Source organism: Crinia signifera, chromosome 5 (assembly GCF_055691185.1).
Source record: "Crinia signifera chromosome 5, ASM5569118v1, whole genome shotgun sequence".
In the NCBI taxonomy this organism is placed as follows: domain Eukaryota; kingdom Metazoa; phylum Chordata; class Amphibia; order Anura; family Myobatrachidae; genus Crinia; species Crinia signifera.
In genome coordinates, this window is record NC_139221.1 from 234,510,235 (window position 1) to 234,654,413 (window position 144,179).

Genomic DNA, 144,179 nt, shown 5'->3' on the forward strand with positions numbered 1-144,179 from the left:
TTAATTCGGGTGCCGTTTTCATTGTTTAAATGGCACCAGAGCAGCAACTGGCACTAATAGGATCAACCCCAAATAATTTTTTCCATCTGTAAAAATGTATTAAGCTTCAAAAAGTGATAAACAACCAGCTCCTAACTGTCATGTTACTGGCTGGGTTTGAAAAATAATACATCTGGGTCTAGGGCTTCTACTTCTCTGCGAAAGAAGCAAGCTGGAGGTGGTCATCATTGATATTAGAGAAGCACCCAAAAACCGCATGGTCACACCTGTGTTTTCCCAAACAAACCCAGAAAACGCCATGTTTTAGCCCCTAAAGGCCGGTTTCCTTTCAAACTGCGAATGCCATGTACAGATAACTATTCGCTAATTACGGCGGTGTAGTTTTTAGATAATCAAGTGCATTGCAAATTCTCTAATCAGTGATCCAAGATGAATTAGGATCATTGTACGGTACTATTCAGCCTAAATTAAAATAATAGAAGTGCATTAGAACTATACATTTTAGAAGCTTGTGTAAACAATATATTATTTTCCACTAGAGGTCACTATACTAAAGTACTTGGTCATAAAAAGTTTTTAACTTTAAACTGAAAAATTCTTGTAAGTTATTATTAATTTTGTATATATATATAGGAACAGTAGAAATACTATTATTTATTGTAAGCAGACATTTTGGGAAAACATTAAACTTTTTATATTTAAATAATAACAAAACACATGAAAAAGATAGAAACAGAGAGAAATGCATAAATAATACTCCTTTCACACTGCACTTTTAAAACGGTATATTGCTGTTTTTTTTTCCATTTTAAAATGTTTAAGGCTGCAGTGTGAAAGTGCCAGAGTTGATTTACCGGTTAAAGTTAACTGGTATTTCAAAACGTTTAAAAAGCAGAGTCCTTCACGTTTCAAAGCCGTTTTTTAGGCAGTGTGAATGGCTATTTCTATGGCTTGAAACGTTTCCCTTGGGGGTTAAACGGGTTGAATGTGTGAATGGTATTAAATGTTTTTTTAAATGGTTTTCACCTGCAATGTGAAAGGTCTTAAGGTTCAGACATGTTTTAAAGTCCCATTTAAGAATACAGGGTCAATACCCGTTTCTGCAATGTGAAAGCAGTATAAAGGGTACATGTCATAATCTCCTTGGCACACAGACATGTATAAGAGAGGCACGTGTTTGTTCAGTTTGTGGGCACAGTGCCATCTAAGAAAAACTATAGAGTAGTGGGTTGAGCACAATGCAGTATTCAATTGCGGTCATTTTCGGATAGTATTTAGTCATGTTTTGACCATGCAGGGTTTTTTCCCTTTTTTTCTAAAGTCGAAATTGCATTGGTAAGACATGAACCGGCTGCAATTTTGACAATAACGTGGATCAGCAAGTAATTTACCGATCCACACGTTTTTGGATCGTGATGGATTTTTCAAGCATTAACCTTTATTTACAAGTGGACAATTAACAAATTAACCTTTTTGTTCATCAAGCATAATAATCTAAGGGGATATGAAGTCATTATTTTAATCACATTTGTGGATAACAAGTATTATGCCCCGTACACACGGGCCAATGGGAACTTTGTTTTGAGCAATCTAGCATTGCTCAGATCACTCAGCACAGCACTGTGTACTGAGCAATCTGTCACTGGCTGTGTTTTCAATAGAGAGAACACGGGTGACGAATAGATTTATACGGCAGGCAGTATAAGTCTAGTCAGGCAAAAGCGACGCGTGAGTCCATGCGTCAGTATCACTGGGGGCCATACAAAGGTGCGATCATGCTTCATTTCTAAGCAATCTACTCTACTTGCTCTGGAATCGGGCTGCAATCGCCCTGAGTGTATGGCCCTTTAGACATTGGTTGATAATTCATAGTTATTTATTTATTGATAATGCAATCTATTTATCTACATCAAATTAGATTTTAGAAACGTATGTAGAAACAGAAATAAAACAACCTTACAGTACAAATAGACTCTGCATTATTGCACCACCTGCATATGACAAAACAGTTTATTATCACAAGGTGTCTGGTGCGTTCAAGATATACTGTATGATGTAATGAGGAAACTGTCACCACAGAACCGCTGAATAACACACAGGGGTAGTTATTTAGGTTAATACTGAGCATTTCTGGGACACTATAACAAGTAGCCTAATGGCATAATAACCTAACTATCATCCATTAACTCCATTTGCTAAGTAATTTTAAAAATACAATAGGCCCTGGTATATTACATTATACCAGGCTCATCTGGTTGTTAGGAAAATTACCAGTGGGGCAACATACGTATCCAATACCAGTTTTGTTTTCTACCTCCCACAGACAGCCCCCACACTTATTGCAATGCAATGGCCCCATTCACACACACGGTAAGTAATTAGTCTTGGCCTGACTATTATTGTAAATTCAAAGTATAAATTCAAATTATAAACATCCTAAATCAGAAATTGTGTGTTTAGTCTTTATTTTTCTAAATTCTAACAATTTATTGTTTTTGGTATTATTTTGGTATTATTTCAATCTTTTTTTTTTTTTTTTTAACCCTAGTAGCAGTCTTTACAGTCAGACAGTTCCTGAGTGTCTGACCCCTGTACCACACCCATTTATAATGCAGAGTAAAAAAGTGTTATTTTACTTAAAAACTCATTAAAGCTATTTGAAGATAGATTTAGCATGAGTTTGTCTTTGTTTTTATGAACATATACTCTCAGAAGGTAAAGAGGCTGTCAGGTCGAGCCAGGCCAATTAAACCAGAATGAGTAATAGAAAATAATACAGCAGAGGCGTAGCGAGGGCGGAGCCAGTGGAGCACTTGCTCCAGGCGCCGGTAGATAGCATGGCGCCGGAGCTGTGCTGGCACCAGCACCACCAGCTCGTTCGTCCTCTCCCCCGCTCACCCATTCCCCCGCTCCCGTGCCCGCTGTGTCCGGGAGAGACTAGAGATGCGCTGCTATGTAAATTTCACGTCTCATGCTGGACCGCTAGCCAGTGGGCGCTTGCGGTCCAGCAGCCAATCAACTGGTTGCTGCTGGACCGCGAGCGCCTATTAGCTAACGGTCCAGCCAGCGGGAGATATGAATTTTACATAGCAGCCAGCACGGCTCTCTCCCGGATACAGCGGGGAGCGGGGGGATGAGTGCACAGGACAGGACGGATGGCCTTTTTTGTGCACCTGAGCCCGCTGCCTCCCTGTCAATCACTGTGCGCCTCCCCGCCGCGTCATTTTCATATTGCAGGTCATCACGCCGCAGCAGCGGCCGCTCCCCAGCGACTCCACAGCCCCCAGCCCTGGCCGCCCCACCGTCACTGTGAGTTTTCCCACCATAATTAAAAACTTTATATGGAGTCCGTATTCATAAATGAAAATAGGTGGCTATGGTTATAAACAGACTGCCGCAGAGTGTGAGCAGCCGTTATCGCTGACAGCGGATACTGCGGCAGTCTGTTTAAAACCATAGCCGCCTATTTTAATTTATGAATGCGAACTCCATATAAGTTATAAGCCGCTCACCCCCCACCAATGCGAATACTTTGTATGTGGAGGGCAGCAGCGCATCCATGTGGGATTAGTGACTGTATGAAGCGCCTTGGCATTGAGCATGAAGCCCCTTGCATTGAGCATGTAGGTAAGTGGCACTTTTGTGTCAAATAGTATGTAATGGGCATTACGGTGTTATATAGTATGTCATGGGCATTGCGGAGTGTTCTATAGTATGTCATGGGCATTGCCGAATGTTATATAGTATATCACGGGCATTGCGGAGTGCTACATAGTATGTAATGGCCATTACAGTGTGTTATATAGTATGTAATGGACATTACAGTGTGTAATAGGCATTACGGTGTGTTATATAGTATGTCATGGGCATTGCGGAGTGTTATATAGTATGTCATGGGCATTGCAGAGTGTTATATAGTATGTCATGGGCATCATGTGTGGGCTTATGTGTAATTGGAATTACAAAGTTCACTAAAATGTGCAATGGGCATTACGGTGTGTGGTATAACGTTGGTCCGTGCCCACTTTTCACTGCGCAGGAGCCTCACCTACTACATATTGGGGGGGTGAAACATGCCCTTGCTCCGGGCACCGTGGCACCTAGCTACACACAGAAGTTGGGGAGCTGAGAAAGCTACACTATATACACTATAGAGCATGGGGAAAGGTGTACAGTTTGAGGATAATAAATGAGGATGTTAATATAAAAATATTGACAATGGAAGGATGCTTCTGATAGATGGTCAAGAATTAGGTAGAGAAACATTTTATTTGTATGTAAGAGAAGCATGAAAGTCTTTAATAATGATATCATAACTGGGGGATAAATGCTTAAGTTTATCTGCTTCTATCATCATGAAGAGGATCTAGTGACATTTTGAAAATTAAGAAAAAAAACCTGAAAAAAAGAAGAAAAAAAAAAGAAATAAACAAAAAATAGGAACAAAATTGTGTAAAACCAAAAATATGACATAAATCTTGTAATACCTGTATAATTGTTTATCTTGGTTGCACTTGTGAATTTAATTATCTACCTATTAGTGTCCCTTTTTTTTGCATGTATGCATGTTAAACTTGGAAACAATTTAATGAAATATGAGAACCACTTGATCCATCTATTCCGCACTAAACACATTTACGCTTACACACTTGAGGCCCCCATACACTGGTCCGAATTGGGACAAATTGGTCGAAAGCGGCTGTATGTAATATGCCGCCGGGTCCGATGCGATTGTGATTACCTGATTTTTTTTTCCCCCCACATTCTGTCTCTCAAAGTTGAAGTGTACCTATGATGGAAATTACAGACCTCTCTCATCTTTTTAATTGGGTCAACTTGCACAATCATTGGCTGTCCAAATACTATTTTACCCCACTATATGTCGCACTCCCGGATTTGTAGCGAAACAAGTGCAAACTTTTATTGCATATTCAGAGATCCGACATGTTTCAAGCCTACTGGCCCGTCCTCAGGGATCAATAACATTGTGCATCAATCATGTTAAATACTCTTCAAGAAAATCCCGCCCCACAATCAAAGTAAATACACACTCTCACCTGCGGGAAAGCCGACGCCTCCCGTCTCTCCTATCCCACCACTACGGGCCGCCATGACCATGACATCATCTCAGGGCACCTCCCGGATCTCTCCGTCTGGCTATTCCCCTGTTGTCATCGCGCACATCCCCGCTGTGTGTTCTGGAGGCTGGGCTGTGTCTCCTTCCCTGCTGCAAGGTGTTGCTATGGCAACATAAGAAACTATAAAGAAAGTGAAAAAAAAGCATTAAGAGGCTAAATATTAACCATATTAAGAGGCCCTAAACCAGACCATTCGTGCACACATCTAAAATATTAAAAAGTTACATGTTACAGATGTTAATAAACATAAGGTCATACATAGCATTGTGCATGGCTGTCAGTCACTTACTACAATTATGACAGGCATGCACTAATAACGGGGCAATGGCTCATAGTACCTAATGATAAAACTTCTGTATATATAAGACAATGATAATTATAACCATATTTTTCATAAATATAAATCCTAGACAAAGAAAATTCTTTATAGAAAAATCTTATACAAAGTGATACAGGCTATGCTGTTCATTTAAGACCGTTGGTGATAGAGTATCCAGTAGAAAGATCCATTTTGATTGTGCCTGCAGAAGCATTTTACTTCTATTGCCTCCTCTCACTGGCATAGGAAAGTGATCTATAATTTTCATTCTGATGCTCACTACATTGTGGTTCTTTAACAGGCAATGCCAAACCACTGGCTGGTCACTACTGCCAGTGTTGGCTGCCTGTCTGATGGCCATACGATGGTTCGCCATGCGTTCTTTAAATTGACATTCTGTCTTTCCCTTGTAGTATAAGCCACATGGACAAGACAGAACGTATACCGCAAACCGTGACATACAGGTTACTGGGTACTTGTCTGTAGGCCAATTCGTCCCTGTCCTTGATGAAGCCAATGATGGTATAAAATATATATATAGATATATTTATATAGATATATATAGATATATATATATAGATGTGTGTGTGTGTGTGTACGTATATATATATATATATATATATATGTGTGTATGTATGTATATATCTATATAGAGAGAGAGAACTGGGTACTCAAATTCAACGTACTCACACATCTTCATCAGGAGAAAGTCTTGACTTGACTTGCTCCTGCTGAAGACGTGTGAGCACCTTGAAACGCGTTGAGCCTCCACCCTGCCTGCTCCAGTTCTACACCATATTATACCAGACCTCTATACTATATTTTCTGGACTAGCTTCTCCAACCTTAAGGATTCCACAACCTCAGCTTTACACACAGTGCCTTATTCTAGTTTACTCTTTCTGACAAAATCCTTCTTAGATGGACAAAACCATGTGCACTGCAGGTGGGGTAGATGTTGCTTGTGCAGAGAGAATTAGATTTGGGTGGGGTTTTACTTCAAAGTGAGATCTATATTGCAGTGTAAAAATAAAGCAGCCAGTATTTACCCTGCACAGAAACAAAATAACTCACCCAAATCTAATTCTCTGCACATTTTACATCTGCCCCCCTGCAGTGCACATGGTTTTGTCCATCTAAAGCCCCCCATACACGGTCCGTTCATCGGATCTGTTCTGTGCTTAAACAGCACACATCGTATTAGATCGCATCCCTTGTGCATGCATTGTGCATGCACTGCGATCTGATACTTTTTGTACTAGGTAAACATCGTATGTGCAGCACATACTTTTTGTACCGTACTATGTGATGCGCGGGAGCGTGCATCGCATAGTACAGAACGGAGCCGGTCCACAACGGACCGTGTATGGGCTCCTTAAGAAGGATTTTGTCAGAAAGAGTGAACTAGAATAAGGCCCACAGTAACAAGCCAGGTATTCATATACCATCAATTCTGCCATTGCCATCTTCTTGTGAATCTGGATCCTCCTGCTGGGTAATTCTCCAGGACTATTCTACAATATTCCTCAAACACAGGAGACACCAATACCTTATCTAGTCTGGTAACTATATATTTGCCTTGGTGCCTATGAACTGCTGCTACAATCTAATGGAGCTATGATGCTAGCAAAAACTTTTTAAACACTTTTATTTTCTATTTTCTTTTAGAGAATTGTCTAACTTGTTCATTGTCTTGTTTGTTATATTGTATTATGCAATAAATATTTTTGAGTAATTAATTGTCTAGTGATTTTTCAGTCAAACCCTAGCGCTGTATATCTTTAATTGTACTTGTGGTTCTCTGTTTTTACTATTCCACTTATCTACTACTCTTTCTTTGAAGTAATTCTTCCTCAAATTTCCCCTGAATCTTCCTCCCTCTAGTTACAGTGCATGTCCTCGTGTTCTGCTGCTCCTCTTCCTGTGAAGAATGTCTCCCACCTGTACCTAGTTAAAGCCCTTGATATATTTGAAAGTTTCTATCCTGTCCCCCCTTTCCCTTCTCTGCTCTAAAGCATACATATTAATATCTTTTAGTCTTTCCTGGTACATTTTGTGATGTAGGCCATGCACCATTTTAGTTGCCCTTCTTTGTACAGTCTTTAATGTATTTATATCCTTCTGGAGATATTGCCTCCAGAACTGAACACAGTACTCTAGTACTACTTTCAGACCGCAAACCCGTGTCCAACCCTGCATTTTGAACATGGGTTTGTCCTTGCGGAGAGCCGTGTCAGACTCTTAAATTACCCTTTTCACACTGCACTTCAACCTGGGTTTTCCTAGGATTGGTGCTTACACACTGAACCCGTGTCCGGGCTGGAAAACCTATGTGTGTCATTAAAAATTGACTTTTTTTATGGCTCACAATAATGATGTCACAAAGGAAATAAAAGTAAGGGGTGGAGATTGTTCACAGCATTGCAGCAGCAGCAGCAGCACCCCTAATGTTGAGCAATTCCCTCACCACCTCATCTGTCCAGAGAGAGGACATATTGCTGGAAAGCAGGCTGTAGAAGTGTGGAATACACACTGGACAAGTGTGGATTGCAGGCTGTAGAAGTGTGGAATCCACACTAGACAAGTGTGGATTGCAGGCTGTAGAAGTGTGGAGCGCAGGCTGGGATGGTGCCTGTGTCCCGTGGTTGTTGTTTTCTGGGGTCAGACTGCTGACCTCACAGGAATCCACTAATAGCGGCATTTCATAAACAGCAGTGTTGGATGATATGGGTCGGGGCCTTTCTGACCGCACAGAAACACGTGTTAGAGCCGTGTTCAACCGTGATAAAGACCAGGGTTGAAAAGCCGTGTTGCTCAACACGGGTTTTCTGAGTGTGGCGCTTTCATACCGCACCTTCACCCGTGTTTAAGCCCCGCGAACACTGCAATAACCCATGTTCACAGTGCGGTCTGAAAGCGGTATAGATGAGGTCGTACCAATGACCTATACAGTGGCATTATTACTTCTTTCTTTCTACTGCTGATACCTCTCCCTATGCAACCAAGCATCTGACTTGCCTTCTTCATTGCTTTGTTACATTGCCTACCTGCCTTTGGGCGGGATGTTGTAACATCCGCGGCCCCCTTCGCCGGCTACCGCATTATTAATAACGGCATATGCTATAACATATGCCGTTATTCATGCAAGGGACAGCTCTTGCGATAAGCGCTGTCCCTTGCGATGCGGTGCCGGCGCTGGACTTCCGGGTCTGTGACCCGGGAGTCCATCTGCGCATGCGCAGACCCCGGCGCCGGCCGCAGGGCACGCTGGGAGGGATCCGTGACGGATCCCTCAAACAGCGCTGCGGTAAGAAGCCCATAGGCTTCTGCAGGGATTCGCCAGCTTTAGCTGGCGATTCCCTCCGCAGCGCTGACACTGCGGAGGCGCCATATAGCATATAGAAATGCGGTAGAAACCCCGAAAACGGGGTTTTTACCGCATTTCTGCTATATAGCATCCCGCCCTTTATGTCCCCTGAAATAGTGACACCTAGATCCCTCTCTTCCTCAGTAGTTTCCATTATAGTGCCATTTATACTATATTTAGTCCAAGTGCATGATTTTGCATTGTTTTGGCATTAAACTGTAGTTGCCATGCTCTTGACCATTCCTCTAATCTACCTAGATCATCAATCATTTGTTTTACTACTCCTGGTGTGTCTACCCTGTTGCATAGCTTTGTGTCATCTGCAAAAAGGCACATTTTACCCTCAATTCCATTTGCAATATCACCAATAAAGATATTAAAAAGCACTGGTCCAAGTACAGATCCCTGGGGTACTCCACTTGTAACCTTTCCCTCCTTTGACTGTACTCCATTTACTAAAACTCTCTGTTTTCTATCCTGCAACCAAGATCTTATCCATTCAACTATCTTAAGGCCCCCATACACTAGCCGATTTCGGCCAGATCAGTCGGATCTGGCCGAAATCGGACCAAAATCGGCTAGTTTTGATGTCCCCTCAGATCCGATGCGCGGTCCCGTGCGCATCGGATCTGCGTCGGGTGGTTGGACCTGCTGCACGTCCGACCACCCGACTTGGGACCTAGTGGGGCGGCGTGGCGGTGGAGGGAGCAGGGGGGGCTGGGGACGCTGCGGGGGACACAGGCGGCATAGAGCCGGGCAGGGGGAGCCGGGAGCTGTCAGTACTGAATAAAAAAAAAAGCCCATACAATGAATGGGCGGCCTGTGATTGGCTGAGCGCTCTCTCAGCCAGTCAGCAATTGGCTGAGAGAGCGCTCAGCCAATCACAGGCTGCCCATTCATTGTATAGGCTTTTTTTTCTAGCACTGACAGCTCCCGGCTCCCTCTGCCCGGCTCTATGCCGCCTGTGTCCCCCGCAGCGTCCCCAGCCCCCCCTGCTCCCACCAGCAGCCCTGCTCTGTAGCCCCCCCCCCCCCGCTCCCCGGGTTTTTTACATGTGATAAATCGAGACGATTTATCACATGTAAAAAATGGCACATCAAGCCGGGGAAGCTCAGGGGGAAGTCGGGGGCGATTTGTCCTAAGGACAAGTCGCCCTAGTGTATGGGGGCCTTTAGAATCCAATCCCAAGCTTTCAAGTTTATTTAACAGTCTGCGATGTGGGACAGTGTCAAAAGCTTTAGATAAGCTACATCTACAGCCCCACCTTGATGTATTACTTTAGTCACCGAGTCAAAAAAGTCAATAAGATTTGTTTGACATGATCTTCCCCCAATAAACCCATGCTGTTTCGGATCCTGTAAATTGCTGGTTTTTACATATTCTACAACTCTTTGATTTAAGAATGTTTCCATCAATTTTCCTTCTACTGATGTAAGGCTCACTGGTCAATAGTTGCTTACCTCTTCCTTGCTTCCAATTTTGTGCAGTGGGGCTACAATCGCTGTTTTCCAGCGCTCGCCATGCATCGGGCACACTATTTTTTCCTCCCACCACGCTCTAGTGGATGGTAGGGCATGAAATACCACCTGTCGGCACATGTGTCGACATGGACACCAAGACATACCACCGCGTCCCCTCGCATGGCTCGCCATGCTTCGTCACGGTGCCTCGCTATGCTTGGCACACTATTTTATTCTCCCTCCCCATCCTAGTGGATGGTAGGGCATGAAATACCGACTTTCGGCACATGTTGGCTCAAAAAAAGAGTCAACCTAATGACCCATATTGACTTAATGACCCTGTCGACCTAACCCATGTCGACCTAATGACCCTTTCGACCTAACCCATGTTGATCTAAAGTCTTGTTGACCTTACTGCATGTCACCTTAGTGGTGTCTACCTAATGCTTGTCTACCTACTTGGTGGTGACCCAATGGCCGTATCCCCCTGCGAAAAGGTACCAGCCGCCACTGCATATGATATATTGCATGCAAAAGGACCGCATGCGATATATCCTGGGAAGTTCAGGATCGGCTGCCACGTCTCCCCTCGAGAGAAGTCGCAGTAATGTATGGGGGCCTTTAAGCTGTAGCATCAGTAGCATTCAACATTTGGAAGAAAAACACTAGTTTTATAGTAGTCACAGCATAAGTAAAAAATATTTATTTTTTTAACAGTTGGCTTAAACCATGGTTTACGTTTTAAACCACAGTGGTTTAAACCAGCCAGCCCTGACAGGGAAGTCATCAAGAACAAATGCTTTATAGCATTTATAGGAGATTAATCAATCAATGAATCATTCATTCCTTTTTACAGTTTCTCAGAACATTTTTTTTGTAGGAATATTTTATTTAAAGAAGATCATTTCTTAATAATTTATAATGATTGTGTAAATTAGAGAGAGAGAGAGAGAATAATAATTATCAGAAGCTGATGTGGGAGGATTTGTTGCAGCACTCCTGTATGAAAGTACATTAGACAATGACGTGATATTGTCATGTGGATTCACATTTATTCTACTGTGCAATGTTCTTAACAACTGCCTATTGTTGAATAGTATCATGTTTTGTCAACAAATAAACTTATCAATGGACAATGAAGACCCAGGCTTTCACATTTCCTCTATGGGAGAGTATTTGTATACTCTTGTACTTAGGTTACCTTATTGTTGTACTTAATTAGTGCTCTACTTCACCTACATTTTTATGGCATAAGTTCATCAAGTTAGTATTCAGGTAAAATGTTGGTTGCTATGGGAAACAACGCTTTTTTCATTTGAGGGACAAGTTGGACCTGATTGACTCGAGATTTAGCCTATGTGCAGGGGGATCAAGCTCTTGGTTAGACCCAATGCGCATTGGGTCCTACAGCATCAGGCACATCAGATTTTGTCAGATAAATTGGCCCAATCCATCTGAATTGGGTCAAATTTTACAGAATCTCACAAGTGTAAGGGGCCCTTTAGGGGGTTTTCAATCCTGATTCCAACTGTTGGAACATTTCCGACAATCAGAATATCAACCTTTTCTGATGTAAATTTGACAGGAATTCAACCTTCTGACAGTCGGAATGGCCATGGATTGTCAAACAACATCCCCAGATGGTTGAAAATGGCCACGGATCTGTCAATACAGTGCCCATTTTTTTGACAATGCAGATTCGACTTGTATATGCTATTATAAAGAATGCGGTATCTGGTGATGTGTGGCAGGGTACACTGCCCATAATGTGAAAGGGGGTCTTAAACAAAAACCCGGGATTCCTCAGATGTGAAAAACTCATATTTAAGCACGTAAAATACATGGTCCTATGATTATTGAACAACTACACAGGCGTATGGATTGTAGTGTGATTGCACGAGGCCAAGCAGTGCCAAAAAGCAGCGATTACTTTTTCTTAATACCCTGGCAATTTGACAGACGGGAAGGGCAGGGGCGTAACTAGATATCTGGGGAAGGGTGATATGATATCTGGCTGTTTTCTATGAAGTCAGCGCCAGCCTTGATAAGCCTGTCTCTGTCGCAGATGACCGGTAGAGTGAAACTTACTCACATTTACACAGACAGGGAAAATAATTTGATGGTGAGTGAGTTGCTGCTGTTAATATTTTCATTAGCAGACTTGCACAAGGTGGGTTTTCACTGTCTGGATGGGGATAATCTGATAGCGATCAGGTCTGAATCAGGCCCTATGTCCGAAAGTGGTATAATTTAATACAGCAATTGTTCCATCCCTTTCTGGCATGCTGGGATTACTTTACATCACTACATACAGGGTTGGTCTGGAGTAGTGTGTATTATTAGATACAACAAATATATAGAAATGTCAACCTCTAAATAACCTTGTTTGTGGACACAACAAACAGTCCATGTGGGTCCCTCCCTCTCTCAACAATGCCGTAGACTCCGACAGCAGGCTTTGTGCCTGAGTGTATTGCGCATGCTGAGAGCTCTGAGAACTTGGGGCCTTATTCTAGTTCACTCTTTCTGACAAAATCCTTCTTAGATGGACAAAACCATGTGCACTGCAGGGGGGCAGATGTAAAATGTGCAGAGAAGATTAGATTTGGGTGAGTTATTCTGTTTCTGTGGAGGGAAAATACTGACTGCTTTAATTTTTCACTGCAATATAGATCTCACTTTGAAGTAAAACCCAACCCAAATGCAATTCTCTCTGCACAAGTAACATCTGCCCCACCTGCAGTGCACATGGTTTTGTCCATCTAAGAAGGATTTTGTCAGAAAGAGTGAACTAGAATAAGGCCCATGGTGCCTGGACCCTGTTCCCAGGGATATCAGTACTGTGCATGCACAAATCACCAGGAGAATGTCTGGCAAACCAGTTTCCCAATGATTTCTGTCTGTAGCACAGATGGCTGCTGTGGGACTATAGAGAGGTAAGTCTAATTATATCTGTGCAGGCTGTATGGCTGGGCCACACTGGGCATAGGGGCACCTATTATAAATATACCAATGCTACAGAACCAAATCATAACAGTATTATCCATACTCTAATACCGTACACAACCTCTGTTGTATTATATGCAAGTGGAATAATTTTATGTACAGCTGCTATCAGGATTTTACAGGGATGTTCAGTCATGGAATTCTATGGTTTGATTTGGTAAACAGGACTCATTTCCGAAGTGTAATGTGGTACAGGAATTCACCAAGGACATCCAGAAGCTTTGCTGCTGACACCACGTAGGTTATAGCTCCCTGACTGTGTACTGGAGGGGACACAGTAGCAGGGCCGGCTCTACCATTAGGCAGCTGCCTAGGGCGCCAGGATCTGGAGGGGGGGGGGCCTCATTGAGTTTGCCTATCAAAAAATCAAGAATGTCTATTGGGATCCATGTTGTACTTAATGCAGATGGCTGCTGCGGAACTTTCTAAAGGTGCCCACACACTAGAAAGATCTGCGATCATACGATGTGCGCATAAATTAGCCTTCAAATCTTTTGTCCGATCTGGACAAAAGATTTCAGGCAAGTGCACATCTTTACCAAAGATTTTTCTTAAGATCCCGTGTGCGTTCCTATGGATCTTTTGTTAAATCTTCTGATCTTTTGTGCAGCACGTAAGATCAGAAGATTTAGCAAAAGATCCACGGGAGCGAGCATCGGCCGATTTTCGACCGATTTTCGACCGATTATCTGTAAAAATCGGCCCAAAAATCGTTCTAGTGTGTGGGCACCTTAATGTAGGGTACACACCAGGACGACCACCGTCGTCCACGACCGATAGACGACCATGGAACGATTTCCCTTGGACTTCCCGGGAGCTCCCAGGCAGTCCCCAGCAAACGATTAGCAAAAATTGTGTTTTTTTTGCGGAACGATCTAGATCCGATCCCGATGCGCCTGTGATGGTCGTTAAGACGGTCGGATCGCTGGTTTTTGTTTTTTTGCAAGAACACATGCGACCGTCGTCAGATTGGCCTTTGAAATTTGAATGAAGGGGCTGGACTAGCAGAGGGGGATAGGAATAGCAGCAGCCATTTTAAACCAGTGTATTTCTGCTTTGTTACTAGTGAGGCTTGGTTTATACCTGCTGAACGCTGGACATAGCTATTTACACATTACTTTGTTTTGCCTGCCATTACAAAGTGTCTTTTAACCCTGCACTATGGAGAATGCAGTGATGGGTAGTCACCAGCAACATTACCTGCTCTATTATGCAGTGCTGAAGCTCAGGCGTCAGAGGGCCCAGTGCAGGAGAGCAAGATCATGCTGGACAAAGCAGTGGCTACTGCAGCGTCAGACTCGTTCGCACATGCCCCTGCTCAGGGACATCAGGGAAAATAACCCAGACGATTTCTGGAACTTTTTGAGGATGGATGATGCCACATTCCAGGAATTGCTGCGTCTGGTGACTCCCCACATCGAGAAGCAGGATACCAAGTATCGCGTGTCTATCCCTGCTGAGGAACGGCTGGTGGTGACCCTGAGGTTTCTGGCGACAGGACGGTCTCTTGCTGACCTGAAGTTTGGATCCCTCATCTCCCCGCAAGCTTTGGGCCTCATCATCCCGGAGACCTGCAAAGCCATTGTGAAGGTACTGCAGTACCAGTATTGCAAGGTAAGGATGAAAAATACACCGTACACTTTATTGTGCAAACAGAATTTGGTACTTGTTTCCTAGCACGGCCACCACGATTTTTATCGTGGTGGTCGTGTCGGAAAAAATTGTGTCGGTCGCGTCGGGTGCATACCAAAACGCACACGACGCGACCGACGCGATGTACCCGATTTCTCCATAGGCTTCAATGTTAAAATAATTTAACATTGAAGCCTATGGAGAAATCGGGTACATCGTGTCCATAGGCTTCAATGTTAAATTATTTTAACATTGAAGCCTATGGAGAAATCGGGTCCATCGTGTCCATAGGCTTCAATATTAAATTTTTTTAACATTGAAACTGAGTCCATTTAACATAGTAAAAAATGGTAAAAGGGGCAATATGGGCCATTTCTCATTGGGTATGGCCCCGTCATGCGTGTAAAAAATAATGGCCCCCCATTGTGGCCGCCACCCCCACGATTGACGCGAACCCGAAGCGTGGCGAGCGCAGCGAGCCTGTGAGGGGCGGCGGTGCGCGTCCTCCGACCTTTTCATTCCCCTACTATCCACGTCGGCGTGGAGTTAAGAATAGATTAGTGTGGCGAGCGCAGCGAGCCACTGAGCCCGAAGCATGGCGAGCGCAGCGAGCCCCGCGAGGGGACGCTGATACCTTCACAGATCCCTGCGTCCCCTCGCGGGGCTCGCCACGCTTCGGGCTCGGTGGCTTGCTGCGCTCGCCACACTAATCTATTTTCAACTCCACGCCGACGTGGATAGTAGGGGAATGAAAAGGTTGGAGGACGCGCACCGCCGCCCCTCGCGGGCTCGCTGCGCTCGCCACGCTTCGGGTTCGCGTTAATCGTGGGGGTGGCGGCCACAATGGGGGGCCATTATTTTTTACACACATGACGGGGCCATAGCCAATGAGAAATGGCCCTTATTCAGCCTTTTCCCATTTTTTACTATGTTAAATGGACTCAGTTTCAATGTTAAAATAATTTAACATTGAAGCCTATGGACAATTCGGGTCCATCGCATAGGCTTCAATGTTAAATATTTTAACATTGAAGCCTATGGAGAAATCGGGGGCATCGCGTCGGGCGCGCATAGGCTTCAATGTTAAAATATTTTAACATTGAAGCCTATGGGGAAATCGTGGGCATCGCGTCGGTCGCGTCGTGTGCCTTCTTCAGGCACACGACCGACGCGATGTACCCGAGTACTGTTTTTTCAAAGGAAATCGCGGGCATCGTGTGCCTTAAAGTTAAGGCACACGATGCCCGCGATTGTGGCCGTGATAAGAAACAAGTACCCAAAATTTTTTTATTTATAATTTAGGCCTAGGACAGAAACAGGTTTTTTAGGCCTTTCATATGTAAAACATGTAAAATAGTAAATAGATTTATTGTGTCAACACAAATATATTATAATACCATATAAAAGATATTGTACAAAAAAACACACTATATATAAACATTTAAGTATGTATGACCCAGTTTAAACTTTCCCAATAAGTACGGGCTACTGTGTGGCAGAGGATGTCTGCTGCAGATATGTAAAGGCTGCGGCCCACATGGCGCATGGCGCAGATGCAATGGTCCCGGCCCCATTGATGTGCGCCATACGCCATGTGAGCAGTGGCCATCACATACCTGCAGCTGAGACCATGTCTGTCGCACAGTACCCCATACTATTGGCAAAGACAAAAGGGCAATAAATGGAGTTTGCTCTCCAGATTGAGGAGAATCCTGTTCTCCCTCTGGTAATGCAGGTACAGGTAGCAGCATATACGTAGAGAAAAAAAAAAAAAGACACTCTGGTAACTTATGAAACAGGCCCTTGTGTGGCAGAGGATGTCTGCTGCAGATATGTAAAGGCTGCGGCCCACATGGCGCAGATGCAATGGTCCCGGCCCCATTGATGTGCACCATAAGCCATGTTAGCAGTGGCCATCACATACCTGCAGCTGAGACCATGTCTGCCGCACAGTACCCCATACTATTGGCAAAGAAAAAAGGGCAATAAATGGAGTTTGCTCTCCAGATTGAGGAGAATCCTGTTCTCCCTCTGGTAATGCAGGTACAGGTAGCAGCATATATGTAGAAAACCAAGACAAAAGACACTCTGGTAACTTATGAAACAGGCCCTTACAACAGTAGGGATAAGGTACTGTGTGGCAGAGGATGTCTGCTGCAGATATGTAAAGGCTGCGGCCCACATGGCGCATGGCGCAGATGCAATGGTCCCGGCCCCATTGATGTGCGCCATAAGCCATGTGAGCAGTGGCCATCACATACCTGCAGCTGAGACCATGTCTGCCGCACAGTACCCCATACTATTGGCAAAGAAAAAAGGGCAATAAATGGAGTTTGCTCTCTAGATTGAGGAGAATCCTGTTCTCCCTCTGGTAATGCAGGTACAGGTAGCAGCATATATGTAGAAAACCAAGACAAAAGACACTCTGGTAACTTATGAAACAGGCCCTTACAACAGTAGGGATAAGGTACTGTGTGGCAGAGGATGTCTGCTGCAGATATGTAAAGGCTGCGGCCCACATGGCGCATGGCGCAGATGCAATGGTCCTGGCCCCATTGAGGTGCGCCATACGCCATGTGAGCAGTGGCCATCACATACCTGCAGCTGAGACCATGTCGATGTCTTTTTTAAGACAGATCCTCAAAAACAGGAGACTCCGGATCTTCTATCAGTAAAGAACTGTAGAATTGACGGTACTGGGAGGGTTGAGAAGGCTGTGTAGGTGTTGACTGGGTATGTATTGGAAGTGTGCTCGACTGGCCTGTACCAGTCAGGCAGGTGGCAGGCGGAGTAGGTGGCAGGCGGAGTAGGTGGTACGGTGGCAGGCGGAGTAGGCACTGGTGATTCTAATGACAGTGGTGTGTCTGGTGCACTACCCATGCCAACTATTTTAGTGCCACTGTTGAGATACCCTAAACTGCCATTATACACCAACTCCATGCATAACTTTTCAAAAGTAAGTTGCTGGTCCGGAGCCATGTTGCGAACACACTCTGCCACATAAGTGAAGTAGTAGTTATGTTTGTCCGGGTTTCTTTGCAGGACTCGCTGTGCCCGCATCATAAATTCTTCATGTGCTGCTGCTTCTCCTTTTTTTCCTTTGCCACGCATTTTTTTTGCACGGGGGAGTGGGGGAGTGGGTTCCAGGGTGGGTGGCGGAGTGCGTGCCGGAGTAGGAGCTTCACTCGATGTACATGCATTATCTGATAGGACAGACAGGTCTGGGGTTGGAGGTGGGTAGTCAGCAAGCTGTAAAAAAATTGAACATGTTTACTAATCAATTCTATTTACTTCTAATTTCAGTTCCCTACCAGCGTGAATGAATGGAAAGTCATCGCAGAGGAGTTTGAACAGCGATGGAACTTTCCAAATTGCGGTGGAGCCATTGATGGCAAACATGTCCGCATAGCCCAGCCTATCAATAGTGGTTCTTACTACTTTAATTACAAGGGCTATTTTAGCATTGTACTGCATGTGGTGAATGCAAACTATGAGTTTATCTTCCTGGATGTAGGAAGGAATGGCCGTGCATCGGATGGTGGCACTTTCAAGGACACAAAGTTCTACGAAAGGCTCATAGCGAACACCCTTCACTTGCCGTCTGTCCAGGAAACTAAACAGGGGCTTAACTTTGTGTTTGTGGCAGACGAGGCTTTTGGCCTGCACGAGCATGTCATGAAGCCATATGCGCAAAGGGGCCTGAACCATGACAAAAGGATCTTCAACTACAGGCTATCCAGGGCACGGCGTGTTGTGGAAAATGCTTTTGGCATCCTGGCTAGCCGGTTTCGCATTTTCCACACTGCCATTAACCTGAGGGTGGACAAAATTGACTGGGTTGTCACGGCGTGCTGTGTCCTGCAGAATTTGCTCCGCAGAAAAGCCACACAGCAAAGGGCTACAGGCACAGCACTCCAAGAAGACCAAGATCTGCCAGAGGAGGTAGTGCAGATATCCTCCTTGCAAACCCCAACACAACACTTCACAGGGAGTGCACGAGCCAAACAGGTGAGGGAAGAGTATATGGCCTACTTTAATGGGGAGAGGGCTGTGGATTGGCAGGAGGAATCAATTAGATAGCCAAAAAAAATAGACTCACCAATGCAGACTGCGAATTATCCTCCTCCTGCGCCGTGACTTCTTGGTTTTCGTGTTCGACCATCAGGACTACTCCTGTCCTCAACGACTCCTGGCTGAGGGTGAACGTCAACCTGTCGTAGTACCAGAGCGATGTTTGATACATCTCGTCGACTCCAGCACCAGACTTCTTTGCAGCCTCCACCTTCTTGTGTTCCTTTAAGAAAACCGTGCGCAGATTCTGGATGCGTTTCCGCACCCATTCTACATTGGTCTCTGGATGAAATGGGAGACTGTAGCGAGACAAGTCCTCCAAGGCTTGGTTTCTTTTCATTTTATTTGAATACTCCTTGGACTTGGTTTGCCACAGGCATTCATGGGAACGATACTTCTCGATAAACCCTTCTAAAAATTCTTGTTCTTTTGCGTTGGACATTGGGACTGTAAAAAGATAAAACCATTTTAGTTGTTATAGTTATAGCCATGTTTTGTTTCATATTTACATTTTTATAGTTATAGTTACCAGTTTACCTAGTTCTTATGTTTTAAGTATTTAAAATGTTAATAAACTTTTATGAAAACCACTATACATTTTATTGTGCAGATTGCTATTCACACACACAGGTGAATGGGGCCTAGCAGAGAGGAGTGCAAGGAATACTGCAATGGTGGACAATGGTTATATCTATATGTATATATCTATATATATACACAAACACATACACAGGTGAATGGGGCTTAGCAGAGAGGAGTGCATGGAATACTGCAATGGTGGACAAGGGTTATATCTATATGTATATATCTATATATACACAAACACACACACAGGTGAATGGGGCCTAGCAGAGAGGAGTGCATGGAATATTGCAATGGTGGACAATGGTTATATCTACACACACATGGGGCCCACCCGAGCAAACAGTGACATGGTCGGGTGCACGGTTGCCAAACCAGTGCTCTATACACACTATATACAGTGGTGGCAACAGTGGGCATGCATAGGAGAGCATTGGGAGTGCAAACATACCAGGTTGTTGTTCTGGGAGATGAGACAAGAAGGAGAGTCCAACTGCTGCGCCAGCACTGTTTTCTATGTGGAAAAACATGGCGCCGAGGGGAGTGGTTAGGAAATGCCACTCAAATAGGCTGGATCAAACGACGGACGCACCGACGGACGGCCGACGGAGGCGGCAAAAAACACTCACGATCTGCATGCGATTGACGGTCGGTCGGCCTGGGATTGACGGATCCTACCTGCAGCACGTAGGACCAAAGATGCGACCAAACGAGTGGCGTGTACGCGCATCGGATCGGAATCGGATCAAATAAATGAAAAAATGCACAAAAGTACATACAATCTGCATACAACCGGTCGGAATTGGATCTAAATTTTCAGAATCGGGCCCTAGTCGTTCTGGTGTGTACCCAGCATAAGACCTCACCTCCATACTTTCCCTCGAGGCATACTTTACTCCTTGTACTCCGTGTTGTGGGTGGCAAAAGGAGGCCTCCAGGGAAAGTAAGGGACTTGCCCCCCTTCCTAGGGGGCTTGGAGGACCACCAGAGTTTTGGAAGTTTCCCTGTCATTCTGGAATGTTGGGTAAGTATGCCTTAAGGGGTTAAAAAGTGGGTATTGGTGGCAGTATATGGGGGGGGGGGGGGGGGCAGTAGGTTGAAGTTTTGCCTAGGGTGCTGAGAAGCCTTACACCGGCCTGCACAGTAGCTTTCTACTGTTAGGGGGGAAATTAATAAAATTGAATAGGCACGATTGGTTGTATTCTTACCCATTCGTTGTGAAATATGTAAGTTTTTCACACATTGACAATGCGTATGATTTCTGCAATGAAAGGATTACCCCCTCCAGTATACTCCCTGTCCGGGTTGAAGCCGGGGGCTCTTCCCGGTGCCCCAGGATGGTGGGCACCAGGCTGATGAATGAAGTGTTAAAATATAGAATTAACTATTGTGTAATGTTGTGGAAATACAAGTCCCAGCAAGCCTGCACCTCATGCAGGGAGAACCACAAGTCCCAGCATGTGGGGCAATAACGGGCCTGCCGGTACTTGTAGTTCTACAACATTACAAATAGTGAAATAATACACAGAAGAACAGTACAAGTTTATTACATACTACAATGACACAAACTATACATTCCTATAGGGTCCACCATAGTCCAGTCCCCTTTTCCAGTAGTATCCGTTTGGGTACCTGTGGAAGGAAATTATACTCACACAATAGTTATTTCTATTTTTTAACACTTCATTCATCAGCCTAGTGCCCATCACACTGGGACACCGGGGACAGCCCCGGGCTTCAGCCTGGCAGAGGGTATCCTGGTGGGAGGGACACCTACCTTCGGTGGTCCCAACTCTCCAAGGGTCCCTGCCTGGGCTGACTATTCAGGGTTTAATGCTTTTGGCTGGGGGGAACTTACAATAAAAGTGTTTAAAAATACGGGGGGACCCCCTACTCATTTTGTCCCCGGTATTTTGGGAAACCAGACCGGCCCTTGAGCCTGGTGATGGTTTTAGAAATTGCAGGGATCCCCCAACTTTTTTGGGACCCTGAATTTCTAAAACCAGCACCGGTTCTTCGAGCGCGGGGCTTGCTCTAGCCATGGGGGGCAGAGACCCCACACCCGTTTTTTGTATTATTATAAAAAAAATTAGATTTTTACACTGGACAACATTGCATGAATCACACTGATCCGTGCAATGCTACCATTCCATATGTATTTGGCAGCCGTATATACGGCCGCCAAATACGTATCCGACCTGGTATGTATATGAATGGGTACGAGAGCATACGACATCTGAAAATACGAATGAGAAGAATATGAAAGCTTTGTAAATTTGTTGTATTTCTCATTCGGATTTTCAGGTCGTATACGGCTGATCCTGTTCGTACCCGTTCGTATGGGGATCAGCAATATACGGCTGACCATAGTACATTTCCCCCTTATATTCTATCCTTCAGTTTTCTTTATCAATTACAGATACTTCTGGATGCAAGAAAGAAATATAAATGAAAGAAATGCAACTTATGAATCTATAAGCCTTTTGTGTGTCAAACTACATATATGTAGGAACTACAAAATCCTTTTTATGTGATCTCTGCATAAGGATTAAATAAAGCCACAAGGTTATAATATTAAAATACTGGAATTCGCATAAGATCCTCTTGCTCAGTGTGACTGGCAGGTGACGGGACCGATGGTCAGAAAGTAAAAAGCCTCTATGTGTTTCTCTGCACACCCCTTCTATAAAAAGTCACTAATGTATGAAGAAATGTGTTGCAAATAAGGAGCTTTTCTGGCAAGCGTTATTACATCTCATAGTGACGTCGGTGACCCGCCTGCAACATTAGGAACAAAGGGTCTAATTCAGACCTGATCGCAGGACAATTTTTTTTCTCCAAATAGGCAAAACCATATGCACTGCAGGTGGGACAGATGTAACAAACTGGTACTTGTGACTTATCTGGGCGCCCGATTTTCTTCATCGCACCTAAAAATCGCGTCAAATCGCATCGCATACAATCAGATTGCATGAGATGCGATTTGCCACGATTTGCCGCGATTTTAATATGTGAAGGCACCCAGATGCCTGTTTCATATGTGAAAAGGCCCCCCAGACCCCATTTTTAATTGTATACCCACCCTGATGGCTAAATGCCCCCCATTGTTAACGCCACCCCACTATCAACGCCAACCCGAAGCATGGCGAGCGCAGCGAGCCACCGAGCCCGAAGCGTGGCGAGCGCAGAAAACCCAGTGAGGGGATGCGGATACCTGTGAAGCCTGCGAGGGGACGCGTATAGCTGTGAAGGTATCCACGTCCCCTCGCGGGGCACGCTGCGCTCGCCACGCTTCGGGCTCGGTGGCTCGCTGCGCTCGCCACACTATATAAAATCAACTCCACACCGACGTGGATAGTGGGGGTATGAAAAGGTCGGAGGACGCGTACCGCTCGCCTCGCTTCGGGTTGGCGTTGATAGTGGGGTGGCTTTAACAATGGGGGTCATTTAGCCATCAGGGTGGGTATACAATTAAAAATGGGGTCTGGGGGGCCATTTCACATATGAAACAGGCATCTGGGTGCCTGTACATATTAAAATCGCATCAAATCGCATCGCATGCAATACAATAGTATACAATGCAACGCGATTTTCTCTTCAAGGGAATTTCAAGGGAAATCGCGTCAAATCGCATGCTTAGGGTACTGGCATACAATTTCAACATCGGGCGCCGAGGTAAGTCACAAGTACCAACAAACTCTCTATGCACATGTTACATTTACCCTACATGCAGTGCACATGGTTTTGCCCATTTTGAGAACAAATTTGCCCTGTGATCAAGTCTCAATTAGGCCCATTGTTCATTTGTCTGTCCCCTTCCTCTTCCACCTGTGAGTCGATACTACAAAAGTAGATGCTATAGATGTTGTTAGGTCCTATCTTATATCAAAGGCTATACTATACATTCCATTTTCTAGCCCAGGGCAACTACTGACCCATATCTCCCTTTTACCTCCAAATGCCTTGAGCATATAGTCTTTATCTGCCATAAGGTGCCCATACACATTACAATTATTATATACAATATCGCATCTCATCGCAACTAGGTTTTGCGATGAGATGAGATCTAGTACAAAAAGTATGTGCTGCACATACTTTTTGTACTAGATCTCATCTCATCGCAAAACTGAGATGCGATATTGTATACAATAATGTATACCAAAATTGTAAGGTATATGGGCACACTTAGGACCAGAAGTATCAATCTTCAAATAGTGATAAATTGAGAGTGTTAAACAGCCAGCCAATGAGCTCCTACCTCTCATTTTACAGGCTGGGTTTAAGAAATGACAGGTAAAAGCTGATTGGATGGCGGTTTATCACTCTGCACTTTATCACTTTTTGAAGTTCTGGCCCTATATGCATTTTTTCCCCCTACTCCCTGCTTGGCCTATTTCAGTCTGACTTTCATTCTCTCTACTCTACTGCAACTGCCTAAAGTCAATTACTGCACGGGTATGGATAGCGCACTCAGGGTGGGTGTGGTGTGAGGTGCAGAAGAAAATAGAAGTGGATGGAAAAATTGGAGGGGGGAAGAGGGGGGGGGGGGGGTGGAGGGATCAGGGATAAGAAAGAAAGTCAACAATTACCTCCTTGCTGCTAAATCTAAGGACCACTACTCTTTGTTGTTTGTCCTTGTGATAATTCTTCCCTTTTCCAAATAGTTGATGAAGATTATGCCTTTCGAATCCCAGAAAATGGTGGGCATTACCTTTCCGGGCAATAAACCGTCTTCGCCTTCTTTGGTGCATGTTCGCCCAGTGAAGTTCACTGTTTTGAATGTTCCTTAATTTCTGATTTTTACTCCCCAGCCTGCCAAAACAATTTCATGGATTTTGTTGACCCTTTCATCCATAGTCACCTCAGTTGCGTGATGTACGACCACCCTTGAATTCACTGAACACCTGATGGTTGTCATCAAAGGTCAAAGGTCCCCATAAACGACTTCCAACTTTTCTTTGATTTCTACACACATCTTTCTAAACAAAAACAAGAATCTAATCACAGATCTGTGCTGCACTTTCTACATAGTTAAAAAAAGCTCAAACTTACTTACAACAGCTACCAAAACAAATGTACACAATGAATTCATCTGAAATTCTGACAGTCATTGTTTGACAGATGACACGGTACTTGTGAGTTATCCGGGCGCCCGATTTTTTGATTGTATGCCTTAAGTTAAGGCATACAATCAGATGCGATGCGATGCGATATCGCATCGCATCGCATCGCATGCGACCATCGGATGCGATGACCCGATTTTTCCATAGGAATCAATGTTAAATTGATTCCTATGGAAAAAGGGGTCCTTTTCATACCCCTACTATCCAAGTGGGCATGGAGTTGGATATAAACCTGTGGCGAGCGTAGCGAGCCACCGAGCCCGAAGCGTGGCGAGCGAAGCGAGCCCCGCGAGGGGACGGTATTCCGTGTCCCCTCGCGGGGCTCGCTACGCTCGCCACGCTTCGGGCTCGGTGGCTCGCTACGCTCGCCACAGGTTTATATCCAACTCCATGCCCACTTGGATAGTAGGGGTATGAAAAGGACCCCTTTTTCCCACTGAATTCCATATTAAAATGGACTCAGTCCATTTTAACATTGATTCCTATGGAAAAATCGGGTCATCGCATCGCATCCGATGGTCGCATGCGATGCGATGCGATGTCCCGATCCGACCCGATTTTGAAATCGGGCGCCCGGATAACTCACAAGTGCCGATGACACTAACAAGTTTGATGCCAGTGGTGCCATCTATCTTCAAACACGGGTACTTATCAGACACCCCTCGTATTTGGCCACCCTGACTTACACCTCTCTCCACTCCATTATATACTTAATGCTGCTACTCGGCTAAACTTCCTCTCCAAACATAGGGGGTTATTCTGATTCACTCGGAAAGGAACAATCACTCTCTAATGGACAAAACCATATGCACTGCAGGTGGCGCTGATGTAACATGTGCAGAGAGAGTTAGATTTGGGTGTTTTATTGTTTCTGTGCATGGTAAATACTGGCTGCTTTATTTTTACACTGCAATATAGATATCAGTTTGAAGTACACCCCCAACCCAAATCTAACTCTCTCTGCACATGTTACATAGTACATTTTCTTCCCATCTAAAAGCCCTACTCTGGCTTTCATTCTCCTTCATACTTCTCACCTTTACTTATAAAGCCCTAATTTTCCCCAATTTAAATATATGACATTATCTCTTCTTAAACACCTGCTCACTCTATTTGCTCCACAAATTAATGATAACTTCCTTCCATATACTGTATCCAAGATTTTGCCTGTGCTGCTCCTTACCTCTGAAATTCTCTCCCTTTCCCTATAAGACTCTCTATCTCTCTACAACACTTCAAACAGGCTTTCAAAACCCACTCATTCATCAAATCCAGCCATCTCTTATCTTAGCTCTCTGTTTCACACTCACTGACTACCGCATCTGTCTGTCATCCCCTTTAGAATATAAACTCTCATGTGCTTTTCCTTCCCTTACTTACTTCAATTTACTCCGTACTACATACTGGGAAAAAAACAAGAGCACCCCATACTCCAGACGGCAAAAACCAAGGGCATGTAGCCCTTGGTTTTTGCCACCCTGATGCTTATTTAAGTGTTATGACCACTGATGCAGCAATGTTTTTTATTGTATACTTGCCCAGCATTGTCTTGTTTTGTATGTTAGTCTCTTTTTTTTTTTATTGTTCTGTTCTTTTGTTAATGTACTTTGTTAAGGTGCTTCATAACCCTTGTGGTGCCATTTAAATAAAGGTTCATAATAAAAAAAAAAAATTTTATTTCCACAAGCAATGTAAAATTGGTCTGTTTATCTGATTTTGGCCACAATTCTGCAACATGTATAAGTGATGCTACTGATAATGGTAAGGTCTACTGCTGAGACAGTGTCCAGTGCTGATTACCTGCGCTGAGTCCTTCACCATTGTAGCATGACATTTTTGAATGTGAAGTGTATCACAGTGGAAACAACTGTACCATAATTACACTAGTCACAGGTGTCTATGCATGATGTACTCCGTATAAGCAACTTCTAACAAAGCACCTTTTTCCGTTTTAACCCTTTACAGCCTTATTTGGGCACTTCTACAATGAATCTACATCATGCATGTTCATATTACATTCTTAATCACTGAGCACATCACAACATCATGCACCACTTACTTATTACAATTGTGTTTGCTAACTAGCGATGTCAAAGCCAAACATTACATTCTTTCTATTGTGAGAAAGAAAAGGAAAAAAACAATTAATTCTTGAAGGACCAATTGCCTGGATGAAAGACCTAAGTTATTGCAGCTGTAGTGTCAGTTACCAGCTGAAAATGTACCACTGAATGAGGTACAAGATGTGTCTGCCTAATTTCTTGGAAGCAATGTAAGGATGACATCTATAGTATAAAGTAGGAAACAAAACCACGTAGTGGAAAGCTCTGTTTAGGGCTCTGTATTTCCATTTCACTATACGCAGCGAAGCCTGGGACATATACAAGCCTAGGCTGGCTCCTTTTATCAATAGCCCAACATATCAGTGACAAAACATTGGAGCTGATTCAAACCTGTTTGTTGGGGTCCCAATTTGGCCCATTTCCCAATGTTCGGGGTCTGTGATGCGAGAATATGTGATTGTCAAACCTCGGGGGCAAACTGCATCGGTGAGTTTCATGCTCGCCGAGCCGTTGGCTCAAGCAAGGGAGGGAAGAGGGCGGACAGGGGAATGCACAGCGTTTTATGGGTGATCAAGGCCGGCTGCTGATGTCACATGATGGCATACTGCGGGCATAATAAAAGTCAGTTTTTAAACTGTGTTTAAAAAGCAAAAAAAATTATTCGATGGTCGGCAACAATCAAAATCATTTTTGGGCTGGACGGCCGCACGTAACACATCTGTTCACGTACACATCTCCTCGCATGCTAGCAAGGGGATTGTGGCAGCGAGGGGGCGGGAGTTCGGCGCTTTCCTCTCCCGGGCCCTTATTCTGATCGGTGCGGATATATCCGCGTGCGTTCGGCCCGCCGATGTTTTGTGTCTGCGCATGTGCAGAGGCGTCTCTGCGCATGTGCGAGCGGGGCGTACGGCCAAATCCCGCATGATATGTGAACACTCCGAACAGGGGGTGGGGAGGGGCGTGAAGGGCTATTTGGGCTCATTACCATATGCATACGCCCCGCGTTTCATGGGAGTTCCCATGAAAACGCTGGGCGTACGTATGGTAATGCGGCCGTGACGCACGTGTAGGGGGCGGACATATGACATCGCCGGATGTCAGCTGCTCACCCAGATCCCGGCTTTTGCACGGAAAAATGTCCGTGTGGTCTGAGGTTGCGGGAGCTGGTGGAGCACTCGGTCCTGCATTCGATGGTCTGCGACCATCGAATGATGGGGGAGGTTCCCTTAGATGGAGGAGGCGTATTCCGTGAAAAATACACGTGCGGTCCGTTCGGCCAGCTTCTTACCGTATACGGACGGAGTTGGCGATCCGTATGGAAGGCGGGGTTTCGCACGCACGGTCCTGGCCGCATAATCGGCTCCGGCCGCACCGATCAGAATAAGGGCCCCGGAGAGGTGAAACTAAAAGTAGGCAAGTATGCCTAGCGAGCATGTCTGAATCAGGCCCATTGTGTCTCTCAACTACCCTGTCTCAGTCAGTAATATCCTGCTGTATTATAATGTGTACCATCAATTATTTACCTTGTAAACACGTCCGCTGATACTGTAGCACAGACCTTTTGTAGTTGTGTAAACACATTAGAATGCTATGGCAGAGAGAAACAAAGGCAGCTATTATTCATGCTCACCTGCCCGATCAGGCAAACACAGCCTTCATCTAGTTGCACTTCAACTCTGGATAGACATTTCTTTTTTAAACGTGTCACACTAAATGTACAGTATCTTGTACCTTACCTGTATCATGTGCAACTGTTATAACTAGTTCTAGAAACAAGAATAAAACAGCATTTTTTGTCAGAAATCAAGAACTATCTGAACACTTATCCAGAACGTGGAAGTGACTGTAAAATTTTTATTAACTTATAAATGTATTTGTGATGGAGCTGCCATGGCTCTTATAAGGTGAGCTGCTGTTGGAAGAGATGAACCATTACCAGTGAGATGAGATTTGGGTATAGATGGTCACTGAGTAGGAGAGAGCTGTAAATGAAGTGCAAGAGAAGAGGCAGACAGATGACATGAGGTGCAGGCAAGGAGGCCTGAAGGCAGGAAGTGAGCATGTCAGGGATAGCCTAAACATGAGGCGGAGGGTAGGGAGAGCAGCCGGTATCCAGACGCCAGGGTTTAGATCGACCATGGTATGGTCCGCACCCAGAGGTCAATCTGGCTTAGTTAGACATATAAAGATAGTCGGTGGCCGCTAGAGCAGTAGTAACGTTAGACATCAGCAGCTGGTTGGCAGGACCAGGATCGCCGAACACATGGTCGATGGAACTTTTTCAGGATTTTTTGGTGCCAGTCCACTTAGATCATTCTTTACTATCCAAGTGGGCATAGAGTTAGAACAGAATAGTGTCTGAAGCATGGCGAGCATAGTGATCCATGCGGGGGACATTGTGCACATATACAGTGTCCCTGGTGACCCCTGTGACATTCTGCACCAAACAATTCTGAAAAAGTTCACTCGGCAATGTGTCCGGCGACCATGGTCCAACCGATCAGCCACTGGGGTCTAACTTGCACATATATTTACGCATCTAACTAAGCCAGGTCGACTAAGGGTGGTTTACCATACCATGGCCAATCTAAACCCTGTCTACCCACTATTCCATAACCTTCTCGGTACTAGGTTTTGCGGAAGGGTCTGCTTTCCTGCAACAGATGGGTTATCAGTGCCATTTGGAGCTTTGCAAGGTCAGGTTTAGTCATTCCAGTGAAGGGGGAAGCATGGGCAAAATTTGGGATATGCCTACCAGGGTAGAGGAGAGGCAACGATCATTGGCTGACCGGTGCTTAGGGTAATGAGGTTGGCAATGTAGGGAGCAGTGGCCTTAGAGAGGGCTTTGTATGTGAGGGTGGGGAGTTTGAAGAGGATTCTGTAGAGGAATGGGAGCCAGTGCAGATTTTCCTGAAGGGGCATGGCAGAAGTGGAGTGGCGGAAGATGAAGATAAGTCTAGTTGCTGAGCTGAGAACAGACTGGTGGGGAGAGAGATGGGAGGCCAGTGAGGAGAATGTTGCAATAGTCCAGCCATGAGATGACCAGTGAGTGGATAAGTTTAGTCACACTCAGGGAGATGACCTGATGTGACTGATGTTCCATAGCTGACAGGATTGAGCCGTGGGGAGCAAAGGAGAGGTAGGATTCAAGAGTGACACCCAAGCAGTAGAGAGTGCGCAACTAGGGGGGAGATGATGTTGTTGTCAATAGTGATGGTGATATTTTTTCGGGGGGGGGGGGGGAGGGGGGGGGGGGAGTTGAGTTTCAGAGAGACATCAGACAACCAGGAGGAGATGGCAAAAGAGGCAGCTGGATACCCGAGAGAGGACAAAGTGGGAGAGGTCAGTAGAGAAAAGGTATATTTGTGGGCATAGAAGTGGTATTGTAGGCCAATGGAGCTTATGAGCATACCCAGGGAAGAGGCATACAGGGAGAAGAGATGAGGTCTAGGACAGAACCTTGGGGTACACCAACAGCGAGGATGAAAGAGGGTGAGGTAGATCTACACGTAGCAGGAGGGGCTAGCGAAGTTAGAGGAAACAGTGCTACTTAGACCAATGCTTTAAAGGGTGTGGAGAAGGAGAAAATTATCTACAATATCAAAGTACAGTGTGATAAGCAGAGAGAAGTGACCCCTGGACTTGGCTGAAAGCAGGTAATTGGTGACTTTGATTAAGGCAGTTTCAGTGGGGTTGAGTGGGCTAATGCCAAATTGAAGAGGATCAAGACTGGAGTTGTCAGAGAGGAATCTGGTGCGGTGGCTGTATATCTGCCACTCAAGTAGTTTAGCGGCAAATAAGAGAAGAGAGAATGGGCAGTAGCTAGTGAGTGAGAGAGGGTCAAATATGTTTGATACAAGAGCATGTTTGAATGGTGAGGAAAAAATTCTAGTAGAGAGTCATAGGTTAAAGAGTTGAGCAGAGCACAAAGTGGGAGAGGGGGAACAAAGGATGGGAGGGGATAGGATAAGATAATTGAGAGGACTTTGTTTTCTGTGGTGAGGTGGAAGGAGCTCAAGATGGGAAGGCTGGAGGGAGAGGATGATGGGGGAGGCATATCCAATGAGGGGAGACAGTAGGATATTTTGTGTCCGATGGCCTCACTTTTGGAGAGGAAAGAGGCAAAGCCAAAAGTAGTGAGGGAAGATGGAAGGAGATAGGTAGGTGAAGGAGAGTGTTGAAAGTATCAAAGAGGCAGTGTGGACTGAAGACTCAGATATGATTGATTGGAAAAAGGGTTGCTTAATTAGTCAAGACTGGGGGGTGATGTGTTCAGCAGATGTAACTGAACAACACTCAAGTAGACACTTGTTCAAGGTGCTGACTACTGGTGAGCTCACACCTTATATACCCCACAGTGTGCACTGATTGGCTAGAAGAGCACATGACCACAGCAAAGATCAGAATGGGAGCATTAGGTACAGAGGAACTGATTCATGTTCACTTGGAATGGGGCGAATATGGCCCCATTCTAATGTTTGGGGGAGGGAGGGCGGGGGCTGACAGGGGCGGTGATGGCGCTGGTCCATGGGACCGGCCAGTGTTTTATGGGTGTCCCCATGAAAATGCTGGGCTGATGACTGCCGGTGGTGGGTGGCTGACATCACAAGATGTCAGCTGGCCGCCCCATCTTCATCGTAGCGCTCATAAATGTCAATTTTTACCATCAAATTATTTCTCCTGTCTTCTCAAACAAAAGTCTCAACTGACTTTACGAGTGCTAGGACAAAGGCAGGGCAGGCGGCTGACGTCCTGTGATGTCAGCCACCCGTCCCAGGTAGGCATCGGCCCTGCACCCCCCCTGTCCCTCACCCCCCACAGTGAACGGCCCAGCGCTTGTGTAACTTGCCGAAGCCGTTCGCTGTCGACCATCGGGGCAGGGGCTGAATTTGGATCTCTACGAGCAATCTTGAATTGGCCCCTATGTTGCACTACACTACAAATACATTGTTTTCTAATGCCCCTTTTACACTGCACCTATAACCCTTGTTATTGCCGGGTCTACCTGGGTCGAGGTGAGGTGTAAATGCACCAAAGTGAATAACCTGGTTTGACCACACCAGCAATTCAACCTTGGTTAAAAGAAGGGACAAACCCAGGCTGCCCTGTGTATAATGGGTTTAGTTTAGGTTAAGTGTTAAGCCTAGAACGCTACAGGAATGATAAGTACCTGCATCAATACACTGTGTACCCTGTCTGTTATTATATGTTATATACTGCTACACCTGTACTTGAAAGTTAACCCTTTACTACACTGTTAACTTTGTGCCCACTACAAATAAACCCACATTCTGGTTAAGCCTCCAAAAATTTGTCGCCTGCCAACACCACAAGCCCCGCTGCCAACACCAGCCACCCTAGGCTAATAAAGAAGTGGTCCCATATTCTCTCATATTCAGCTAAACATAGTTACCAGGCTCAGATCTCAGCTCCATTCATATTGCCTTTTACCGCTATAGCAGTGCTGGCAACAGTGGCATCAATTACAGCCTCGGTGGCAGAGCCATCCTCGGCTCTCACAGTGCGCGGGATTCTCATCGCCGGAGCTTGCAGTGTTAATAATCGCATATGCAGTAACATATGCGATTATTAATGCAAAAGCGATGGCCGGCCATGTGCAGCGGGTCCCCCCTCCATCCAGGAACCCTCACCTGGCTGTGAGGGCTCAGTTTCCTCCTCGCTGCACAAGGAAGCTGTGCAAGGAGGAGGAAGTCACTGGTCCGGGCAGCACAGCAGGAGGCTGCCCGGACACAGGTGAGGGGGGTGCACTGCAGATCAGCAGGGGGGGGGGGATGCAAAGGTAAGCCCATAGGCTTCCATGGGGTTACGCCATCTAGAACTGACGTAACCCCCCCGCAGCAAAGCCCTGGCGGTGGGGCTTTGCTGCATATGAAAATGCGGTTTAAACCCCGAAAACAGGGTTTTTTACGGCATTTTTAGTTTGGTGAATCTCGCCCAGGATCTCCTCTTCCCAGCATCCCTGCTTCAGAAATGCCAGCAATCCCAGCTGCCACCACATCTTTCACAGTTCCCGTGGGAGATCTCGCAAGGCCATGCTTGGCCCCAACTCCAGCGGTACCAGGAAACACTCCCTTCTTAAGCCCCGTACACACGGGGGAGATATATTGCTGAGCAATATATTGCTAGCAATATATTGCTCAGCAATATATTGCCCTGTGTCTCCTGTTCATCAGCGACCAGAGATGGTCACTGATGAAAAGGAAACTGCCGGGGGGAGCCCGGCAGTGGAAATCAGCTGGTCGCAGGAGCATGTTCCTGCGACCAGCGATCACTACAGGGGTAAAAACGAGAGCGCGCACCTGGCAATATAGCGACCATATTTCCAGCGATATTACACAAAATCGCCCCCGTGTGTACGTACCTTTAGCCTAATCTATTGTGCCCCTATGGACGATGTGCAAATGAGCATGTCATCCATCACAGCTGCTTTCTGAGGGAGTGATGTGACAATAGCAGAGCAGCTCTGCATTTTGGTGTCCTGCTTAGATGGCATCATCCAATAGAGCTGGCCCCACCATAGTGATGCCACAAACAAGGTGTATTCTACAACATGAGGGAAATGTATCAAAGATTGGAGATATCTAGTACCAATAAGTTAGCACCAGTGCTTTTTGTTGCAAAATGACGAATGGGAGCTATTAGATAATACTTTATCTCTCTCCAAGGTCTGATAAGTCTCCCCCTCATTCACCATAACTGCGTGGTGATTCCCTGCATCAGCCGACCCATAAATGTGTCTATAAATCTTAATACGATGTATGAAACTATTGCACATCATTACTATAAATTGCATGTAACTACATTGCATTATGAATTATCATACTATGCTTCCCCGTGTGCTCCCAGTGATTAGGAGCTGGACATAAGCGGTAACCCGAACACTAGGAGTGACACCCGGGCCGGGCTCACGTCTATTGTAGCAGCCGGACCAGAGTCCGGCCAGTTCCATCAGTCAGGAGCAGGCAGTCCCGGTTTTCCACCTCACCCGGACGTACAAATTGCAGCTCAGGCTGCCAGCGGCGAACGCAGGAACGCCCGAGTTATCATGGAGGGAGGCGGACCCCAGCGGTATCTCTGGGATGGCCGGTGCCCGGTACCAGTGCTGCGCGATAAGTGGCATCACCAGCCTCCGTCAGCCTGCCGGGACACGCAGCTCTCTATCGCCCGCTCCCCCTTCATTGCCCCAGCAGCAGTCACCTTCTCATATGAGCATGAGGGAGTTTATGAAAAGAAGGAAAGAGGTATAATTGCGTTATTATATATGACACGGCCACAGCACGGGGTGCGCCCAGGCAGCAGCAGCAGCACTCCTACCACCTGAGCACCGCCCTGTCCCTGCCCGGAGGAGGAGGGGGGGGACAGCTCTCTAACTACCCTAGTGTGTGTGCCAGCGGGACGGGGCACACTAGCACCAGCTCTGGGTTCAGGGTCGCGGAGGAGGAGGAGGGGGTATGTGCGACGTCTAACTGCCTGGCATTCCTACAGGGGAGATGGCGGAGGAACGCCCCAGGTCACACACGGTCACCACCACCAGCTCCTACCACAGTGACACGTTTTCCAGCAGTCCCAGCCTGTCCTATGACCGGAGCTTCCTCCTTACTGCCCCGGGGTTCCTGCTGCTGGCAGAGATAGTGAGTATGGCAGTTACTTATAGACATGTATGATGCCCCATTTCCATACGGGATGGGGGGGGGGATCTGCTGGTGTACAGTGGATGAATTATGGTGATGTCTGTAATACTCTCTATCAATAGAGTGATGTATTTGGTTGAAGGGTCAGTGCTGCCAGGTAGGTGACTGACTGACCCTGGCGTTACCTGGTTTGGCGAGAAACCCATGGGTCAATGCAGAGTGGAACGTGTTGGTTGAGATTAGGTGAAAATTGGATTGGTGCATACCCTGGAACGCTGTACCAGACCGGCTTCCTACGGCAAGCTCTTTCATTCTGGTGCTACAAGCTCCAGAATGGCACTACAAGCTCCAGAACAGGCATTATCTGCAGGGCACTGGTCTGGTCCAGTATTTAGATTTTTATCCAATCGTCAGTTTTGCTGTGAAGCTGGGTGCATGCATTTACAATATGGGAAATTCAGAGTTGTACGCAAATCTGTCGCATCTCCTATTCCTAGTATCTGGTAAGAAGCCTCCTAAAACCAGTTTCTGTACAATAACGCATTGGTCTGGGAACTTATCCAAAATGGGTCATTTACCACACAAAAAAAAGAGGGACCTCCGCAGCAATCCCTCCTGTCCTGCCCATAGCTGCATCCCCCAAGTGATTGGCTTTATAACCATATCATGACAGGCTTTGCACTTACTGCAGGCTACAATGTGGTCAAGACCAGTGGTTCCCAACCTGGGGTACATGCAGACCAGTTGGGGGTACTTGAGCGTAATATTGGTAATGGCGGAAGAAGTCTCCCATTTCCGTGGAGATGAACTAAGTTGTGTCAATTCCGGATTATGTCTGCATCATCTGCGTCTCCTTGTGCTATTGCCGACCAGCAATCCACTGGGAGCTACCCCTGCTGCCCTTAGACATCAGCATTCATCTGTCCCACACTGACAAGGGTGGAGGAAGCAGCAGCATTAATCCCATAGGCCTTAGTGGGAACCCCTGAGACAGTACAGTCAGTGGCCAGAACAAAGGGACCCAATTCCTGTCTGCACACTACTACTACTTAATGGTGCATACCGCTCACTTCCACTCCACTCATAAGTACTGTGGATATTTCAAATTAAGAGGAGGGGGTACTCTTAAATGAAAAGCCTAATCAAGGGGTACTGGAGAGATAAAAGGATGGAAACCGCTGGTCTAGATCAGTGGTTGTCAACCTCGCTCCCAAGTACCCCCAACTGTTCACGTTTTTCAGGTCTCCACAAAGAATTACAGGTGAAATAATTAGCTCCAGCTGTGATCTTTTAAAATGTGTCAGTGAAAAATGAGTGCACCTGTGAACCTGCTTAGTGACCTGGAAAACGTGACCTTTGGGGGTACTTGAGGACTGAGGTTGAAAACCACTGCTCTATTTTAAATAGAGCCAACATCATGGGAAAACTTTATCACCCTATTCTAGAATGTAATAATCATTGTTGGATGAATGAACATAGTATAAGACTTATACGAGTAAACTGTATTTTTGTAGCATATTATGTTTTATATTTGCCCTATTATTTTTTATACATACTAGCTTCCCCATTCTTTACCTTCTTCTGAGAAATGTAGCCTATATCAGGTCAGTGTCCAATTTCTAGACATTTATTTTAATAAATAATGAGCACATAACACTGCTCATTTGTATAATTACATGAATTATGTACAACATATTTTTTTAACTCTGTAACACTGCAGTTTGATTGCCCCACTGTTTTCGCATTAATGCATAGTGTTGTACACCTTGTCTCGTCATCCATATGTACATTGTTTTAGTCAGGTGTGCTTCACTGCCAGTGCTGTCAGAACTTTTATTGTGGCAGTTGTTTGTTTCACCGGGAATCTGACTGAAAATCTCGCTACGTGATTAATGGGGTGTAGTATAGGGTACTGACAGTTGGGATCCCGACAGTCATTAGCCCGACTGCCCGGACTCAGACAGCAACAAAGCCCTTTGCGGGCATGGTGGCTCTCTACGCTCGACACCTATTCTACGAGGGAGAATAGCGGTTGGCCGTCGGGCACCCATCTGTCAGAGTTTTGACAGTCGGGATCCTGAGGTCGGGTAAATGACTGTCGGGACCACGCCCGGCACCCGATTCATGTACAGACTTTGGCGTACAGTAACTTAACATCGAAGCCGGCATTTAGCATTGGTTAAAGATAATCCTGCTATACGAGTGACAAGAAAACTATCTCCGATCTAATCCATTAGCAGTTAGAAATCCAATTTAAAGCCTAGATACACTAATTCGATAAGGCCCTTTTCCACATGATTTCGACCCATCGGCCCAATAAATTGGGGGAAAAGTGCCGTATTGTATGACCTTTACATCCAATGTGCGTTCCCGTGCACATCGGATTGGATCCGGAAATAGTCATCGATGCCACAAGGATACATTGTACCCTGCGAAAGTCTGCCCTGGTTAAAGAAATTGGGTACTTGTGTACTAGCACGGCGCCCCGATAATTAGTCACCCGGTTTCTTTAATCGCATCGCATCGCATGCCATACACCCGATGGCATGCGATGCAACGCGATTTTAACTCATATTCGATATTAAATTGTATAAGCACCCTAATGGGTGCTTACAATGCTTAAATGCACCCCCACGCCACCCCCCAAGTATAAACGTGAACCCGAAGCGTGGCGAGAGCAGCGAGCCCGCGAGGGGCGGTGGTACGCGTCCTACGACCTTTTCATACCCTCACTATCCACGTCGGCATGGAGTTGAGAATAGAAAGTGTGGCGAGCCACGGAGCCCGAAGCGTGGCGAGCGCACGCGGATACCTGTGAAGCCCGTGAGGGGACACGAATACCTGTGAAGGTATCCGGGGGGCTCGCCACGCTTCGGGCTCGCTGCGCTCGACACACTTTCTATTCTCAACTCCACGCCGATGTGGATAGTGGGGGTATAGTGTTCACTCTAGAAATTGCGCCGGGCGGTCTGGGGCCGCCGAAGACACACTTGTGGGCGGTCCGGGACCGCCGGCTTCACAAAAGTGGGCGGGCCGGGCCACCAGCATCACAAAAGTGGGCGGGCCGGGCCACCAGCGTCACAAAAGTGGGCGGGACGGGCCGCCGGCGTCACTAAAGGGGGGGGGGGCCCGGCCGCGCCGAAGATGCTGTCACCACAGGGGGAAGGTGCCTTGATGCAGGGGAAGCTCCGGGCATCGCCGTCTAAGGCGGCGCTGGGTTCCCCGTGCAAGGAGTCGGGCAGGCACCAGGCTGTTTTAGCGGGGCGCTGCTAGAGGGGCAGGGCGCATTTTGCCCTTTAAAAAACGGGCTAAAACAGCCTGGCGGGAACACTAGGGTATGAAAAGGTCGTAGGACGCGTACCGCCGCCCCTCGCGGGCTCACTGCTCTCGCCACGCTTCGGGTTCACGTTTATACTTGGCGGTGGCATGGGGGTGCATTTAACCATTGTAACCACCCATTAGGGTGCTTATACAATTTATAATCGCATCGCATTGTATGCCATTGTACAACATCGGCCGATATGGCGTCTCATCGCATACCATCGCATGCGATATGGTCTGCGATGCGATGGGCGCCGTGCTAGTACACAAGTACCAGAAATTGCATATAAAGGTTGGAGGGCAAACTAATATTGGTTCACAATATTTTAACCTTAATTTGTTCAAATAAATGGTAAAAGCTAACTTTCATTACATAATGTACTTAATATTTATATTATTGCAATAGGCTACCAAAATAAATTTGCCAATGTTACCTGTAAAAATATATATTGTTTATCCATCTTTCCCAACAAGTGACCAGAGGTTAATTGCACCTCTGGTGGCCTGCTAAGTCATGTCCCTTCAGTGATTGGCACACTGATTAGCCTTGCTCTGTTCAGTTTAACCCCTTCCTGCATTGGTCGCCCACATGCAGTAGGATTGCCCATCAGTGGGTGATACCAGCAAGGGTTCCCTCACAATGGGGGGTAAAGACCCCTTACTCTCTAAATCAATCTAAACAGGGTGGGTAAACAGGCCCCAGTCCTTACCTTTTACCTAGACAACATGCTAATCAACACCGCTAAATCCTTTTGGCTCACCAAATGTATTAACTAACTCTGGCCAGAAAACTCTCTAGGCTAGCCAAATTACAATACGATACCTTTTGGGGTTTTATTCAGGAATGTGCAGTTTTCTGTCTTTAAAGCCAGGACTTTGCCCTGCAGAATGAAGGGATGTCATGTAACTCTTCTTTAAGCTGTAGTGTTGAATGTATACACTGGTTGGACTACTGGCAACTTCTATCAGCTGAAGAGCCACCATTTGATTTGCCCCCTTTAACTCAAACAAACCAATATTTCCTTGTTTTTTTTATTAAAAGTGCTCAGGTACTTCGTTCTGAAACCAATTCTCTTTGCATTCAAGATAACAGGCAATCAGCGGGCACTCATCACCTCACTGAAAGCATTCTTGTTCGCCTGCCCAGTGATAATATTGCAGCTTTTCTCAATGTGTCTGTATGTAGCTACAGTAACCGTCATGGAACTGCTCTTGTCATCACTATAGCAATGCCAGCCACCTCTGTAACCTGAGGCGTGTGTCGATACCCAGGTGGAGGTACAAACTAGAAAATGGGAAGAATGCTGTTGCATATACCATTTCTTTATTTTCTTTCCTCAGTTCTATAGTTCCTTCCCTTGATTATAAATCTTAGAATACACTAACAACTGGTGCCTCATGATCGCTATATGGTCATACATTTAGGGGGGAATTTACTAAGATGGGAGTTCTATTTCAGATAGGATGTTGCTATGGGCAACCAATCAAATTCTATTATCTTCTCGAAGGTGCTAAAGAAAAAAGATTCACACGGGATGTTGCTATAGGCAACCAATCAGAAATAGAACTTCCATCTTTGTAAATTTCCCCCTAAATGTTGCAGTGCATAAAAAAGATAAAAAATAATTTTGTTTGTTCAGTTTAATATATAAGATGCTTTATTTGGTGGAAAACAAAGGTCACTCTGACTCCCTGTCCTACAGAATATGATGGAATCATGTACATTCTTGTTTGACTCACACAATGTATTATGGCCAGTTTCAAAGAATTTTGCACTTCAGTTTACACCCAATTCAATTGTTTTAAAATAATTGAAGTGTACATTTCTCCACTGAATTTATGCACATATCTCCCACCCCCTAAAAAAGACGGACTTTATGGAAAGGTAATGTTGACACAGGAGAAGTCAACATAAATAGTCGATAAAAGCAAAATGTTGACATGAAATAGGTAGACACATGACAAGGTAGACAGGTTTTTTTTTTTGTGTCCGTGTCAATATTTGTTGACATGGACTGCCCAGTGCGCTAAGTATATTTTAACATCCACGTGATTGGGAATGGAAATGGTAAAGTATGTAAAAGAAAAAAAAAAATAGAAAAATTTATGTCAACCTTTTGTCGTTGACCTATTGACTGACAAACTAGACTTATCAACCATATACCCTGCAATTATATAGGGAATGCTGCATATATAATCTGCACTATCCATGTTGATAGTTTGCTGTGTGAATTGCTTGCATGATGTAATGTACCTAAATTTAACACCCTCTGCCCCCCCCCCCCCAGTTCTAACCCAGTCCCTTTTTATGTGGACTTGGTTTTCCCCATTGTTTTGGTGCTCCAGTATCCTCCCATAATATAAAACAATACAATTTTATGTTAAATTGCTTACTAACAAATATCGATCTGTGTGTGTGCTAATGAATTTACACGGTAAGCTGCAATTGGGCAGGGACTGATGAGAATGATTACGTAGTACAGCAACTGAGTGCCCAAAATGGTTGTCTCACTCTAAAGCAGTGGTTCCCAACCTGGGGTACTAGTACCCCTGGGGGTACTCTGCAGACCAGTTGGGGGTACATGAAAATAACATTGGTAATGGCGGAAGATGGAAAAGTCTTTTGATGGTGGCAGAAGACTCCCATTGTCATGGAGATGAACCAAGTTGTGTCACTTTTGGTTCTGTCTGCAGCATCATTAGTGTCTCCTTGTGCTTTTGCCTGACCAGCAATGCACTAGGAGCTACCTACACTGCCCTCAAACATCAGCAATCATCTGCCCTGTGTCAGCTGCCGAGAAATCATTGGCATTAAACCGACAGGCATTAGTGGGAACCCTGATGACAGTACACAGCCAGCGGCCAGACAGAGGATTCCTGACTGCATACTACTCCTCCACTACTCCTTAATATAAGGACAGGCATTAGTACACGCATACTGCTCACTTCCACTACACTCGTAAGTACTGTGGATATTTCAAATTGAGATGAGGGGGTACTCATAAATTAAAAGTCTAATCAAGGGGTACGGGAGATAAAAAAGGTTGGGAACCACTGCTCTAAAGTAAGGAGATTTGAGCCAATGTGAGAAATGCACTATACTGTATAAAAGAAATGTATGGATTATGTTGTCTTGTACTGCAGAAGGGTATATTTTGAAACCTGCAAAATCTGACTGTAGCATGTGCCATTATTTTTTTTACATTCAATAATTTTTATTCAATTTTTTTGAATAACAACCCCCCCCCCCCCCCCCCCATATACATATATAACATAGGTGGTAAATATCAGACAATATCGCATAGCTAGGCATATACATCATGGTGGTGATTAAAGAGGAGGTTTTAAGCAGAGTGTCCCATTCAGTCGCGCTCCTTTAAAAACAGTACAGGATGTGGAGATACCCGAGGGCGCCACTCGGGTAAGCTTTGTAAGGGCATCACAGGGAAAATAGGGAAAATGTTTGCGCTTAAAATGTACACATATAAATAACAGTCAGTAATATCTATAGTAGCTAAATAAGTCCGCCCAATATTTGTATATTAAGCCAAAACAAACCCTCCCTCCCCAAACGACCAAAATAATCCACCCCTATAACCCCCCCACCCTGTACTACCCAGCCCCAACTGAGGTGTACCTGGTTGCCTCAACTGTGCCTCCCCCCCCCCAGTTAACTATGCTAACTTTATTCCCCCCCCCCCCCCCAAGAAGAGTGAAGAGACATCTCGAATCAAAATGTGGTGTATGTTATCAGTCTGGCCATTTTTCTAAACCAGGAAAGTATAAGGCCATAGAGTCAGAGTCAATGCCAGCAGCTAGAGGAGAAGCTGGATAGGTTCCATCATAGGAGTGTGAGCAATTCCAAATTGATGTTGAATATATTGTAGGAAGGTGGGACAGTCCTGGGTAAGCATCCACGAATATAGAACAGAATTGTAGGTAAGTTTTCAATTATTGAAACAGGATCTTGTGGGTGTTTATCCCGGGTGGTAGAAGCCATGCATGTTGTGGTGTCATCTCTCAAAGGTGTAATGACTTCTGGCACCATAGTAAAAGTGGCATTAATGTAGGGAGTAGAAACTGCACATTGCTGCAGATTATTAAGCTTGGTGATGAGCCTGTCTGTAGAGGAAGCAATAGCCTGCAGGATCTGGCACAGTGCCCCCTCCATCCTGCTCATTCGGGATATATCAGAGGATGTAGGATTTAAGAGTCAAAGTCAGGAGTACTTCCCAGATATGTGGTCGGAGGAGATGTATAAATATATAGAGAGAGTCCTTTGTAGATTCTTGTCGGTATAAGGCAGAAGTACCTGCCGGGCCCAGCAGAGAAGAAGGACTATATAAGCTTCGCAGCTCTGGAGACAGGCAAGCAGTAGGACTCCAGCCCCTCCGTGCGGCCAAGCGGCGTGTCCAAAGGGAGACAGCTCCCACTCTCTCCCGCTAAACTCCGGAGAGTCACGGGCGTCCCCTACCAATCCAGTCGACCAGGCAGCGACAGTAGCACAGTCGGGCACCTGGACCTCAAACCGCTGGAGGATTCAAGATGGCGCCCGCGCTCGAAGCAGATGCATGGGGCACAGCAGTCTTCACCAATCCAGGACTCCTCAAGCCGTCCAGTAGAGCTGTGGGCAGCACAGGAGATACAGGAGCGTCTCCAGAGGCAACAGGGGTATGTAGATTTCGTTTGCGGGGCCGGGGCAGGATGTAAGTACAGGATTTAGACGGAGCTCATACTCCCCACGCCCGCTTCCAGTGACGGCCAAGCCACGCCCTAGCATGTGCCATTATTAACCACCTTTTAATTGTATGCTATTTTAAATTTAAGGTAACTTACTTGTTTGTCTCTGCAGTTTCAATGACACAATATAGAAACTCTTACCGTTTGTTTGTTTGTTCTTTTGTGATCTGATTACAAGTTAAATACAGTAATGGAGATCAAGGGACTGGGAATGTAAGCATTGTTCATTTATCACAAGCACTAAATTGTTTGTTTACTAGTAAAGTGTTGTGTGTATTTACAAGGCTGGATATAGCTGGACCCAGTAATGATCTTTTTCTTGAAACTGAAACTTAAGACCTAGATGCGAGAGGATCTAAGGGGCGATTCAAATGCAGGGCTTCTATCAGTGCTATTTAATTGTTGCTCCTGTTAGTAGTTAATGCACCTGACAGCTCAGGGTTTAGCCCTAGAAAGTGGTTAAACCCATCTAAAAAATGTATTTTGGGTGTCTAAAGTTCTGATTTGCACTCCCAATTTTTCCTCCTCCAGATGCTGCAAGAAAATTTGACTGCTGCTGCTAATGGGTATCTGATGGGAGCAACAATTGAATAGCTCCAATAGATGCCCATTCATATAGACAGCCAGCAAGTGGCATAATTGAATCGCCCCCTAAGAGGGCATATACAGGGGATGATTTTAGCCCATTTTCTTAGGGATCTGTATAGATCACTCAGAAATTAACACAGATCGCTCTGTGTGTATGCCCCATGGCGATGCGCTGTCACGCGCGTCTCCATTGCCGGCTCAGATCTTGATGTGTAGTTAAAATATAATCAAATCGCCTTTCTGTGCGAACCAGTGTTCGCTACGTGTTTATGGGTCCTTTCACATGGTGTTGACCGGGTGTAAAATGTAGTAAATACTGCAGTTTATGGAGTATATTCAATTGATGCCGGATCCATTCTGACATTCTTTTGCCGAAATTTATCCGGCATCCATCATTCAATTCAGCTGCCAAATCCGGATGTCGGATTTGGCCGATGATTGACACTCACCCAACCGGCGGGTGAGCGCGGCAGTGCAAGGCAGCGGGAGATGGCGCGAGGTAGCGGGGACCCGAGACGGAGCCTGGATGGAGCCGGGTGAGCTGCTCTCACCCGGCTCGGCGGCGGTTATGTGTTGGAGGGTTCGGGCAGTGGCGTGAGGGTGCGGGCTGCAGCGAACAGGAGGACAGCGCTGTGCAAGCTGCTGCTGCTCACACGGCGCCGTCCTGCCTCAATCCGGCATCTTGTTATGCTGGATTGAGAATGATGGAAACACAGCCAAAACCTTTCAGTTTTGGCTGTGTTTCCGTCAACAGCGGCTCTTCCATCAATCAAACTGCTTTTTGGCATGTCGAAACATGCCGGGGAAAAAATCAACAACCTATGATTGAATAGATCGGAACAGTGTGTATTGGTTAAAAAATGTAGACTCTTGCATTCAAGAAAATGGTTAATATACAGTTTACTAATGACAGTGGTTTCAAATACATATTAATATTTAGTTTAAAGTGTAATAAATACAGCTCTAAAGTGCGTTCGAGACCCAGACAAATTTGAAATACAAAGTAAAGAAATACATTAAATTACATGAGGTACAAAAAGTCTGCAAAATACATGGTCTACAAGGAGACATTCTAAACTGTAATAAAGTGTAAACATGTAATTATATGCCAAATGTATGCAGGGCTGGCCATCCTAGCCTTCAGATAGAGGGACTTCCAGTTGGGATTCCAGCATCAGTATGTATGTATGTATCTATTTATTTACAGTTTCTTATATAGCGCATATATATTCTGCAGCGCTTTACAGAGACTATTTTAAAATCAGTCCCTGAGTACTATTCTACAGCAGGACAAAAAAATGCAGGTTGCATTTACCGCAAGTAGAAAAAAAGGAACTTGTTTAGTTTCACGGCGGTAGCTCTACGCTACGTTTTCAACGTAGCCTAAGCTACATTGTCAGCGTAGCCGCCGCCGTGAAGCTACACAGGGAGAAGAGTGGTGGGTGCTTTGTTTCATACTTGCCGTCCTCCGGTTGGCGATCCCAGTGGGCGACACTCACTCTGGCAGCTCTCATTCCCCGGCACCAGCAATGTATGTAATTCAGAGTATTGCCGCTGGGGAGCATCACATGGTTTCCCTGCTCCCCCCCAGCAGCACTACGCTAATTGCGTACATTGTTTGCTGCCAGTGCCGGAGGAGGGGGCTGAAGGCTGCCCATCGGTGGACTTGATAGACGCGGTGGCCGGAGGAGGGTAAGTATAAAGCACAACACACACACATTTCCCCCACTATCCACGTCATACCCCCAGTATCCACGTCAGCGTGGAGTTGTTTTTATAAAGTGTGGCGAGCGCATGTGTATCTGCGGTCCCTCGTGGGGATCTCTGCGCTCGCCGCACTTTATAAAATCAACTCCAAGCCGGGGGTATGACGTGGATAGTGGGGATATCAACCATTGTGTAGTTTCAGGGCTCCAGAAGCACTTACGTAGTTTACGTAGGCAGCATAGTGCTGTATTGGTATTCTCAATACAGCACTACGTAACTGCCACCGTGAAACTAAACAAGTACCGAAAAACCCTACAAAGTAATAATAATGATGATGCAGTGTTGGTGCAGTCAGATTCCATGGGTTATATATTCTACCCATGAAAGATACCAGGGAAGGCAGCCAACTTGGGTGCACTACATAGGTGGAATAGGTTGCACCTAAAGTAGGTGACCTAAAATTATGATTGTAATGTCCCAACTCTTGTAGTAGGTTCCGAACAGTCATACCCATGTATTTCTTATCAAATCCACGAGTGTACCAGGGTTGTAGCTATAAATGATTTTGATTTAGCAATATGTGCTGAAGCTTGGATATTGCGACAGAAGTATTTGACTAACAGGTGCGCAAATAAACCAAAGTGCAGCTATACCCAAATTCACAGTAGTAGAAACACCAGAAACTACTAAGAGATACAGACAATTCAAAAGGTTTGTGACTATGATAGCGCTCAAAGGTAGCTATATTAGAGATCAATCAAAATCTCATACCATAATAACAAACCACAAACAGCTTGGATGTCATGTAACTGGCACAAAAAGGTCCCTTTTTTCCTCCCCTATTGAATAAGCAGGGGAGACACAATAGAACAGGACATAGTGCAGATCAATAAAGTTAAAATAATTTTAATACATAAGATGCACTTACAATGAAGTCTCATATAAAAGCATGAGACCAGTATTCCACAAGGCAAAGCAGCATGCAGGTGATGTAATAGTAGTCCTCGTCTGGGTTCGCCGATCCGGAACGGAGAGCCACAGTCCAGGGTCCAACTTCTCCACAATGCGCCTCTTTAGGATATGTTGGTCCAGAAGTAAAAGGTAGCATGCATAACGCATTTCGGAATAGTATTCCTTAGTCAGAAGCGTGCTGAATAGTCCAGACTCGGGTATATATACCCACAAACAAACAAAAAGTACAGATTATTAGCAGTGCCGTAAATCGGCGTACAGCTTCCGGATTCCCATTGAAAACATGGTGGTGCGTTCCAACTCCCGGAAGTACGTTACCGCGAGATCAACCACTAGCCGGAATTCACTGTTATAATGGCATACACCGCAGTTATGCGTTCCACCATGTTTCCAAGGTGCATGCTTGCGTTCCATAGGTTCCCCGCTTCCATACCAACTTATACAGATAATATGATGGTATACTTTTATAACTTTGCTTGGATATCACAAAAACCTGCACTAAGGGCCTAATTCATTACCGATTGGAAGGGGGCATTCCGATGTTGTAGGGCCTCTGCATGCACGTATTTGCTGATGTGCAAAACCCAGGAGCGACCGCCTTTGGCGAGTTTCACCAAGCCATTCACTCTAGATGGAGCGGGCAGGGTAACGCCCAGAGTTTTATGGGTGCTCCCATGAAAACACTGGGATTTCCATGGGTACGCAGGCAGCCCGATGCAGCCGTCTGACATCACAAGACCTCAGTGCCCACCCCCTTTTCCGTGGACACCAAAGGAAGTAATAATCAGTTCACACTGACTTTATCTTTGGCGACCATCAAATGATTCATCTTCCCTTCAGCCACATTCGAGGGGATGTGTCTGCGTATATCCTGTCGCATGTTACCAAGGGGATTCTGGTGGGGGGGCAGGCGTTAAGCCACATACTAAGCAGCAAACGCCTGCTGCTTACCTCCCGTTACAGAATCGGGCCCTAACAGTGCACCCCGAGGAACAAGGCCGTGAATGCCTGCTACATGCGAATAGATCAACATGTAGTGCAGCCTGTCCATGGAGGAACCATCCAATGGCAGCCATCTGAGGTGCACTGCATAGGTTGCTACTGGCAGGTGGTACACATAGTAGAGGTGTAGCATACAGTGGGGGGTTTACAGGAAGAAAATGTAAGAGGCAAAGCACTGGCAGTATTAAGAGTGGATAGTTCAATATAAAGTTAATGGTGTTGGCGTTCACATGTTTCAGGGAGCAGCAGATGAAATTTGCTAGGCTAATCTTCCTAGCAAACATTCATCGTCTGCTGATCCGCTCTGCCAGTCCCTCCATTGGTTGCCCATAGTCTACCGTCTTTCAATATAAAATATTTCTACTTGCTTAAAGTGATTATTCATACTAATAAATTTTTACTTATCTCAAAATATCTCCCAACTCGACCACTCCGCCCTGCAAAAGGTCTGTGTCTTTCTTCTACACGGATCACTAGCTCCCATTCACTATTACAGGGCTTTCATCAGGCTGCCCCCACCCTATGGAATGCCCTTCCACTAGCCTCCAAACTTTCAAACTTTTTTTTTTTTTTTTTTTTGAAAACTCACCTCTTCAGGCAAGCCTAAGAGGCTCTTATGTAGTATACTGTATATCTTCACTTCTGGACTTGGTGGGACTGATATGCTGTTACTGCTGCCTGTCCTTTTGTGTTTTCTATTTCTCTATAGATTGTAAGCTTACAGCAGGGCCTACCTCCATGCATGTCTGTTGTTACCCAGTTTGTTCTTTCACTGTCTACAATTTTCTGCTTTATAGAAGAAACTGTAAATTAATTATTTGTACTCTGTTCTAGTTGTAACAAAAATGTGAACCAGCATATATGTACAGTATTGTGCTCCCGAACATCACAGAGCACAAAAAGTATGTGCTGCGCATACTTCTTGTACTAGATTGCATTTCATCTTATTGCAACACGTTCAAAACGCTTGCAATGCGATCCTTTTTAGTTGTAGTAGGTCAGGGTCATATCAATATTAAGGACATTATTTGCTATCTGGGAAACATTCCCAAGTCTGAGTGAAGGGAGTGGGCCCTGTTCATGATAGCTTACAAACTGGGTTGGCACAGATTGGGTAGAAATGAGCACAGAACAAAGGGCTACATTAAAGTGTTGTATAGAGTTAGATTCAGTGCAGTCTGTAGAGCCCCATAGTGAATTGGGGCGGGGAACTCCTTTTTAGCTATGTTTTCCCGTGTGTTTTTTTTATTTTTTTATTAATGACTTCATGGTCTATACAGTAGGTGCCTGTATAGTAACATTGTGTGGTCATTCTGAAATTATGTGCTCTAGAATAGAAATTTGAAACTACTTAATATGGCCACATGGATGTGGTGCTGTCAATCATGTCATTGAAGTAATGACACTTCTCTGGGGAACTTAGTGGAATCAGGATGCTGCTATCACTAAGGAGAATAATTTATTTATTTATTAACAGTTTCTTATATAGCACAGCATATTCCCTTGCGCTTTACAAATGAGACAGTGATCCAACAAACTGGGTATTTGCAGACAGTCAAAAGGTAGGAGGGCCCTGCGCTCAAGCTTACAATCTATAGCATCAGGAGAACTCAACGAAATTCACGAATCTCCCAGACATTATTATGTTATTAATGTTATCAATATGTGTCCATAGCTCTGTACAGAGAAAAACTACATAGTAATAGTAACTTAAGGTTGAAAAAAGACATTCGTCCATCGAGTTCAACCTATTTGACTACAATGGCCCATAAACAGTTCAGAGTAGAAGGCAGCTCCAGTTTAAGCGATGAGGGGGACGATGTGCAGTTTCCCTTGCAAATTAGTCTGGCAGTGTACCAGAATTTATAGCAAAGCGCAAATCTACATTAAAATGGCAGCTGCCCCATTTTAACCAGTGATTTCTCCAGCTCAAGAGTCCGTAGCAGTAACTGCATTGTATGGACCCAAGAGCCAGTGTCCATGTATATGAATTACTATGCAGCATGATAAACCAGGCGCACTAAACATTTCGGGGTGAATGGAAAGGTCGACATTGAGAATATGTTGTCATGCAAAAGGTCAACACAAAGTTGACATGAGTTTAAGATTTTTTTTCTTGTGTGTGGACCATGTCAGCATGGACCCCTAATTAGTGTAGCGCATGACTCCCTTCACGTGCCATGGTACGCTCTACTACCGTGACGCTTGGCCCATTTTTTCGGATGACATACGGAGTCCATGGGAAGTCCAAAAAATGACGAAGAAACATATGAAAAATGCATGATGACGGACCTTTTGTCAAGGTCTACCTTTTTCGTGTCAACCCAGACAATGTAGATCTATCAACCAGATACCAAACATTTCCTTGTTGCGATCACTTGCTGATCTACAGTACTTATCCTGACTAGCATTATATTATTTTGCAGTTTTACCTTTTAACTGCTAATAATTACATAGCTGGGAAGAATGATCACATAAACTGTAAATAATTGTATGTAGTATAAGCAGAATAGTTTGACTAAACTGATGTACCACACCCGACTAGGGTAATGATAAAACACCATGGCTTTTAAGATGTCTCTCTTTGCATAAACATCTAAAGGATCTGTTGTATATACAATAAAATGATTGTCTGTCAATACAAACTAGAAAAAGTCTGCACCGATTTAAGTTTAAAAATAAAGGTGTGTGTGGTGACATATACAACGTCATCCTCGTTTTGAAGGCATATTATGTTTGTGCCTTAATTTATTTTATTGTGACATGAGGGAATTTATTTGCCCTAGCGGGCAGTATTCAAAGAGCCTCTGACGGCGAGCAGTACTGATAGCTTGCCATCAGAGTAGTCAAGCCCCCCCCCCCCCCCCCCTCTCACAGTTTCCACTTCATCTGCTCCCTGAGGCAAGGTGGAAATGGCGAGCGTGGCCGTCAAAACGTTGAGGCTTACCGTTATATGCAGCAGGCTTCCTGCCTTTGCTGTAGCAGGGAGACGGCAAGGATTTCCCTGGAACGTAGAATAAGAGGAGGGGGCTGGATGACTAGGATGGCCTTTCCTCCCTAAAAAAAGTAATCCTCGCCGAATAAACCCCCCCCCCCAGGATTGTCAAAAAAATGTAAAGCTATTGGGTAAAAATGGGTAGTGGGTACTGCCTTCTGAGTAGCTAAAATGAGAGCAAGGTGTACAGGTACTAACTTATCTGATGTTTTGACAAGTGAAGAAATTATGACAATACTTGGGCAGCTATCTAGGCAAATTCCTGTGTGTGTGTGTGTGTGTGTGGTGTGTTGTGTATTCTTTTTTTTTTTAACCAATACCTGGATCAGGCAAATGCAACATTTTGAAAATGCTCATTTTGCCAATTCTAGCCAAAAAATTATTCCTATTATAGTCCACATCGATGGTAACGTTTTTAAAAATGAAAAAAAAAAAATAGTCAACCTATTGTCCATAATAGTAGTTGGCTTATTGACTTTTGACCTAATACACGTGGAACCATTGTCATTCTTTATTTTGTGGATTTCCTGAATAATCCGTCTAATCTGTGTTTTTGATCGGCATCTTCAGAACAGGGAATTATTGTTTGCAAAAGTCTATTCAGTCTTCTTCTACTAAGATATGCTATCTGTGCTGGGAAAGGAGGGGCAATTGTACCTAACTTTTAAGCTAAAGCTTGTTTTACAGATGAAAAAATAAAACTTCTTTGATATTAAACTCTGCTTCGTGATATTTTCCAGTTGGCACATTTTTCATGGCAGAAGCTAGTGATAACAAATACAATAACCATTTAATATAAAGTGACAAATAACAAACTTGAAAACGTGTAAAGAGCCGTTCCAAAGCTCTCTCTGATACATCTGCCCCATGGTAAGGTTTATAGTGAAAATTGTGCATTCATTGATTGCCACAATCTGTTTCATGAAAAGCATCCAAATCGCATTGTGATTGCCAACAGGTGTGATGCGATGAGTGGTCCTGTGGGCATCGCACCCGAGCCTACGAGTCACGCCGGCTGCAGAAACCATGTGACTTGCATCGCATCCGAGACGGGCCAGCTTGGCTGGGATTGCATGAGCTAGATCATATGCAAAAGACCACATACGGTAATTGCATGTGATCCTGCTGCAAGGGGGGGAGTGGAGAAATCGCCCTAGTACAGTGGTGTCAAACTGCCCTCCTTATATAATGGATTGCTAAAACTGTGGCAGGGCATGCTGGGACATGTAGTTCCACAACAGCTGGAGAGCCATGAGTTTGACACCACTGTCTAGTGTATTGGGGCCTTAAGATCTGCCCAGGTCAGATGTGATTTAAAAACCTCTCCTAAAATGTTGTTGCAATGGAAAAAACAACAGAAATTTATGTAATCTATTATTTTCTCCAACTTGTAATGAAGCTGCTTGTGTTGTGCAGCACGCTTAAAACGGTACTTGTGTATTTGCAGGGCGCCCACTAAGCTATTTGGCTAGTGGGCTATTCTGCGTAGTGAAATCGCATGGCATGGCACGTTTTCGTGCCGTGCGATGTAAGGTGATGCGGTCCCACTAGTTAATTTATTCACTGCACCCTGACCGCATTCGGTTTTGCGTGCAATGCAATTTAGCACAACACCCCCAATGTACATGTCTATGTGATGCAATGGGATTTAGACACCCCACTATTTACGTCACCCTGAAGCATGGTGAGCGGACGCGTAACGCATCCTCCCGGCCTTTTCATACCCCCCGCTATCCACGTCGGCGTGGATTTGATATATATATTTTTTTTTTAAAGCGTGGCAAGCACAGCGAGCCACCGAGTCTGAAGCGTGACGAGTGGACACGGAATACATGTAAAGTAATCCTCGTCCCCTCGCTGCGCTCGCCACACTTTATAAAATCAACTACACTCCGACGTGGATAGTGGGGGTATGAAAAGGTGGGAAGGACGCGTAACGTGACCCCTCACGAGGCTTGCTGTGCACGCCACATTCACAACTGTCATATCATACATCTGACACGGTAATGACGACGTTTTACCTGTTAACTTGATTACTTAATAATTAAGAAGAAATTTTCAAATGAACATCTGTGGATCGACGAAATTAAACCTGTGGTTCACCCGAGCATGGTGGTACCCTGCCTGCTCGAGCTGCTCGGTATTATAGGCACACCAGCAATCGGAGAAAATAGTTGTCCCCGGGTTCAATGAATTGATTGATGGCAGCCATCAGGGTACTGGTGTCACGTCTTTGCACAGGTGTAACAAAGCACTCACCAGTGTCTCATGAAATGCCTCTGAATAACCACTGTTGAGGCAGCATCTGTCCCATGTGACTTCCTCTGTACAAAGAGGCTCTCATAGACTTCCATGATTTTCCCAGGACCGCCAATACGGCGTTGGGGCTGTGCCATTAGGTCCACGGTGCAGGCCTCCCGCATCAGGTTGTTGTATAGCACCGTTGTTTTATTTGACAACTTCAGTCGTCGCTCACAGAAACTGATATTTGTGAGCTCCTCCGCCCATGAATAAATGAACCATATCAGCGTCAGGAAAGGTAAACGGCAACCCGGGATCCAATGTGCCGCAAGGAGCATCACCTTCTTCTGACACATTTTGATATGGCAGCGCCACTTGCACTCATTAATACTTAAGCGCATTGGGTGGCCATTAACACAAGAGTGTGTCACTGACAGCAAATGGTGCTGTTAGAAGAACACCACTGCCGCCGCCTCTGTCTGTGGCAAGGTGAACATTGTGACAGGTTCTGCAGCCATTATGCAGTCACTTCTCCTTCACCTCTGACTGAATCTGACAGGGAGCGGGAACACTACGCTACTTCTGATTGACTACGCTATCTACACAGCACTACGCTGATTCTGACAGCGCCGCTACGCTAACTGTGTAACGGGCGCCGTGCTAAACGTACAAGTACCATATTAACTAGTGAGATCGCATCGCACTGCAAGAAAATGTGCCATGCGATTTCACTATGCCTGCGTACGTATGTTAATTGGGCGCCCTGCAAATACAATTGAAAAAATGGAAATAGGACTGTCCCCTAGGGGTCAGAACTTGGGGGCGCTAAGTCACGAGTGGCTTAACCAGCAGCTGTTCAGTAACCGGGGTAGCTAGTCCCGTATAGAGAAACAAAAGGAAAAAAAACAATGTGAACAGCGCACTAGTGATGAGAATCGATGAATAAACAATTTATTTCACAATACACAATTGAATATAAAAATGGATTCCATATAAACCCGATTTCTCTGCCCGATCCATTAGAATCGGGTGAAGTGGCAAAATCGGACTAGTGTATGGGCACCTCTTTTATGTAGCATTTTTATGCAACTCCTTATGTCAGGTACTAACCAGAGAATTGCAGAAAATGCTCAGACTTTGTCAATTTAGCTGCAAGATATAATGCAACAATTTAAAAAGTGGCATTTCAAAACTGGCTATTTTGACCCAGATTTTATTTACCGACCCCGCGGTGGCTTGGAGGTGCTGAGCAAGATTGGATGCCACGGGGAATTGGACATTCTATCAGGATGAGCACCGGGCGATGGCCGAATAGTAAGCGGGGGGGGGGGGGGGGGCACTCAAATTGTAGTGGCGGGGAGCTCAGAAATTGATGTTACGCTACTGCTTGGAATTATCTCCCACACCCTTTAAACCACCCCCCCCCCCCCTTTTTTTTTTTTTTGTAAGTGCCTAAACCTCACCACCCCCTCCCGGCAGCCCATCTCTGACCTTACCCTCCCTTCAGCCTAACCTTGAGTCTCCCCACTAGTTTCTAAATCGAAAGTATTGGGATAGTTTACTAAAAAAAAAATTTTTTTAAATCTTATAAAGCTTTCTATTTTGATTCACCCCAATAGCTACTGCCATCTTATGATCTCAGCCGCTATAGCCTATAACCGTGCCAACCATGGTCCTCAAGTACCCCCAACAGTACACGTTTTCCAGGTCACTCAGCAGGTGCACTCATTATTCAGACACATTTTAAGATACACAGGTGGAGCTAATTATGTCACTTGTGATTCTGTGTGGAGACCTGGAAAACGTGCACTGTTGGGGGTACTTGAGGACCAGGGTTGAGAACCACTGGCCTATAATGTCACAGATTCACCACGACAATTGACTGCATTTGTGGCCTGATGACATAGAAGTAAAGACATAAGGTTAGAAGCCAGAAGTCCATTATTTTGTCTTGGCAATAATGGGACGTGGTAGTCACCAAATTGGCCGGTGTGCTGTCCTGGCATGCCTTTAGGTGTGAGGAGCAGCATTATTTCAAGTGTTAGTGCCAATAATGGTACTTGTGTATTATCACGGCGCCCGTCGCATCGCATACCACTAATTAAGGTATGCGATGGGACAGATTTGAGGCTTTCCCGGGATGAGTGTACAATTTTAATATCGTGTCGCATCGCATGCCCCCCCCATTGTTAACGCCACCCCACTATCAACTCCAACCCGAAGCGTGGCGAGTGCAGCGGTACGCATCCTACGACCTTTTCATACCCCCACTATCCACGTCGGCGTGGAGTTGATTTTATATAGTGTGACGAGCGGACGCGCATTACTTCACAAGTATTACGCGGGGCTCGCCACACTATAGAAAATTGACTCCACACCGATGTGGATGATGGGGGTATGAAAAGGTCGAAGGACGTGTACTGCCACCCCTCGCGGGCCAGCTTGCGCTCGACACGCTTCGGGTTGGCGTTGATAGTGGGGTGGTGTTAACAAAGGGGGGGGGGGATTTAACATTGTACACCCACCCTGATGGGTAATGACTATGTAAAATTTGGGTCTGGGGGGCATTTAACATAGGAATCAGGCATCTGGGTGCCTGTACAATAAAAAATCGGGTAATATCGCATGCGATGCGATATGATTTTGTGGATGATAAATATTGCAACTGATAAAGGGTCATATTTATGAATGAGTATTTTGTCCTGCTAATTATTGGGGTACTTGTGTATTATCATGGCGCCCCCGATTTCCATCGCAGGGCGCGATGGAAATCGGGGGCGCCGTGATAATACACAAGTACCCCAATAATTAGCAGGACAAAATACTCATTCATAAATATGACCCTTTATCAGTTGCAATATTTCTGAAATAATGCCGACTTCCAGTATAGCATATGTTATGGCACATGTTATACCAACATGGCTGTCTGACTACATGAAGCACAACACCCAAATTATACCCCTTTCAGACATACTAGTTCAAACCCGGGTTTTTAAAAATCCTGGGTCCATTGCAGGTGCGCAGGACCCGGGATTTAAGAGGACTAAAATCCCTGGTAGAGCCTTTCAGACATACACTAGTCCCAGGATTGTGCGCGTGCACGCAAAAAATCCTGGGATTTTGCTGTATGTCTGAAAGGGGTATAACAAATGTCTATTGAGCATTCAGCATCTGAAATCTCTCACTGATCAGTCTGCCTGCTTTTTTAAGAGACAATCCTTACTGAGTCAGTACACAAGAGCCATCTAGTGGCTCTAAACATACTGCAACTTCAAACAAAGTGGGAGAATTTGGCTTAAACGTACATTTAAAATATATTGAGTTCCTTAAGTAGGTGTTGATTAGAGTAGTGGTTCTAAATTCCAATCCCCAAGTACCACCAGCAGCTCCGGTTTTGTGGACGTTGTTGTCATGCACAGGGTAATCTATTCAGATGTGTCAGTAACTTATCTCACCTGTTTCTCTAGACAGAAATCCTGGTATACGTCATTAGGTCAACACACCTAAGGTCGACATGGCTTAGGTCCACACCTGAAATAGGTCGACATGGGTTTTTCAATTTGTTTGTTTTTTGCCGACGTTGTACATATTTGGCCGATATATCGGATGAAAATTGTACAAATTGGACCTGTTTGAAATCTGACATGATGCTCGTTCTCATGTGCATCAATTCCTGTAGTTCATACGTACAGAGCGTATTATGTATCAGAATTTGATGCATCCGTATAAATCGCAGGTGCTTTTTTAGCACCCATGATGTATCGCTGTATGTATGGATCAGGGCTGTAGGTGTGGCACCGCTGACACAAACCTACAGTCTGCAGAACATAAAAGCTCTGGGCAGGAGAGGTGCTCTGCATCCTTCCTCCCGCTGTTTGCAGCCGGAGAGAGAGTGGCTGTGGTAGCAGCGCGCAGACAGATTTCAAAACTTTTGGTAATCCACTTTAGTCTCGTATTCATTAGGTGATTTTGAGCACAAAGTAGCTCACTTCTTGTTTTGAACTCAAAATCTTCTAGTGTATGGGTGTACGATTAGTAGTGTAGCACGCTTCCACCTCATCACCAGCTCCGCTGTGAATCTCCCTGTTTCATAGGATGAGTGAACCACTCCTATTGTGGAAAGTGGTTCATCCCCTGTGAAAATCGCTCATTGGGCCCTATTCAGATCTGAGCTCAGTACAAATGTGTTCGGAAAGTGGGCAAAACCATGTGCACTGCAGGTGGGGCAGATGTAACATGTGCAGAGAGAGTTAAATTTGGGTGTGCTGAAACTAAAATCTAAACTGCAGTGTAAAAATAACACAGCCAGTATTTACCCTGCACAGAAACAAAATAACTCACACAAATCTAACTCTCTCTATACATGTTAGATTTGCCCCACCTGCAGTGCACATGGTTTTGTCCATTTTCCGAACACATTTGTACTGAGCTCAGATCTGAATAAGGCCCTTTGTGAATGCACTGAGCAATTTATTGGCCAGCAATTTTCACATCATCGTACACAGGCAAAAACGCCCAGTGTGTACGCACCTTTTCTCCACAGTCCAAAACTCTTGTTGGTAAGTTATTTGGTTTGACTTCCTCCAAAAGTGGATGAATGCAGGTGATACCACAGATTAAACTATCATGTTCCCCCTTTCCCTGTTCTGCTCTAAACTATACATATTAAGATCTTTTTTTAGTGTTTCCGTGTAAGTTTGGTGGTGTGTTTTTTTTTTTTTTTTTTTTGTCATGTAGGCCATTCACCATTTTAGTTGCCCTTCTTTGTTCAGTCTCTAATGTATTTACAGTCATTTTCATAAATATTGGGACAGCAACATAATCATATTTTGGGGTCTATACACCACCACAATGAATTTGAAATTTACCAAACAAGATGTGCTTTAACTTCAGACTTCCAGCTTTAATTTGAGGGTATTTACATCCAAATCAGTTGAATTACAACAGTTTCTAAATGTGCATCCCACTTTTTAGAGACCAAAACTATAATGCCACTTATAATATTTTTATTCTTTGTATTTTTGAGACCCATGTGAATGATTTAGCATTTTTGGCATTAAACTGTAGTTGCAATGCTCTTGACCATTTATCTAATCTACCTAGATAATCATTAATTTGTTTTACCCCTCCTGGTGTGTCTACCCGGTTGCATAACTTTATTTGTGTCATCCGCAAAAAGGCATATTTTTTTTTTTTACCCTCAGTGCCATTTGCAATGTCACCAATAAAGATATTTAAAAAGCACTGGTCCAAGTAAAGATCCCTGGGGTACTCCACTTGTAAAATTTCCCTCCTGTGACTGCACTCCATTTACTACAACTGTTTTGTGTCCTGCAACCAATATCCATTTAACCATCTAAGAATCCAATCCCGAGCTTTCAAGCTTATTTAACAGAGGATGCAGTTTAAATCCCGGCGGTCGGGATCCCGGCGTTCAAAATCCCGACCACCGAAATCCTGACAGTTTCTCCCTCCGTGGGTGTCCACGACACCCCTGGAGGGAGAATAAATGAATGTGCCGAGCGTAGCGAGGCACCGGGCCCGCTGCGTGGCGAGCGCAGCGAGCCCGCAAGGGGGGGGCGATCCCCCTTGTCGGGATTTCGGCGGTCGGGATTCCAGCGTCGGGATTTTGAACGCCGGGATCCCGACCGCCGGGATTTCATACTGAATCCTTTACCAGTCTGCGATGTGGGACAGTATCAAAAGCCTTACTAATGTCTAGATAAGCTACATCTACAGCCCCCTCTTGATCTATTACTTTAGTCACCCAGTCAAAAAAGGTCAATAAGATTTGTTTGACATGATCTCCTCCCAGTAAACCCATGCTGTTTAGGATCCTGTAAGTTGCTGGTTTTGAGATATTCTACAACTCTTTGTATGAAGAGTGCTTCCATCTACTACTGATGTAAGGCTCACTGGTCAGTTGTTGCTTACCTCTTCTTTGCTTCCACTTTTGTTCAGTGGTTATATTTCCTAAAGACCAACTTTAATGCTTTCACAATACTTGCTACTTTCACAAACCACACTGGCTTCCTTTTCCTTGTGCTTTTCCTAACTATTTTGACACCGAGTTCTGATGCTTTTTCATTTTTCCCACTTCTCCTGCACTCCTAGAGCGTCAGCTCAAGGATAGGAGTTGCTACCAAAAGCTGACCTTTAACCCCCTGGAGAAATATCTGACAGAATACAAGAGATTAATAAAAGGAGCACTTAATGAGGGTGTCATAACCAAGTCAGATTTTCTGGACATTGACCATCCACGGGTAGCAACACTATATTTGCTACCCAAGGTCCATAAAGACGATAAGAACCCGCCTGGGAGACCAATTGTCTCAGGTATGGGAGGACTCACGGAAAACGCAAGCAAATTTGTTGATCACTGGTTAAGGAGATATGTTATGACACTGCCATCATATACTCGTGACACCATGGATGTCCTTAACAAAATCCAGGACGTGATATTGAATAAGAACTGCTGGCTCATCACTATGGACGTTGAAAGCCTATACACGAGCATAATACACGAATATGGCATCAGTGCTATCAGATATTTCACCAGTATGGAACGTGAGAGTGCTTTCAATGACCTACTGATCGAACTACTGGAATTTGTCTTAAAGCGGAATTTTTTCACATGCAATGACAGCTTCTACCTCCAGGTACAGGGGACTGCAATGGGTAGTGCTTGCGCTCCAACCTATGCAAACCTGTACCTGGGGTGGTGGGAGAGGGGAGGTGGTCTTCTGTGAAAGTAATGAACCATATACCCAGCATGTCCAGATATGGTTGAGGTACATAGATGATCTCCTGATCATCTGGGAGGGAGACAAGGAGTTATTTATTGAATTCATCGGTATCCTCAACCACAACAATTACAACCTCAGGCTGACATATGACATCAGTAAGGAATCTGTGACGTTCCTTGACCTCAAACTTACCATCGAAAGCAATGGTCATATCTCTACTGACCTGTATAGAAAACAAACTGCCACCAACTCCCTACTGCACCATACTAGCTCCCACTTCCCACCGGTCCTCAAAGGTCTCCCTAAGGGAGAATTTATAAGGACGAGGAGAAACTGCTCTAATGAAGAGACCTACATGGCAAGAGCTATGGAGGTGGGTCAGCGCTTGGAGAACAGGGGTTACAGTAAAAGAGCAGTAAGAAAAGCAGCTAGAGAAGTCAGCCACTACAACAGAGACCAACTTCTGATTCCAAAAAGCAGAGACCCCCAAGGACCAAACAATGAGGTACGATTCATAGGCACCTACTGCCAGGAATGGAAAACTATCCAAGGAATCTTAAACAAACATGTGGGTGTCTTGAGAACAGACAAAGTGTCATGAACCCCGGTTCTCGCACTGCTCGCATGCGCCCCTTACCGGCACGCTGGGGTAGTGTCCTCCGTAGGTCGGCTGCCGGCACAGTCGGCAATCCCTGGCGTGATGTCTTTTGCTTCCAAGTCACCCCTGCGTCACTGTAAGCTCCAGGTGTATTCCCTGATCAAGTTGCGGGTCACATGATCCAGGTAAACTCCATCTTACTTCCTGGTCTGTGTGCTGCTGCTGCGGCTAATTCCATCACCTGCGTCTGATTCTCTAATCACCTGGAGGGATAAATACCCAGCTCACAGTCTCCTCCTTGTCTTGAACAACTCGTCAGTTTACCTGTGAGTTCTCCAGCGTTAAGCTCCTGTCAAGACTCCCCACGTGCTCCAGAGGTCCGGTTTCCTGAGTCCGCTGTCACCTGTGTTACTCTCAGCGTCCTGGTCATTCCACTCCTGCCAGAAGTCTCCACGTGTTTCCATCTTCCGTGTGATCCTGTCTTCTCGTGCAGTCCAGGTTACTTGCTCAGTGTCCGGTTATCCGTGGGTTCCGTGCCCGTCTCCTCTCGGCTCTCAGGCCGCTCCAGTGATCCCCAGTATCGGCTCCCTAGCCGCCCCAGTGATTCCAGCGATCCCCAGTGATCTCAAGTACCGGCTCCTTAGCCGCTCCAGCGATCCCCAGTGATCTCAAGTACCGGCTCCCTAGCCGCTTCAGTGATCCCCAGTGATCTCAAGTACCGGCTCCCTAGCCGCTCCAGCGATCCCCAGTGATCTCAAGTATCGGCTCCCTAGCCGCTCCGGTAATTCTCATTGTCTCCAGTGTCCCCCTGTGTTACCTTCACGTCATCCCCGGCTTCCAGGCCGCATCCCACTACTCTCAAGTACCCTCCGTATTGCTGTATAGCATTCAGTGCCATCGATCACCATCGATGGTTTTCGTACCCCATTAAAGACTCTTGTTATCCAAACTCTGCCAAAGTCACAGGGGAACCTGGGCAGAGGGCCGCGACCTGGTCGGCAGTTGCAGCTAAGTCCATATCCCCTTGCGGGGGTCCCTGGTGAATACCACTGTCGGCTTAGACCCCGCGCCTCTACCTTAGGTCTCAGCCAATCCTCTGTGTCCCCGGCAGTTCAGTCCTCTCCTGTCTCTGTGCATGAGCTCCAGCTATCTCAAGCCTCCTCGCTTCCAGTTCCCTGCGCCCTCCACTGGCGCACCCAGGTCAGTGCCGGGAACACAGACAGTCCAGGCCGTGACACAAAGACCTTAATGGTATCTTGGGTGACCGAATCCAAATGTGCTGGAGAAGGAGCAAAAACCTCAAGGATCTCTTAGTGCATAGTCATCTGGAAAGCGATGCACCAATTACGAGAAGCAGGCAAAGAGAGGGATCCCATAAATGTGGCAATTGCAAGGCTTGCCCAATAATGATTGCCACCACATCCTATACGGATAAGTTTAATAAAAAGCGATCAATAAAAGACCACATCACCTGTACCACCCCGGGAGTGGTCTACAACCTCGAAATGCCCCTGCGACCGCATGTATATTGGGAAGACGATTAGACCACTAAAACAAAGACTACTTGAACATATATCAAGTATACGCAACGCAAGCAGAGACCGAATGCACATGAAAAATCTGACCCCAGTAGCCAGACATTTCTACAAATGCCACCAAAGCAACCCTGCTGGCCTAACAGCATTTGGAATGCTTCAAGTTAACCTGGGCATCAGGAAAGGGGATACAGATAGGGAATTGCTCAAACAAGAAACATCTTCCTCATGGACACCATGACCCCGAGGGGCCTCAATGAGGAGAACAGTTATGCAGCATTCCTAGGACCATAACTGGTGCTCCTAGGACCCAAATAGCAGCTCATACCCACATTAAACCTCTTTACCTACCATGTAGGAACATCAGGCTACATTCGTGCACTATGTATCCAAGACACTATTACCACAATCATAATGACTCATATGAAGTCAGACACATGTACACCACACATGAGTAACATTTCGATCTCACCACCACTGGAACTATATGCCAGTTATCACCCAATAATGAACTGTACACACTTCTACACGTATATGCACATTAATACCCCCTGTAGAGTATCACAGTTTGGTTTGTTTTTCCTTCCACTCACATATCACGCATGGTTTAGTTATTGAATTGTCACCTCCCCCCTCTTTGTCCTTCACGATACCCTGCTATCGTTTAATCCACATTATCATAATTCCACAACCATTTACAACAATTGATACCACTGTCACTCACTGGTGCACGTTTACTAATATTAGCACCATAACCCTAATTCAGCCATCACTCCACTTATCTATAGACACGCAACGATCCAGGGCACGCACTATTTCACCTGGATCACCACCGATATCGGTAATCCCCGCGGCACTAATAAATCGGAAAACCTAAGAACTCTTTAGATGAGACCAATATGAGGATGACGACTTACCTTCAAATCCGAACATGGGACCCCCTCGCTTGATACAACATATTATGAACGGACTAACCTTAGACCGGCAATGGGGAGATGATATCCCCCTACTACAAAATACTGTCCCAAACTGTGTAACTAACAACCAATGAGACAATATTATATTTAATAAAAATGTTGCAAAATCAGAATAAAAGATTATTACTTACCCAGTGTCCTGTTGAACAAATGAATCAAACAGTGTCCTGTTGAACGGAAATCTACAACAAAATACATAGATACAAGAAAATCAAGCACATTAGAACCAAGTAACAAAAAGCATAATAAAAAGTAACATAATCTATCCAGCATGTATTCTGAAGAGTACCCAATAGGCCAGGTACAAGCACTAATACATACCAAAATCAATATCTATCACAATCAACCCGTCCGATAAGCTGTAATTGACGTATTACAACAGGGACTTTCACCCAACGGAACACGATACATGAGATAAGACAATACCCAGTGATCACCTAATCTAATACCAAGTATACAGATTCTAAAAGATAACCAAATAATACGATACCTGACTAAGAAATACAAAACACAGGACTTTGACACGTAACCAATCGGAGATGCGTCATACAGGCTCACGTCCTATCAAAGACGAGATGAACGTGACACGGCAAGAGGAAACTTCTGACTGGTTAATCCAAATATTGCGCTGCCTACATAAACCCACTCAGGACAACAGCGCCGGTTGCCCTGAGGAAGATCTGCGAAGCGTACGCCGGCCAACACAGCCGTGCGGTCGCCTTGCATGCTCACTCCCTGTGTGTTCTGATATAGTCCTTTTTAGGACTCGTACTACCACCATTTTATGTTGTGTCTGTCTGAATACTAGTCCTTATCAGGACTCTAATGTACCTAATGAATTGATGTTTTAGCGATACCTGCTGTATATGTATTAATAGCCTGACCCATTTAGGGACTCCTGAGGTGACTAGGACCCGATCCCTAACCTCCACTCAGGAAGCATACAACTGTTACATAACATAACTGCCGATATCAAGCGGCTCATTTTCCGTGTTTGAATTATACAGTTGACTAACAACCTTAGCGGATTTAGGGGTACACACTACCGCACAGGGGGCTGATTCTGGCAGTAGAACAGGGGAATATATATACCTGTTCCCTAATACCGCCGCAGAACCCCGCTTGTGTACGAATAAAAACACCCCAACAGCGGAATACTATACCCTTTGTGGAAGGTGCAATAGGTCAGGCTATTTGCCGAAAAATAAACATATGTTAGACCACATAATACCTGCATTAAATATTAAACAATGCATAAATGAGGTAATGTTGTAGCGACACTTATTGTATATACATCAAATAAACCTGATCAACTTAGGGATTCTATTGAGGTATATAGGACCTGGTCCCCAAACCCCCACCCAGGGAATACCCAATTGTTATACCAACATAACTGCTGACACTGAGCAGTTCATAATCCCTGCCTAAATTATTTATAGTCAAATACTAACCAAAGCTGACTAAGGGAGACATACTGCCGCACTAGGGACTGATTCTGGCAGCAGAACAGGTTAATACATACACCTGTTCCCCAATACTGCCGCAGAACCCCGGTGCAAGCAAGTGCAAACACTCCATCAGCAGACTAATTAATGAGGAGGCAAATCAGATCAGGCTACCGGCTAAAATATTCAAAAACACGCTATACAACACAAAATACCTAAGATTGACACCGTCCATATAACGGCTAATTAACAAGCAATCAATCAATCTACATTATAGTGTGTGTTGAGAGTGCAAAAAACATCTCTGTGACCGAGTGTGAGAGGGGACCCAATTGGGACATTATCCCCCATATTGAAACTCTAGATCACATCCACGAGATAACCATCAATGGCTTATAAGTAAATATACGTAGGAGAACCCAAAATTGGTGAAATAAATCCAATCTGGCCCCAACACGTACAACTAGCCATACACATCATGAGATTTGGATATTGGTCCAATCTCTATCCACTACTCGCCACACCTAGAAAAATATTTTGATTGCTGCCACCTTTGGCATGTACATAGAGATACTATCATATCCAGATAATAACAAAGAAGAATAACAAATAATCAGACACTTAGAGACACCAACTAATATCACCCAATTTATTTACCTGAACACTTCAACCCGCTGATATCTGCTATAAAGGCTACATCAAGCCATCAGATACATACAGGGCAGTACTAGTAAGTGATAAAAGGAGAGGTGATCCACACACAGGGAGGTATTGCATGTCAATACCGCACGTGCAGTTTTTAACTATCACTGTAATTCACTGTTTCATGTTATATGTTAGTTTGTATATTTTGCAGTTTTAAATAAACCCAATAAAAGGTATATTTTAAAGTCTAATAGTTATTTCTCTATGGTGCACCACAATCGTGACCATCCCTACTCTGTCTCCTAATATATCCTGCACTCCTTCCAAGTTCCTCCACTCTGCCAAAGAATCTTACAGAGTTTCTTTTTGTTATATCAGATGTGTGGTGTAATGCTGCAATTCACAGACCTCTGTGTGATTCCCATAGATTGCAGCTACAGGCTGCAAAAATTTGGGCACACACAAAGTGTGCCACTGCTTGCTTTGTGACATTTTGGGCTATGGAGTTATGTTTCTTTCTTTTGTTCTCTCCCTCAGGTGTTCGGATTGTTGGTGTGGGCACTCATCGCAGGCTCTGAATATTTCCGGTTTCCTGCTTTTGGCTGGGTGATGTTTGTAGCAGTATTTTATTGGGTCCTGACTGTGTTCCTTTTCATTATTTACATTACAAGGACATACACCAGAATATCTAAGGTGCCATGGACATTAGTAGTAAGTACATGTTTGTTTTTGGGGTTTTCTTTGGTCCTAAAAAAATAATAATAATCTATCTACCTATAATGTAAAAGATGAGTACTTGAGTAAAAAGACAGGCCAATTACTGAATATATTGCAAATGTATTCAGTAATGAATTGGGGGTTGGGTTTGAAAAGTCAATATTTAGCCATGATGTCATCATTTAGAAAGTGATTAACTGATGACCTTGTTCTGGTGGTTATTCAAGGTCTGATGGGCACATGACTGTCACCTCAAGGTCAGACCTTATTTATTTTTGTGCTATCTGTATCCCTCTCACAAGCAGCCTAACCCTAATGTTGGCATTCTGTTTATCTACATTCAAAGAATGTTGGCATGTTGCCTGTGTCCTCTCAACATTGGGGTGCTGATAGTTTTTGACTTACATTCCATGTATATCTGAAATATTCGCTCTTCAATAATATAGGGGCCCATTTACTATGGATCAGATATGCAATGCGAATCTGGGCGAGATCTCCCCACCCAGGATTGCATTGCAATATGCGATTCCATCGGCAGCATGTAATATAGGGACAAACGCTCTGAAATAAGGCCATTCCTCAGTTTACTCAGCCGTGTGCCAGGGGGTTTGTGCATGTGGGGCCAATTCTGACCCCTGGCTAACTAATCACCACACAGCGGCCATTCTAGCCCATAGGCTACAAAGGGCTACTGCCATTCTGATGTGGCGGTAGCTGTCGGACCCGATATCTGCTGCGTTCCCACTGTGATACATGCCGGAGGTACTTAATATTATCTGGAAATATTAGATGATAAATGGTCCCTATATATTGCTGGCTGTTCCTCCTTTTGATTAGAGCTGTTTCACCCTGGGGAGCCTCCGGACACTGTCAGAGGTGCCATAGTCTGGTGATCCAGGAAAATTTCAGATTATTTGTGGCAAATGGAATGGATGAAACTAGTTCTCGTGGCCTCCCATCATAAAATATTTAGACAAACCGTAGCGAATCCTGTCCCTCACCACATAGCTGACCATAAGGATTCTGTATAAACACACTTTACTTCATTTTATTTAAAAAAAAATTCCCATTAAGACTTTTGTCTTTCGGGTGCTGTGGAGATTATGATACCATAGGGCAGGGGTGGCCAAACCGGTCCTCGAGATCTACCAACGGTCCACATTTTCCAGGTTACCTAGCTGGTGCACAGCTGCAGTCAATACTAACTGTCACATTTTCAAACATGCTGCATTCATTCCTACTATAGATCCACAGGTTGCCTGGAAAACATGCACCGTTGGTAGATCTTGAGGACAGGTTTGGCCACCCCTGCCATAGGGTAAAGTAATTCAGAAAAAGCGGAACGCCTAGAGTGAGGTGGTTTTCATAACCCTGAAATTAAAAGGTTAGTTTGTCCGATTTAATTGGCTCTATTAACCATTTACATCAATTTCTGTCCCAATGGAAGACGATTCCTAGCCTCTTCCCTTCACCTAAATGGCATCAACATGCCACAGCTTTCACAAACTGAGCTGTCGCCGCCCCATCCCACCCTCTAAATGGTAGCAGACGTCAATTAAAGACAGAGAAAAGGGGAGACACGCACTAGGCGAGTCGAGCAGCGCTTAACACAATGAATGATACCAATTGGTAAAAAATGTAACAATTTTACTGTTAAAAGTACATACAAATAATACAAATAAATAAAAGGAATGAGGTGGGGAAATAAACGTAAATTGGAATTAATGTAACCAATTATTAAGGGATAAAATTGCAAAGTATAAATGAGTCCTGGCCTCAATGGACACAACTGTGAAATATATGGCTCACTTTTTGAGGATCAGTAAGTGCACATTACCAGATTGAGCAATGATGTCCCACAAAATTGTAGCGAAACTGGGAGTCCTCACGATGTTGGTGGCCAGGTGGAGTGGCCACTGGAGGAAACAGATGAATTCGGATGGAATCAGTCCTCTAACTAAACAGCGAGAGAAGGTGTTTTTCTTGGTCTCAATCGCCGGAGGATCCAAAACGAAATGCCCAGTTGGTATTGCTGAAGTGGGTTATGGCTTCCGTGTCTGTAGTAACTCACACTGGTGTGGATGTTATAACCAGGAGTTGCTAACCACGATGTCCGCCGTTTGAAAAAACCACAGTGGGGATTAAAGATGGTAGTGTTCACATGAAGTGAAATGTCCACAGTGAAGTCCAGAGGCTGAGGAAGGTCACCTAACGCGTTTCACTGCGTCCTGCAGCTTTATCAAAGGGGACATCATTGCTCAATCTGGTAATGTGCACTTACCTGATCCTCAAAAAGTGAGCCATATATTTCACAGTTGTGTCCATTGAGGCCAGGACTCATTTATACTTTTCAATTTTATCCCTTAATAATTGGTTACATTAATTCCAATTTACGTTTATTTCCCCTCCTCATTCCTTTTATTTATTTGTATTATTGTATTATTTGTATGTACTTTTAACAGTAAAATTGTTACATTTTTTACCAATTGGTATCATTCATTGTGTTAAGCGCTGCTCGACTCGCCTAGTGCGTGTCTCCCCTTTTCTCTTTCAAAAAAGTGGGGAGTGACTACCCCCACACCTGAGCAGCTGCTTTAATTGAAGGATCAGCTCTATACCAGGCGCCTGATTATTCCTTGTGAATAAACTTTTTTCGTCAATTAAAGACAGTCTGCTGCTGTCCTGTGTCGCAAGACCCTTTTGCGCATGAGCAGGACCCATTCTGCACATGTGCAAAGTACCGATAATTGGTATTGTGTGTATCGGGAAGCAACGCCAAGCACAGAGTAATCCATTGTTTTGTTTTGTAAAAGAGCTAACAACAATCCATGTAGTGTTTGTATAATTGGTTATATTGCATTGTTTGTGTTTTATGCTTTGTACTCCTGTGATTCCCTATATAGTGGTGCCCAACAAAATGTAAGAACTGTTACATGGGCCACACCTCTACAGCCCATTTTCCCATTATGTCCATCCAATCAGCCTATCATTGGACAGCGATAATTAGCTTTCCCCTTTTGTAGTGTTTCTGTGAGAATGTGCGTCTGAGGTCAAGCACTGATGTTGAATGAGAGCCTGGCTTGCAAACTCTGTTCCAGTTTATCCCAAAGGTGCTCGATAGTGTTGAGGCCAAGGCTTTGTGTGGGTCAGCAAAGTTCTTCGACACCAAATTGAAACCATGTTTTTATAGTCTCCATATTTCTAGTGATGGGAAATCTTAATAATTCAGCATACCAAGACATTTTGAGCACATGTGCACTAGGGCACCAAGACATTTGCACTAGGGCATAGTCATGTTGGTAAAGAAAATGGTCTTACCCTGTTGCCATAAAGTTGGAAGCCTAGCGTTGCTCAAAATGTCTTGGTATGCTGAATTAAGATTTCCCTTCACTAGAAATATGGAGACTAACCCAACCCTAAAAAACAGCCCCATACCATTAATCCTCCTCCACCAAACTTCATAGTTGGCATAATGCAGTGGGGCAGATAACATTCTCCCAGCAGCTGCCAAACCCAGACTCTCCCATCTGTCTGCCAAACAGAAGAGTGATACATTGCTCCACATAACACATTTCCACTGCTGCACAGTCCAGTATCTGTGCATTACACCACTCCAGCCGACCTTTGGCATTGAAATTGGTGATGCGAGGCTTGCATGCAGCTGTTTTTGATAGGAGTTTAATGGAATAGATTTGCATTGCCAAAGAGTGTTTGTGCTAACATTCATGCCAGTGGAATTTTGGAACTAATCTATTATGGAGTCAGCAGACCGTTGGAAACTTTTACACGCCATGCACCTTAGGAGTTGCTGACCTCGCTATATGATTACATGGTCTTCCGCTTTGTCCTTCCATTTTCTAATAATTTCACTAACAGTTGACTGAAATATCCAGCAGGGATGAAATTTCACAAACTGTTTTAATTACAAAGGTGGCATCCTATCACCGTACCACACTTTAAGTCACTGACCTCTTCAGAACGACCCATTTTGTACCACAAATAATTTGAAATGGTTACTGCATGGCTAGGTGCTTCAGTTTATACACCTGTGGCAATGGGTCTGACTGAAACACCTGAATTTAATAAATCTATATTTATAGTAAGTGAAGTATAAAGGCAGTAATGTATACTAAGACAATGAAATTAAGTGTGCACAAGGCATTAGGAGGCAACAGAGTACAAAAAATGCTATATTAGTACAAAATATCAGGTACTAATGCCCCAAGAGTACACACCACTAGGGTAAATATAGGAGGGGGGACTTTTTTTTTTTTTAAGAAAAAAATGTTAAATAATAGGTCATGGGTTCCTTTCCGAAAAATGTGATGCATAATACATTTTGCACCCAGTAAAATAGGTAGCAAATGGTTCTATGCTTACTCAGTCTTGACAGTATATAATGAGCTATTTATTACTTTTATTTGACTTGTATTCATTATATGTTTTAAATTCAAAGGGTTTCTGTTTTAATGGAAGTGCCACCATGTTATACCTCACTGCTGCTATAGTGGATGCAACCTCAATTAACAAAGAAATTCACCATCATCACAACTACAACAGCTGGACTGCATCTGCAGTGAGTATTGTCACAAAGATTCTGTAAATCTAAGGAAATTTTAAATGATGGGCTTTACAAGCACTGTGCTCAATTTCTGCAAAAGCGGCACAAGTTTGGATCAAAGACGGAACCTAAATATAAAAGAAGATTTGTAAAAAAAAAATTATCAGCAAATATTGGGCTGTATTAATGAGTTGTTCTACTTGATAAGCAAACAAAAGGGAGTTTGTCAGATATGAGACATACAGTAGGGGGATATCCTATTTGCTGCGGTAATTCACTGCGGGCTATTCTATTAGCCCTGGTGCCGGTGTCCCTTAGCCTTGATACCTGATCCCTTAGCCTTGATATGCCTGAAGAACACAGAGCATAAACCCCAATAAGCTGCCGCTGGAGCCTGCGATAACGTCTAGGATCATGGTTTTTTTCCCTGATCCCGTGTGTTTTCACCCAATCACGTGTCCATTTTCAGCCTAATTGTATACTGCGATAATGATAATCTGTTCTTAATTGCAATATGCAGACACTCATAGAAACTTTCTGCCCAGCTTTAGATGTCTCTTTTCAGGTGCATACAAGAACTGGTTGCAAGGGTTTACAGAGCATTTTATTTGCTTTCCAATGGAGTGCAATGAGATGAGACACCATAAAGTAGCTTTGGCTATGTTGTACAAGCAGCCGCATAAAATATTTGTGCTGAGTACTCCGTGGGCAGCATATACAGCACTACATAGAGATCAGTATGTCCATAGTTGTGAGAAAATGTATTTTCTTTGTGCTTCAAGTAATATATAGTTGTATGACCAGCCTAGGTCAAAGCAAAGAAGAAGAAAAACCCTGTGTAAACATTTTAAAGAACTTTGGGCCTTATTCTGATCGTAGCGGCCAAACGTGCGTACGTTCGCTATTAACGTACGCTAGCCGCACGCGGCCGTTGGGGTTAAGTCCACCCACAACTCAGCCGCATATGTACGGGCAGAAACAACGTAGAAGGGGAGTGGCGTACAAATGAGCGTACGGCAACGTACGCGGACGGACCAGCCCTTACACTCCGACAACTGGCGTACAATTGAGCGTACACCACCGTTTACGGACGTCTCTCGGCCGTCTTCCCACCGACTTCTTGCGGCTATCTGAGCGTACGCCAGCTTGCACGGACGGGTCCCTATTGTTTTCAATAGAAAAGTCCGCTTATGTCACCGCTCGTGAGAGTGAGCGTACGTTCGTGTACGCTGACATACCCTTCATATATATGGACCTGCAAATGTTGCCTTTCAACTATAATTATGAAAATTAATTAATTGATTGAATTAATTAATGTGCAAAATAGTGGCCATGGGCTTAAAACATTGCTGAAACATCCTTTGTAGGTGTTAGATGTGGTTTATGTTATTGTATCATAAATACAAAACCTATGTTTGTATTAGAGTGAACACGTTGACACATGTCGACTTGTGTAGATTGAGTGTGCTACTGTGTAAAGTCTATGAAAGCACGTAGTGAATGTGTCGACCTGTTTAACAAATACCTACCTTAGCATATATAAGCAGGTCTTACAAAGATTCTTACCTTAAATTAAACAAACCTTTAAATGTAGAGAAGTATAGAAAGATAAACTTCCAATGTGTTAGAGTGCTGTGTGTGGCTTGCAGGTAGTGAATTCATGGTTTTGACTTAATAGACTGCAGCATTGCTTATTACATTCAGGTGTATGTGTTTGAGTAGTAATCCGCGTAAATTAGCTAACCCAGGCGCACGCTGGCATGCGGTATCTGTAGGGGTGGTTTGAGATGGCGGTTGGCGGCCGCCTGTTTTGTGTCCGAAATGAACGGTGCTTTAGTCGATCGTGCGGTAGTAGCACCGCTCATTTTTGGTGCACACCCCCGTGTACGCCCATATTTACGCCCATTTTCCCTCATTATTTCGGCCGCACCCCTCTTCACGCCCCTATGCCGCCCCCACTACCCGTACACTCGCGTACAGGTTTTTTCGCACGTAGAGACCCGTCCGTAAGCGTTGGTGAGTGGTCGCGCCTGCGCATTAGCGAATGTACGCATGCGCAGATCATAAAAAATCCCGGGACGTCCGCGTACGGCCCGGCCGCTCCAACCAGAATAAGGCCCTTAATCCCTAATTATATTCTAGAAAAATATTGTTTAATGCACAAAACAGATTGTGGTTAAACTACAAATATCTAAAGGTGCGTACACACTGGGCGATATTGTTTAAAATAATGCCCAGTGGTTACACTACAAAAAACAAACTATGCACACTCCCGTGGGTCGCTAATGACCAAACATCCCTCCCCATGCCCTCTTCTGTAAATGCAGCTCAGCTTGACATATCCCAATGACTGCATGTATGGAGTTGGGGACCAGATGACATCATGGAACAATATTGTTCAGTGTGTATGTGCTATATTGTCCACCCGCGAGTTCAATGGTATATTTCTCATGGAGTATGCACCTGTGTATACCAGTGATCGTGAACTAGGATGGGGCAGTTGCAGTGTGTCATGGCTTGGTGGTCCAGAACCAAATCAATTTACTTATTATCAATATGAGAGGCTAAAATAGTGCTGTTTTCTGCCAATGATAAAATCTGTGGTTAAGCAGAAGCACCATATAACTTTCCCTTCAGCTGGCGATACATCAGCACGACCTGCTCACAATCAACATTGTGTCCAGATTTCCCTTCCGCTCCACAGGAGTCGCAGACACATGGATTGGTGGTTTTTGAACTCACGATGTGCACACAATCATCGTACAATCCAGCTGCTGCATGCGACCGGTCGCCACTGAAATGACACCAGTCGGATGAGCCGTCGAGTGACCAATTGCATGTGCTTAAAAGCACATGCAATCTTCTCCCAATCACGATTGATCAGACGTGCAGCTCGTCTGATTAGAGGACCAACAATTCGACCCACGGCACCGTGCATTACACGATTGTGTGCATACAATCCATCGTACATCCCCCTCTAGATTGTACGCTTGGGTACAATATCTCATTCTGGTGTATGGGGGCCTTAAGGATGACTAGTAAGTACAACTCTACTTACATTTTTTCTTTTGACACAGGGGGTACCATGATTCAAGAAATTTGGGGAACCGGTGATATATGTAGTTTAATGGCACTGAAGTTACTTGGTGTTTTGATCAAAGTATGGATATGTATATACATTGTAAGTTAATGAAATATCCAACTTGGAATGTTGTTTTTTTTCTTCTGTCATTGCAGTTCTTTGCATTCCTGGTGACGTTATCTTATGCTGCAAGCACCTATTTCAGTTTTCAGTCCTGGAGGACAAGAAGTTAACACAAAGCCAAACTTTAAATCCTGTATTAAGCTGGAGTTTGTGCAAGCGACACTTTAACATCATTTCATCTTCATAATTAGTATTTTAGATTTACAGTGTAGTCATTGCTCTATAGATGAAGGAATATGAGTATATAAATATTTGCAAATACATTTCCGTAATCCCAGTGAGTGTGTGGGATGGATGTCTATTTTTAAGTTTTTTACTTTATCACCCAATGTAAAAAAATGACTTTGCTCATTTTGTGCCACAAAATGCTGTAATAAAAGAACTGGGAATGTTATATGCTGGCACTTGTTTTTCTGACAGGAATGTGCTGATTGCTTATTCTGCATTTCACATGTGTTACTCTAATGACAGACGAAGGTCTGGGAAACAAGAACTTTAAAAATATTTTTATACAAAGAAATAAAGATATAAATATTGTGCTTCTATCATCTTTGTTCATTTATGGCTTATACCTTTTACAACTGATAGAAATATATAGAACAGTGCATGTACCACAATGGTTTTGGGATGTAACCATGGGATGATTTGGGATGATTTATCTGCAACAAAAGTAGTGACAAAAATGTGGCCATGGTAACTCCTGTTTCTCTGTACACAGTAACCGTGGCTTCGGTGTCTCACGTCATGCACGACCAAAGGGTTACTCAGAAGTTTGATTTACTAATTGGCGCTAGTTCTTTCAGTGCAGTCACTAGGACTGGTTCCAGATTAAAAGGTCAACCGTGTCTAGAAACACAGTCACTAGGTCGATGGCGACAAGGTTAACAGTGAGCTAAAAGGTCGACATGAAACAACGGCACATAAAAAGGTCAAAATGAGTTTTATTCTGTCGACGTCAACACATGAGCACGTGGACCCCCATTAAAAGTAGGTCTTGACTCCTCCATGCTTCAGGCCAGGTTTACTGATCACAAACTGAGTCAAGTATGAAAAGTACAAAAATGTTAAAAGTCAATAGACCATAGACTTCCCGATAACAAAATTCCTATGTTTACACACATTTACTTACATATTCACAGCTGTGGCAGCAATTAGCATCCCGGTCTGAATTCTTCCTTCCATCATATTTTGTCCAAGGATAACAGCACATAAAGCCTGATATTCCGAAGGGATCAGTTTATGTAGCAAATGTGATGGAGCTATAGTGGACCAAAAGTTAAATGTGTGTGTGCTGCCAACAGTTTTGTCTTGGCTACTACAGTCTTCGTGTCTTTTCATCTGATACATTTGTCAGATGGGAGTCAAATCTCACAGGTGGTATAGTAAAGGTGTGTGTGTGTGTGTGTGTGTGTGTGTGTGATAACATTCTACTCATGAACTTAAGTGATCTCAAAAGGAAATGTTCATCTGAATTTTTAGACCCAGCTTAAGCCAACCTAATGCTGGCTTTGTAGGAAGGCAAATGGATAAGGCCATATGTCCTGTATTTTCTCAGAGGCCTCTAATCAAGCAAGCAGCCTACAAACCTATTTGTGAATACAATTGTATCCGTTTGTGTACAATAGAGCTAGGCCAGCCTGTCCAGAAACTCTAAATTTTGTATCCATTAACAAGGAAGAGATTTGTGGGTGTTAAGGACAGTGTGGATCATGGCATGTAGATGCTCCCCTGCCAAAATTAGAGCAGTGCTGCACAATTTTCTACCGATCTCCAGCTGCCAGTCAGGATTAGACTCCAGACACTCAGTTGTGCAACCTGCGTGGACCCACTACACTTCTTGGACATTTGCACAATCTTGGGAGTATGAGCACGTTGATTGGTAGATGGCTGGAGCTATGTACCAGTCAGTGGAAAGATGAGTGTAAATAGCCATGTAGACTTTGAGAGAGAAGAAAGAGCAGCATAAGGAGGATGAGAAGATTTGTTGGGTGGCTAACCTAGATCTGAGGTGATATTTGAAATGGATTTTATATTGCGTGGAGGGCAGTTCTGAAACTTGATATTGATTAAGGTTTGAGGGGGGGGGACGGACATATTTTGTTAACTGGGAGAGGGGTTTGTCAGGTTTTGTTGGGGTAGTTTTGGGATATTTTAATTCAGGTTGTTGTCAAGCTTGACTATAATTGAGGAAGGAGGGGGAAATTGCCAGGTTTGGAGTATGTTGGTAATTGTGTGTAGGGGGTGTTAATATTTTTTGACGGAGATTGTCCAATCCAGGAACTAATTTAAAATTTAGGTTATGGGGTGTACGTGTTAATGTAATTAAAAATTAAGACTTCTTTCTTTTACCAATATAAAGTAGTCCCTCCTTTTACTGAGGTTTGTTGGTTTTTATGTAGTTTTGTTGTACGCATTAAACAAATGAATGTTTTAATGCCAAATCAGCAGTAGATTTACTGTACCTGTAGGCGGTCATCTCAATTAGCCACCCACCATGATTTGATTTGGTTTGTGACCAGTGCCAGCGCTAACATTTGCATGTAGACTTAATTTAGACTGGATGCAAAGCAAATTTTCTTTGTCTAATGAGCAAAACCATGTCTACTGCAAGTGGAGCAAATGTAACATGTGAGTTAGATTTGTTTCTGTGCAGGGTAAATACCGGCTGCTGTATTTTTACACTGCAATTTTTAGTGTTTAGATTTTACTTTAAATACTTCCCGCCCAAATCGAAATCTCTATGCACATTACATATGCCCCACCTGTAGTGCACAAGTTTTTACCCATTAGAGGAAAAAATGTATTTGCGATCCAGTCTGAATATTTCCCATTACAGCCCAGTTATGCTGCTTAAGCTAGAAGTACAGTAATAATAATTATATAGCCGTGCTTTAAATTAACCACAATTTACAGCACACAAACAAGCTTAACAGTGGATATTAGTGAAATCCTTGAGAGAATAGGAAAGTCTTGAGTCTGTTCTTGAAGGATTCTACAGTGGGGGCCTCGTGTGTGTGAAAGAATTTCATAGTCAGAACCGCAAAGCTGAAAGCTATACACCAAAATTCAGGCCGATTCTAGATATTGTTAATAGTCCTTCATCTGCAGATCGCAGTAATCGAGAGGGGCAGTAAGGAATCAGAAGCTACTTTAAGTATTTTGAGCTCTGGGTATGAAGGGCTTTGAAAGTCATTAAGCCAATCTTAAAAGCAATTCACCATTTTACAGGTAACCAGTGAAGGGTGTACAGAAAGAGTGTAATCTTGCTGGAGCCTGACGTTTTGTACCATCTGCAAGCGTTGCAACTCTCTTTTTTACTGGGAGCCAAAGGTAGAGGGCATTGCAGTAGTCTAGGAGTGATGATATAAATGCATGTATGACTGTAGGCAGGTATTCTGGGGGAATTAAATGCTTGATTCTGGCCCTTAGATAAAATAAGGAGGATTTGATTGTGGCTGATCCCTGATGATTAATTGTCAAGCCACTGTCCAGAACAATGCCAAGATTCCATAAAGTGTATTTTTTTTTGTCTTGAACCTCCAATTTTTAGTCTTGAACCTGTTGGTAGGCTATACTGCAGTCTTGTCCTGGGATTTATTATAAGGACCTCTTTTTATCAGGGTTCAGCCACAGCCAACTGGCACTAATCCCCTTCTGGAGCTCAGCTAGACATCCATTTAGGGTTGTTATTGGTTTCTCAATACCTGGAGCAAAGGAAAGGTATAGTTTGTGTGTCATCTGTATAGCAGTGGTAAACTAGGCCGTGGCGTCTGATTATGTCACCAAGTGGTAGCATGTATACTGCAAAAAACATGGGAGATAGTATAGAACCCTGTGGTGAAGAGTATATTCCAGAAGAAACTGTGACCTGCCAGTGAGAAATGATTTGAACCAGCTAAGGACTGTCCCATCCAGTCCACAGGAATTCTTCAGGCGCTCAGTTAGAATCCCATGGTCCATTGCTTCAAAAGCTGCTAAGCGGTCCAGAAGGATTAAGATTGAACAGTCCCCTCTGTATCTTGCTATTAGAAGATCATTCAGCACACATACCAGGGCTGTTTTGTTCAATGATATCTCCTGAATCATGACTGGAATGGATCATTAATCTCATGGGTTGACAAGCGGGTTTCTAGTTGAGTTTCAACCACTTTATCAATAACCTTCCCTAGAAAAGGAAGGTTTGAAACTGGTCTGTAGTTGTTCATGCAGCCGGGGTTTAAATTTTACTTTTCGGGAAGTGGTCTGACAATTGCTTCAGTTGTTCAGGAAACATACCTGTCTGCAAAGAGCAATGAACTATCTTTGCAAATACAGGTCAAATAATGTCCATACACCCTGTTAGAAGCTTGCTTTTAATGCAGGGTCCAGATCACAGGTAGTGGGATGCAACTTTTGGGTAATTTCAGCTGTGTTTTCCATCCATTTGGTCAAAGCTGTTCCATGAAGACAGGTGATCTTCACAGGTCCCCAATTACTGCAGGGAGGTCCAGGTTTGTTTCAAGTGCCTGTCATACCCATCCTTGGGCAATACCTAGTCAATTGAGGTTCTATTTTGTGAGGTTGCAACTGGAAATTGAATTGAGTGGTGCTCTGACCATGTGATTGGATTAGAAGTCTCTGACCTAAAAATAAACCCAACCTGGAAGACAAGATTAGTGACCACTTTTTGTGTGTAGCAGAGGGAATGACTTGTATGAGGCCCAGAGCATTCATTGTTCACATGAGGTCTTGGCCAAGGCAGGAGAGCTCATTCTTGACCCATGCATTGAAATCCCCCAAGGATCAGCCATCTTTGGTGATCCAGAACTAGTCCAGCAACAATATCTGTAAATTATTGCAGAAATATCTTTCCATCTCCAGGGGAAGGGGTGGTAAATGAGAAGTACTCTGCAACCTAGTTCTGTAGAACTCCATGCTGCAATGCACTCAAATGAGTGTGTAATTTCCATTGTGTAGACCCTAAGCTTAATTGCTTTTTTTTTTTTTAAAGAAGATAGCACGGTACTTATGTATTATCTGGGCTCCCATGTTAAATGCACCCCATTTTTTCATACCCCTACTATCCAACTACGCATGGAGTTGATTTTATATAGTGTGGCGAGCGCAGCGAGCCACCGTGCCCGAAGCGTGGCGAGCGCAGCGAGCCCTGCGAGGGGACGCGGTCTCATAAGAAAAACGGGAGCCCAGATATTACATAAGTACCGATAGCACTCCACCTCCTCTGCGATTCTGTCTTTGGTTCGCCCATTCAAGGACATGCACCTAAGCAGCTACGTTCTATTATTCGTTCTGGGGGGCCTGGCTGTCTCTCTTTTCTGATTGAATACATTACCCTTAATTGCTCTCTCAGCCCCAGCATGCCTTGCAGTTATAGCTTATGCTTGCTGTGTTAGCTGCTAGTTGCCTAACCTGTGGATATCCTGTCTGTTTACTTTCACACCAGAAAATGCAGGGACATTCCCGGGAATAATGTCACTGGATGATGCAGGGACATTCCCAAGTTGGCCCCTTTCACAACGGGCTAGTCCTTGCATTTTCTGGTGTGTGGGGGCAGCGGGTGGTGGGGTCCGGGGTCCAGACTGTGGGGATCCGGCAGCTGAGTACTTATAGCGCTATTTGCCGGGCAGCGGGGCAGGAGAATTTGAAAGCATTTTGAAAAGACTGGCCGGACGCTGATTGGCTGAGAGCGTCCGGCCATTCCTTTCAAATCCAGCAGCGGTTCCTGCCCTGCTGCCCAGGAAATAGCGCGACAAGTGCAGAGCTGCCTCTGCCAGATCCCCGCAGTCGGAACCCCGCCGCCTGGACCCCTGGACAAGGCTGCCTGGATCCCTGGACCCCGGAACATACTGTCCAGATGGAAGCAACCCGGGATGCTGGGTAAGTACCTTTCACACCGGCCTGTTTCCTGGGCTGGTCCTGGAAGCAACCCTGCTATCTAGCAGGTTTGAGTTCCCAGGAAATTTTCCTGGGAATTTGGCCCGGGAACCTTACACACCAGCGCTAGTCGCAGGCTGTTCCCTGGGCCAACCCTGGGAATTCAGGCTGGTGTGAAAGGGGTAGGATTTCCTACTGTGCCTCTCATGCCTTGCTTCACCCTATTCCTGTCTGTCCATGTGTACGCAGTGTTCTGAAATATCTATTCTGTATGACCTGAGTAATTCCAGAACCCTACACCAGCTCAGTCCAGTTATCGGGTGGCAAAGTCTAAATCCCTTTGCAGGGTTCCCTGGTGAAAACCTCCCGTAGTGTTAGACTCCTCGCCCCTCTACTGGGTCCCGACAACTGCCTGGTATCCTACCCCGCAGAACAATTACCTTAGCAAATACATTAGCAAAGCAGATTTTTTAAAGAGATGTGCAGTTGACACTTGTCGTGTTTTGAATCTGGATTGGTTTTGACAAAACCACCCTTTTTTGAGTTTTGGTTTTTAAAAAAGCCCTAGTAAGTGCAAAATGCACTAGGGACCTTTTCTTGAACCGCATTACCTTACTACGCCTTGTGTTGAATATCGTTTAGCCTTTTGAACCCCCTGGTGAGCAGCCTAAGCAATACCCTGGTCCTGCCACGCTAATTGCCTGTTGTCCGAAGTGCTGACTATATATTAAGGAGCTACAACACTCCGCTGCTTACTTTGCGGTGGGCGGCACAGTGTTACGGACCAGTGACAATTTTCCCACCTCTCTGCACCTATTACCTCCTCCCACATCTCGCATTTCTCTGCCTCTATTTATGGACCTCCCCCCTCTGGTATAAATCCCTGCTACACCTCTTCCTGGTTGTCTTTTGAGTGTCTCCTTAAAAAGGTCCCTGGGAAACTGAGGTTTAGACACATTTAACACATAATGGGGCAGATGTATGAAGGGTCGTTATGGGGGAGAAGGGGTATCAGCGCACGTTATGTGCACTGATACCGCTTCTCCCCCATGTATGAAGGAGGTGAGATGCGGTAAAGGACAGGGGCGCTATGCGCCCCTGTCCATATCGGCGCTGCTATCAAAATGATAGCAGGCCGAATGTATGAACGGTCAGCATCGCTGACCGTTCCGCACGAAGCATCAGGCTGGCGAAGCCCTATCTAAACATCACGGACAGCGCTGTCCCTGCTGTAAGTCTGGGCTGCGCTGGGGATCTCGCGTGAACAGCCAGTGCGGCCGGCCGGGGGACAGGAGATAGCTCATCAGTATTAACTGATGTGCTATCTCCAGAAAGGGACATCGCCGGAGGGGGGAGTTAACGCCAAGATGTATTAACATCTTGTCGATGTCCCTTCCTGCTTCGCCTCGCTATTGAGGCGAAGCAGGAAGTATCATAGCGGCGCGATAAGCGCTGCTATGATACATCTGCCCCAAAGTCTTGAAACTTTGTGAACAGAAGACCATGTGGCAATGTCTCAAATGTCCTTTATGGAAGCTTTTGCCTTCCTAGCTCAGGAAGTCACCAACACCCTAGTAGAATTTGCCTTAATGATACAAAGAATCTCTTTACCTTCCATCTTGTAGACAAATGTAATCAGTTCTCTGATTCCATCTTGATATTGTCTGTATAGTAGGGACTAGCCCCTTCCTTAATCCTACTGGCACAACAAACAGGTTTTTGGATCTCCTGATTTCCTTTAATCTCTCCAAGTAAATAGTAATTCCTCTTACTACATCCAACTTGTGCCATAACTCCTCTCTCTCTCAGGATTAGGATAGAAGGCAGGCAGTGAAATCTCTTGGTTGAAATGAAATGAAGAAACAACTTTAGGTAAGAAATGAGGATTGGTCATCAAAATTATTTTTCACCTTCATTTATTATGGGGTACTGAGGTCTTATAACCTTGGGGAATAGAGGGTATCCGACAGGAGACAGGCACATAACATTTTCTTCAACCAGGGTGTGCTGGCTCCTCCCCTCTACTTCCCCCTACCAGCCAGTTTTAGAAAATGTGCCCTCAGGAGAGGATGCACACTCCTGGAGATCCAGAGAGTTTTTCTTCAATTTATTTTAGTTTGTTATTTTCGGGTTGCTGTTTGGGCTTAACAGCTTCCCTGCGACGAGGGAAGCCGGGGGAAGGGACTGCTGCGGGCCTCTCAAGGAACCGAGCTGATCCTTGCTGCAGGTCCACCGACCTGAGAGGGTGCTGTTACCGCGGGCATTGCGCTGCAGCGAGCACACCCCCAGCTGCCGCACACCCCTGGCTCAGCCTGAAACCGGTGGTGAGTAATAACCGGGTCCCCTCAGTGGGGACGTTGGTTTTATGTGCGGCATAATGGCGATGGCAGCACGATGGCCCTGCACAGGGTTCGCGCGCAGCTGTTTTAACACTGCAGCCACGCCGACAGACTGGATGCCAGGCATTGCCACTGGACCACCTGGGCATATATTCACTATGTGGGTCAATCTTGGGACCTCCCCAAGGTTATAAGACCTCAGTACCCCATAATGAATGAAAGTGAAAATAGGATTTTAATACCTACCGGTAAATCCTTTTCACTGAATTCATATGGGGTACTGAGCGACCCGCCTCAGTGCGGTGCTCTGTTTGCACAGGTTGTGATCCTGTTATTGCCTTCTTGCTAATTGCAACTTCTGGCATTCTATAAAGTTATTGACCTGTTTAGGAGCAGCTGAGTTTTGGTGACTAATTGCTCCACAAAAATCTTATACAATTTATGTTTCTAATAACACAATGACAGGGTTAACTACGTTTAGTTGAGAGAGTTGTTGTGTTTGTTGTGGTGTGCTGGTGCAAATCTCACCACGTTATCATAATGCTAATTCCTACCTCACATACGTTATCCTTCCTTTGGGCACAGTTTTCTTAACTGGCTGGTAGGGGGAAGTAGAGGGGAGGAGCCAGCACACCCTGGTTGAAGAAAATGTTATGTGCCTGTCTCCTGTCGGATACCCTCTATTCCCCAAGGTTATAAAACTTCAGTACCCCATATGAATTCAGTGAAAAGGATTTACCGGTAGGTATTAAAATCCTATTTTATCAGACAGTATCCCTAGGTATGGTTCTTCCATTCAAAGGGTCTGTATTTCGCTTACCCTCCTATCAGAGGTTATAACCACTAGAAAAAAAAATCCGGGTTAAATACTTCAGGGAAACGTCTGCTAATCGCTCAAGCAGGTCCCTCATCAAGGCATTTAATACTAAATTCAAGTCCCAGGTAGCGACTATAGACTTCACAGAAGGTCTCAACCTTCTAATTGCATTACATAACCTTTTGACCAGATCTGCCAATCTTCCGCCCAGAAGGACGCTTAGTCCGTCAAAGAAACACTTACATAGAAACTGCAAAACTGCAGCCGTAGTGACTTTGCCAATCATGTCATTCGAGCCTCTTCACTTGTGAAATGCTTCCCAAACTCATGGCATGAGTTCAGTAATGTCATTCCTCCAGTCACATGGCTGGTTGATAAATCTTCAAAAACAGTCAGTTAATACTGATCCAGAAGATTAAGTTTCTGTGGGTGATAATAGATTCTGTAAACAGAGTTTGCAAGAGATGAGTCCTTACATGCTTGAAGTAGTACCAAAATGACTTGGTCTGGCAGATCCTTCCATTTCAAAGACCTTCTCTCAACTTCCTTGCCATCAGCGATAATGCTGCTGGATTTGCATGCACCGCAGGCCCTTGAAACAGTAGATCTGGTTATAGAGGGAGAGTAAAGGGTTCTTGGACCACCAACTTCAGTACTGCTGCAAACCATGATCTTCTCTGCCAAAACGGACTATGAACACATTCATCCGATCTTCTGTCACAAGAACTTGGTAGATTAGTGGGAAGGGTGGAAACACATAACCTAGCTGACAGAAGAAGAATTTCTTTATCAGTCTACCTCTGGTTCTCCGAACCGTCATACTACCTCTTTGAATATTTTGTCATTTAGCTCCTATTCCCCAGGGAGAATCTTGTTTCTGCTCAGAAAATCGGCCAACATTTTCTTTCCCTGGAACCTACACCGCAGTTAATGAGATAAAAAAAATTCTACCAGATAAGAATCTTCAAGGTTATCAGCATTAGAAACTCACTTTTGGTACCTCCCTGGTGGTTTAGATGAGCTACCACTGATGTGTAAGAATATCCTCAAAGGAACATTCTGGATTCATCTCTTTGATGGCCCTCCATACCGCCTCTGCTTCTCTTCAATTTGAGGATCTCAGACTCTCTCTCCTTGTCCAGTAACCTTGAATTGTGTGGCCATCAAAGTGAGCTTCCAACCTAATTGATTTGTGTCGGTGGTAATGACGAGAAAGTGAGATAGATGAAGAGATGTTGCTCTTTCCTCTAGCCCAGCCTCTGTCCACCAAATCAGATTTCTTCACTCTGGCACTGAGTTTGATCATTTAGTCTCTTGTCACAACCTCTTTTTATGTAAGGCAGAATGGCCCATTAAAAAGTTCTCATTCTCCATTGGGACCATGGTATAACACCTATGGTCGAGGTCATCATACCAAGAAGCTGAAGGCATTGCTTCATTTATTTAAAGTTTTCGAGAGTGTTTAGATTTTCACACATCCCTCTCTTGACAGAAGACCTCTGTTTAAATAATATATTATCACCCCCAGAAACTTGATCTTCTTGGTCGGTATTAACTGACTTTTTTGAAGATTTATCAACACGCCATATGACTGGAGGAATGACATTAGTGAACTCTGATCTCTCATGACTTCCTCTTTGGAGGCTGCCACGATGAGAATATCATCCAGATAGGGCAATAATTGAATGCTTATTTTCCTCAGGATTGCCATCAGGGTAATCCAAACCTTTTAAAAAAAAAAAACCTTGGAGACTTAGCTAGGCTGATGCATGCTCGTGATGAAAAATCTGAGAAATATTCAATTTTGACCACTGATAAGAATGTAATAATACGCATCTTTCAGGTTTTAAGAGACCATGAAGACTCCTTTCCTGATGCCAGCTGTAATAGTTTTTAATGTCTCCATGCAAAATTTCCTCACTTTGAGGAATCGGTTCAATTGCCTCAGATCTATAATGGTCCTGAAGCTCCTCGGTTCAATTGCCTCAGATCTATAATGGTCCAAGGAAGAGACTGAAATAAAAGCCCTTTTTTTCTTGAGAGACTGGCACTGCCTCGATCGCTCTGATAACCGATAATTGATTCACAATTCACAAAGTTCTTTCCTATCTTAGGATGTCCTTGGCATTCTTGACTTTACAAAGAACTTTGTTTGCTGAACTTTAGTAAACTCTATTCTGTAACCCTTGCGTATAATAATCTGCACCCATCCCTCTTGAATTGAATATTCCCACTCTGTTGAACTGTAGAAGATGGGCACCCATGCAAGGGGAACAGTGGTCATCATTGTCTAGAGCCCCTTCTAAAGTTTTGATGAAAGAACTGTCTGGAAGTGGCGAAGGATCCTCTCTGGCTATAAGGTCTCCTAGGCCTGTAACTATGCAGTTGTCTTCATGACAAAGGCAAAGGAAATCTACTTCTCTTATCTTGAGGCAGCCTGAGAGATTGTCCTCCTGTGAGCCTATGTACAGTATTAATGCATCCAACTTATATTCAAAAAGACATGACCCCTCGAAGGGTAAGGGGTAATTGTTTCCTAGCATGGCGCCAGCGATAAAAATTGTATCCATCGGGACCACAAAAATCGCGTTGATCACATCGCATACAACCAAATCGCATGTGATGTGATCAACGCGATTTTTACATTGGAATCAATGTAAAATGGTCCCTGAGACCCGATTTTACATTGGTCCCAATGTTAAATGCCCCCCAGACCCCAATTTTTATTGTTTCCCAACCCTGATGGGTCAAATGCCCCCGCATTGTTAATGCCACCCCACTATGAACGCCAACCCAAAGCGTGGCAAGCGGCGGCGGTACGCATCCTCCAACCTTTTCATACCCCCACTATACACGTCGGTGTGGAGTTGATTTTATATAGTGTGGCGAGCCACCGAGCCCGAAGCGTGGCGAGCGGACGCGCATTACTTCACAGATATTACGCGTCCCCTCGGGGGGCTCGCGCTCGACGCGCTCGCCACACTATATAAAATCAACTCCACGCTGACGTGGATAGTGGGGGTATGAAAAGGTCGGAGGACGCGTACCGCTGCCCCTCGCGGGCTTGCTGCACTCGCCACACTTCCGGTTGGCGTTCATCGTGGGGTGGCGTTAACAATGGGGGGGGGGCATTTGTCATGTAAAATACCCATAAGGGTGGGTATACAATGAAAAATCGGGTCCATTGGCCCATTTAACATTGTTCCCTATGTAAAATCGCATCTATCGCATCGGTCGCATCGCATGCCTTAACTTAAGGCATGCGATGGACGCAATTTTTTCATTGTCGGGGGAAAAGGCTAAGACTAGCCCTAAAATCGCGTCGGTCGCATCCATCGCATACCTTAGTTAAGGTATGCGATCACCTACGACAGGCGCCATGCTAGGAAACAAGTACCGGGTAAGGATATCAAACTATTTTTGGAATGAGCATTCGCTGACCAGGAGCTCTCCTAGCCGTAATAGCAAGGGTGTGCTATAAAGATATCAAAAGGGGTGCTAGTCTAGAATAGAGCTGATTTACACAATAGCTGCAGCAATAAAATAATGGGAGTCATTCCCTTAAACAATATGGAATACAAAGAAAGATAGGTTTTGCTGCGCTTCAATGATGATGGTTATACATTTATTATTTAAAATTGGGCAATTTTATTAATCTAATTTTAGATTTAAACAAGCATGCTTTATAGAAATAAATAATTAGTATAAAAAAGTAACAACACATAGATAATAACAACAGGAATAAAAGAATATATTTGCACAAACTGGCTCTACATAGGCAAGGATTCCTCACGCCCATCAATGTGTGGAATTATACGGCACACTTGGCAGCACCCCTGGAACTATACGGTACAATTGGCAGCACCCCATGAATTATACAGCACAATTGGCATCACTGTTGCAGTAATTTTAATTAATCATTTTTTTAGACACAGCCCTGGGGATGACAAAAACACAGGTCGTTTCTGTGATGCAGATTTTCAAGATCACCCAATTTGTTGGTCATGGCTTGCACTGACCTACCAGGGAAATGTTCTTTAAAGACTAAAGCCCAACCCAACTCATTAATACATTGCTCTAAGAGTGATATTATTAAATTCTCTTCTAGATAGGGCATTATGTAAATGAGCATTTTTTTTAATGGACTTTGGGCATAAGAAATGTCTACATATCCTCTGCTGCTTTAGGCAAAGGACCCTGAGGCAAAACCATAAAGAAGATAGTAGGGGTCCCTTACCTCTGAGGAATCTTGACCACCTCTTGGAAGTAGAGTAGCGTGGTAGTTTATCTATTAGAACTTGACTTTGGGGCCTAATTTAGACTTGATTGCAAAGCACATTTTTTTCTCAAATGGGCAAACTTATGTTGCTATACAGATGGGGCAAATGTAACGTGCACAGAGAGTTAGATTTCCCTGGCTTATGCAATCTGTGGTTTTCTGGTATGGATCCACAATTTTAGCCAACAATTAGTTGTGGTGTAATTGAAATGCCTGTAAAAGTAGTAGAAGGTATCTGCTCACACAGAAATGGAGAAATCGTGCAGTGGAAACTATAACAATGTTCTAGCTATAACAATGCTAGCTACACACCTCAGCAATGTATTGATATATCGAATTGCTAAACACACTACACAATCCACTGTACAATGACACTATACAGTATATCATTACATAATGTAATTGCGCCATGTATTGCGTTGCATTGTCCCATTTCACATCCAGCACTTCAAATGAGATGTGACCACACAATTCATCAAGCAATGATGATGGTGGCAGACACTTTACGATGGCAATTGCGATCTATTGTGGGTCGCAAGATCAGCAAATATATTGTACAGTGCAGCCCTAACGGACCTGTGGCTTTCTAAGCAGTTCTGTTTTACATGGGAAGTTGCTATGGGCAACCAATCAGAATCTACTTATTTATAAAGCACCTTCTAGAAGATAGTAGATAGTATCTGATTGCTTGCCCATAGCAACATCCCATCTGAAATAGAAAAACTATCTTGTATAAATTTCGCCAGAATCCCCAAAAATGTAATGAAAACTGTGCTTAAATGCAAACCTCTGCATGCATGGGCACAAACAGATTTATTTTTACATTCATTCAATTTGCTTAAAATAGTCAAATGCAGCATTTCAATGTTAGTGTATAATGGTCCTCAGGATGGGTGCTATTGTGTTTTTTTGCGGTCTCTGAAAACTATAAATTTGAACTCCTCCAATATTTAATATGCCCCTTATACATGTTTGCCACACAGTAGTGCCCCTTATACAAATAATGTCCCTAGTTTTGCCCCTTACACATAGGGGGGTTATTATAGGTAAAATGATCCCCTGTGAGTTTGCACAGGGGAGCGATTTTTAGAGACTGCACATGTGCAGCCTCTGTGTGCGAGTGGGCAAGGCAAATTGATTATTCGATGGCCGCTCTCACACAGCATTGTGGGTAGGGGGCGTGAGGCGTTTCATGGGCATTCCCATGGAAATTCATCCGTGACACGGGGGGCAGGTAGCTGATGTCAGCGGATGTCAGCTGTCTGCCTGCATCCTGCACAGGGCTCTTGCAGATGTATATATACAAACACAGGGGGCCCAGCACTCACTACAACAAACTAACTCACCTTAACATTCAAATCATCAAATAAATAAATAATGGGGTTTTAGTTCATGAATTGATCAATGCATTTAAGCTTGCAGCCCATCGCCAAGGGACCCCATTTCACTGCAAGTCCTACACTAACAACTGGTTTTCTTAGGGACCTGGCAACTGCTTACAAATCGTGGCTAAAGTTAACATGTGTTTTTTATTGGGTTAAAGCTCACCTGCCAAGTACCTTATGCAGTGGCGGCTCCTGCCTTTAGACTTAAGGGGGGCTGCAATTTCCTTGGTACTGCTCATTGCAAACAGTCATTAATTATTTGCAGGTTATTACTTTGATTTGCGCTGTACAAGTGTTTGTATGCAATTACTGTAAATAAATGATATACTCATATGCACATAAACACAGGTACAGAGAAAAATACACACTTTTAATAACTTTTATATTAATTAAGGTGCACAAAATGATACTCTTAATAAAGATCTACACACAAATATTATTAAAATAAACTTCCATGCACCTCTCTGGTGCAATGCATACCTTCCTTCAGCTGCATCACACTGACTCACTGAAGTCTGGGCATGCTCACTGCAAAGGATTTGCTTCTGCTGGGCTGCACAGACAGCAGCCCATAGAAGCACTGTAGCACTGGAGATTTGCAAAGAATGGCTTCCTGCTGGAAAGCTATTGCTGTCATCACTCCATGTACTGACAGCCCAAGAAGGGGAGGAGTTTCCAGCTCTGCGGCTCTGTGTATGATGAGCAGTAGCAACTTCCAATAGTAGGAATCTACTGCATGCTGAACTCCTCCCCACAGGGTTGGGCTGTTGCTGTGTCTGCACTGCTCCTTCATGGAGCCTGGTGAGAGGAGGTTACCAACGTGTCAGAGACACAGCCAGCAAGCACCAGAACTCCGGAGGTGGGTGTGTGTATAGATACAGAAGTATCTTGCCATTCCTACGAATGGGGTGCAAACAGCACCCACACTTCCCAGGTTGGGGTGCAGTGTCCTGTGACCACACACTCTAGTAAATACAAATACAGGGGGCCCAGCACTCACTACTTCAACAAACTAACTCACCTAAACATTCAAATAATCAATTAAATAAATTATGGGGTTTTAGTTCATGAAGTGTGGCGAGTGTGTTGGTACTTCTGTATCTATATATTTGGGTTGATTTTTAATTAACCTCTGTTACTGTGATCATAGCTTTCTCATGCACCCTAGATAAGCTCATTTACCTGAAACCTAAGTGCACAAGTAATGGTAAGTTACTTCAAAATAAAAATGTCGATAAAAGGTAGGGGTTCTTCGACCCTATGTGCACCAATAAATAAATATAGTGTAGTAAGAGTATATAAAATAGCGGACAAGGAGGATGTCTAAAAAATTTTAAACAGAAAGGATAACACTTATAAAAATGTATATATCAGTGAAAATAGCAAGACACGTATTTAAAATTATCTTTACATTTTTTTTTTTTAAAGTACTGGACATTAAAAATAAATCTAGGAAGAGCTTAACTTTTTTTGTTAGGATAGTATTGATTGTATTTATTGGTTGTGACATCACATCCTGAGTAAAACTGCAGATATTACATGCAGTGCCAGATTAAGGTCTAAACGGGCCTGGAGCTGAAAATTATCAAGGGCCTATTATGCGCAATAATAGGGGGGCGAATTATAATGTGGGGGGCGTGACCAGTGTTCTGGTTGGGTGGTCTACTCATGGGTGTGTCTCTATTTGTGTAAATACTTTCAACTAATTATATATGCCTGGAAAAGGCAGGGGGCTGGCATAGGAAAATTGCAAAGGGTTTAGTATAGGGTGGAAAATGGTAAAAAGGTTGCCATATGCACGGACCTGGCAAAGAAAAGAGGGAAAATATAGAAGCTGTATATATACTTACAGTGGCGCACGCAGGGAGGGTTTCTGAGTTCCCAGAACCCCCCCGCCCCCAGGAGTCTAGGGTCCTAGGCTGAAAACTGAGGGTGTCTTATTTTAAAGAGTGCAAGAATTTAAAAAATCGGCCCTTGGGAACCAGAGATATCTGACTTCAAAGCAGTGGTCCCCATCCAAGCCTGTTAATTGCTTTCCCAGTCAGATATTTCAGGTTCTGTCTGACGTAGAGTTTTTATGAGGGTATATTCCAAAAGCTGGGACTCTCCCCCTTTGATGGACACTAGTAGCTTGTCTTTACTTTTCCAGAACCAGAGATATAAGCCTTCCAGCAGCTGGTTACTGCTCCAGCTCCACACACCTGGTATGTAGTTTTATATTCTCGTTGGCAGATTGCTCTGCCTCCTGAACTCTGATCCCCTAGTCCCCAGTACCATTTTGGTAGGTGGGATTCTCTAGTTTTTAATTCCATCAAAATCTAAGAAATCTATTTCCGGGAACTGGAGATGTCTGCAGTCAAGCAAGCTGTCCTCCCACCAGAAAATTATGAATAATAAGCCCACTCCACTATACACCCCTCCTCTGCGTATTAAACATCCTCTACCACCCTGGATGTTATGTATCAGGACCCCTTCATTCAGCCCAATGCCCCCTTCTCCCACCTTATCTCCCACCATCTGTGAAGTAAAGGGGTAATTAGTGGAAATTACTGATCCAGGCAGGGGTCTACACTGCTGTTGGCGCCCCTGTATAGATATATGTATATATATATATATATATATATATATATATATATATATATATATAAATTTATTATTATGGTACTTGTTTCCTAGCACGGCCACAACGATTTTGATCTGGGGCATCGCAGGTAAAAAAAATCACGTCGGTCGCAACGCATGCGGGCTAAAAAATCGCATGCGATGCGACCGACGCGATGCCCGCGATTTCCCATAGGGAACAATGTAAACTGCCTCAATTTACCCAAATCAACATAGGGAACAATGTTAAATGGGCCAGAGACCCCCAAAAAAACCCCTGACCAGTGAAATGGCCCCCCAAAAATAGTTAACGTCACCCCATGATCAGCGTGGCGAGCGCAGCGAGCCCGCGAGGGGCGGCGGTACGCGTCCTCCGACCTTTTCATACTCCCACTATCCACGTCGGCGTGGAGTTGAGAATAGATAGTGTGGCGAGCGCAGCGTGCCCGAAGCGTGGCGAGCGGACGCGGATACCTTCACAGGTAAACGCGTCCCTTCGCGGGCTTCACAGGTATCCGCGTCCCCTCGCGGGGCTCGCCACACTCGCCACGCTTCGGGCTCGGTGGCTTGCTGCGCTCGCCACACTATCTATTCTCAACTCCACGCCGACGTGGATAGTGGGGGTATGAAAAGGTCGGAGGACGCGTACCGCCGCCGCTCGCCCCGCTTCGGGTTCACGTTGATCGTGGGGTGGCGTTAACTATTTTTGGGGGGCCATTTCACTGGTCAGGGTGGTTTTTTGGGGTCTCTGGCCCATTTAACATTGTTCCCTATGTTGATTTGGGTAAATTGAGGCATTTTACATTGTTCCCAATGGGAAATCGCGGGCATCGCGTCGGTACCATTGCATGCTTTTTTTTGGCCGCATGCGATGCGACCAACGCGATTTTGACTTTTTCAATGCATTTCAATGGGAAATCGCGGGCATCGTGTTGGTCGCATCGCAGACCATTAAAAATTACCCGCGATGCCCGCGATTGTGGCCGTGCTAGGAAACAAGTACCATTATTATTATTATTTATATACATTTGGTCTATCTATAATACTTTAACTGACCCGGCATATACTGGGTCACCTAAGTGTCCATCTCCGTGCTTTGCTCCGCCCCTCTCTGGAAACCCCCTTATGAAAATCCTGCATTTGCCCCTGACTTACCTTCCATCGGCAGCTGCAGACTTTGGGCTGCAGTGCCGACCATGTGAGAGCATCAGAAGATATATATGCACACTCCCTCCAGCCGAAGAGTGCAATGGCACACACACATATATATATATATATATATATATATATATATATATATATACCGCGAATGCAGCGGCACCCGGATAATAAAGACCATGGACGCAGGTCAAGGATATAACGTTTTAGATGTATTAACATCATCATCCTGATAACGATGTTAATACATCGAAAACGTTAGATCCTTGACCTGCATCCAGTGTCTTTATTATCCGGGTGCCGCCGCATTCGCCGTATAAATTATTCACCCCTCGTGGGTGTTTGGGAAGGCACCGGAGCAAGCTCTGAATTCATCGAGGAGTGCTGCCACAGAAACTGTATTTTATTTATATATATATATATATATATAAAAGAAAGATACCCAGCGCAAATCAGTCCCAAAGTGTCCAAAATATCAGGCTAAATCCATAATCTTCCCATATGTGTGCAGCTTCAAAATAGGGATCCAACCACGGCTCCCACGAAGTATGCTTGTAAAGGAAAAAGAAATTGAAGCGCACCAGGCTTATATACTTCTGATTTCCCTAAACTGTGTTGACCCAGTTGGAATAAAAACTTATTTTTGTATCACAAGGCTGATTTGTGATTACGGAGAGTGCTCCGCATCCACACCGCTGTGTGTGGATTCTCTGGATTATATATATATATATATATATATATATATGTAAAGGAAAAAGAAATTGAAGCGCACCAGTCAGCAACAGGTAGGTACAATTTTTACTAATATACCTATGTTTTTACCTATGTTTGTCAGCTGTATATCAGTAAAAATTGTACCTACCTGTTGCTGACTGGTGCGCTTCAATTTCTTTTTCCTTTACATATATATATATATATATATATATATATATATATATATATATATAATCCAGAGAATCCACACACAGCGGTGTGGATGCGGAGCACTCTCCGTAATCACAAATCAGCCTTGTGATAAAAAAATAAGTTTTTATTCCAACTGGGTCAACACAGTTTAGGGAAATCAGAAGTATATAAGCCCCGACGTTTCGGCCCCAACATGGACCTTTATCAAGGAGCCTGCAATATACAAAAGATATATAAGATACATAATACATTGATTGCATGTCATGCTGAATAAGAGGACATGCAGTAGTACGTGAAACAAAGTATAGTTACGTTTTTCAAATAAGCATCACATAGTCAGCGACGCAGGAACAGCCTGGATACGGACAGGGTCAGCCAGCTGATCTGACTGCCCTCCGGTCCGGCTATTTATACCATCTGATAGGGGCTGTGAGCTGGGGAGCGCCACAGACACGAGTCTGTGTAGCGCTATGGTAAGTGCGTTGGCCGGAAGCGGCCGCTGGAACGCAGCTCTGGAGTGCACAGTTTCCGGGTTTAGCCGGAGTTTTGCGTAATTAGGGGTTATTTAAGGTTTAAAGCACGGTAATTAAATGGTGCCAAGGGGTTACTCTGGCACCCCTTGGAGCTACAGCTCCATCAGGCCCATTTTTAATCCGGCCCTGGTAATAGGCATCACGGTGTGTGGGGTAATGGGCATTGCAGTGTGTCAAAACGTAGAAATGGCATCATGGTGTGTGGCAAGACGAGTAATGGGCATTGCGGTGTGTGGCAAAATGTGTAATTACCATCACAGTGTGTGGAAAAATGTGTAATGGGCATCGGTGTGTGGCATAACATGTAATGTGCATCGCAGTTTGTTGCATAATTTGTAATAGGCATTACTGTGAGTGTCATAACGTGTAAGTGGCATTACGGTGTGCAAAATCAAGAATAGAATTGGAGCAAAGGTTAAAAAAAAAGGCATGTCAAGGGGCAGGACTGGAGGCAGGTCAATGGGTGGGATGTGGGTGGATCAAAGGGCGGGCCACTGTCCGGTAATCTCTCAACAAAAAGGTGGTAACCATTTTTAGGTGTCGACCTAGTGACTGTCAACCTAGGCATTGTTGATCATCTATAATATAACCCTTGAAGTGATGTAAAGCACAGGTCTTCAACCTGTGGCCCTCCAGATGTTGTGGAACTACATGTCCCAGCATGCCCTGACAGTTGTGGCATCCTCTTATAGGGAAAAATGTGGCAAATCATGTTGGACATGTAGGGTGAAATTTAATGACATGCGATTTTTAAGCATGTATAAAAATCACACAAAATCGCACTTTTTAAAATCGCGTTATTGGGCCGATTTTTCGCATATTTAATGAGATGCGATTTCGTGGCAAAATAGCGCAATAAAGTGCGATTTTGTGCGATTTTTAAGTCCTGAAAATGTGTGATTTTCAGTCATGAAAATCTGCACATTTTCAGTAACGTGCGGTGTGTTGAAAACAAAAACAAAAAAAAACGGCGTGCGGTCCCCCCTCCTAAGCATTTGCCCCTGACTTACCTTCCATCGGCAGCTGCAGACTTTGGGCTGCAGTGCCGACCATGTGAGAGCATCAGAAGATATATATGCACACTCCCTCCAGCCGAAGAGTGCAATGGCACACACACATATATATATATATATATATATATATATATATATATATATACCGCGAATGCAGCGGCACCCGGATAATAAAGACCATGGACGCAGGTCAAGGATATAACGTTTTAGATGTATTAACATCATCATCCTGATAACGATGTTAATACATCGAAAACGTTAGATCCTTGACCTGCATCCAGTGTCTTTATTATCCGGGTGCCGCCGCATTCGCCGTATAAATTATTCACCCCTCGTGGGTGTTTGGGAAGGCACCGGAGCAAGCTCTGAATTCATCGAGGAGTGCTGCCACAGAAACTGTATTTTATTTATATATATATACATATATATATATATATATATATATATATATATATATATATAAAAGAAAGATACCCAGCGCAAATCAGTCCCAAAGTGTCCAAAATATCAGGCTAAATCCATAATCTTCCCATATGTGTGCAGCTTCAAAATAGGGATCCAACCACGGCTCCCACGAAGTATGCTTGTAAAGGAAAAAGAAATTGAAGCGCACCAGGCTTATATACTTCTGATTTCCCTAAACTGTGTTGACCCAGTTGGAATAAAAACTTATTTTTGTATCACAAGGCTGATTTGTGATTACGGAGAGTGCTCCGCATCCACACCGCTGTGTGTGGATTCTCTGGATTATATATATATATATATATATATATGTAAAGGAAAAAGAAATTGAAGCGCACCAGTCAGCAACAGGTAGGTACAATTTTTACTGATATACCTATGTTTTTACCTATGTTTGTCAGCTGTATATCAGTAAAAATTGTACCTACCTGTTGCTGACTGGTGCGCTTCAATTTCTTTTTCCTTTACATATATATATATATATATATATATATATATATATATATAATCCAGAGAATCCACACACAGCGGTGTGGATGCGGAGCACTCTCCGTAATCACAAATCAGCCTTGTGATAAAAAAATAAGTTTTTATTCCAACTGGGTCAACACAGTTTAGGGAAATCAGAAGTATATAAGCCCCGACGTTTCGGCCCCAACATGGACCTTTATCAAGGAGCCTGCAATATACAAAAGATATATAAGATACATAATACATTGATTGCATGTCATGCTGAATAAGAGGACATGCAGTAGTACGTGAAACAAAGTATAGTTACGTTTTTCAAATAAGCATCACATAGTCAGCGACGCAGGAACAGCCTGGATACGGACAGGGTCAGCCAGCTGATCTGACTGCCCTCCGGTCCGGCTATTTATACCATCTGATAGGGGCTGTGAGCTGGGGAGCGCCACAGACACGAGTCTGTGTAGCGCTATGGTAAGTGCGTTGGCCGGAAGCGGCCGCTGGAACGCAGCTCTGGAGTGCACAGTTTCCGGGTTTAGCCGGAGTTTTGCGTAATTAGGGGTTATTTAAGGTTTAAAGCACGGTAATTAAATGGTGCCAAGGGGTTACTCTGGCACCCCTTGGAGCTACAGCTCCATCAGGCCCATTTTTAATCCGGCCCTGGTAATAGGCATCACGGTGTGTGGGGTAATGGGCATTGCAGTGTGTCAAAACGTAGAAATGGCATCATGGTGTGTGGCAAGACGAGTAATGGGCATTGCGGTGTGTGGCAAAATGTGTAATTACCATCACAGTGTGTGGAAAAATGTGTAATGGGCATCGGTGTGTGGCATAACATGTAATGTGCATCGCAGTTTGTTGCATAATTTGTAATAGGCATTACTGTGAGTGTCATAACGTGTAAGTGGCATTACGGTGTGCAAAATCAAGAATAGAATTGGAGCAAAGGTTAAAAAAAAAGGCATGTCAAGGGGCAGGACTGGAGGCAGGTCAATGGGTGGGATGTGGGTGGATCAAAGGGCGGGCCACTGTCCGGTAATCTCTCAACAAAAAGGTGGTAACCATTTTTAGGTGTCGACCTAGTGACTGTCAACCTAGGCATTGTTGATCATCTATAATATAACCCTTGAAGTGATGTAAAGCACAGGTCTTCAACCTGTGGCCCTCCAGATGTTGTGGAACTACATGTCCCAGCATGCCCTGACAGTTGTGGCATCCTCTTATAGGGAAAAATGTGGCAAATCATGTTGGACATGTAGGGTGAAATTTAATGACATGCGATTTTTAAGCATGTATAAAAATCACACAAAATCGCACTTTTTAAAATCGCGTTATTGGGCCGATTTTTCGCATATTTAATGAGATGCGATTTCGTGGCAAAATAGCGCAATAAAGTGCGATTTTGTGCGATTTTTAAGTCCTGAAAATGTGTGATTTTCAGTCATGAAAATCTGCACATTTTCAGTAACGTGCGGTGTGTTGAAAACAAAACAAAAAAAAAAACGGCGTGCGGTCCCCCCTCCTAAGCATAACCAGCCCCGGGCTCAAAAGACCGGTGCTCGTATCATAAAATCAGAGGGACAAACAAATAGGGGTTCCCTTGATTTAATGAAACCAGCACCAGGCTCAAGGTCCAGCGCTGGTTCCCAAAATACGGGGGACAAAATGACTAGGGGTCCCCCGTATTTTAAGAACCAGCACCAGACCCAACCAGCCAGCAGGGTAATGCCACAGCCGGGGGACACTTATTATATAAGGTCCCGCGGCAAAAGCATTATCCCTGTGGCTGGTCAGCATGGGCAGGGGTCCTGGGGAAGTGGGGACCCCCCCCCCCAATGAAGGGGTCCCCCCCCTCCAGGACTTACCAGCCCATGCTGAAAGTCCGGGGCTGTCCCCGATGCCCCTGGGCGGTGGGCATCGGGCTGATGAAAAGTGTAAAAAAAAGAATAAAAACTATTGTCTTATACTGTAGAACTATGAGTCCCAGCAAGCCTACCCCGCATGCTGGGACTTGGAGAACCACAAGTCCCAGCATGCGGGGCATTAAAGGGCCCGCTGGCACTTGTAGTTCCACAGTACAAAAAATGGTACTTGTGTATTTTGGCGGCGCCCCCGATGTCCGTCGTACGATGAACGGATCGCATCGCATCGTATGCCATGCACCCGATGGCATACGATGCAACGCGATTTTGACCCCCTATACGATCAAAAATCGTAGAAGCACCCTAAAGGGTGCTTTTGAGCACCCTAATGGGTGCTTACAATGTTAAATGCACCCCCACGCCACCCCCCCACTATAAACGTGAACCCGAAGCGTGGCGAGCGCAGCGAGCCCGTGAGGGGCGGCGGTACGCGTCCTACGACCTTTTCATACCCCCACTATCCACGTCGGCGTGGAGTTGAGAATAGAATAGTGTGGCGAGCGCAGCGAGCCACCGAGCCCGAAGCGTGGCGAGCGGACGCGGATACCTTCACAGGTAAACGCGTCCCTTCACGGGCTTCACAGGTATCCGCGTCCCCTCCCGGGGCTTGCTGCACTCGCCACGCTTCGGGCTCGGTGGCTCGCTGCGCTCGCCACACTATTCTATTCTCAACTCCACGCCGACGTGGATAGTGGGGGTATGAAAAGGTCGTAGGACGCATACCGCCGCCCCTCGCGGGCTCGCTGCGCTCGCCACGCTTCGGGTTCACGTTTATAGTGGGGGGTTGGCGTGGGGGTGCATTTAACATTGTAAGCACCCATTAGGGTGCTTAACATTGTATAAGCACCCATTAGGGTGCTTATACAATGTTTAATCGCATCGCATCGTATGCCATGTACAATGGCATACAATTTCAAAATTGTATGCCATCGTGCACCGTCGTACGATATCGCGTCGCATCGCATACCATCGTATGCGTTATGGTATGCGATGCGATGCGATGGGCGCCGCCAAAATACACAAGTACCCAAAAAATAGTTAAATAAAACACACACTGACACCCAGAAAAATAAAAGTTTAATACATCCACAGCCCACACATACTGATACTTACCTACCTTGAGCCCGTAGGTCGGTCCCTGGATCCTGGGTCCGGGGCTCCTGGGCTGAATAGTCTGGTTCCGGGGCCTTGGTCCTGGTTCCGGGGCTGGTCCGGGGTCCTGGGCTCCAGGGCTGATGTCTCCGGGGTCCAGGATCCGAAGTAATCCAAAAGGGGTACCTGAGGAAGGAAATCCTACTCACCTGGTCCCCGGCGACGACCCCGGCATCTTCTCCAGCAGACGTAGGCTTGCTGGGACTCATAGTTCTACAGTATAAGACAATAGTTTTTATTCTTTTTTTTTACACTTTTCATCAGCCCGATGCCCACTGCCCAGGGGCATCGGGGACAGCCCCGGACTTTCAGCATGGGCTGGTAAGTCCTGGAGGGGGGTCCCCACTTCCCCAGGACCCCTGCCCATGCTGACCAGCCACAGGGATAATGCTTTTGCCGCGGGACCTTATATAATAAATGTCCCCCGGCTGTGGCATTACCCTGCTGGCTGGTTGGGTCTGGTGCTGGTTCTTAAAATATGGGGGACCCCTAGTCATTTTGTCCCCCGTATTTTGGGAACCAGCGCTGGACCTTGAGCCTGGTGCTGGTTTAATTAAATCAAGGGAACCCCTATTTGTTTGTCCCTCTGATTTTATGATACCAGCACCGGCTTTTTGAGCCCGGGGCTGGTTATGCTCAGGAGGGGGGACGGCACACGTTTTTTTGTTTTTTTTTTACAACAGAACCATGCACAGATCTCAATGATCTGTGCATGTTTCTGACAAAATCGCCAGTCAGAACCTGGTCTATTTTTTTTGCGATTTTTAGTAACCTTTACTAAAAATCGCAACCCATTAAATATGCGAGTTCTATACTTTTTAATGGGAAAACATCTGGATGCGATTTTTAGTCTAACTAACAATCGCACCTTTAAAAAATGAGAATTTTTCCGAAAATCGCAACATATAAAATATGCGATTTTCGGAAAATGTCCGAAAACAGACGGTTTTGGGAAAAAAATCGCAAAAATAAAAAAAAGCACCCTATTAAATTTCGCCCGTAGTTTCACAACATCTGGAGAGCCACAGGTTGAAGACCCATGATGTAAAGTGTTCTCACTTAAAAAAAGTCTTCTTTAGTAAATATTCTTTTATGATTAATAAAAAAAACAACTAAATGGAAGTCTAGCTGTAACAGCTGTTTGGTATTACTATAGAGGTGTCAAGGTTATGTTTTGCTAAGCAAAGTAATATTCATAATGCGATGCCGCACTGAAACTAAACAAGAGGCCTGATAATGTAAGGCAGCTAGTCAGCTGGCAAGCTGGCAGAATGCAAACAGTCGCTACGCTACTAGCGTAGCTTAAGGCAGTCTGGCAAGCTGCCAATATTCAAGCTAGAGCGTCTCGTGCTGCTGCTGTGAAACTAAACAAGTACCAAACACACACATATATATATATATATATATATATATATATATATATATATATATATATATATACATGACTATCGGATTACAGTATATGTCATCAGAAACTACAATCACTTTTTATGTATTGTCTTTTATGTGATATTTTTATGTGATGTTTTTTAATGTTGTTCATTATGTTTTTGCAGGCGAAATACCGACACTGTTATAAGACATATGGAACATTTCTATTTAGATGTTTTTTACGATTAAAAGTCAAATATATATTAAATCCTGTATATTTTTGAGCTATAGTTCTTTTTATTGATCGTAGTGTTTTGCTGAGATAGTCGGTTCACATATGTGTTCATTGTTGTGGTACAACCCTGCAAAAATACTGCACTGTAAGAATTTTTCTGTATAGTGGAATGTAATGTACAAAAATGTTTGTAAATTGTGGGTTTGCGTCCTTTGAGAAAGCCTCGGCGAAACACGTGTGAGGAACGCCTCTGACACACCACCGTGCCTCTGTCACAGACGCCAGTCACAACTTTCATCTCGAGTAGCGGCTCCCGTCATATGGCGCCGGGCGCCGCTTCTCAAAGCTAAGTTAAACTCATTTAACTAGCAACTTTGTATCCCTATTCTAAACTTTAACCTTGTTTTTCTACCTCCGCTACATTACGCTAAACTGACGCTCTACTGTGATCAGACACAGCACGCGTACTACCCAGCAGTAGCTGAGCAGTCTGTCACCCCTCTGCATATACCGCAGACGGTATTTTAAAAGGCTCTTTCCACTCAGCCTCGGACGATGCGCCTCTGTCATTTAACAGGCATTTTTGTTGTAGGAGGTAAAACACGTTACTGCAGTGGTACAGACCAGGCAATTACCTGTTAAAAATTTACACTCTTCTTTCTGTCAATCAGTTGACCAGTCTGTTATCTATACTTTGCATGAGGTAATTGTTTGAAAAATATCTGTATCGACACAGACTAGGCAATTATCTGCCAAATTTCCGTATTTTCACTGATTAGAGGAAGTACAGACTAGGCAATTATCTGCCAGATTTTGTCTTTAACTTTCACTATGTGTATGCTAATCTTATACGGTCAGCATTAAAAACTGACTAAACTGTTAAACTAGACCTGAGCTAAATCATTGTTTTCAATTTGATCAAGCTTACATGTTGAAACTGTGATATTTGCACTTGATTTGTAGTGCTCTCTCATCAGTCGCGTCAAAACTGAACCCCCTGCAATGCAGATAAGCAACAGGGTGAACCATTGATGGCGCCTCAGAAAGCAGAAGCACTCTATTTCAATTGAGCTACAATGTTGGTAACCCCCCAATTTTGCCAACATTACTACCATACGTCACTGGATCGCCTGAACCCGTCCCGATCTCAGTAGCTAAGCAGTGACCGGCCGGATTAGTACCTGTGGGAAGACTCACTGGGAATACTCAGTGTTGTAATTACCAGGCGAAGAAGGGATCACCTTCTAGTCTTAGCTCAAGCTGTCTATACACTCCACTATTCCTGACTTCCTAATCTTTCTACCACTCCCATTCCCTAAAATATCCACAGTTGTGACCCATTAATACTCGTCTTTCACGGAGGACATCACATTGTTTATTGGAATTTTTATTGTTTAATTAAGTGTGTCAAGCATCCATAAACCAATACCTGTATCAACTATCGCATTTATACATATTAGATAATCTATGAAAGGTGCTGATCTTACGGGTATGGTTTACTCATATCTAAACACTGCGCTGATCTTGTGATCATTATCAAGGACCCACTTTTGGCAATCAGCCATATTATTCTAACTCATTGAATTTTGTCTCTTTCTCTTTTTAGTAATAATCAGAATAAAAGTTAAGTTTTATCACACTAATTACTCAACTAACCACTAATTAATTATTATTATCATATATACTTTTTTCAAGTGTGCCCCAAAAACCTTACGCATGTTCCCTTGTAGTCACCCTCGTGACGTCCCCCCTTTTTTTCTTGCTAGCTTTGTTGATGCAGCGTAAATTAGTGCTGATCGTTTCCACCTGAAAGTAAATGAAGGGTATATAAGCATGATAGGTACCTGAGGTAACCACACCCCCTGACGAAGTCCAATCCAGTGACGAAACGCGTTGGGCGTGGCTTGTTGGTCCGACGTGGTGATGTCCAGTCCATCCTGTGATCCAGTCGGTTCTCTGGCATCCTCATCGTGGCGGCTCCGGCGTTTGGATATCTGTCCGGCGTTCTGTGGCTGACTGGCGGTGTTAAAACAACTGTGCAGTTCTGTGCTGTGGTCGTGTATTACATTATATCTTTAAACCACAATGTATGTGAGCGTTTATATCAGTAAATGATTTTATGTTACATCTGCTCATTGGTGCACTTTCTTCTTTATTTCTCTTTTGCATATATATATATATATATATATATATAGAGAGAGAGAGAGAGAGAGAGAGAGAGAGAGAGATTGTCAAAGATACACCTTCTTAAAGATTCATAGGGCCTGATTCAGGTGGGGGTCTGTGACTGCGCATGCGTGGATCTGCACATGTACAGACTCCCTGTGCGAATGCCTTTGGTAAGTATCACAGGTACTTGTGTAATATCTGGGCGCCCGATTTTTTCATTGTATTGCATCGCATCGCATTGCATTGCATCGCATCACATGCAATATAGTGGCATACAATTCTTGTGATGCGATTTTAATTGTAAAGACACGATTTATAATTGTATAGTCACCCATGGGTGCGCTCGCCACACTATATAAAATCAACTCCATGCGTAGTTGGATAGTGGGGGTATGAAATCATCCATGGGTGACTATACAATTAAAAATCAGGTCTTTCCAATGAAAAATCGCATTGCAAAAATTGGGCGACCAGATAATATACAAGTACCGTATCACACTCTCCAAGGCGTTCGCATGGGCAGAGGGGGGCGGGGGAGGCAGCAGGGGAACACCCAGCATCCCCATGAACTGACATTCCCATGGGATGCAGCGTCTGCCCCCAATTCAGTGATCAGCAGCCATCTGACAGGTAAGTAGTGACTTACTTTTTTGACTGAAAGCTGCAGAAAGTTGACGCTTGGTCTTTCCGATATATCTTTTTCCACATTTACAGTATATAGATCAGGTGTGTAGTGAGACGTCATGCAGCTTTTAATAACCCATGATTTTTATGTCCCAAAATATGTGCCATAATCTTCATCTACATATTGGCACGTTTTGCACTTATTGCATGGGAAAACACCTTAGCTGTTTGTAAGCAATTTATTTTAACAGCTGAATTGACAGATTTCAGAATGGCAGCTCACCTAAACACTAATTAAGGCTTGGGAGGAAGAAAAGTTTGTAGCAGGGGGTGGACAGTTACTACATCCCAATGTTTAGTTAACATTTCTCTTATATTAGAAAGTAGTAATGTAAGAGACATTTTAACTAAACATTGGGATGTACGTGGTACGTGGACCCCTTGCTACAATCTGGCTCTGTCCAGTGTTCCTGGCAGTAGAGGATGATGTGGGGTATACAGTACATGTGATGTGCTGCATGGCCATAACCAACTGCCACCACCAACTGCCGCCCGCATGCCACATTGCAATCCTGAGTGCACAGTAATATCACTGGCATTTCCTGGGCAGCAGCTGATGTGGACACATGAGAAAAGGCCTCTCAGGTGAGATAAATTTGCAGGCAGAGAGCCATGGCTGAGGTCAGGACGCCGCAGACCATCCCGTAGGAGTCAGTCAGCAAGAAGATCATCATCGGGAAGAGGAAGGTCTGGACGAAGAGGAAGAGACCAACAGGCAGTTGCAGAGAGAGTAGATCGCCTCCTGCAGGACACCATCATGCGGCTCGTCCTGTCCCGTCTCCCCACCTACAGCAGGCGCACCATTGCAGACGGAGAGGAACCAGAGTACTGCTCCATCTGCATCTCTGACATTGGGGTAGGTACAGAAATGGCTGTATCGCACTGTCACCACACCTTCTATGTTCCCTGTCTGACAGAATGGATGCAGGACAACAACATCTGCCCTCTGTGCCGTGCGAGACTCTTCCACCCGGATCATTTCTCCCACCTTTACTGACGGCTCCCCGGCAAAGCAGAACAACCAAACTTAAGATCATGGTCTAAAGCGGTAAGTTCCTGTTTTAAATTTCAAAAGTTTTTACACTTTTACAGTGTTTTTTTCAATTTACAGTTTTTGTATTTTTCTAGTTATTAATAAGACTTGTCACTGATCCCTCCAGTGTTTTTCTCTATTATTTAAATTTTGAAACTGGAGGGAATTGACGTGAACAAGCTGGGGATTAGGGCTACTGGCGACACCCCAAAAAAAAAAAACGACATTGAGCAGCCACCTCATGGGTGTGTTGGAAGAGCTGCTGAGCTGCTAATTGTTTTTGAAATGGACAATTAAATCCAACTCATTGATTACTTAATACTTGAACATTTAACATTTAAACCATCGCCGGGTACTTCAGCTAGTAAACCTGACCCTTTTCATTGCCAATAAATCTCCAAGTCATAATTTTAAATTTGTTTACTATTTATTTATTACCAGTTTCTTATATAGTGCATACATATTCCGCAGTGCTTTACAGGGAATATTTGAACATTCACATCAGTCCCTGCCTCAGTGGAGCTTACAATCTATATTCCTTACCACATGTAAACGCACACACAGATATTGTAGGGTTAATTTTTAGCCAAAAAGAAAAAAGGGGGTAGAATTGAGCACTTGGGTGGGCTCAAGAATAGACCAGGCGCCTAGTGGGGTGTTGTGTCGAGCTGCTCCCACATAGGCGGCGCTTTTAAAACCAGCTCTGGATTCTAAAGGTTGCATTGTTTTTTTCTACTACAATTTATCTCTGTATCTCATCCCTGGGTTTAACTTTGGAACTTTCTTAGCAATATACCAACATATGGGACACCACCACCTGCATACTGTGGATTACAAATAGCGCATACATCGTGAGGACACTCTCTTGACTCAAGGATTGCATTCACCCTCCAGCGATATTTCAAGATCCTGCATGGTTTATTCGATCATGGCCAAATCACCCAGTGGGAAAATGAGTTATTAATCTATATAGGAGATACACAAGAACAAACAGGACTCCAGTACTACTAAGTTACATAGGGCCTTATTTTAGTTCACTGGCAAAATCCTTCTTAGATGGACAAAACCATGTACACTGCAGGTGGGGTAGATGTTACTTGTGCAGAGAGAGTTAGATTTGGGTGGGGTTTTACTTCAAAGTGAGATCTATATTGCAGTGTAAAAATAAAGCAGTAAGTATTTACCCTGCACAGAAACAAAATTACTCACCCAAATCGAATTCTCTCTGCACATTTTACATCTGCCCCCCTGCAGTGCACATGGTTTTGTCCATCTAAGAAGGATTTAGTCAGAAAGAGTGAACTAGAATAAGGCCCATAGCTACATACTAGGTGAGGCTCAGTGGCGCCGGAACGGGGGGGGGGGGCGAGGGGGCAGCTTGCCCCCCCCAAAATTACTGAGGCGCCAGTATGTCCGGCCCGCCCGCCTATATTACAGCCGCCCGCCCGCCTATATTAAAGAAGTATCATCCGCCCGGCCGCCTATATTTCATACAAGCCGCCGGGGATGGCTGCTGCTGCTGCCGCCGGGGAGATGTGCATAAGACGCGCCAGCCAATCACTGCCGGCACATCCCCTCCACATACACTGTGATTGGCGGGCGCGTCTTTTACACATCTCCCCGGCGGCAGCAGCAGCAGCCATCCCCGGCGCCTGGTATGTAATATAGGAGGGCGGGCGGGCGGATGATAATACATAAGTAATATAGGGGCGGGCGGGCGGCTGATAATAAATCAGTTATATAGCCTGGCGGGCGGGTGGGCAGCTGATTAATCAGTAATATAGCCGGGCGGGTGGCAGGGAAGATGTGCGCCCGCCAATGCTGCTTCTCTCACCCTCCCTTCCCCAGTGACTGACACATCCAGGGGTTGTCATTTACTCCTGGATTCACACCCAAACAGGTTTATGTAATTATGTCTGATTATCATAATCAGACATAATCACATAAATCTGTTTGGGGGTGACACTGCCACTTTTTCCACTTTTTACGAGTAAATGACAACCCCTGGATTAATGTCAGTCCTGTTGTCTCTGGCCACATGTATATGCCGCTGCCCGGTGTATAATGCCCACGTGTTTATGCCGCTGCCCTGTGTATAATGCCCATACGTAAATGCCGCTGCCCTGTGTATATTGCCCATATGTAAATGCCGCTGCCTTGTGTATAATGCCCACGCATATATGCCGCTGCCCTGTGTATAATGCCCATGCATATATGCCGCTGCCAGTGTGTATAGTGCCCGGGGGTAACATATAGCAATTTAGGGGGCGCCAAAATGAGATTATATCTTGCCCCCCCCCCAACCTAAAAACGTTCCAGCGCCTCTGGTGAGGCTGATTAAAGACGTGCATCCATCTAGTTCAACCTATGTTTATAATAGTTTAGCCCTTGTTGTATAGTATGTTCTGATATTTTAAAGACAGATTATGTTACTTATTGGTACCCATGGATGTTTTTAACTAATAAATGTGTATCCAACCTTATTTTAAACAGACAGAAGGGGCTGGTGTCATCTTTGCAGGGCTGGCGTTTCTAACACCAGTCCCGCCATCACGCCAGCCCCGCCAGGGGGCGCGCGCACATGAGACGCTTGCACGCCCCCTTGCAACGGATCCTGCCTCCGGTCCCCGCCGCCTCCGCCCGTCAATAAAGGTAACCCTCGCCGCCCGAGCGCCCCTTAACCTTTCCATGTCTCCCTGAAGCGGAGACGGGCAGGGACACGCAGCGTCCCCGCCGAGAGACTGGGACGGGCGTGCGTGTGAGACGCACGCGCATCCCAGTTCAGTGTAGCACCTGTCCGCCGGCGCTCGCCAGCAGGGAGGGTCTGGCGAGCCCCGGCCAAGGATGGCAGGGGCTCCATCTGTATTTATAGTGTCTGCCGACACCACTTCTCCAGGAAGAGAGTTCCAAAGTTTGACTGCTCTGACTGTAAAGAAATTTTTTCTTCTAGATGAGCAAAATCTTTTTTCTTCTAATCTAAACTCATCCTAAATTCCTTTCTAGCAGAAAAGAGGGTGTGTGACAGTTCCTTATATTGGCCCCTAATATATTTATACATGTTGAGCATGTCCCCCTAAAACGTCTCTTCTCTAGTGTAAATAGTCCCAAATTGCTTAATCTTTCCTCGTAGCTTCTCCATTCCCCTAATAAGCTTTGTTGCTCTTCTTTGGATTATTTTTGGCTTTTATAAGTATACAACCTTTGATATTTTATTACTCAATATATACATTACAGTACACTTAATGTATTTATAAGTATTATTATTGGCAACCATGTACAGTAGCACAAGATATATTTATAGATAATGTTGTCCTATGTGTTCTTTGGTTTTACTTCAGTTTATAAAATTGCTTTCTAAATTAGCTTGGTTTATTATCCCTGGTGGTCTCAGCAGGTGTCCACAATCCTTCAAAACCAGAGGTGGAATTACTGTACCATTTGTGCAGCAGGTGCAGTGCACTGGGGCCCTTGAGGATGAAGGGGTCCATTGCTGCCACTGTCACCCACTGTTTTTCCCTGTCACCCACTGCCATGTTGCATATAGTGAACTTGGGTTGCGGTTGAGGATGGGGTTGGGGTGCAGGGAGAAAGTGAATATTATGATTGTTGAAAAAAAAGAAGGTGATATTATGTACAGTCATTACTAAGGTCTAATATATACAGAAGATCCCATGGTGAATTAGTTCACAAATGGAAAAGGTAGTGACCAAATGATTTTCTCATTAGCACTATTCATTCAGATGAATGTATCAGTCTGCTAGCGACTTGGCTCATTACACTACTTTTTAAACTTTCTTAGGTTTGTAAAAGTTGTACGTGCACTATGGCTTGTCTAACAACAATAGTTTACTTCAGGGTTAAATATTCTATAGTTCCTCTTTTTGAAATGTAACTTCCGTAGAAGGAGAGTAACTGAAGTGCATAGAACTATTCTGTATGTTCCATGCCTCAATCATGCCGTAGAAGCAGGGCCATGAGGGTGGATAGAGCTCCAGCTCCAGGCCTCCACATACAAATAGGCCTACCATCATGACAGCATGATGATCAACAGCTACTCAGATGGTTGGCAATAAATCATAAGTGGTGGAAATGGTATGCGCCGGGGGGGGCGGAGGCGGTATGCGCCGGGGGGGGTGTTAGCAGTATGCCTGGGTGCGTGTGGGGTGGCGGAGGTATGCCCGGGGGGGGGGGGGTGGCTGGGCGGCTCACCTGCTGATGCTGCTCTTCAGCTGCCGGGCGGAGGGGTAAGAACGGGCGCTGGGAGGTGCTGCGGCCATTTTTGATATGAGCAAGGTGCTGCGGCCGCTGCCCGTGGCCCGGCCAGCCCAGGGGGGAGCACGGCCGGCCCCTTTTAATTAGTTTTGGGACTGCCCACCGGGAAATGCCCTGGTTTCCCGGTGGGCCAATCCGCCCCTGCACATCTCTCTAAACTCTTATCCATAAAACCCCAGTTAGTAAGAGGGTATGCATCTCTTAATTGTTGTGTTTGGACTAAAACTGTACTACACATTTGGTGTTATTTTGTATTTTTTGCATGTTGAACTGCAGATTCCAGTCAATGGACACATACATTTTTGGAGACAGAGGACAGACTGGAAACTGTATGTAACACAATATTATATTCTTCTTTATTATATTCTAATTGCCACATTAAAAAAGGGAGACTCGCAGTAACTGGCCAATAGGGTGGTCAATTCCAGGATTGGCATGATCCCGAGATTTGGCCCTTTTTGGAGCTTTTTTTTTCATTAGTGAAGCCAATCCCTGGAGCCCAGGGTTGAATATTTTTCAATCCAAAATCCCGGGATTGAAAATATATCCCTACTGGCCAATGACTGACAGTTGCACTGTTACGTTTTCACCTATGGCAGTGGTTCCCAAACTTTTTTTGAATCACAGCACGCTACAGTATCAGAACGTTCTTTTGTGGCACCCCTATGCCAAATTTAGAAATAAAAAAATAAGTAAATTGTGTTTATTATATTCCTTTGGTTTAATTATGTGGTGATTTTCTTCTGTTTGTCTACATATTTTATGATTGGCAGCCACAAGCACTGGTTTTGCCTACTACATTGACCAAAAATAATTTGCATTGATTCTGGACCACCATCCCAACACACCCCTGCATGTGTCCCAATGCACCCTAGAGTGCCGCAGCCAGGGGCGGATTGGCCATTGAATCCACCGGGGAGATTCCCGGGAGGCCGATCACAGTGAGGCCGACAGCGACAGATGCGGCCGGGCCTCTCATGTATTTGTATTATATGGCCAGGCAGGCGACAGCCCAAGCCCGTTTCCCCAGGCGGCCACGCCTCCTCTGACTGCATAGAGAAGGGTTGGCCAACCTGCAGCTCTCTCCTTAATGAGCTGCAGGTTGGCCACCCCTGCTTTATGTTGTCAGAGGAGATGGGGCTGCCCGGCTCCCCCCCCACCCCCCATCGCAGAAGCAGGAGGAATCACTTTTCATCCTGCTGGACAGTGGTACATTGAGCGGCTGCACATGGGGCTGGCTGCAGCACGCGGAGCACCCCCCCTTCCCCATATCTGGAGGACGCCCGGCGTCACCCACCTCCCTGCACAGCGTGGCGTGGTCGATGGGATCCTCCAGTAAGTTACCCCTGGAAGGTGGCCTTGTTGGGTGCAGCCAGGGGTTGTGTTAGGGGGAGGGGATAAGTTGAAACATCTAAGGACCCAGCTGAAAGCTGCACGTGGGGGGATGGAAATGGAGGAGGTGGGGGGGGGGATGGAAATGGAGGAGGTGGGGGGGAGGGGGAGAATGGAAATGGAGGAGGTGGAGGAAGGAAGGGGGTTGCATGTCTGTATACAGTAGCTACACTGCACTATGTTGTGTTGGTGGAGGTAGTGGATAGTTGTATATGAGAGACAGTGTATGTATGGATATATGTATATATGTATGAAGGAGGCAGTCTATAGATGGATGAGAGTGGTGGTGTATGTACTGAATGTATGAGGGTGGCGGCGTATATATGTAGGTATGAGGGTGGTGGTGTGCGTACTGTATGTATAAAGGGTGGCGCCGTATATATGTATGTATGTATGTATGAGGGTGGTGGTGTATAAATGTATGTATGTATGAGGGTGGTGGTGTATGTATGTATGTATGTATGTATGTATGTATGAGGGCGGCGGAGTATAAATGTATGTATGAGGGTGGCGGTGTATAAATGTATGCATGTATGAGGGTGGCGGTGTATACATTTATGTATGTATGAGGGTGGCGGCGTATAAATGTATGTATGAGGGTGGTGGTGTATAAATGTATGTATGTATGTATGTATGTATGAGGGTGGCGGCATATAAATGTATGTATGAGGGTGGCGGAGTATAAATGAATGTATGTATTTATGTATGAGGGTGGTGGTGTATAAATGTATGTATGAGGGTGGTGGCATATAACTGTATGTATGAGGGTGGTGGCATATAAATGTATGTATGAGGGTGGTGGCGTATAAATGAATGTATGTACGTATGTATGAGGGTGGTGCCGTATAAATGAATGTATGTATGAGGGTGGTGGCGTAAAAATGTATGTATGAGGGTGGTGGTGTATAAATGTATATATGAGGGTGGCGGTGTATAAATGTATATATGAGGGTGGCGGTGTATAAATGTATGTAGGAGGGTGGTGGTGTATAAATGTATGTATGTATGAGGGTGGCAGTGTATATATTAATGTATGTATGAGGGTGGCGGTGTATATATTAATGTATGTATGAGGGTGGCGGCATATAAATGTATGTATGAGGGTGGCGGTGTATAAATGTATGTATGTATGTATGTATGTATGTATGAGGGTGGCGGTGTATAAATGTATGTATGTATGTATGTATGTATGTATGAGGGTAGCGGCGTATAAATGCATGCACGTATGAGGGTGGCGGTGTATAAATGTATGTATGTATGTATGTATGTAGGAGGGTGGCGTTTCAAATGTATGCATATATGATGGTAGCGGTGTATAAATGAATGTATGAGGGTGACGTTGTAAATGGTTGCATGCATGATGGTGGCGGTGTATAAAGGTATGTATGAGGGTGGCGTTGTAAATGTATGCTTGTATGAGGGTGGCTATGTATGTATGTGAGTGGCGTTGCAAATGTATGCTTGTATGAAGGTGGCGGTGTATAAATGTATGTCTGAGGGTGGCGTTGTAAATGTATGCATGTATGAGGGTGGCGGTGTATAAATGTATGTATGAGGGTGGCGTTGTAAATGTATGCATATATGATGGTGGCAGTGTATAAATGTATGTATGTATGAGGGTGGTGATGATGTATAAATTTATGTATGAGGGTGGCGGTGTAAATGTATTCATGTATGAGGGTGGTGGTGTATAAATGTTTGTATGTATGAAAGTGGCGGTGTATAAATGTATGTATGTATGTATGTATGAGGGTGGCATTGTAAATGTATGCATTATGAGGATGATGGTGTATAAATGTATGTATGAGGGTGTTACTGTATGTATGAGGGTGGTGGTGTATAAATGTATGTATGAGGGTGGCATTGTAAATGTATGCTTGTATGAGGGTGGCGGTGTATGTGTGTATGTATGTATGAGGGTGGCGTTGTAAATGTATGTATGCTTGTATGAGGGATGGCGGTGTATATATTAATGTATGTATGTATGAGGGTGGCGTGTATATATTAATGTATGTATGAGGGTGGCGGCGTATAAATGTATGTATGAGGCTGGTGGTGTAAATGTATGCTTGTATGAGGGTGGCGGTGTAGGTTTGTATGTATGTAGGAGGGTGGCGTTGTAAATGTATGCATATATGATGGTAGCGGTGTATAAATGTATGTGTGAGGGTGGCGTTGTAAATGTTTGCATGTATGATGGTGGCGGTGTATAAATGTATGTATGAGGGTGGCATTGTAAATGTATGCTTGTATGAGGGTGGCGGTATATGTATGTATGTGGGTGGTGTTGCAAATGTATGCTTGTATGAAGGTGGCGGTGTATAAATGTATGTATGAGGGTGGCGTTGTAAATGTATGCATATATGATGGTGGCGGTGTATAAATGTATGTATGTATGTATGAGGGTGGTGATGATGTATAAATGTATGTATGTATGAGGGTGGCGGTGTAAATGTATTCATGTATGAGGTTGGTGGTGTATAAATGTATGTATGTATGAGGGTGGCGGTGTATAAATGTATGTATGTATGAGGGTGGCGGTGTATAAATATATGCATGTATGAAAGTGGCGGTGTATAAAAGTACGTATGTATGAGGGTGGCATTGTAAATGTATGCATGTATGAGGATGACGGTGTATAAATGTATGTATGAGGGTGTTAATGTATGTATGAGGGTGGTGGTGTATAAATGTATGTATGAGGGTGGCGTTGTAAATGTATGCTTGTATGAGGGTGGCGGTTTATGTATGTATGTATGTATGTATGTATGTATGAGGGTGGCGGTGTATAAATGTATGCATGTATGAGGGTGGCGGTGTATACATTTATGTATGTATGAGGGTGGCAGCGTATAAATGTATGTATGAGGGTGGTGGTGTATAAATGTATGTATGTATGTATGAGGGTGGCGGCATATAAATGTATGTATGAGGGTGGCGGAGTATAAATGAATGCATGTATTTATGTATGAGGGTGGTGGTGTATAAATGTATGTATGTATGAGGGTGGTGGCATATAACTGTATGTATGAGGGTGGTGGCATATAAATGTATGTATGAGGGTGGTGGCGTATAAATGTATGTATGAGGGTGCTGACGTATAGATGAATGTATGTATGTATGAGGGTAGTGGCGTATAAATGAATGTATGTACGTATGTATGAGGGTGGTGCCGTATAAATGAATGTATGTATGAGGGTGGTGGCGTAAAAATGTATGTATGAGGGTGGTGGTGTATAAATGTATATATGAGGGTGGCGGTGTATAAATGTATATATGAGGGTGGCGGTGTATAAATGTATGTAGGAGGGTGGTGGTGTATAAATGTATGTATGTATGAGGGTGGCAGTGTATATATTAATGTATGTATGAGGGTGGCGGTGTATATATTAATGTATGTATGAGGGTGGCGGCATATAAATGTATGTATGAGGGTGGCGGTGTATAAATGTATGTATGTATGTATGAGGGTGGCGGTGTATAAATGTATGTATGTATGTATGAGGGTAGCGGCGTATAAATGCATGCACGTATGAGGGTGGCGGTGTATAAATGTATATATGTATGTATGAGGGTGCCGTTGTAAATGTATGCTTGTATGAGGGTGGCGGTGTATGTATGTATGTATGTATGTATGTATGTATGTATGTATGTATGTAGGAGGGTGGCGTTTCAAATGTATGCATATATGATGGTAGCGGTGTATAAATGAATGTATGAGGGTGACGTTGTAAATGGTTGCATGCATGATGGTGGCGGTGTATAAAGGTATGTATGAGGGTGGCGTTGTAAATGTATGCTTGTATGAGGGTGGCTATGTATGTATGTGAGTGGCGTTGCAAATGTATGCTTGTATGAAGGTGGCGGTGTATAAATGTATGTCTGAGGGTGGCGTTGTAAATGTATGCATGTATGAGGGTGGCGGTGTATAAATGTATGTATGAGGGTGGCGTTGTAAATGTATGCATATATGATGGTGGCAGTGTATAAATGTATGTATGTATGAGGGTGGTGATGATGTATAAATTTATGTATGAGGGTGGCGGTGTAAATGTATTCATGTATGAGGGTGGTGGTGTATAAATGTTTGTATGTATGAAAGTGGCGGTGTATAAATGTATGTATGTATGTATGTATGTATGAGGGTGGCATTGTAAATGTATGCATTATGAGGATGATGGTGTATAAATGTATGTATGAGGGTGTTACTGTATGTATGAGGGTGGTGGTGTATAAATGTATGTATGAGGGTGGCATTGTAAATGTATGCTTGTATGAGGGTGGCGGTGTATGTGTGTGTATGTATGTATGAGGGTGGCGTTGTAAATGTATGTATGTATGTATGTATGTATGAGGGTGGCGGTGTATAAATGTATGCTTGTATGAGGGATGGCGGTGTATATATTAATGTATGTATGTATGAGGGTGGCGTGTATATATTAATGTATGTATGAGGGTGGCGGCGTATAAATGTATGTATGAGGCTGGTGGTGTAAATGTATGCTTGTATGAGGGTGGCGGTGTAGGTTTGTATGTATGTAGGAGGGTGGCGTTGTAAATGTATGCATATATGATGGTAGCGGTGAATAAATGTATGTGTGAGGGTGGCGTTGTAAATGTTTGCATGTATGATGGTGGCGGTGTATAAATGTATGTATGAGGGTGGCATTGTAAATGTATGCTTGTATGAGGGTGGCGGTATATGTATGTATGTGGGTGGTGTTGCAAATGTATGCTTGTATGAAGGTGGCGGTGTATAAATGTATGTATGAGGGTGGCGTTGTAAATGTATGCATATATGATGGTGGCGGTGTATAAATGTATGTATGTATGTATGAGGGTGGTGATGATGTATAAATGTATGTATGTATGAGGGTGGCGGTGTAAATGTATTCATGTATGAGGTTGGTGGTGTATAAATGTATGTATGTATGAGGGTGGCGGTGTATAAATGTATGTATGTATGAGGGTGGCGGTGTATAAATATATGCATGTATGAAAGTGGCGGTGTATAAAAGTACGTATGTATGAGGGTGGCATTGTAAATGTATGCATGTATGAGGATGACGGTGTATAAATGTATGTATGAGGGTGTTAATGTATGTATGAGGGTGGTGGTGTATAAATGTATGTATGAGGGTGGCGTTGTAAATGTATGCTTGTATGAGGGTGGCGGTGTATGTATGTATGTATGTATGTATGTATGTATGTATGAGAGTGGCGTTGTAAATGTATGTATGTATGTATGTATGTATGTATGTATGTATGAGGGTGACGGTGTATAAATGTATGCTTGTATGAGGGTGGCGGTGTATTAATGTATGGATACATATGATATTGGCTCTTCGGCGTCCCTATACATATTTCTCTTTGTGTCTGACTGGTTGCCCACCCCTGGCATAGAGAGTCCCTGTGGCCTCAGCTGCCTCGTCTCCTCTGTGTACAAAAGTCCCCCCCGTGTGGCCCCACCTCCTCACTCCCGCTGCATAGAACAAGCCTGTGAGGACCCGCCTCCTCCCATTATATAAACCAAGAGTCCAGAGTGTGGCCCACCTCCTCCTCTCTACAATTCAACTCCTCCCCGTCCCCATCCATCATTGCCGCACAGTGCCCAGCTGCTGGCTGCTGCCCTTCCTTCTCCTGCATGGGTAATGTGCGACATGCATGCTGGGGCAGGACATGTGGACGTGCGCCAAACTGTGTGGACCTGGTGCACAGCAGAAAATGTATAAATGCAGCAAAAAGTGTGCACACTGTGTGGAGTGCTGGTGCAGAAGACTACCAGTGGTAACTCATAAGTAACAAGCACTGATTAAGCAGAGTATTATTGATTAGTTTGTGTCCTCTCCTGCCTCCACTGCCTGCTTTTTCAAATCCCTGCCAGGCTGCCAGTGTCAATCCAGAGGTAGTAGGTGATGAGGGTGCTGCCATGTGTCATGCTTGCCTACCCTCCCGAGAGGCTACCAAAAATCAAGTGCCCCTCTCGGTCCCCCTGGATGGTGAGCAAGTGTCCACGGGGGGCCTGCACCCCCCTTCCCTGCAACTACAAATGCTTTAATTTACGCTTTGGCAGAGGTGGGTCTGCCATGTGTACTGTATAATTCCACTGTTTCCGCCATGTGTCGTGTATAATTCCAGTGGTGCTGTCATATGTGTCTTATCACTCCAGGGCTGCTGGCTTTTTTTTTTCTTTATTTAAATAATGTGTATTATTTTTTTCTTACATGAATTTTTTGTTAAGTGTGCCATATCAGTCAAAGGGTCCCGTCAAGTGTGCTGTATAATTTCATGGGTACTGCCATGTATGCTGTATAATTTAATGGGTACTGCCATGTGTGCTGTATAATTTCATGGGTGCTCCATGTGTGCTGTATCAGTCCAGGGACACCACCATGTGTTCCGTATCAGTCCAAGGGCACCACCATGTGTGCCGTATCAGTCCAGGGGCACCACCAAGTGTGCCGTATCAGTCCAGGGGCACCACCATGTGTGCCGTATCAGTCCAGGGGCACCACCATGTGTGCCGTTTCAGTTCAGGGGCACCACCAAGTGTGCCGTATCAGTCCAGGGGCACCACCAAGTGTGCCGTATCAGTCCAGGGGCACCACCATGTGTGCCATATCAGTCCAGGGGCACCACCAAGTGTGCCGTATCAGTCCAGGGGCACCACCATGTGTGCCATATCAGTCCAGGGGCACCACCATGTGTGCCGTATCAGTCCAGGGGCACCACCATGTGTGCCGTATCGGTCCAGGGGAGCTGGATTTTTTTTAAATTTAAATAAAAAATAATACGTTTTATTTTTCTTACTGCAAATTTGCTTTTAAGTGTGCCAAATCAGTCAAGGGGTGCTGCCATGTGTGCTGTATGATTTCATGGGTACTGCCATGTGTGCTGTATAATTTCATGGGTACTGCCATGTATGCTGTATAATTTTAATGGGTGCTCCATGTGTGCTGTATCAGTCCAGGGGCACCACCATGTGTGCCGTATCGGTCCAGGGGAGCTGGATTTTTTTTAAATTAAAATAAAAAATAATACGTTTTATTTTTCTTACTGCAAATTTGCTTTTAAGTGTGCCAAATCAGTCAAGGGGTGCTACCATGTGTGCTGTATGATTTCATGGGTACTGCCATGTGTGCTGTATGATTTCATGGGTACTGCCATGTGTGCTGTATCATTTCATGGGTGCTGCCATGTGTGCTGTATAGTTCCAGACACTTTTGATGCTTTAGTCTTGCCTGTCACCGATGTCTCTAAAGGTCCATGCAAAGCCGTCCTCAAAGCCGCTCATCTGCTGGTATTACCAGCAGATGAGCGGCTTTCCCAAAATAATGCAGGAGCATGCAGCAGCGCTCACCGTTCGTCGGGGCATACACACTGGGCGGCTTTGAGCTGAGAGACCCTTAAACCTGCTGTTTTGAGAGGCTTTCAGCTCAAAATCGCCTAGTGTGTATGGGCCTTAAGTATAGTGATGTAGTAATGCTACTGTTATGCTGGCTCTTCCCATTTTTGATTTGTTGCCGCCTAAATGAGGCCACTTCCAGGAAATTTCCAGAGCCACTTTTAGTCCCCAATCCACCCCTGGCCGCAGCTCACAGTTTGGTAACGGATACCAAACCAAGCAGTAAAGAAGCAAGGCTTAGCAGGCAATTAGGGAAGGGAACAGGACTTAGCAGGCCTTTGAGGGGTGAGGTGAAGCTCTATTCCTCCCTCTGCGTAAAGTGGGTAAAATGAAAACCATTGCTGCCTCTAATGGTACCCAAACACGGTGAGATGTGCTAGGTGCGATTTGAGCTATACAATGTGTGCGATGCAATTTGAACTTTATACACTGTGCTATTTGAACTACACAAGATTTGGACTAAACTACAATATGTCATTTAAACATGTAAAGTACTCAGGGTGTGATTTGAACCATACTATTTTGCCTTGCAATATGGACTACACAGGAGCGGGCATCGCATATCACGGCAAAATAAACAGTGCTATTTGAACTAGATGCAATGCAAACTAAAAAGATAATTATATGATTTTGCATACACAAAAGCAAGCTAGGCTTTATGCCAGTACATCATGGCCCCTCATGTATTTGCATACACATGCTCCATGACACCACGCAACGCTTCTGGCGACACTACAGCTAGTTATTAAACTTGGCAGTAAGGACTTCTGTTCCCACTTTGCCAGCTGGTATAGTCCAAGATCATACCTCCCAACTGTCACGATTTCCGCGGGAACGTCCCGATATTCGGGGACGTTCCCGCGTCCCGCCCGGGGCCGCCATTGTCCCCCGGTGGGGGGGACAGTTGGGAGCCCCGCCAGCTTGGCGAGAATAGACGCTGTGCGCATGCGCACAGCATCTATTCAGCGCCGACGAGCGGCGAAAACGGGGGCGTGGCCGGAGTTCGCGTCACCCCGTGAGGCCATGCCCCCTTTTCTCGAGGCCACGCCCCCTTTTCGGGAGCGCGCGCGGCTTCGCCGCGCAAACGTCCCGACCTCCCAACTTCAAAAGTTGGGAGGTATGCAAGATGTTGTTGGGCCAGGTAGAAGTACAAGTAGGGTGTCTGTGGCAGTGGCGTAACTTGAAAATTGTGCCCAGACCCAAAAAAGTCTATGCTGCCCCCAACTGTAATTATAAAAAAAATAGTTGCCAGGGGATTCATAATAGAGCAGGAGCTCTCTCTCTCTCTCTATATATATACACACACATATACATAAAACCCAGGCACACAGATACAGTGGAAAGACAAGATTAGTGTGTACCCAGCGCTGGACTGAGTAGCAGCTGGTCTATTGTAACGGGTTAACGCCCTAACCCAAATGGATACACAGAACAAAAAAAGTTTAACAATAGACTAGCGCTGTAATAGACAACAACTGAAGGTTATCTTTAATGTAGGATCTTTAATCCCTGCAACAGAAATCTTCCTGATGCCGTATGGAATTGAACTTACAATTAAATTCAATCAGGTGTGCCCGTAATGGTTTCTTTATACCGACTTCAAATAGCAGGGAATACCGACATGAAATGGACTTACATGAAATTTCTGTCTCGCGTACACATCAGAGGTTTCTTTGCCAATAGATGACCATGGGCGTCAGGAGGCAGGTAAGAAGAAATTTATTCACAATGATCCAAGGATCCAAATGATAAACAGTTTAAAAAGTGTCCTAAGTGAAGCAGAAGCAAGTGGGCAGACGTCCGGCGGCTTTCCCCTTAATATTCGGCGTGCTGCAGATAACGCCAGGAGAGGAGATCCGTGTAGCGCCGCTGTGATCCGTCCCACTGGTGCTGCTGGATGCGGCCTGATCAACGCGTTTCGGATATTTAAATATATCCTTTTTCAAGATGTGCCGCCATGGAGATGCTTTTAAGGATGGCCTGCTTGGTCACATGATGTCGAGTCGGCCACTCATATTTAACCTGTGCCCGGCTTCAATCTTTCAGCTACATACTATCTAATTAAAGTGCATAGTAGTGCTAAATACTTTTATTCTTTTCTTTTATTGTATACATTTTATTGTATATTTTTAAAGTATTTTTAAATGTATTTAGCACTACTATGCACTTTAATTAGATAGTATGCAGCTGAAAGATTGAAGCCGGGCACAAGTTAAATATGAGTGGCCGACTCGACATCATGTGACCAAGCAGGCCATCCTTAAAAGCATCTCCATGGCGGCACATCTTGAAAAAGGATATATTTAAATATCCGAAACGCGTTGATCAGGCCGCATCCAGCAGCACCAGTGGGACGGATCACAGCGGCGCTACACGGATCTCCTCTCCTGGCGTTATCTGCAGCACGCCGAATATTAAGGGGAAAGCCGCCGGACGTCTGCCCACTTGCTTCTGCTTCACTTAGGACACTTTTTAAACTGTTTATCATTTGGATCCTTGGATCATTGTGAATAAATTTCTTCTTACCTGCCTCCTGACGCCCATGGTCATCTATTGGCAAAGAAACCTCTGATGTGTACGCGAGACAGAAATTTCATGTAAGTCCATTTCATGTCGGTATTCCCTGCTATTTGAAGTCGGTATAAAGAAACCATTATGGGCACACCTGATTGAATTTAATTGTAAGTTCAATTCCATACGGCATCAGGAAGATTTCTGTTGCAGGGATTAAAGATCCTACATTAAAGATAACCTTCAGTTGTTGTCTATTACAGCGCTAGTCTATTGTTAAACTTTTTTTTGTTCTGTGTACACAGATACAGTGGGCAGTATTCAATGAGCTTATTCACGGCGTGTAGCGAATCTTGTTTAGGATTCGCTGCACTGTCGCCGTGTTCCGGAGCCTCGCTGTTTCCTTGCTATCCCCCTATTCAACGTCGCAGGGGCTCGCTGCCCCTGACGGCGATTGTGAACCCCTGCGGAGCCTGAGGACGGCAGCAGGCAGGGAGATAGAAGTCTCCCTGCCTGCCCCAGAACCTATGTGGGGGGAGGTGGGCTCCCCGGGAGCCAGGCAGCACAGGCTGCCCCCCGGGTGAGCCAGCAGGGGACCAGGTATTCACTGCACCCGATCTAATGATTGGGTGCAGTGAATATATGAATATGTAATGAGCGGCTCTCTGCTCCTGGCCCCCTGCTGGCTGCTATGTATAAAAAATATATATATTTTTTTTTAATTAAATATATATTCATGTGCTATAAGAACATGAATAAAAATAGCATGCCCCTTCTCAGAATAAAATTCCTGATTTTTTGACACCAAATGTAAAACAACAACAACTTTATTTTAAAAGTTCACTTTCCACTTCACCATGAAAAGATGGCGATTTGCTACACGGCGAGTCGGCAACACACGGCAAAAATCATCTAGAAAGACGGCGAAAAGTGCACGTTGAATAGGGTGATTCACTTTCTGACCCAAAAAATCAACTCGAAAATAGCACAAATTCGCTGTGAAACAGGGCGAATTATCCTCATTGAATACTGCTGAGATGTGTGTGTACAATAGAGTAGAAATAGAATAGAAGTGCTGCTGATGTTGATCGGCGCTCCACTCGGCGCCACCACATACACAGATAAGTTACATACATCATCAGTGCTGCACGGAACAGGGGGTCATGGCTCTCTGCAGTAGCTGGGCTGTCAGACTGCAGGCGCTCTGCCTCACACTGCAAGCAGACCCCGCTGTTCATCCTGCAGGGAAGGAAACCAGTTTTTTCAGCACGCCCCACAGACCCCGCTGTCGCTGGCTCCTCCGAGCCACAGCGTGGTCTGCGGCATGATTGTTACACCACTGGTTTGTGGCAGGTATGGATCATAGGGTCGACACTATAAGGTTCACGGTCAATAAGTTAACCACTATTGGCCAACATATGAAAAATGTCGACCTAGCTTAGGGTCAAAATGATAGACAGATCGACATGGACAACGTAGAAGTGTACTGCTTTGGTCAGAACAATATTATAGTGTAACTCTTCGATGTTAACGTGTGAAAACAAAATGGTGAAAATCTCATGTCGACCTATAGTGGTCGACCTATTGACTGTCAACCTGTACACTGCAGGTCGACAGTCTCTGCAGCCTCACACTGGGCCTTTTTCTAGTTCACTCTTTCTGACAAAATCCTTCTTAATGGACAAAACCATGTGCACTGCAGGGGGGCAGATGTAACATGTGCAGAGAGAATTAGATTTGTCTGAGTTATTTTGTTTCTGTGCAGGGTAAATACTGACTGCTTTATTTTTACACTGCAATATAGATCTCACTGAAGTAAAACCCCACCCAAATCTAATTCTCTCGTCACAAGTAACATCTGCCCCCCTGCAGTGCACATGGTTTGGTCCATCTAAGAAGGAATTTGTCAGAAAGAGTGAACTAGAATAACCCCCATTGTCACATGCAGTCAGAAGCACACTTGGAGTTGTGGAAGTTTCTTTTCTTAAAGAAGAAGCATCAGGAGGTAGGTATCCCTGCTGTACAAACTGCAGCCATTACTGACAGCAGCAGGTAGGTGGCCCTCGGTGCCCATACTGTAGCTAATGCTGGAAGCGGGGGCAGCCGGACACGGGCAGGTGGGGGGCTGCACACACGCAGCCAGGAAGGGGGCTGACCGTACTGTGTGCCGAGCCCACGCCGGGCGGAGCAGATGCAGGGTTACCCGGTGCCTCGCCAGCCAGAACACAGGCTCCACCACCACCAGCAGCAGCCCGAGCCGCTCTCTGTGCAGCATCTCCCGGTCACAGCGCTACCCGACGGCGGCGGGCGGCGCCATGTCCCACAGCGTGACCGTCATCCGGACCACATCCAGCAGCAACAACGTCCCGCAGCAGCCGGGCAGCCCGGGGCTGATAGACAGTGGATACCCGCGCTCCAGCTCGGCTATGCTCAAGCTGTGCCAGGCGGTAAGACGCGAGAATAGAATGCTATAATTAGCCCACTCGTGACCGATTATCAGTCATTACATTGCGCAGTCCGTAACTTCTACACGGCCGGATCTGTCCGGGACAGCAGCCTCACAGCCGGATCTGACCTGGACATCCGTGCGGTGCGCCCCGTCCTTGTGCGGGCATAAGATGCGTCTGGCTATAGGTGGCGCATACATTCCGCTGGGCGCACAGTGAGTGGCAGTCGGGTGTCCGGTCGCATGTGTGCTGCTGTGGCAGCCTTGTGCCGCCCTGTCCAGGGCTAGATGATGGGGAGGCAGCACACTGCTTCCTGCGCCCCCCTGGGCTGCTGCTGCCGCCTGCCACATTGCTGGTGCTGGTCTCTGTGATCACCCCGTTGGGAGTTATACCCTGTTTTCACATCTCTTATTATATTGTCACCAAAAACATCTCAGCAGGGCCCTGACAGAACACTTTTTGCACTGGTTTCCTGTGCAGCACTTCCTCCCCCTCACTTACTTATAATCTGCTTTTTTCACACTCTTCTATTCTCCTATGGAGTTAGTGGTTTGTGTATATGTGGCCAACTTGGAGGCTCTTGGGGCCCTATTTAGGGGTGCATTTATAATTACATCTCATGCAATTACCACCCAGGATCGCATTGCAATATGCAATCCTTTCTGGTGAATGTATTACCCTGCAGATGCAGGGGTTCCGAAAGAAGCCGCGAGGAAGCAGGAGAGATTGCAGCAGATTCTAGCTGCAGTCCCTCCTACATACATTCGGGTGATAATTAAAATGAACTGCAAATATTACATGATAAATGGGCCCCTATAGAACAAGCCTCCTTCAGTATTTATTAGTGCATTTGTCACTGTATCAGTAGGGGTGCCGAACGCGATCCTGACTGCCAAAACGCAGACAGACGGGTGCCCGACGGCCACCCGCTATTTTCCCTCGTGGGGGTCCACGACCCCCATAGAGAGAGAATAGAATAGGTAGCGAGCCTCCGTGCCCGCAGCGTGGCGAGCACAGCGAACCTGCAAGGGGCTTTGTTGCGCTTACCATGCTGTCTGTTCACCATACTGTTGGGATCCCGACTGTCAGAACCCTATACCACACCCATCAGTAGAGGGCTATAGAATAGAATAGAATAGAATAGAATCAACTTTATTGGCCATGTGTGCTTGCGCACACTAGGAATTTTTTGTGGATTACAGTGCAGCATCAAGCAGGGATGAAAAGGGGGGGAGGGAGACATTACATATATTACATAAAGACATTACAAGCATTTAATTTCTAGCTACGACTATGGTGGTCAGGTCGCCAAGTAGGGACACGTTGTTTGGCTGTTGATATTGGGATTGCATTCGCTTTGATTGGATTGTTCAGGTGATGGACGGCTAACGGATCTGGACGTTTTGACGGGGATGGACCTGAACCGTCTTCTGGATGGTAGGATGTCGAACAGGTTGTGGCCAGGATGCAGCTTGTCGTTTGCGATCTTCTCAGCACGTTTCCTTATCCTGGATGAGAACAGATCCCTTATCGGGGGGAGGTCGGTCCCTATGATCCTTTCCGCAGTCTTCACTACCCTCTGCAGTTTTTGTTTGTCATTCTCGCTTGCGCCACCGTACCAGATTGTGATCGAGGAACATAAGACAGACTCCACGATGGCGGTGTAGAATACGCACAGCAGCTCCTGTGGGATGTTGAATTTCCTGAGTTGCCTCAGGAAGAACAGGCGCTGTTGGGCCTTTTTGATGTTTGTGGTTATGTTTAATCCCCATCTTAGGTCACTGGACATGGTTGTCCCTAGGAATTTGAAGGAATCAACCCGCGACACCACTGTGTTGGCTATTGTTAGCGGGGCTAGTGCATTTGGTTTTTTCCTGTAGTCGACCACCATCTCAACTGTTTTGGTGGGGTTTAGATCGAGGTTGTTGCTGCTGCACCACTGTGTCAGCTTCTCCACTGCATGCCTGTACGCGGTCTCATTACCATCCTTGATTAGGCCGATGATAGTGGTGTCATCTGCGAATTTGATGATTTTCACTGACTGCTCAGCTGAGGTGCAGTCATTCGTGTAGAGAGAGAAGAGCAGAGGGGAGAGGACGCATCCTTGGGGGGCTCCAGTACTGATTGTTCGTGTGCTGGACGAGAAGGAGCCAGCTTTGACCACCTGTTCCCTTGCTGTTAGAAAGTCCACTATCCATGAACATGTTGATCCTGGGACTCCTAAGGAGAGGAGTTTTGGCTGCAGGATGCCGGGAACGATAGTATTAAATGCTGAGCTGAAGTCCACGAATAGGACTCTTGCATAGGTGCCTTGGTGGTCGAGGTGTTGTAAAATATGGTGCAGCCCGAGGTTGACCGCATCCTCTACACTTCTGTTCGCCCGGTAGGCAAACTGCATGGGGTCAAGGTGAGAGTTTGTCACTTCTCTCAGGTGCTTCAGTACTAGTCTTTCAAATGCTTTCATGGCCACTGAGGTTAGTGCAATTGGCCTGAAGTCATTTAGGTCCTTCGTGGGTGTTTTCTTAGGGACCGGGATGATGATAGAGTGTTTGAAGCAGGCAGGAACCTTGCACAAGTCCAGGGAGGAGTTGAATATCGTTGTGAAGATGGGGGCGAGCTGAGCTGCACAGGTCCTAAGGCTGGATGGCGACACACCATCCGGTCCTGCAGCCTTCTTAGGTTTTATTCTTTTGAGTACTGCTTCTACCTCGCCTTGGTCCACGTGGAGGGCCTGGGTGTGGTGGTCTTTGGGATGGAGTGGGGGAGGTACGGCCTGCTCAAATCTGCAGTAGAACTTGTTCAGGTCTTCTGCAAGTTCATGGCTGGTTTCAGACTGTGTTTGGGCTTTCTTGTAATTTGTGATGTTTTGCATGCCCTTCCATACTGCCGCAGGGTCCTTTGCTGTGAGGTTGTGTGTCAGCTTTTTTGTATATTCCCTTTTTGCGAGTTTGATACCCCGAGTCAAGGAGTTCCTGGCTTCTTTGTACTGTGTCCTGTCCCCGCTACTGTATGCCTCCTCCTTGGCTTGGCGGAGTTTCCTGAGCTGGCTACCGAACCATAGCTTGTTGTTGTTAAAGGATCGGATTTGCTTGGTTGGTACACATAAGTCCTCGCAGAAGCTGATGTAGGATGTGACTGCATCCGCTAGTTCATCTATGTCAGAGGCAGAGGCTTCGAACACCATCCAGTCAGTGCAGTCGAAGCAGGCCTGAAGCTTTGTTTTTGCCTCGATTGACCAGTTTTTGACAGACTTGATAACAGGCTTAGCAGACTTTAGCTTTTGGATATATGTCGGAAGAAGGTGGACTATGCAGTGGTCGGAGAGACCCAGTGCTGCATGGGGTATGGATCGGTATGCAGACTTTATGGTGGTGTAGCAGTGGTCTAGCGTTCGCCCCTCTCTTGTGTGGCATGTGACCTGCTGGGTGTATTTTGGGAGCTCCTGGCTCAGGTTGGCACAGTTGAAGTCACCAAGCACAATGAGCAGCGAGTCTGGGTGTCTAAGTTCAGTGTCCGTTATCAGAGTGGCCAGCTGAAGTTGGGCTTCTGTTTGACTTGGTTGTGGGGGGATGTATACTCCTACTAGGATAATAGAGGCAATTTCCCGAGGGGAGTAGAAAGGTTTGCATTTGATGGTAAGAGTCTCTAGTTGGGGGCTGCATGACTTGCCCAGGGACTTTATGTCTGTGCACCACCTGTCGTTAATGTATAGACAGATGCCCCCTCCTTTGGATTTGCCCGAGAGCTCTTTGTCGCGGTCGGCCCTGAAGAGGCCGAAGCCTGACAGAGTCACTGAGGATTCAGCAATATGGTCTTCCAGCCAGGTTTCTGTGAAGCATAGGATGGAGGATCTTGCAGTGGCCGACCTTGCATCTTGTATTAGCAGAGACAGCTCATCCATCTTGTTCGCGAGAGATCTCGTGTTTGATAGCATGATTGCTGGGAGGGCAGATCTATGGCCTCTGCGTTTCCACCTGACAGCGACTCCGGCCCGGCAGCCCCTATTGCGGTTACTGCACCATTCGACCATGCCAGACTTCCCTGCTGGCAATAACTTTGCTGCATCCTTTCTGCACAGGGCAGCAAGGGCAGTGTGGACTGTGAGGGCTGCCAATCTGCCCACCTCCCGCTCCGTCAGGCCCATACGGGTGGTCTGCTCCAGGGGTGAGCTCCATTTCAGAAGGGCTTCTCTGCTGTGCTTCATCACCACACTTGGCAGGGTCACCACACTCGAGGGGGTGGTGAATGAGGACAAAGACAGGGGGAGACAAGGGGGAGACATATAGTTTGGTTGAGCTGCACAGCTCCAAGGCAGCCTTCCGCGGCGCCATATTTGTGGTATCCAGTATGTTGAAAACACTTTTGCTCAAGTCTAAGTAGCTCCAGGTTATTGCTGTATTAGGTTGTTTCTTTCTTGTACAAAGATGTATTTTGGACAGGTATTCATTAAATAAACTACAAGTAACTTTCCTTTTCAGTTGCTGATTTAGTCACACAAGTTATTTGGGAACAAAGCAGGCATCTGGAGAGGTGTTACAAGACAATCCCAATGAAGGTGTGAAATCCCAGTGTGAGGCTTTTGAAGTGTATGTTCTTTGTAGAGATAACCAGCCTCTTGGGAATAAACTGGGCCCTGTGTGATTGTGAAATCCAGGGGCTGGGGATATTTTATTTCAGATTATTTTTAAGGAAAAGGATCAGAGTTCGTTTCTGAACAGAGAATCATATGTAACTGGACAGAAAGCATAGGTAACTGATGTCAATGGGGGACCTTGATAGAGATAGTTTAGTTTTTCCAGTACCTTGTTTTGTGATGTTCCCTGAAGATGTAAAGCCAGTCCTTGTAGAAGGGGCAGGGGTTTAAATCCAATCCAGTGTGCATCTCAGTGCAGGAGTGCAATCCGTTTGTTCTGAAGAGACATCCATGTAGTGAAGTACAATTTAAAGGTAAGTCCCTGGATATTTTTGATGATTCTTAAGTCTGCTGTATAGAATTTAAGCTGTTTTGTAGAGATGTTCAGGAGCATGTAAAGTGTGAGGCAGCCATCTTGGGCGCTTGGATATAAGTTAGTTAGACTTGTGTTGGAGTTTGCTAGATGACCCATTCGTGTGTTGCCTCCACCATAGATGTGATAATCCACATATGGATCCCATTGCTGGCAATAGGGACCAAGCACAGCCTTTTCAGCTTCATCAATTCTGGTAAAAGTAGTGCTCATTAACAGACTGGTTGCCACGCACCACACAGAAGCCCCTCACTGGCAGCACGAGAGCGGAGGTCGCAGCTGAAGATCGGGACGCTGCTGAACCTCACCAGCAAAGCAAATAATGTTGAGTACCAGCAGCAAATTTGTTCAAATTACTGCGATACTAAACAAAATATGCCATTGGTAATATGACATCTATTTATGAAGCAGTGAAAAAGAGTGGAGAAGTTGACCAGTCAATTTGAAGTAACATTTATTAAGTATACAATAACACACAGCAGCTGATTGGCTGCCATGGGCAACTTCGCTACTGGCACACTTATGCACTTCTAAGCCCCTATGTATTAATAATTGCAGCAGCAGTGATGAGATTTCCAACAGTCCTGATTGCAGTAGTAATAATGTGTACTGTGCTTGTGATAAATAGCTGTCCCATTACTTCCCAGCACATTGGAGAGAGAGATTGTATTATAATAGTAGCCTGTACTTGTTCTAGTACAACACCTGTACTCGCTGTCAGTATAGTGACCTCCTCAGCAGTGGTGCCCGTAATACCAACATAGGCATGCAGCGGCTATAACAATCTGAGCATGGTAGCGGGATATAGTCGACATGCATTAGGTCAACCACTCGAGGGCTAGGGCTTAGATCGACAGGTTGATGGGGTTGGAAGGTTGACACAAGCATTAGGTCAACAATGGCAAGGTCAACAGTCAAACGTTTTTCACGTTTTTTTATTTTATTTTAGCTGACATGTGCCGACAGGCGGTATTTCATGCCCTACCATCCACTACCGCATGGTGGGAGAGTAAAATAGTGTGCTGAAAGCAGTGAGGCACCGTGCCCAAAGCATAGCGAGCCACGCAAGGGGACGCAGTACATGGTGTCCATGTTGACATTTGGGACAAAAACCATTAAAAACTTATGTCTACCTTTTGACTGTCAGCCATTGTCGACCTAATGCTTGAGTCGATATTTCAACCCCGTAGTCGTGTTGACCTTCAGTGGTCAACCCAAGCATGCCGACCTAACTTGGGTGGACGCAGCGACCCATACCCATGGTGGCCAATCTACACAAATCCATACTGTTTGGAGGTTGGTATATAGTGGTCAGACCATATCCCAAATTGAGAATAATCGGGACCACCAATTATCCTCTTTATTTATTTATTTATTTATTTATTTATTTATTTACAGTATCTTATATAGTGCAGCAAATTCCGTTGCGCTTTACAAATGTTGACAACACTGAAAGAACAAACTGGGTAAAACAGACAGACATAGAGCTTGGAGGGCCCTGCTGCAAGCTTACAATCTTGCAGACTTCTGTGAAATCTCCTGCATTTGGCTGTTATGTAAACCCAAAAACTGCAGATTCCACATGATTTAAAAGGGGTTTTATACATCTGCCCATTAATGTACATAATGGTTGTGTTTTGCACATTATTAGATGTATATTGTTTATTTTCATTAGTTTCCCTGAGTGCCGGATGACTCAAGTCAGAATCCCGACGTACACAGGCTATTTTTCCTTGTGGGGTCCATGACCCTTATAGATGGAGAGGATTCAGTATTGAATCCCGGCGGTCGGGATCCCGGCGTTCAGAATCCCGACGCCGGAATCCCGACAGCCGAAATGCCGACAAGGGGGGGACGTGGATCGCCCCCCCTTGCGTGCTCGCTGCGCTCGCCACGCAGCGGGCCCGCTGCGCTCGCCACGCAGCGGGCCCGGTGCCTCGCTACGCTCGGCACGCTATTTTATTCTCCCTCCAGGGGTGTCGTGGACACCCCAGGCGGGAGAAAGTGTCGGCATTTCGGCGGTCGGGATTCCGGCGTCGGGATTCTGAACGCCGGGATCCCGACCGCCGGGATCTTAACTGCATCCCGATGGAGAATAGAATAGGTGGCAAGCATGACGAGTCCGCTAGGGGCTTGAGTGCGCTCGCCTCATTTGGGCTCCTGACAGTCGGGATTCTGATGTTGGAGAAACAACCATCAGAATCCCAACTGTCAAATTCATGCCATCCCCGGTTTCCCTTACCATGTGAAGTACTGGGAATAATAGTAATGTTTATACAGCGCACACATATTACATAGCACTTTACCGAAAATCAGTCCCCACCCCAGTGGAATTTACAGTAATTCTCTACCATATATACATGCTGGGCTTAATAAACCTACCAATATGTTTTTAGAATGTGGGAGGAAATTATTGGAAATATGAGAGATTGAATTTGAATGATTAACCACCGTGCTGTTATAGTGGCCATACACGGTGCGCTGTAAACTAGATAGCATTGCATCTAGTTCAAAATGCATGCGATGTGCTAAAGCGTTATGTGCAATGCAATCTACTTGAAATACTTTATATGCTGTGCAATGGGATGTGTCCAGGAGGCCACATTGCACCCATACATTGAACCGTGTTTGAGCACCTTATGGCAGGAATGCTGAACACTGTGCTATCATGCTGCTCACAAAGATGTGCTATTTTCTTAAGACCTCATGTCATACTCATTTGTCTTCAACATAAAGCAATTAAAAAATCTCAAAATTATTTGATGAATGCATAAAGTGGTTAAATTCAATTCCCCACATCAGCCGAATATGCCATTCCAGAACTGTAGGTGCACTAGATGTGCATAGCTTGGGCATCGCAGCAATGCCTGGCAACACATTGTGGCAAATTTAATTACCCCCTTTTATATTGTTTTCAATATTATTCCTATTGCTTTCCAATACTGTCCACAGTAGATGGTGGTTATAGTGTTCACTTTAGGATGGAGACCGGGCAGGGCGCCGGGGGGCGGTCCTGGGCCACCGGCGTCATGAAAGGGGTGTGCCCGGGCCGCCACCGTCATCAAAGGGGGCAGGCACGGCCCCTCCGAAGCCACTATGCTGCTGGGGAAGCGCTGGGCATCGCCATCTACGGCGACGCTGGGCTTCCCCGTGAGGCTGTTTTAGCAGGGCGCTGCGAGAGGGGCAGGGCGCATTTTGCCCTTTAAAAATCAGGGCAGGGCGCAGCGCCCCGCTAAAACAGCCTAGTGGGAACACTAGTGGTTATACGGCCTAGAGTAAACCACCGTAGGCAATGTATTGTTGACTGGTGTGAGGTCTTCTGAAAAATATGTTCTTGGGACACCATGATTATTCTCGCGGAAAGTATATCCCCAAAAATGTATTATACAATGTATAGGCTGATAGAGAGAGTTTATCACAGAGAAATGTAAAGGATATTTCTACATTATGCAAGTGTTTTTCACTTTGTAAGAATGTTCTAAGGACAAAGAGGTTTATTTAAGAAGCTTTTTTTGGCAATGACATTGCCATTGTTCAATGAACGGGCTACCACAGAAAATTCTAAGATTTCTTCTGTGTTTTACTCTTTTTATAAACGGTGAAAAAATGAAATTCTCATTAAATGTGAAGTCTTCTGGTACAGAAAAATGTGTGTAAAAGTGATGTTTTTATACAATTTTGTAAAAAGTTGGAATCACATTTTACCTGTCATGGCAAGTACAAAAACCTCTCTCCCATCATTACAACACTTCCAGGTGGTTCCGCAGTGTCTAAAAAGAGAGTCAATAGGTCGACACCAAAAGGTTGTCATGATATAAGTTGACATGAGTTTGATGTGGTGAAAAGGTTGATGATTTTATCACAATTTTCATCATTTTACTGTAGTACTGTTGTACTGTATGCGAGGGTATGTGTTACACTAACTGGGGGTCCATGTTGACTGATGTCGATATTGACACCAAATAAATTTGAAAAATTCACGTCAAGCTTTTCATGTGTCAACCTTTTTCATGTCGATCTTTTGTCCATGTTGGCCTTTTTTAATGTAGACATTTTGACCCTGTTGACCTTTTAAAAAACTACCTCAGGGGTTCTCAAACTCGGTCCTCTGGACCTCACACGGTTCATGTTTTCTAGGTCACCCAGAAGGTGCGCAGCTGCACTCATTACTCATTAACACATTTTAAAAGTTCCACAGGTGGAGCTAATTATTTGACTTTTAATTCTGTGAGGAGACCAGCAAAACATGCACTGTGTGGGGTCCTGAGGACCGAGTTTGAGAACCTGTGGTCTACCTCGACACTGTAGGGGAAATTTACTAAGATGGGATTACTATTTCACATGGTATGTTGCTATGTGCAACCAATCAGACTCAACTTATTCATTTACCACCTTCTAAAAGATAATAGTATCTGATTGGTTGACCACAGCAACATCCCATGTAAAATATAACTCTCATCTTAGTTATGTGATGAAGTGCAGTTTTTTTTTGTCACTTTTTCTGTGGCAGATTTGAAATCTCCCATTATGAATCTCTGACACAAATCTCTCTGTATGTGGCTAATTATCTGAGAGAGTGAAGTTGCCCATACACGCACCGATCCCGGCGGTGCGATCTGTGCTTTGAGGTACACATCTCATCGCACAGTACAAAAAGTATGTGCTGCACATACTTATTGTACTTTCTTTTCATCACATCGCATGCACAAGGCATGCAATGCGATGCGATGGATGCTATTTTAGCCTAGAACGCACGCCGGGATTGGAGCGTGTATGGGCACCTTGAAATCTTTCATGCTGAATCTCTCGGTACAAATCTCTGCGTATGTAGGCTCTTTAGTTTCCGCAATGGAATTATCAGTGTAATGAAACCTGCCAAGGAGGGGAGCCCACGATGTGACCAGCAGCATGCTTGAGCCAGGGAGCTGGAGGAACTTTATTTGCCAAGTGCCCCTTCCTCCCCCCCCAGTCACCTGAGGCCCCAGGCTGTGGTCTCCCCGAGCTCAGTGCACAGCCCCTGCTGGCTTAGCTGCTGCAGAACATCCTGTTAAATCTTCAGTGTAGTTGCCCACATTGATGGGGGGGTCTGGTGATATATATGTGTATGTGTGTTTGTGCAACACTTACATTTGTAGCTCCACCTACATTATCTACAGCTCCGCCTAGCTAAGTACCCCACCTTTCCCCTATGGGGGCCCTGCCCATTTGGTTAGTCCTGGGCCCCACAATTTGTGATGGCAGCCCTGGGTAAATGTATGAAGCTTTGAGAAGTGCTATCTATCCCCATAAAGAACACTATGTACAAGGTTATAATGCTCATCAATCAGCTCCTTAATGTCAATTTACACAATGGAGCTGCTATACAAACATATTGTAGGCATATTACAATAGTATTTCAAATTTTTAATACAATTGTATGTTTGATGTTTTTGTACTTGGATTATACTGTATTACATTGTTACCAAGGTCATGGTACTTCCTTATTAATGTACTTATATAGAACCTTCTTATTATGTATCTCTTTACAGAGAATATTTGTAATCGTTCACATCAGTCCTTGTCTAGGTGGCACTTACCATTCCATACCATGCAGACACCTGCCCATACAATAAATGTTGTAGTCTTTATAATAATCGCAATAAAGTCCTTGTCTTGGTGGAGCATACCATGCTTACACACTCACACATACAATAAGTATTCTGTTCTCTAATATTAGTGTTTAAGAATGCTTTGCATGGGTGGTTTATTTGGCAGAGGAGTTGCTTGTCTTGGAAATCCTACTTGTATACACTTGGATGCACTATATATATCCTATCTATCTATCTATCTATATGGCTAACTACTCCTCACCTCTGTAATGCGAAGTACGGCCACTAGAGGCCACTTGACAGCTCAAATGACTCCTCTGTGTGCTAAAAGATGTCATAACAGAAAGTGAAAGCAATTTTTGAAGGGACACTAATCGGTTTCAAACTTTCTGGATATAGAGAGAAGGGATGTGAAGGCAGAGATCGGAGGTAGGAGCAGTTAGGGATTGGGGGAGGGGTGCAGAGTTTGTGGGCTAACATATCACAGCTCAAAGTGAAAGTACATTGTAGAAGCTGTCATTTTGACAGGATTTTAACTAGAAGGTAATATGCAGAAGGTACAACAGGATGATATCTTCTATCAGCAAAATCACATTTGATAGTTGTCCAGCAGTTTTAGACCACATTATCGCTGGTATTTTTCCATCGTCTTTTATTAAAAAGGTGTAACTAAAGTATTAGGATGGGGTACAGCTTCTACAGGGCCTACAGACCAAAGAAGTCCTTAAATAAAAATTATTCTGGACCCCACAATCCTGTAGGTGCGCCTTTTGGTTAGGTGTTCTTTCTGCTTGCATAGAAAAATGCTGTACAGTGCATTGGAAACAGCAGATGTAGTGTCTAGTTTCAGTTATTTTTTCCCACAAAAAAAAAAATTTCCTTGAGACTGTTGATGTCTCAGATTACAGAATAAATGGCTCCTTTCTCTGTAACTGCAGTACAGCAGTTCATCGGCTGTACTTTATACTGTATTCCCTGGCTAGACCAGAGTGGACGGAAGGTTTGTTTGTTTTAATGTGCATGTTTACAGGAAATAATACATTTCCAGAAAGCTACATTTTACAGACTTCCAGTAATTGGTCCTTAGTGAATACTGTTAGTGAGTACTTGACTTCTCATAAAAGCTGAAAGCTCAGTGTTACTGAAGTTCTCAGTGATGTGAGATTAATTTAATTTAAAAAATAAAAATATACCACAGTAACAAGTAGGGTTACCACCACCCGTCCAGGATTACTCCGTACAGTCCAGTAATTAAGACTGGAGTACAGGGGGGTGGCGTTCCCTGGGCTATGCAATGGAGGTCATTCTGGTCTATTCTCGCCATTGCGGATTTGCAATAGTGAGCAATGTTTATGGGCTGCGCATGTGCAGCCCATCTGTGCGAGCGGACGTGGCGACTTGTATTACCGGATGTCAGCTGCCCCCTTCTTCTCGTACAAAATAGCGGCAAATTTGAGACACCAGAAAGTCTTAAGGTGCCCATACATGGTACAATTATTGTATACCATTTGGACTAGATCGCATTGCATAGGTTTTGCAAAACAATGAAATGCAATGAGATGAGATCTAGCACAAAAAGTATGTGCAGCACATAATTTATGAGCTGTGCAATGAGATGTGTGACGGAAGAGTGCATTTCATCGCACCCAGCGATTGTACCGTGTATGGACACCTTTAGATATGATGGACGGGGCGGTGCTGCACGGGGGCAGCATAAAGGAGACGGACCGGGCTGCAACATCATGAAAGGGGGCGGGCCTGAAAGGAAGCTGGCCGGACTCGCTGACATTGTCAAAAGGGGTGGACTTGGCTGCGCCGGGCATCTACAGCGGCATTGGGCTTTCCCGTGCTTCCGGTCTGGACAAGGCAGTAGGCTGTTTAGCAGGGAGCTGCTAGAGGGGCAGGGCACAGCACCCGGCTAAAATAGCCTAGTGGTAACACTACGCAAGCTTAACATTCAAGCGTGTGAAATGTGCGGGCGGTCGTTCGTGGGGGCGGCGTTTACTTGACTCACAAAGCTGCGAAAATCAGAATGACCTCCAGTGTCCGTTCATAGGCTGCCATCACTCCGGACTCATTTACCAGTCTTATTTACCAGATTGTCCGGAGTTATCCCGCATGGGTGGTAACCCTAGTTACAAGTACTTTCCCATAAAAATTCAGTAGGACATAAACCATGTACTCTACTGTATGACCTTGTACTCTAATTCACATTTTCTAAAAAGTAATAGTTCACGCTTAGCAAAATAAACTTGCATACATCACCTGGAAAACAAAAAGAGAACCTTTTGGTGGGATGAATCAGTATTCTTGAAAATACAGACTACCGCTTAGTTGGTCTATGTAGATCACTGTGACAGTATTCTCAATGAATATGCACTTTACAGTTATACTTTATGGAAAATATACAATGCTTAGTGCTTAACCCTTTGAGTGCCAACATTGCTGCGAGAGATCCTCAAAATATTTGCTAAAAATACCAGCGTCACTCGCAGCGACTGTTCTGTTTTGGGTGCAATATTAAACTAAATTTCAATTAATTGTATTTAATTTGTATTTATGTATACTAAAAAATCAGTTACTGTGAGTGACACTGTCATTTTCAGTGGATATGTTGAGGATCTCACAGCAACATTGGCACTCAAAGGTTTAGGAAGACAATCCATTATTAAAAGTGAGAGGAGCAGTTTGGGAAGGCCCAATGCATTCCATCCTTCTGGACCTTTTTTGTTTTGCTCAAACTAGTGGCAAAGGAGAAGGCCCATGTGCAACCTCCTCCATATGGGCCCCTCCTCTGTGGCTGGCACCTGGCAGTGCAATACAGTCTGAGCACTAGAGGGGCACAGTGCCATGGAGATTGGTGCGGTGGCCATTATTTCTTACTACACATGAGCAAAACTCCGGGAAAATGGTCGCCGCACCATTTACCCAGAGATTTGTACAGAGACGCTGCTGGTGGGGGACTCCTGAGAGGTGGTTGCAGGGTGTGTATGTTGTGGACCTCCTTAGACTCCAGAGCCCGCACACACGGCACCATTTACAGATATGCCACTGCTCCCAACTGTAATCAAGGCCCATTGGGTTTAATAAACTTTATTTGCATACATGACCAATCAGCTCCTGTCATATATCAAACACACAAATTTCTCTCCTTAATCCAGGGCTGGGCAACACCGGCCCTCCAGATGTTAATGAACTACACATCCCAGGATGCTTTGCATTAGTTTTGCTATGTGGCCATGCTGAAACTGATGCAAGGCATGCTGGGATGTGTAGTTCATCAACATCTGGAGGGCCGGTGTTGCCCAGCCCTGCCTTAATCCCTCTAAATCAGGCATTACCAACCATGGTCCTCAAGGCACATCAACAGTGCAGGTTTTAGTAATATCCAGTCTTCAACACAGATGGTTTAATCAGAATCTCTCAGATACTAATTAAGTCACCTGTGCTCAAGCCTGGATATCTACAAAACCTGCACTGTTGGTGTGCCTTGAGGACCGTGGTTTGGAATGCCTGCTCTACATGGACTGATAAAGCCCCCTCCCTCTTAACATTTTTGTTAGCAATCTCCACTTCCTTGCACCATTGCCACAGGAACAGTTTTAAGTGGAGTTAAATAAAAGTATTTATACTTACTTCATTAAGTGTATATCTGGCCATTCATGGACTGAGTATAGTTGAAACCAGCCAACTGGTTCAGTATAAGGCTGGGGTAGCCAACCCTAGTCCTCGAGAGCTACCAACAGTGCATGTTTTGCAGGTCTCCTCACAGAATCACAAGTAAGCTAATTGGCTCCATCTGTGCATCTTTTAAAATGTGTCAGTGATTGAGTGCAGCTGTGCAGCAGCTAGGTTGTCTGGAAAATGTGAACTGTTGGTAGCTCTCGAGGTCTGGGGTTGGCTACCACTGGTATAAGGGAACAAATTAAAGCTGTCCCGCACGATCAGAAATCAGCCAAAAACCGATAGTCCAAATAGAAGCAGAAATTCAGAAGGTTTGATTTCTGCCAGTTGTTTTGGAAAGAAAGACATGTGGTGCAGATGCACACTCCATATTATTAATCAAAATCAATCAATAATAGAGGTTCTTGGTATATTCATTGGCCAAGAAATATTTGCCCACCAACCAGCTTCACGGTAACCTCATTTCTGGTGGATCCCTAATACTAAGAATCTGGGGCGCGGAACCCCAAAAAGGCCTGCATAAGCCAGTCACCCCAGGGCAGCACACAAGTGAAAAACTAAGCTATAAATGTGTGTTAATAAGAAAGAAGCAGAAGCTAGAGGTTAAAAAGTGTAGTGCTAGGAAGTATAATATTAGTGAAAATAGTGCTAAATAAATGTTAGGGTGTGCCACCCTGAAAGCAACTCTGTTACACCAACCCAAGGGGAGCCGCGCCCCAAATCCATCTCCAAGACTAGCAATTAGTGTACATTTTTAGGTCTTACCTTCATTGTGCCCTCATATGGAGTGTGCATCTGCACCACATGTCTTTCTTTACTACAAGTCCCAGCATGATAGCACCTCATGTAAATCGGGTGTGCATTCTAAGATCCCCCCCCCCCCATAAGTTATTGTTTTGGTGCAGGAGGTACTGGTACAAGATGTAGGTGGACACTCTGACCACTTACTTCTGTTCCTGACCCTGTCACAAGATGAATGTGGGGGGTAGGGGAACTTTGTGGTCAGATGATAAAGTTGGTGCGGTGTGCGGAGTACTGTTCATGTGGCACTTTGTTTATGGATAGAAGTTGGCAAATTTATAGCCAGCATTTCAGCTGTAAAATTACATCATTGTGGATTATTTAATTAGGTATTATTTTTTTTTAAGCATAGCCGAAAACACTGAACTAATTAAATCCCCAACTATTCAATTGCAGCCATTTTCACCTGAATGGAAGGCATTTTTCGTCCATGCCTTTTCACTTCCAAATAATATGTATTGGTGGCTAATTCGCCCATCCAGGTGTTTTTCATCACTTCCCAATATTTTTCCTCTGTCAAAAATCTGCACTCCAATTGAATTGAAGGAATCCCCATTTGCCCTGAAAAAAGTGCAGATTTTTCACCTACTGTAGGTAATTGAATACCCCATATTATTCTTAAGCAGTAATAATATAACTTTGCAATATTTTGTAGACTACAAACAAAATGAAGTATCATGTAGGGCATGCTAGTGATCATGTGAGGCATGCTAGTGATGTCAAATATATCCCATTGTGGGAATTCTCAGCTGACGTGGTTAAAGAGGTATTTACCAGACAAGCTTAATGCTGTAATGTGCACTTCCTTTCTTGCACATTTCCTCTGAAAGCTTACTTCATCTTTTGTTACTAGTTATATCTGTCACCTACAAAGCTGGCTACTGGCTTATTACAGGAGGCACCCTGCCAAAATGTCTGCTTTTGCAAAACATTTTTTAAAGCTGCAGTGTGCCTTGTGCTGTTCTCAAGTGTACCCTGAGCTAAAGATGTCCACACCAGTTTGCAGCCACAACCACCAGTTCAACTGTTATTCACTGGTGTCTTCCTGCTCCAGTCCCATCTCTGTATCCTGTGTATACGTGACCACTGCAATGGCTTTGTTTTTTTCCTGGGGGGGCCAATGTGGTTTTCCCTGTGGGTGTCTTATTTGTCTTGGCAATTTAAAAATCTTGTTTGGTGTGCCGTGTGGTGAAAAAGGTTTGAAATCACTGCTCTAAAGCATTGGAACCCAGGTATAAGCTATAACAAAGTGTTCATATACACTAGATAGTGCTCCTTCTAGGAACTGGGCAGGGCGGGGGGCAGAAAGAAAGGGGTGGACCGGGCCCACCGATGTCACCAAAGGGGGCCTGGCCTGCCACCTCACCGAAGTAACTGCCGGGGAAGCACCGGCTTCAACATGGGCTCTGGGCTTCCGGCTTACGCATCGGCAGCAGGCTGTTCATTTTGCCCTTTAAAAATCGAGCAGGGTGCAGCGCCCCATAAACAGCCTAGCGGGAACACTACTAGAGTCCCTGGGCTTCAGACCTGATCGCTGCTATCCAAATTCGCACAAAGGCTGATTATCGATATACTGCGAATGCTTATGGGCGAGGCCTGCTAGTGAAAATTGTTTGCTATTTCACCATTCGCAGAGTGATTGACAGGACACTGGCATGTGGTGTTGTTAAATGGCCATTTAGTGGGGAGTGCAATGAAAAACGCAGGTGTGCTAGGTGTGCCCAAGCGTTTTAGGGGAGGGATGGTACTGTTCTGGACCATTTCCTGCTTCTGTGTGTAGTGGTGCAGATAATTGGCATAGTCTGGGGGATAGAATTGCAAATGGAGAAGACTGAAGATAGCATTTGCATATTATTACAGCTACAGCAATGAGTGTTAGAGCATCCATCTCTGAATGTGTACCAAGTAAATAAAATATTGTTTCAGTAGCATGGGCTCATAACCTTTATTTTAAATGCATTATATGTAAAAACACAATAATGAACAGTTCTCCTGGATATTTGGATACTAAGGGGGGGATGTTCTAACATCCCCCCCCCTATCGCCGCCCATCGCATTCATAATTATCGCATATGCACTAACATATGAGATAATTATGGCAAAGGACAGCTCTTGTGTTAAGAGCTGTCCTTTGAGTTGAGTCAGCGTGTCCCATCGGGACCCGGCTGCTCCCCCCTCCCTCCCTTACCCGGCTGCTGCTGCGGGGGGGGGGGTACTGGCTCTCCTCCTTGCACCCAGAAGAGGATCAGTGCAAGGAGGAGGAGGTCACAGGTATGGGCAGCACAGCTCTGTGCTGCCCAGACACAGGTAAGGGGGGTGGGGGGCGGTAGAGGGTCGGTGCGGGGCGGCGGGGGGTCGCGTTGGGCTTCTATGGGGCATCTCCAGATTTTTCCCCCTTTAAAAAAAAAAAAACAACAACAACATTAAAATATAAAAAAATAAATTTTGTGATCTATTCGGCTCATACCGCTATGTGTGCGCATGGTTGCAAAAATCGCTCCATTCCCTGGAGATTAGCAACACTGTTGAGTTGCACTGACCCAACTCCCCAGCCCAAACCTAAATAATTAAACCCATAATAGTTCCCACAAGTCGCATGTTCTCTATTCTTTGATCCAACATCAATAGATACTCATTGAATATGATTTAAAAATAATTACGGTTGACAATGTTTATTTCATTGAGGTTTCTACTTGCACCATTGAAATTATTTTGGCATTTACTTCAACGCAAAAAAAAAACAAAGCCTAAAATCTGCTGTATTTACCGATAAAATGAAATGTTCCTGTAACTTGTGAGAGTTGCTGTAATTTCTTGTTTTTGTTTTGTTTTCTTCTAGCTGTGTTTGCTGATCGCCTTTCTTTGTGTGCGCTTCACCGACTGGCCAGAATACAGTGCTTACCGATATTTTGAAGTGATTACAATTTGCTTCATGATATTAATAATCATCTTGTATGTGGTGAACCTCTTTCGGATCTACAGAATGCTGACCTGTGTGTCCTGGCCCCTAGCGGTAGGTACAGTAACTTGTTTATAAACAAATGCCGGTACTTGTGTAATATCTGGGCGCCCGATTTTTTTTCATTGCATGCCACTACTTAAGGCATGCGATGGGACCAGATTTTCGGGATTTTTGGACGTTCCCTGTACAATGTAAAAATCGGTCGCATGGCATGCGATACGACCGACCCGATCTTTACATTGGACCCAATGTTAAATGCCCCCCCCCCAGACCCGATTTTTAATTGTATACCCACCCTGATGGTTAATTATTACGTAAAATGCCCCACCATTGTTAATGCCACCCCACGCCACCAACCCGAAGCGTGGCGAGCGGCGGCGGTACGCGTCCTCCGACCTTTTCATACCCCCCAGTATCCACGTCGGTGTGGAGTTGATTTCTCTTTCAATGGTCCTGGTGACACAGTTCAACATTGGGATGTAGGAGGGTCCGTAGGAGCCAGGCACCTATCCTAAAGTTTAGAGGGTAGGCTCCTCCCCTACTGCATCCCAGACTCTTCAGTTTGTGTTAGGTGCCCACTGGAGTGGGTGCTATTCTAAAGGGCTGCGGGAGCAGCCGAAGGATTAGAGTAGTTAGGGTTTTTTATTATTTTATTAACTTTTCACTCTAGCTAGGTAGGCACAGTGTGAGGATTCTCATTAGTGAATCCTCACACTGCTAGCGCAGCAGGAGCTCACAGAAGCACGTCCTGTCAGCTCGCTGTGCACAGGGAAGACGCTGTCTGGCCTCCCTGTGCAGCGCTTACAGCTTCTTTTAAGAAGCTGCCTGGGCTCCGGAGCGCTCTGAAACCGGCTTCACGCTAGGTGGGGATCATGGGGGACAGGCGCTCCGTGATGGCGACGGCCATTTTCTGCGGAGCTTACACACTGAGCTCCTATCTGAGAGGACAGCAGTGTGTTACAGGCATGTTCCAAGTGGTCCCCAGCTGAGGGGGAGATACTGGAACTAGGAGATCCTACTAAGGGAGCGGCTGTCTGGGGGTGGTTGGCGCCAAAAGTCACGGACCCCGCAGCAGCAGCAGGTACTTGGTCTCTTCCCTCACTCTGTTTTTGGCGCCATTCGAAACGCTTGCAGCGGAGTTGAGCTGGCTGACAGATCCTGACAGAGTGATTGGATTTCCTGGGCATCGCTTTCCCTATTCTGAAGACTACAGACAGCTAAGTGACTGAGTACATTGGCTTTGTGTAAACGCCTGTACATTTTGCGCTGTGACTGTGTTATTTGTGAACATCATGTCTGTGCATCAGTCTGTGGTTTTGGGGGAGGGAGCCCCAGATACATTGAGCGCTTGCAGTGTTTGCACACTGAAATTTATCCCTGAGCAGATGGCCAAGGGGGGCTTTTGTATTGCTTGCGCTGCTGTTAAACCCATGGGGAGTGAACCCCAGAGGGTAGAGCAATTGGAACCCGCGTGGGCCCAGTGCCCTGGGCAGGTCTGTAAATGCTTTAGTGCAATTGCTGGACAGAGTGATGTCTTGGTAGATACTCAGAGACCTATGTCATCATCTCAGCAGTCCTCTGGCTCCTTGCCTCTTACCCAGGCAGACCCTGCTTTCCTACAGGTGATGCAGGATACTGCAAAAGGGATTAACAGGTTTAGTGAATTGCTAAACAAGATTGATGTGGATGCTGTGGGGACCCCTAAAAGGTCTTACTCAGTGCCTTTATTGGTTGATGAGGAGGAAGGAGCATATGCAGACATTCCCTGGGAGCAGGGTGATGATTCTGAGGATTCCTCAGCCGCAGGGGTGGAGGATTTGATTACTGCTGTTAAACAGGCTTTAAATTTGTCTGTGGAAGATAAAACTCCTGCAAAAGGTGTATTTAAACGGCAGCGTAAGGAAGCTGTTACTTTCCCTTCAGATGAAGGTTTACAGGACTTATTGGAAGGGGCTTGGAAAATGCCCGATAAAAGACTGCAGATGCCTAAGAGATTCTTAAGTCTGTACCCCATGCCTGAGTCTCATGCAGATCTCTGGGAGAAAGTTCCAGTGGTTGATGCTTCTGTGGCACGGTTGTCAAAAGCTACTGTTTTACCAGTGCAAGGGGGAGCAGCTTTTAAGGACCCCGTAGACAAAAAGCTGGAGGGTAACCTAAAAGCAATATTTGAAGGAGTGGGATACACCCTACGTCCTCTGATTGCTTCAGCCTGGGTCTCTAAGGCCATGATTGTATGGGCCAATGATTTGTGCACCATTTAACATGCTGACCCTTGTGTGTTATTGCTTGCGGAGAAGCTGAAAGCAGCAGCAGAGTATGTGCTAGAGGCTGAGGAGGAAGCTCTCAAAATGGCTGCTAGAGTTTCCACAGTGTCTGTCAATGCCAGGAGAGTGCTCTGGCTTAAGGCTTGGGAGGCAGATAACGAGTCTAAGAAGGCCTTAGAAGGATTAGCTTTTAAAGGAAAGCTGTTATTTGGCTCTGAACTGGAAGAGATTATTAAACAGGCCACAGGTGGCAAAAGTACTTTCCTGCCTGCCCCTGCAGCCAAGCAGACATCAAGATTTTCTGCTTTCAGGCCGTCCTTTCGGCCCTCCCCTAGAGGAGGTGCGTCCTTTCGAGGACAGTCTTTTAGGGGAAAGTTTCAGTCCTCCAGGGATAAGCCCCAAAGTCAAATTTGGTTCCTTTCATAAGAAACCAAACACCAAAGGAGAGGACAAACCCTCCGCATGACTGCCAGGGGATTGGCCCGGCGGTGGTCAAGGTGGGGGGGCGTCTGTCACCGTTCAGGGACGCATGGGCATTGTTAGACCAGGATGCCTGGGTATTAAACATTATATCCCAGGATTACAAAATTCCCTTCAAAGGTCTTCCTCCGAGAAAATTCATTCCCACACCACTACCAAAGGAGGCTCGGCTCCGTGCGGCTCTCTTGGGAGCGGCTCACTCTCTTTTAGAGAAGGGTGTGGTGATCCCGGTCCCCAGAGCGGAGTGGAAAAGAGGCTTTTTTGGTGCCCAAACCAGACGGGTCTTTCAGACCGATTCTGAATTTAAAGACCATTTCAAATGGAGTCTCTACGGTCAGTGCTGCTAAGCCTGGACCAGGTAGAATGTTTGGCATCCATGGATGTCCAGGACGCGTACCTTCATGTCCCTATACACCCAGAACATCAGGCTCTGTTGAGGTTTGCGATAGGAGACCTGCACTTGCAATTCCAGGCGTTGCCCTTCGGACTGGCCACAGCACCAAGGGTATTCACCAAGATAATGTCTGTAATGGCGGCTGTGCTTCGACTGAGGGGAATCACTGTGATTCCATATTTGGACGACCTGCTGTTCAAAGCAGAGTCAGCAGACATGTTGCAGAGTCACTTGGCAGAAGCCATCAATTTTTTGCAGGCTCACGGCTGGCTTTTAAACTTACAAAAGTCTCAGTTGGTGCCGTCACAGAGACTCTAATTCCTGGGAGTGGTGCTGGATACCCACCTACATCGGGTATTTTTACCAGAGGCAAAAGCCAGGGATCTGGCTGCCTTGGTCCAGGTGATTCTCGGCTCTCGGAGCACATCAGTATGGAGGTGCCTCAAGCTGCTGGGGAAGATGGTGGCGTCTTTCGAGACGTTGCAGTTCGCCAGGTTCCACTCTCGAGTGTTCCAGTGGAACATTTTGACGACTTGGTCAGGAAACACACAAACTATGAAGACGGAACAGATAGTGTTGTCTTCAGAAACTCGATCCTCCCTGAAATGGTGGACAGAGGTGGATTCCCTTCAGTGGGGTCGGTCCCTGCAGTCCTGGAGCTGGCTGGTAGTCACTACCGACGCCAGTCTCAGAGGCTGGGGGGCAGTAGTCTTGGACTTGCGTCTGCAAGGCTTGTGGACACCAGAGGAGTCTGCCTTACCGATCAACATCTTGGAACTGAGAGCTGTGTGGAAGGTGATTTCTCTGGCGGGAAAAAGGTTACAGAGGCTGCCGTTAAGGATTCAGACCGACAACGCCACAGCTGTGGCATATCTGAATCGCCAGGGAGGCACACGCAGCAAGCTGGCTATGTGGGAGGTGTCCCGAATCTTCTTGTGGGCGGAACAGAATGTTCCAGCATTATCAACAATATTCATTCCAGGAGTGGAGAATATAGAGGCCGACTTCCTGAGCAGGGAGGAGCTGATGGAAGGAGAATGGAGTCTGAACCCACAAGTATTTCACCAGATTACAATGAGGTGGGGAACTCCGGATGTGGACCTGATGGCATCCAGGTTCAACCATCAGGTACCCAGGTTTTATGCCAGGACGAGGGATCTACTGGCAGAAGCAGTGGATGCCATGACTATCCCCTGGGAGGGGAATCTTCTTTATGTTTTTCCACCAGTTCCAATGCTGGCAAGAGTGTTGAAAAGAATACAGGCCCAGACAATTCCTGTAATTTTAGTGGCCCCGGATTGGCCAAGGAGGTCCTGGTACTCGAGACTTCAGAGATTGTCTGTGGACTCGTGGCGTCTACCTCTGAGGTCAGACCTTCTAAGACAAGGACCGTTCAACCATCTGGATTCAGCTCGATTAATTCTGACGGCCTGGTTGTTGAAACCGCCATTTTGAGGAATAAAGGATTCTCAGAGGCGGTGGTTTAACACAATGATTAAAGCCAGAAAGTCAGTATCTTCTGCAAATTATTATAGGGTCTGGAAGTCCTATATTCGATGGTGTGAAAGGCAGAAGTCACACACATCACGCTTTAAATTGGCAAAATTGTTGGAGTTTTTGCAGGATGGCTTTTCCTCCAGGTTAAGCCTTCAGTCACTCAAGGTACAGATCTCGGCCTTGTCTATTTACTTCCAGAGAAGGATTGCTTTAATACCGGAAGTACAGACCTTCCTGCAGGGGGTGTCCCGATTGAAACCTCCCTACAAACAACCAGTAGCACCATGGGATTTATCTCTGGTTTTGGAGTGCCTTCAGAAGGCACCTTTTGAACCATTAAGGTCAGCTGACCTTAAATTCCTTACATGGAAACTGGTATTTTTGTTGGCAGTGGCGTCAGCAAAAAGAGTATCGGAGTTGGGGGCATTGTCATGCAAGTCTCCTTTCCTTATATTTAATGATGATAGGGCTGTTCTTCGGACAGTACCCCAATTTTTACCGAAAGTAGTCTCTGCTTTTCGTCTAAATCAGGAGATAGTTCTGCCTGTGTTTCAACCCCCAGAGGGTTCAAGGAAAAGGGACAAATTGAGGAATTTGGATGTTGTGCGCGCCTTGCGCGTTTATGTGGACAGAGTTAAGAGTGTCAGAAAGACTGACACCTTGTTAGTTTT

At 44.9% G+C, this 144,179-nt stretch overlaps 3 protein-coding genes across 3 annotated transcripts in view; 2 read left to right on the forward strand and 1 right to left on the reverse strand.

Moving 5' to 3' along the window:
* Positions 1–5,291: 5,291 nt before the first annotated feature.
* On the reverse strand, positions 5,292–19,659 carry LOC146005789 (uncharacterized). Its single transcript, XM_083145214.1, has 3 exons — positions 19,021–19,659; positions 17,914–18,170; positions 5,292–5,343 (listed from the first exon to the last, which is right to left on the reverse strand). The coding sequence occupies exons 1-3, from the start codon at positions 19,432–19,434 to the stop codon at positions 5,292–5,294; spliced, it is 723 nt and encodes a 240-aa protein (XP_083001340.1). The 5' UTR covers positions 19,435–19,659.
* Positions 19,660–33,787: 14,128 nt separating this feature from the next.
* On the forward strand, positions 33,788–72,952 carry CMTM8 (CKLF like MARVEL transmembrane domain containing 8). Its single transcript, XM_083186342.1, has 5 exons — positions 33,788–34,022; positions 34,267–34,412; positions 64,462–64,635; positions 69,098–69,217; positions 72,440–72,952. The coding sequence occupies exons 1-5, from the start codon at positions 33,827–33,829 to the stop codon at positions 72,515–72,517; spliced, it is 714 nt and encodes a 237-aa protein (XP_083042468.1). The 5' UTR covers positions 33,788–33,826; the 3' UTR covers positions 72,518–72,952.
* Positions 72,953–120,506: 47,554 nt separating this feature from the next.
* Positions 120,507–144,179, forward strand: part of CMTM7 (CKLF like MARVEL transmembrane domain containing 7) — a 33,589-nt gene continuing 9,916 nt past the window's right edge. Inside the window, exons 1-2 of the mRNA XM_083188655.1 lie at positions 120,507–120,832; positions 138,751–138,924. Of these exons, the coding sequence (XP_083044781.1) occupies positions 120,701–120,832; positions 138,751–138,924 (306 nt within the window). The 5' untranslated portion in view covers positions 120,507–120,700. The remainder of the gene's footprint in view (positions 120,833–138,750; positions 138,925–144,179) is intronic.

Bases quoted from the DNA above. Each gene is read 5' to 3' on its own strand.
- LOC146005789 (XM_083145214.1), bottom strand. From the start codon at position 19,434: ATGTCCAACGCAAAAGAACAAGAATTTTTAGAAGGGTTTATCGAGAAG. The intron at 18,171-19,020 runs GTGAGTCTATTT...ATTTTTTTACAG, and splicing joins ATAATTCGCAGTCTGCATTG to CTTGCTGACTACCCACCTCC. The intron at 5,344-17,913 runs GTGTGTTCGCAA...TTAATATTTTAG, and splicing joins TACTTCACTTATGTGGCAGA to ATGTGTGCACGAATGGTCTG.
- CMTM8 (XM_083186342.1), top strand. From the start codon at position 33,827: ATGGAGGGAGGCGGACCCCAGCGGTATCTCTGGGATGGCCGGTGCCCG. The intron at 34,023-34,266 runs GTATAATTGCGT...GCATTCCTACAG, and splicing joins TTATGAAAAGAAGGAAAGAG to GGGAGATGGCGGAGGAACGC. The intron at 69,218-72,439 runs GTGAGTATTGTC...CTGTCATTGCAG, and splicing joins ACAGCTGGACTGCATCTGCA to TTCTTTGCATTCCTGGTGAC.